Source organism: Acomys minous (assembly GCF_964271855.1).
Source record: "Acomys minous genome assembly, chromosome: 2".
Lineage (NCBI taxonomy): Eukaryota > Metazoa > Chordata > Mammalia > Rodentia > Muridae > Acomys > Acomys minous.
This window is the reverse complement of record NC_140484.1, coordinates 76894824-77027936: the sequence shown is the minus strand read 5'-3', so window position 1 is coordinate 77027936 and position 133113 is coordinate 76894824. Positions and strand designations below refer to the sequence as shown.

At 45.3% G+C, this 133113-nt stretch overlaps 5 protein-coding genes across 9 annotated transcripts; 2 read left to right on the top strand and 3 right to left on the bottom strand.

The window, feature by feature from the left end:
- Positions 1–15317: 15317 nt before the first annotated feature.
- Positions 15318–46685, bottom strand: EARS2 (glutamyl-tRNA synthetase 2, mitochondrial). Of its 2 annotated transcripts, none has more exons than XM_084771915.1 (9): positions 46495–46685; positions 42604–42759; positions 35415–35604; positions 30204–30676; positions 28206–28314; positions 25531–25684; positions 25321–25451; positions 20718–20853; positions 15318–20177 (listed from the first exon to the last, which is right to left on the bottom strand). In XM_084771915.1, the coding sequence occupies exons 1-9, from the start codon at positions 46631–46633 to the stop codon at positions 20094–20096; spliced, it is 1572 nt and encodes a 523-aa protein (XP_084628041.1). In that variant the 5' UTR covers positions 46634–46685; the 3' UTR covers positions 15318–20093. The 2 variants fall into 2 exon arrangements, with proteins under 2 accessions (XP_084628041.1, XP_084628042.1); XM_084771916.1 differs by lacking the exon at positions 46495–46685 and adding an exon at positions 45886–46058.
- On the top strand, positions 45864–62182 carry UBFD1 (ubiquitin family domain containing 1). 2 transcript variants are annotated; one of them, XM_084771918.1, is made up of 8 exons: positions 45864–45919; positions 46962–47084; positions 47274–47603; positions 48465–48673; positions 51626–51691; positions 51829–51934; positions 56021–56103; positions 58363–62182. In XM_084771918.1, exons 2-8 carry the CDS (start codon positions 47060–47062, stop codon positions 58471–58473), a joined length of 930 nt encoding a protein of 309 aa, XP_084628044.1. In that variant the 5' UTR covers positions 45864–45919; positions 46962–47059; the 3' UTR covers positions 58474–62182. The 2 variants fall into 2 exon arrangements, with proteins under 2 accessions (XP_084628044.1, XP_084628043.1); XM_084771917.1 differs by lacking the exon at positions 45864–45919 and having other exon boundaries at positions 46781–47084.
- A 5561-nt stretch (positions 62183–67743) lies between these two features.
- Positions 67744–78392, bottom strand: NDUFAB1 (NADH:ubiquinone oxidoreductase subunit AB1). The gene is made up of 5 exons (XM_084760223.1): positions 78170–78392; positions 73670–73792; positions 71222–71309; positions 68751–68850; positions 67744–67879 (listed from the first exon to the last, which is right to left on the bottom strand). The coding sequence occupies exons 1-4, from the start codon at positions 78335–78337 to the stop codon at positions 68759–68761; spliced, it is 471 nt and encodes a 156-aa protein (XP_084616349.1). The 5' UTR covers positions 78338–78392; the 3' UTR covers positions 67744–67879; positions 68751–68758.
- A 2402-nt stretch (positions 78393–80794) lies between these two features.
- On the bottom strand, positions 80795–109662 carry PALB2 (partner and localizer of BRCA2). Of its 3 annotated transcripts, none has more exons than XM_084772352.1 (13): positions 109418–109662; positions 106828–106887; positions 106327–106423; positions 104348–105787; positions 100839–101512; positions 100225–100296; positions 97189–97350; positions 93393–93478; positions 91409–91570; positions 89763–89879; positions 84609–84696; positions 82607–82755; positions 80795–81259 (listed from the first exon to the last, which is right to left on the bottom strand). In XM_084772352.1, exons 1-13 carry the CDS (start codon positions 109463–109465, stop codon positions 81049–81051), a joined length of 3366 nt encoding a protein of 1121 aa, XP_084628478.1. In that variant the 5' UTR covers positions 109466–109662; the 3' UTR covers positions 80795–81048. The 3 variants fall into 3 exon arrangements, with proteins under 3 accessions (XP_084628478.1, XP_084628479.1, XP_084628480.1); XM_084772353.1 differs by having other exon boundaries at positions 89763–89876; XM_084772354.1 differs by having other exon boundaries at positions 104447–105787.
- A 52-nt stretch (positions 109663–109714) lies between these two features.
- DCTN5 (dynactin subunit 5) lies at positions 109715–127236 on the top strand. The gene is made up of 6 exons (XM_084772355.1): positions 109715–109872; positions 110834–110902; positions 112058–112176; positions 115812–115923; positions 122514–122616; positions 126200–127236. Exons 1-6 carry the CDS (start codon positions 109825–109827, stop codon positions 126295–126297), a joined length of 549 nt encoding a protein of 182 aa, XP_084628481.1. The 5' UTR covers positions 109715–109824; the 3' UTR covers positions 126298–127236.
- The last annotated feature ends 5877 nt before the right edge of the window (positions 127237–133113 follow it).

Sequence of the window (133113 nt, the reverse complement as noted above, 5' to 3'; positions counted from 1 at the left end):
CATATAAGCAGTTGATTTTAGTCTCTACATAGCTGAGGAGAGCCTAGGTCTCTTGGCGCTCTGGCCACAACAGCCCAGGCTTGAGTCCAGGCATGCGTACACTACAGCTTTGTTGTGCTTTTGGCTTGTGAGAAAGAGTCTCTCAAACTCAGTAGCCCAAGATGGTCGTAAACTACACACGCCAAGGTTTCCTTAAAAACCTGCTGTTGCTCTCCAGGTATCCTCTTGCCTACGCCTCCCAAAAGCTGGAACTACAAGTATGAATTACCGGCCTCTGCCTCCCCGAGTGCTGGGATTCCAGGCAGGCACCGCCTCACCCAGCACATTTATTAATTGTTAAGTTTATGTTTACTTTTGTGTGTATGGCTGTTTTGCCTGAATGTATATAACTACGCAGCACACCCATGTCTGGTATGTGAAAAGGCCAGAGAGGGTGTCAGAGCCCCTGCGACTAGAACTGTACAGTTGGGAACCGCCATACGGTGCTGGGAATTGAACTCCAGCCCTCAGTACAAGCTCTTGACCACTGCGCCATCTCTCCAGCCCTATTTTTAATGTTTACTGTGCATGTGTGTGATGTACATGTATGTGATGTGTGTGATGTGTCTGTGTTGGTATAGGCACACACATGCCACCGTGTGTGTATGGAGTGGAGAACAACTTAGTGGAGTTGGTTCTCTCTTCCCACCCTTAAGGGAATTCTCGGGATAGAACCAATAAATAAATAAATAAATAAATAAATAAATAAATAACAAAGAAGCTGTTCGTAGTAGGGTTTTTTGTTTGTTTGTTTGTTTTGCTTTTTTTGTTTTGTTTTGTTTTTTGTTTCACTAGACAGGGTTTCTCTGTGTAGCCTTGGGTGTTCTGGACTCACTTTGTAGACCAGGCTGGCCTCAATCTCACAGCGATCCACCTGTCTCTGCCTCCCGAGTGCTGGGATTAAAGGCGTGCACCACCACGCTCGGCTGTTCATAGTAGTTTATACCTATTATCACAGCACTAGGGAGGATGAGGCAGGAAGATTCTGAGTTTGAGGCTAACCCAAGGCCTACATCAGTGAGACCTCCTTATTAAGAAAAACCAGGACACTTGATATGTTGTAGCTCAGTTTCTTTTCTTTTTTCTTTTCTTCTGAGACAGGGTTTCTGTGTATCCCTGGCTATCCTAGACTAACTTTGTAGACCAGGCTGGCTTTGAACTCACAGAGATACTCCTGCCTCTGTCTCCCAAGTGCTGAGATTAAAGGAGCACGCCACCACGCCCGGCTGTAGCTCAGTTCCAAACCAACTCTTCTATCTATCCATGTACCTGATACGCTGTTGTCCATAACACTCTTCAACACATGTATCATGAAGTGCATGTGTATACACATGACAAGAGACTGCCACCATGCGTTATGTTGTGTACCAAGTTCTATCTTTTTGTTTCGGTTTGGTTTGGTTTGGATTTTTGAGACAGGGTTTCTCTGTGTATCCCTGGCTGCCCTAGACTAACTTTGAAGACCAGGCTGGCCTCAAACTCACAGCAATTCACCTGCCTCTGCCTCAGAAGTGCTGGGATTACAGGTGTGTGCCACCATGCCTGGCCTGTGTGCCAGCTTCTATGCTAGTATCTAGTTGTTTTTCTTAGACAACTCAAGCTGCAGCAATAAAAAATCACACACTGGTGTCTTTAACAATAGACATTTATTCCAGCACTCAGTTGTCAGAGGCAGACAGATCTTCTGTGAGTTCAAGGCCAGCCTGGTCTACAAAGTTAGTCCAGGACAGCTAAGGCCACACAAAGAAACCCTGTCTCAAAAAGCAAAAAATAAAAATAAATAAACATAAAAAAGAGTGAGAGAGAGAGAGAGAGAGAGAGAGAGAGAGAGAGAGAAAAGAAAAAAACAAAAAACAGTGGACATTTATTTCTTTCTCCCTGTTAGCTGGAGGCTTGAGACCACCAGGCAGGAGGCTGACCCTCTGGTGTCAGAGCCTCTGGAGGCCTCCTTCATCCGACAGATGCTCTGGGTTCTTCCTGAGCTGTATCCTCGCTGGTGAAGAAGCAGCAGAAAGCAGCTCTCTTGTCTTGCTTGCTGGGCTTTGGGGTGTTTGAGACTGGGTCTTGCTACTCCTGGCAATCTTCTTCTTTCACCTCCCAAGTGCAGGGATTACAGCAGCAGCCATGTCTGGCTACAGGGACATCAATCTCACGCATGCCTTCAGGCCCTCAAGTAAACCTGGCCACCTCATCAGGGCCCTGCCTGTAAGATCACATTAGGGCTTAGGGCTTCACCCTAGATGGGTGGGTGTGGGGGGGCTGGGGGATGAGGGGGGTTGGTGGTGTGGGTTATGGGGGTGTGTTTCACTACATTACCCAGGGAGAGAAAATGTTATTCTTTAACGAAAACTGTGTTGTTGTTGTTAGCACATCCATCTATATTAGCAGGTGTGGGCCTTCTGGGAGTCCTTTCACATCTCTGTAAACTGTGGATAATTGAAAACAATGGGGAATTATTCTTATCCACAGACATGCAAATGAGTACTGTCCAGGGAACTCACAGCCCCCTTTCTGTGGAAAAACCGGTTCTGAGGCTATTTGCATATTTATTTCTATATTTCTATTCTAGCAGCTGCTCTTTGGATTCTCCTTTGAAGTAGTTTTAAAATCTCACCAGTTTCATCATCTTTTTTTTTTTTTTTAAACACAGGATTCCTATAGTCCAGGCTGGCTTCAAACTTGACCTGTAATGGAGGCTGGGGATTAGAGAGTTACATTTACCATGCCTGTTTCTGCAGTGCAGTGCAGGGCGCTGAACCCAGGGCACTGTGTGTAGAGGTCAAGCACTATGCCAACTGAGCCCCAGCCCTCTTCATTACTTTAAAAAAAAAAATCCCTCATTACTCTTAACAATTCATCCCTTGAAAATTCTAGGGCTGGGCCCATGCCCTTGATCCCAGCATGTAGAGGCAGAGACAGGAGAATTTCTTTGAGTTCAAGACCAGCCTGGTCTATACGATGAGTTCCAGGACAGCCAGGGTTACTAAAGAGAGCCTGTCTCAGAGGGAGTGGGGGGAGTAGCATTGGATTATAAACTTTTTTTCTTGAGATAGGGTTTCTCTGTGTAGCTTTGGCTGTCCTGGGCTTGCTTTGTAGGCCAGGCTGGCCTCCATCCGCCTGCCTCTGCCTCCCGAGAGCTGGGATTAAAGGAGTGCACCACCATGCCCGGCTGGGTTATGAACCTCAGCATAAGATAAATATGCACAAGTCAACACTGATCTAAAGGGTTGAATGCATGCAGGGAGGTGACATATTTGTCATGCAGAGACTTCCATATAATTCATGTAATTTCTGCAACTACACCCTCAAGAAGGCAAACAGCAGCTGCCTACCGGACCTGGTGGTGCACACCTTTAATCTCAGTACTTGGGAGGCAAAGACAGGTGGATCGCTGTGAGTTCAAGGCCAGCCTGGTCTACAAAGTGAGTCCAGGACAGCCAGGACTACACAGAGAAACCTTGTCTCAAAAAAAAAAAAAAAAAAAAAAAGAATACAGCACATATGGTAAGGGGACAACGGACAGTCACTCTACAGTGGAGAAATCTGACAAATGTTTTCTCAGCTAAGGGGGGCAGGGTGGGCATTGTTAGATTATTTTAAAACTCAGAGAGAGAGGAGGGAGAGGGAGAAGGGGAGAGAAACAAAAATAGAGACAGAGACAGAGACAGAGGCTTGGCCTGACCCTAGCTGGGACCATGTTTATCCACAGCAAGACAGAATTTTGAGGCTAGAAAGATGCCTCAGAGGTTAAGAGCACTGGTTGTTCTTCCAGAGGTCCTGAGTTCAGTTTGCAGCAACCACATGGTGGCTCATAACCATCTATAATGTGATCTAATGTCCTCGTCTGGCCTGTAGGCACACATACAAGCACAACACTGTATACAACATAAATAAATCTTTTAAAAAATAAATAAAAAGAGAGAGCATTTTGTCACCCACATGTGACACCCAAAATGCCTACATGGAAAAATGGGATGCTATTTCTTTCTTTCTTTCTTTCTCTCATCTTTCTTTCTTTCTTTCTTCCTTTCTGTGTGTGTGTGTGTGTGTGTGTGTGTGTGTGTGTGTGTGTGTGTGTTTTGAGACAGGGTTTCTCTGTGTAGTCTTGGCTGTCCTGGACTCACTTTGTAGATCAGGCTGGCCTCAAACTCACAGAGATCTTCCTGCCTCTGCCTCCCGAGTGCTGGGATTTAAGGTGTGCACCACCATGCCGGGAGGGATGCCGTTTCTATAGGGGCAAAAAACGAGAAGAAATGACTTCCTTAATCTGCAAGGGATGCTAGGAAGAATAGTATTTCAGAAGAAAACTATCATTCATAACTCTGATATAAAAAACATAGGGCAGGGATGTTACAGCTGTTGTCTGCTGAGGAGAGTCTCTATGGGAGGAAGAAGCCCTGGGCCCACTGAAAATAGGGGTCCCCTGGTCATGTAGCAAGGGGAGAGTCTTAGCTCGGTCGTCTGTGATGGGTCAGGTGATTGCCATCCTGTATTCCTGTAGAGACTTGGAAAATAACTATTAGGAGGCTTTAAGCAGGTGGTTTGGTTAGAGTAAACATGAGAGATTTCCTGGGAAGGTTGTGAGGCACAGAAGAGGGAGAAAGTGGCCATAGAGTTGATTCAGGGTGACATAGACTGGTCCCATTGCCAGGACTGATGCACTGAAATGAGCTAGCAGAAACAGAAGGGAGCTACAACGCCCTGAAGAAAGGAACAGAGGACTAACATAAAGAATTGTATTTAGCCTGGGATGAAAGGGACGAAGGTCTGTTTTAGCCAGAGTTTTACCACAGCATCTAAACGGTTTTGTTTTTGTTTTTTGTTTGTTTGTGGGTGTTTTGTTTTGTTTGCAGATGTATCAGGAACAAATAGAGCTGTTGTAGAGTGAAACCTATTAGGAGAGCTTGCAAGGAACATTCTGTTTGGATATAGGGTGAAGTTCCATAAGTGGAAAAAAAAAATTGAGATAGGATTTCTCTGTGTAGCCCTGGCTGTCTTGTATGTATGGCACTAAGCTCCGCCTCCCAAGTGCTGAGATTAAAGGCATGTACCACCATGCCCAGCTGTAAGTAAAACATTTAAAAGACAGCGTGAAAACATAAGAGTGAAGATAAGAAGGAGGGATGAAGTGGTACCAGGAAGGGGCCAAAGTGGAAGGGAACCAGAAGGAATTTTTGTCTGGTCCCATTTCAGACCAGTCAGACTTTGTTGGTGTGGAAGCAGCATTGTTTGAGGAGGGCACAGATGCTATCCTTAGCAGAACTCAGAGCTAGCCCCTTTTTAGCTTTGGAGTACCGTAGCTTTCCAGCAGTCAAGCTGGGCCTGAAGGATGTTAAGTTGAACTGAGCTGGTGAGACAAGGAAGTTAACCGATGCCAAGGAGGCTTCAGTCCAGCACTCAGGGAGGCAGAGGCAGGTGGATCGCTGTGAGTTTTAGGCCATACTGGTCTGCAAAGCGAGTCCGGGACAACCAAGGCTACACAAAGAAACCCTGTCTCAAAAAACAAAGCAAATAAAAACCAAACAGGTAAGGTAACTGTATTAGCTGTTTGTTTACATCAGACTCCTGCATAAGGAACAAGCACCTAGAAACTTTGTAAAGAAGTCATTAAAGTCATTATCCAAGGAGTGAATCTGAACAGAAGTGTCTTGCTTCCACATATGATAAACTTTGTATATTTGTTTATAAAGATAAACAATACCAGCTAAAAAGAATATCTAAGAAAAACAATTTGATAAGGTTAATTATTTTTAAAATGGGGACTATTACCATAAATTATATCTAATATTTGAGAACATGACAATATATATTTTTGTTAACATCAACTTGTTGTGCCTATATTTTAAGAGACAATTTAGCTTTAAACTGTACTTCTTCAAAAGAAAAGTGTGCTCCTAGATCTGGCCCCACTGTTTACTTGTCTGCCATGGTATGGCATGGGCCAGCGAGAGATTCCCCTCTCATCCTTCCTCACATATGGCAGGCTAGAGAGCTGGCCCAGAGGTCATGAGAGAGGGAGAGCTGGTCTAGCCCCTCACCAGCTACAGCACTCAGAAGATTAGGCCTTGTACCTTACCTGGGCAGCACAATAGAGCTGGCTCTGTTGTCCTAGGTACTGGTGAACTGGCCCCTAGGGGAGGAGAGCAGAGCAGGAGAGCTGACCCTGCCCCTTTCTGGCAGCGACATTGGATGAGTTAGCTAAGACAGTGCTGGAGAGCTTCCACAGTGGTGTGGGTAGCTCGATTACCACCCAAGCCCTGAGTTGGCCTTCCTCAACATTTACCCCATCTATGAACTGCTGGAGCATGTGAAGAGGCTGGACCTGCAGTGTGAAGGGGCTGGACCTGCAGTGTGAAGGGGCTGGACCTGCAGTGTGAAGAGGCTGGACCTGCAGTGTGAAGGGGCTGGACCTGCAGTGTGAAGGGGCTGGACCTGCAGTGTGAAGGGGCTGGACCTGCAGTGTGAAGGGGCTGGACCTGCAGTGTGAAGGGGCTGGACCTGCAGTGTGAAGGGGCTGGACCTGCAGTGTGAAGGGGCTGGACCTGCAGTGTGAAGGGGCTGGACCTGCAGTGTGAGGGGCTGGACCTGCAGTGTGAGGAGCTGGACCTGCAGTGTGAAGGGGCTGGACCTGCAGTGTGAAGGGGCTGGACCTGCAGTGTGAGGGGCTGGACCTGCAGTGTGAAGGGGCTGGACCTGCAGTGTGAAGGGGCTGGACCTGCAGTGTGAAGGGGCTGGACCTGCAGTGTGAGGGGCTGGACCTGCAGTGTGAGGAGCTGGACCTGCAGTGTGAAGGGGCTGGACCTGCAGTGCGAAGGGGCTGGACCTGCAGTGTGAGGGGCTGGACCTGCAGTGTGAGGGGCTGGACCTGCGGTGTGAGGGGCTGGACCTGCAGTGTGAAGGGGCTGGACCTGCGGTGTGAGGGGCTGGACCTGCAGTGTGAAGGGGCTGGACCTGCAGTGCGAGGGGGCTGGACCTGCAGTGTGAAGGGGCTGGACTTGCGGTGTGAGGGGCTAGACCTGCAGTATGAGGGGCTGGACCTGCAGTGTGAAGGGGCTGGACCTGCAGTGTGAAGGGGCTGGACCTGCAGTGTGAAGGGGCTGGACCTGCAGTGTGAAGGGGCTGGACCTGCAGTGTGAAGGGGCTGGACCTGCAGTGTGAGGGGCTGGACCTGCAGTGTGAAGGGGCTGGACCTGCAGTGTGAAGGGGCTGGACCTGCAGTGTGAAGGGGCTGGACCTGCAGGCCCAAAGCTGCAGGATGTCCATGACACAGGGCAACAACAGGACAGCTAAGAGAAGCCACAGTGAGGATCCAGTATTGACAGTGAAACAGGAGCCAGAGGCCTCAACCCAGACTCATTGTAATGAACATTTGCAAGTAAAGATGTTTGGACAAAAGGGTATATATATTGTATAACATACTGTCACATACTACAACTTCCACAACAAGAATTTTTTTTATTTTTCTGGGGGTGGGGGTTAGGTTGCAACGATGGAAGGCAGGCACAAAGGGACTGGGAGATAAGTGGGATTGGAGTGGATGATGTGAAATTCACAAAGAATTTATAAAAAGGAAAAAAAAAAGCTATGCTCCCAGAGAGTTTCTGCCCTTGCCAAGATTAAATGATTCATTTTATAAAGTTTTCTAAAATTAACCCTGTCAACAGAACCTCTTACTCCTGCCAATGAATAAACCTCTAGGTCACCACACATGACAGCCGTAGCTATATTCCTAAGCATCATTCTATTTAAAAGTAGATTGGTTGTTTTGGTAAAGCAAGATAACCTCATTTGGGGCTGGAGCGATGGCTCAGAGGTTAAGAGCACTGACTGCTCTTCCAGAGGTTCTGAGGTCAATTCTCAGCAATCACATGGTGGCTCACAACCATCTATAATGAGATCTGATGTCCTTAGGTGGACATTCAGGTAGAGCACTGTATATATAATAATAAATAAATAATTCTTTTTTTAAAAAGATAACTTCATTAAATAAGATTTTGACTTTTTTCTTTTTAGACAGGGCCTATGTGTACAGCCCTGGCACTTATTCTGTAGATCAAGCTGGCCTCAAGCTCAGAGATCCTTCCAACTGTGCCTCTTGATTGCTAGGACTAAAGGCGTGTGCCACCACACCTGGCAGCTTTTGGAATTTCTCAGAAAACACCCATAAGCATCACAGCTAAAGCCTGTGTACTCCCTGCAGGCTTCAAGGTAAGAGTGCACCAATTGGCCTTGGGGCTCTCTATCTACAGAGAAACTAAGTCCACTCTCAAAGCACCACAGACACACCACAAAGCACCACAGGCACACTACAAGGCATCCCAGACACACCTCAAGGCACCACAGGCACACCACAAGGCATCCCAGGCACACCACAAGGCACCACAGGCACACCACAAGGCATCCAAGACACACCACAAGGCACCACAGGCACACCACAAAGCACCACAGACACACCACAAGGCACCACAGGCACCCCACAAGGCATCCCAGGCACACCACAAAGCACCACAGGCACACCACAAAGCATCCCAGGCACACCACAAAGCAACCCAGACACGCCACAAGGCATCCCAGGCACACCACAAAGCATCCCAGGCTGTAGAGAACCTCCTCCATCTATGTCATCTCCTCCTTGAGAAATCTGAGGGTTTTGGACTAAGGAATATCTCTTAATACAGACATTTGTAGACTCTGAAGCTTAAAATAACTGTCAATGGTACTTGGATATTCTGAGTAACTTTCCAAAGCTGTGAGTTTGATATCCACACATCTGGCATCCTCCTTTAAAGAGAGAACATCATGGTTAGGTTATAGACTCTCAACTATAAACCCTGAAATTAGCTTTGACAAAAGGCAGACTTGAATGCCAAGGTAAAGAGCACGACCAATTGAACTAGGGTGCAGGAAACTATCAGGCACCAACAAGGATCAGTCCTGTTGATTGTGTGCACCCTTGCAGAGGTAAAAACAACTGTACTTTACCTCTGGTTTCCCAGAACCCACAGCCCTACAGCAATCGTAAGAAAAACTTGTAATACCAGCATCTGGCTGGTATCTCTCAAAACTGTAGTTTGTAAAATAATAATAATAATAATAATAATAATAATAATAATAATAATAATAATAATAATAAAAAATATATAAACAAGAGCAGTCTGAGACTAAGACTGTTGAGAAAAGTCTGAGGCACTATATTATGTGGTGTCATGGGGTCAGGATCTGGGAACAGAGGCGGCTTTGAGTAAAAACCTGCGAGTTGAATGTGGTCGCACATGTCTACAATCCCAGCACTGAGGCATCTGCAGTGGGAGTTCCTGAACAGCCTAGGCGACAGGGTCTTACTCTTACAAAATAAACAAAAAAGGGGCTGGAGAGATGGCTCAGTGGTTAAGAGCACTGACTGCTCTTCCAAAGGACCGGGGTTCAATTCCCATCACACACATGCCAGCTTACAACTGTCTATAACTCCAACATCTGACACCCTCAGGCAGACATACATGCAAGCAAAACACCCATGCACATAAAATAAAAATAAATTATAAAAAAAATGTAGCTGGGCATGGTGGCATATGCCGTTAATCCCAGCACTTGGGAGGCAGAAGCAGAGGCAGGTGATATCTGGGAGTTCAAGGCCAGGCAGCCAGCCTGGTCTACAAAGTGAGTCCCGAACAGCCAGGGCTACACAGAGAAACCCTGTCTCAGCACTGTCATTCACTGTGACAAATATGCCACACTGTGATGTAAATAATAGGAGAAACAGAACTGGATGTGGCTGACAATCATTGCCTGGCATGTGGGAGACTCTCTATTTTATTTCCAATACAAATACTAGTGATAATAATGGAGAAAAATAACAATAGGGAAGCCAGGTGTGTGGCATTCATGCTATCCCAGCAGTCTGGAAGTTGAGGCAGGAAAATCTTTCATGGTCAGCCTGGGCTGCATAGAAAGACCCTGTCTCAGCTGGGCATGGTGGCACACGCCTTTAATCCCAGCACTTGGGAGGCAGAGGCAGGGGGATCACTGTGAGTTCGAGGCCAACCTGGTCTACAGCCAAGACAGAGAGACCCTGTCTCGAGAAAAAAAAAGAAGAAGAAGAAGAAGAAGAAGAAGAAGAAGAAAGACCCTGTCTCAAAATAACCACAGGGCAAGCTGATGTTGGAAATATAGAGGCCCTGAAGCACCTTTTCATTTCTGCTTTGTCTTGTGAGGCAGGGTTATGCTAAGTAGCTAGACACTTGCAATCCTCCTTCCTTGGCTTCCTGGAATTACAGGCAGGTTTTATCAGACTGGTTCCCACCCCAGCCCCACCTCCCTGAGACAGTGTTCACAGTGACCCTGCTGAGTTGCCGGGGTGACAGGGTTGTCCCACTACACACCCTTCCCTCCCCTCCCCACCTCTTTCTTCTTTCTCCTCCTGCTCTCTCAGTCTTTCTTTCTTTTTTGTTTTTTGTTTTGTTTTGTTTTGTTTTGTTTTTTTGAGACAGGATTTCTTTGTATAATACCCCTGGCTGTCCTGGACTTGCTTTGTAGACTAGGCTAGCCTCAAACTCACAGAGATCCTCCTGCCTCTGCCTCTGCTTCCCAAGTGCTAGGATTAAAGGCGTGTGCCCCCACTGTCCATTTTAATCTTTAGTATTATTGCTTTGTCTGTGCATGAGCAAGTTGGTCAGAAGAGGTCTGTGGAGTGATGTTTTTGTGCACTGTATAAAGATTATCCTTGTATTATTCAAATACTGATTTCTGTACCAGCAGAGAGCTGAGGACATTGAGCGTCACCTGTCTTAATGTTTTTTAACATTGTTTTTCATCACCTTCTGATTGGTTGAATAAAAAGACGAATGACCTATAGCAAAGGCAGGAGAGAACAGGCAGGACTTCTGGAGAGATAGGAACTCTGGGAAAGAAAGAGGTGAAAGATTTGCCCACCAGACATGGATAAAGTTGTATGTATGAAACTGAGGAGAGGTAAAGAACCATGTGGCAAAATATAGATTAAAATAAATGGATTAACATAGGTTATAAGAGCTAGTTGGGAACAAAAGTAAGGCAAAGCCTAAAGCTATTGTAACTATGTGTAAGTCTCCATGTCATTATTCAGAGCTGGGGCAGACACAGAAGTCCTTAAGATTTTTGAGGTCATCAGATCCTTTAGAACTGGAGTTACAAATAGTGGTGAGCCACCATGTTGGCACTGAGAAACAAACCTGTCCTCTGTAAGAACAGCAAGATGCGTAACTGTTGGGCCACCTCTCCAGCCCTGGCCTTTTCATTTTTAAAAGCTTAACACTGGCTGTGTTCAATTCCCAGCAACCACATAGTGGTTCACAACCATCAATAGTGAGATCTGATGCCCTCTTCTGGCATGCAGGTGTACATGCAGGCAGAGCACTGTATACATAATAAATAATAAATAAATAAATAATCTTAAAAAAAAAAAAGAAGCTCAACACTGGGTGTGGTGGTCCACGCCTTTAATACCAGCACACAGAGGTGGAGGCAGGAGGATCTCTATGAGTTAGAGGCCAGCCTGGTCTATATAGCCAGCTAAGATAGCCAGGACTACAGAGAGAGACCCTGTCTCAAAACAAGCCAAAAAAAATTTTAATGATCAGTCATTAAGGGTAACATTTGGATGTGGTGGCAAGCACATGCCTATAATTTCAACACTTGTAAGGAAGTAGGAAAAGGGAGAGTTCAAGGCCACCCTGGGCCACATAGAGGACTTGTCTCAGAAATGCACAGTAAATAAAGGTCATAAACCTTTGTAGGTGGCACACACATAGGTAAGGTTCTGTCTTATTTTACCTCAACACCCTCAGGCTTAACAGAACCAGGCACCCAATGTCTGTTCTATAAATGAGTGAAGACAAGATTAGCCAGACACAGCCAAAAGAAGTGAGGTGTTCTCCAGACACAAGAGCTGCTTTGTCAGGGCTATGCTACAGAAGCTAGCATGGAAGAACAGAGGTGGGGGTAGAGCTGACTTTCCAGGTTTAGAACAAATGAATGGGTGGCGCACGCCTTTAATCCCAGCACTCGGGAGGCAGAGGCAGGCGGATCGCTGTGAGTTCGAGGCCAGCCTGGACTACAAAGCGAGTCTAGGACAGCCAAGACTACACAGAGAAACCCTGTCTTGAAAAACCAAAAAAACCAAAAACAAAACCAAAAACAAATGAATGGCTGGCACCCTAATAATTTGCCAAGATCTGGAGATCAAGTTGGAAGTCCCAAGATCATCATAACATGCTTAATTTGTTCTGCTTTCTAAATTTAAAAACGTGCCAGCCATGCTCTTATCACACATATTAACAAAAATAGTAACCACAAATGGTATGAAGCTCCTGGGCTGCAAACCATATTCTTACTAAACATAATGACTGCTACTCCCGTGACACCTAATTAGATGATATATCTGGGGCTTTTTTTCTTTCCTTTTTATATGTCTGGGTGCTTTGCCTGCCTGCATGTCTGTCTGTTTAGAGGCTAGAAGGCACTGGATCCTCCGGAACTAGAGTTACAGATGATTGTGAGCTGCCATATGGGTGCTGGGAATTGAAGCTGAATCCTCTGGAAGAGCAGCCACTGCTCCTAACTACTGGACATCTGTCCAGTCCCTCTCTTTCTTTGTTCAGCCTCTTTTTTTTTTTTTCATTACCAGGCTTGTGCCAAGGCCTAGTGAGTAAGGCTCATCACTGCCAAGCCTAGGCATGGCAGGGATCAACAGATACTTTCTTGCATGCTAGACAAGTATCCCCAAGCTGTGTCTGGGCCTTCGTTCACATACCTTTATCATGTGCTCTGTGAGTGGGTGCTTACTGACCGCCTACTGTGTGAACAGGTGCCATCCTCAGCACCGGGGATACAGTGCTGAACAAGGCAGATAAGCCTCCTGCACTTGTGGACCTCACCATCTGACTCTTACAAGTGGCTGCAGAAGTAATTACTTGTAGTCATTTCCATAAGCAGTTCCAACTGTGTACTGCAGAGAACCAGGTGAGGATTTATGAAGGAGGAGGTCCTCAAAGTCAGGGGCTTCCTGTTGACATTGGAGTGAAGTTGGGAAGGTTAAGAACGAGGAGACAAGATGGGGGTGAAGAGCATGAGCAACGAAAGGAAGATGTTAGGAATACCCAAGAATCTAAGGAAGGCTCATGTGGCCAAAGACCAGAGAAAAAGAGGCTGGGGCACTGCAGGCCTGGAGAGGTCAGGAAAGCAGACCGGCTCTAAGATGGCTGGGTTATTGTTTTCAGTTTCAGTGTGCAGTTTATTTATATATTGCACAACTATCACCAAACACTTTGACGTTAATTTCATGTTAATTTTACTGAGCTGTGGTAGCTAGGTAGACGTTTCTGCTCTGTGAGGGTGTTTCTTGAAGGGATTAGAAGCAGAATTGGAGACAAAGAAAGCCAGATGGCTGTCCTCTGTGTGGGTGGGCTCAGTCTGTTGAGGACCTTAAAGAAAACGTGAACTTGAATTCTTCCAGGTAGCTGGACACTGGTTGTCCTCTGCCATGGGTGCTTCTGATTCCCAGGGCTGGGAGCTACCCCGCCAGCTTGTGGGTGGCAGAGGGTAAGATTCAATTTCTGTAATCACATGAGTTACTACCTTATACTTTCTTGTTTTTGTTTGTTTTCTGAGACAGGGTTTCTCTGTGTAGCTTTGGCTGTTCTGGACTCCCTTTGTAGACCAGGCTGGCCTCGAACTCCCAGCAATCCTCCTGCCTATGCCTCCTGAGTGCTGGGATTAAAGGCATGTGCCACCATGCTCAGCTCTTACCACCTTTCTACGTTTCTCTTTAGATACAGGTCCGCCTGATTCTGTTTCTCTGAGAACTCAAGGCCATGCTGAGCAACCTCAGTTTTGTCATGCTAAGAACCCACCTCATCCATGTCCAATCATGGCTCCAGGGTGCTCTGCCTCTAGTCTGTCCTTTCTCTAATCTCTCTCAGCATGCTGCCAAGGAAAACCTTCCCAAGACAAAAATGACCATGTCACTTCTCTGCTTTTAACATCTCAAAGCTCCTCACCTACCCGAGAACACCCAAATCTTTGTCTTTACTAAAGCAGCTGTTTGTTTTCAGGTGCAGGCCCAGCCAAGCAGACCCCAACCCATCTCTGAGTCTGCCCGATGTCCTGAAATTCTCTCTTCTCTAGCAGTGATGGGCACAAAAATGGAAAGTTGAGGTGGGGGAGGACACCTGTGCAAGTGGCTTCTGTTCATGACAGAGCCACAGGAACTACTGTCTCCAGCAACAAGAAGAGGAAGTGGCAGCTTCCTGTGAGTAGGGGCGCAGTGGGATGGCTCTGAGTCCTTGCTGATGTCACAGTGTCAACAGTCCCACAACGCAGTTTACAACTGAACTTTCAGCTAACTGGGAAGAAGAAATCTTGTCTCAGCAGGTTTGAACCCGGATTTGTGTATCTGAAAGCTAGTGCCCAGATATCATTTCCCTGAGATAGTGAGCCCTAAAGTTAGGAGATAGAACTCACCTTTCACTACAGATTGAACCATCCCAACTGGCTGTACTTGCGCTGTGGTCTTTCAGTCATTTCCTTCCAGGTATCAAGATTCAGGACCAGAGGGGAGGACATTCTAGTGGGACTCTAGATGAGAGAATCATGGGAGAATGGCAAAGTACAAGGATCCAGAGGGTCCTAGAAGCCTACAAGTAGAACATTATGATAGGCAGATTTGGGCACAGGGGTCCCGCTCAAACTAAGGCACCAGCCAAGAACAATACAGGCGGTAAACCTTAAACCCCTACCCAGATCTAGACAATGGACAGAACACTCTCCACAGTAGAGTGGAGAGTGGGATATGACTTTCTCACATACTCTGGTGCCTCACCTTTAACCATGTCCCCTGGACGGGGAGACCTGGTGGCACTCAGAGGAAGGACAGCAGGTTACCAAGAAGAGACTTGATACCCTATGATCATATAGAGGGGGAGGTAATCCCCCTCAGGAACAGTCATAGGGGAGGGGAATAAGGGGAAAATGGGAGGGAGGGAAGAATGGGAGGATACAAGGGATGGGATAACCACTGAGATGTAACAAGAATAAATTAATAAAGGAGAAAAAAAGTAAAAAAAAAATTTAACTTTAATTTTCAAAGGAAAAAAAAAAAGATTCAGGACAAATCACGGGCAACTTCCCCTTGAGAGGAAGAAGTTATGTTGGGAGACTTCTGAGATCTAGCAGAGTTAAGCCATGATGGTTTCTTCGGGGGGAAAAAACAGAAACAAAAAAAACCCCAAAACTGGTCTAACAGATGGTTTCAAACACTTTATTCATGAGATTTAACTTGATTCACTACTGTGTATCAAGCAATATGCCAAGCACTGTACATTCAGCCAAGAATAACAAAGTTCCTGTGTGTCTCAACCTCAAAATTTTAAAACAGTAAATGTAAGTTGTACATGTAAATACTATGACGAAAGCATCTTGCTTTTGTGGTGCTGGGGACCGAACCCAGGGTTCTGTGCCTTCTAGGAAACAACCACTCTACAACCTAGACATGCCTAGTTCTCAGACAAAAGCTAAATAGATAAAGGCAGAATGAATGAAATTGCAAATTCAGTTACTAAACATATTTTTCTTACACAGTCTCTAAATTTGCTGACTTGAGAATCCCTACAAGAGGAAGCATTCATCTCCTATTACAGTGGGCGCCCTGCAGATGGTGCCATTACCTGACTGACCACAGCCAACAGGGTGAGAGGTCAACAGCTGACTAGGCTGACAAGATGCTGTCCTGGGAGTTTGGATACAGAACCTTGGGAACAAAAAGCTGCTGCCTCAGGTCCCGTGGATCTCAGGCAGATCCCCTTCATTCTAGAGGTTGGAAGTCCTGTCCTTTGAGTCTTTGAGTCCTAGAGTTTCCAATGGATTCCCGGTGGATTGTTCCCAAGTCAGCTTTATTCCTAGAAACCACAATTGCTGCTTCTAAGGATAACACTGCTGATGATCAGGATGACTGAGGACTGTATCTAACATTTATTAAAACAGAAGCAATACAGCCAGCAGGGAACAATGCTTCACTTCCTCTACCCCAGGCTGACAGCCACTGTTCTGCTTTGCCCTCTCACCCTTTTGTGACTTTGGCACAAGGCTCAGTGTTACAGCATTTGTCAGAATCAACCTAGCATTTTTTGTTTGAGACTGGGTCTAATAAAGCTCAAGCTGGTCCCAAATTTGTTATGGAGATGGGCAAGATGGCTCATTGCAAGAACTTGGCTCCGCTCAGTTCTTGGGAGGCAGAGGCAGGCAATAACTGTGAGTTCGAAGCCAGCCTGATCTATAAATACAGTCCAGGACAGCCAAGGCTACACAGAGAAACCCTGTCTCAAAAAACAAAACAAACAAACAGAAAGTAAAGAACTTGGAGCAATAAGGAAAAATACTGTTAAAAGTCTAATGACCTGAATTCAATCCCTGGAACCGCTGTTGAAGGTGAGAAATGACTCCTGAGTTGAACTCTGACTGCTACACACATAATTTAAAAACAGATAACTCAATAAGGAACTGAGGGTGAAGGATGACCCTGACCTGCTGACCCTCCACAGGGCTGGGATTAACAAGCCCAATACACCACGCCAGGCTGACTGGCCAGCCTTCCTATCACCTTGGGAAAACATTCATATTCCCTGAGCAGCAGCCTATGGGTTTCTATGTTCTCCCTATCCCCTTACCTTCTTTCTTCCTCCTTGTTGGCTTTTGTGGGCTAGGACTACCTTGGGCTCGCCTTCCTTCTGCCTCAGGCCTACCCCTACCCCTACCCCCAGACAGGGTTTCTCTGTATAGCCCCAGATGTCTTGAAATAGTTCTATAGAACAAGCAGTCCTCAAACTCAGGAGAGCCACCTGCCTGTTTCTTCTAGATTGCTGGGATTGGAGACGTGTGTCACTACACTCAGCTTGCTTCAGCCTTTTGAAGGTGAAGATCACATGTGCTTTCCCACTGGAAATAACATTTTTAATCTTTCAAGAGCAGTAGCTCCAATGCCACTTAATTAAGAGTTGGGAGGTGGAGTGATGGCTCAGAACACTGGCTGCCCTTACAGAGGACCCAGGTTCAATTCACAGCACCCACACGGAGCTCAGAGCCGCTTGCAGTTCCAGTTCTGCGGGACCTGATACCTTCTGCTGACCTCCATGGGGATCTGGCATACACAGGGCAAACAGACATACATGCAATGCAAAACATTCATACAATGCAAATATTAAAAACAAACAAATAAATAAAGAGTTGGTTCAGGAATGGTGGCACTGCCTTTAATTCCAGTATTTAGGAGGAAGAGGTAGACAGACCACTATGAGCTCAAGGCCAGTCTAATCTACAAAACTAGTTCCAGGCTAGCCAGGGTTACACAGTGAGAACCTGGATCAAACAAAGTGAAGTTTGGACTCTTAAAACTGTCATAAGCCTGAATTTAAACAAAACTGTGTCCCAGCTGGGCAGTGATGGCATACACCTTTAATCCCTGAACTCAGGAATGCAAAGACAGGTGGATCTCTGTGAGTTCCAGGCTGATTTGGTCCACAGAGTGAGTTCCAGGACAGCCAAGGCTACAGAGAAACCCTGTCTTGAAAAACAGAAAAAAAAAAAAGTGGCTGCCCTAGACTCACTTTGTAGATCAGGCTGAACTTGAACTGACAGCCATCCACCTGCCTCTGCCTCCCAAGTGCGGGGAGTACAGGTGTGCACCACCACATCCGGACAAGACTTTGTTTCTTATTGTATCCCAAAAGTGTTACTTAGCTTTTCACAGCCTCAGTTTCTCCATCAATAACATAGAAAAAAAATAGTAGTAATACCATTTCTCTCCTAGGGTAAGACTTAATAAGATGGAGGCATGTTTTCTTACTCTATCTAGGACCACCTGCCCACAGATGGTACTGCCCACAGTGTGAGGGGCGCCATCAACCATTACTCAAAGGACATGCCCCACAGACCAATTTTATGAAGGCTTTTCTTCAACTAAGATGCCCTCTTCCCCAGCTAGACACGGTGGTGCACATCTTTGATCCCAGTACTACGGAGGCAAAGGAGGGTAGACTTTGGGAGTGTGAGGCCAGCGCAGAATACATATCAAGTACCAGCCAAGACTAGAGACTTTTGTCTCAAAAAAGATGACTCTTTGTCAGATATATCTAAGTTTATGTCAAGTAAACAGATACTAACCAGCACACCATTTTCTCTAAGACCTGGTTCTGGTCTGTGGTTTTTCCAGATTTGCTGGTTTTTTTTTTTTGTTTGTTTGTTTTGTTTTGTTTTTGTCTCCACCAAAGTTTGGCTTCATTTTCTTGCAAACAAGGAACTTTGTCCCCCTATGCAAGGGTCAAAAGCTCTTTAATCCTTTCCCATACTCACCTGGGCAAGGAGAGAATAGCAGTTATCTACCACTAGGTAAAAATTACCCCAAAGCAATGACTTTCAACAAACATTTACTGTCTTGCTGCCCTGGGTCTGAATGAAGTTCCAGAAGTTCTCTGAGTGTTGTGGCTCTGGGTGTCTCAGGAGGCGCCTGGCTGGGGCTCAAAGTCCAGCTTCCAATATGGTTCGCTTGCATGGCTGATGACAGGAGGCTCTGATGTCATGTGGACCCCTCTAGGACACAAGGGCTTGAGCTTCACCATGACTTGGAAGTTGGCTTTTCCAGAGGTGAGGATTTAAAAGAACCAGAATGGAAGCCGAAAGGTCCTTTACGAAAGCCTCTGTCACTTCCTCAACAGCTCGTGGGTTGTATGGTTGCTCTCCTCAGCAGAGTGAGTGCTGATGCAGAGCCTGCTTCCCTTGAGGAGGCCAACAAGCCCTGCTGGGGCCATGTACTGGTCAGCATCCTCCTACACTATTCCAAGTTCAGAGTTCAAGAAAGGAAACCTGATTTCAGGAATCTGAACACAATGATTTACAAGCAGTGGTGGAAGTAAGGGTAGATATGATGAAAAACACCAGATATAAGGAGGATGAAGATCTCTAGTCTAAGTGTCCTGTCTTAGGAACTGGAAGAGAACAGATGACATCCAGGAAAGGAGACACAGGCTACCCTAAAGTCCAAGGACAAAGAGCAACACCAAACCCAAGTGCTCACTTGCTGGAAGAGGACAATCTGCTGTCTAGCCCAGCCCTGCTTGTGTCCATTATGGGGCCTGAGATTGGGACCCACGAGTCCAGGCTAAACTGTGCCCTGCCTACTATTCCAAATGGCAAGCCCTACGCCCCAGTGTCATACAGTGTGAGCTGCATTGGGATGTCAGACCTTTAAAGTGGCAGTATTGATGTCATGAGGCTGTTAGGGTGAGCAGCATCTAGACTGGTGTCCTTGAGAAAGACTGCGACACATGGAAAGGAACAAGGGACAAACATGCACAAAGGAAAGATCTTGGGAGGACACTGCAAGAAACTGACCCTATGACACCTTGGACATAGGAGATTACACAAATTGATGGTTTTTGGTTTAAGTCACCATATTCTGTGGTATTTTGTTATGCAGCCAATGAACCAAGACTTCAGCCCTCTGAACTCTTTTGGAATGTTGATTTTTTTTTTTCTGTAAACTAGCTCCTAACACCTGCTGTAGAATGTGGCATGAAAACCAACACAAGGGGCTCGGGAGATGGCTCAGCAATTAAACACTGGCTGCTTTGCCAGGAGATGTGGGTTTAATTCCCAGTACCCAAATGGTAGTTCACAACCATCTGTAACTCTAGTATCAGGGGATCCCATGCTCTCTTCTTGCAGGCACCGCATGCATGCCTGTGATACACAGGCATACATGGAGGCAAACCACCCATACACATTAGGGAAAAAAAAATCTTTAAAAAAATAGAGAAGAATCAAGACATGTTCAAGTCCATCCTCCCCAGAATCAGCGAGGGAAACAGGCTGGGCTCCCGAGTCCAGCTGATGAGAGTAGTCAGTCTGTTCCTACCACTGTTCATTCTGAAAGAGTCCTAATGGGCCACAGGCCTTCTGCTCGCCTCAGAATTTAGTTTCCATGTGCACATGCTCTCAAGGCCACCTCCACGGTCCTATGTATCTTCTCCCTAGCTAGAAAGCACCTTCTGGATTCGTTCCCGAACTTCCTTTGGGCCCAAGGACACAATCATCTCAGCCACAGGGGGCCCTTGCTAAGAAAGGAGAAAAAACACTGTCATTTGCCTTGTCGTGCAGAAGGAATTCACGCCCAATCTCCATCTGTAGAAGATAGCCCAGGCTAGCCCCAACCCACAGCAACAGCCCCAGGAGCAACCCTGTCCTTATTGTATTTTCTTTTGTCTAGTCATTTTTGTTTTATTTTTGCAGCACTGGGGATCAACCGTAGAGCTTTATGAATGCCAGGCAAATGCTTCAGCATTAAGCTACAACCCAGCCCTATGGTCTCAAGTTTTTCTCCACACAGCTGGCTTTTATGAGCCCATTTTTCTGCCTTTGGCAAACTGGTAGGTAATCTATCTATCATTCTCAATGATCTCCAGGAAGGCAGGGATCACATGTGCTTGGTTCACGCCATCTCCACTGTAACTATCACAGAAGATGCTCAGTGGTGAGTGAGGGGAGTGCGCGTGTTTCATCAGATTATTATTAGTTCCTGGACTGGCCTTGGCGCCAGACTGTGAGCACTGGCTGGAAGGGTCAATGAGGGGCTGTAGGCTCATGTCCCATCTCACCAGCTGTCCACTGAGGGCCATTCGGAGGAGCTTCATGACGCCGCTATGCTTGATACCTTCCAGGCCTTCTGACAGCGTCCTCAGTTCTCTGTTCACCATATCTTGAGTTAGGCTCAAACCAGATCTTTCTAAAAGCCTAAAAGAAAGCCGGTCTGAGCCAGGGGTGATATACAGTGTGAGTTCCAGGGCAGCCATGGGTACACAGAGAAACCAATTAGCAGGGAGGTGGGGAGGGTCAGGGTGCACCCTGGGTGGGAGAGGATGGTATAGCACACAGTTTACTGAGTGTAGAGAAATTTACTACACCAATGCACTACAGGCAAACAATGACTGGACCACATACATATGTAGCCCAGACAAGAAGTAAGATATAGGTAACTAAGAGGATACCAGGAGGCCAGCAAGGTGGCTCAGTGGGTAAGAAAGCCTGCCACTGAGCCTGATAAATGAGCTCAATCCCAAGCTGTCCCCCAATTTTCACTCATGTGCCAAGGCATGTGCCTTTCTTGTGCACGGAAAGTAAATAAATGTCAAAAACAAAAAGAAGTAAAATAGGAGCCGGGCGTGGTGGTGCACACCTTTAATCCCAGGACTCGGGAGGCAGAGACAGGTGGATCGCTGTGAGTTCGAGGCCAGCCTGGTCTACAAAGCGAGTCCAGGACAGCCAAGGCTACACAGAGAAACCCTGTCTCAAAAGACAAAAAAAAAAAAAAAAGAAGTAAAATAAGAGAATTTACTAACTGCCATGTAGTCACTATGCCTCTACTTCTTATCTAATAAGTAGGGACAATAATAGCACCTGTACTGTACAGGGAGGTGACGGAGAGCTAAAATATGACCAGCACCAAGTAAAGGCCTGAACTCACGGTAAACACCCAGAAATATTGGATACTATGTTTTTTTTTAAAAGATTTATTTATTTATTAAGTATACAGTGCTCTGCCTGCATGCCTGTGTACTAGAAGAGGGCACCGGATCACATTATAGATGGTTGTGAGCCACCATGTGGTTGCTGGGAATTGAACTCAGGACCTCTGGAAGAGCAGACAGTGCTCTTAACCTCTGAGCCATCTCTCCAGCCCCTAGATACTATGTTTTAATAAAGGCTTAATTTTGGCTAGTATTTACTACACCAGCAGCTCACAGACACTGCAGAACCCAAAATGAAAACTTAGGAATGAGTTGGGTACAGGATGTAAGAATGGATAACTTCTGAGGAATTACTTGAAACAGCCTCAAGATTTGCCAAGGGGATGTAGCACAGAGGAACAGAAAGAAAACGTCAGGAAAACACCCACTTCAGGAGCAGCCCCACTATCAATATGCTAGCAGAGTTGCTTGGCCTATAGACAGTGGTGGCATGCTTTTAATCTCAGAACTCAAGAAGCAGAGGTCGGAGGATCTCTGTTAGTTCGAGGCCTACAAAGCAAGTTTTACAACAGCCAGGGCTACACAGAGAAACCCTGGTTGGGGCGGGGAACACATACAAAGAATCTAAACCCCACCATGCAGCAACCACCCTCATATTCCTGGAAGCCAAGCTAAAACCCTTTCCCAAAAGCACATTTGAGTTTTGAGTGGTCCCCAACTAGTGAAAGTTAGGTTTGTAAACCAGTCACCCCAGCTCTGACTGAGGTGGTGGGAGAGCACACTCCACTGCAGCTTCCAGGTCCCTTAAGATTGTATACCCCAGGAGCTAGAGCGATGGCTTAGCAGTTATGATCACTTACTGCTTCTAGAAGAAACCAAATTCTGTTCTCGGCACCTATAGTAGGTAGCTTACAACCACCTGTAACTTCAGTTCCAAGGAGTTAATGCCCTCTTCTGGCGCGCGCGCGCACACACACACACACACACACCCCAAACAAAGGCCCCCAAACCACCACTCTTCAATGATGCATGAGCAGAACTCCTGCTCCTGAAGGGTCCTGATTGTGCCCTGGGTGGCAGCTCAGTAGAAAGTACAGTGGCTCAGGAAATGGTCTTATAAGTGATTTGAAGAAACAGCCTCTAAGTGTGCCCAGCTTCAGCAGCTGAGCATGTGGAAAACAAGGAGAATAAAGCCCAGGAGTCAGTCACTGCCTGCCACTAACTCAGCTAGCACTTGTCCGTGGACTCCCAGCTTCAAATTTGCTGTTCATAGACGTTTGTGGTATTTTTTTATTATAGCAGCCCTACTGGACAAAGTCAATCATTAACAGGAAACAGGATCACTGCTGTTTATAAAATCAAGGAGATGAAGTATAAAAAAATGCAATATAGGAAAAAGATGGACATTCCTCAATGTCACTGCATTTGGGGAAGGAGGCTTCCAAGGAACAGAAGGATTGGCTGCTAATGGCAGCCCAGGACATGTAAGAGCTGGCTAAGAGCCTGGCAATGGCATAAAAGGGACTTGTAGTGGTCTGGTGGCTCCTAGGCTTTTGGGTGTCAGCATTCCTGACTTAAGTGGGAGTCTCAGCCTCTGAAATCTAACCCCAAGATAGGGATGAGAAGTTAAGTCTTGGTGAATTGGCATTAATAGCTGGAGAGATGAGATGGTTCAGCAGTTAAGAGCATATATTGCTCTTTCAGAGAACACCAGGTGGCTCAATTTATCTTTAGCCTAAAAAAAAAACAACAAAAAAAACCCCCCAAAAACAAAAAACAAACAAACAAAAAAACCAAAAACCAACCAACCAACCAACCAAACAAACAAAAAAACAAAAAACAAAAACTGGATGTTGTAGCACACCTTTAATCCCTGCAATTGGATGGCAGAAGTAGGAAAGCGCCTGTGAGTTTGAGGCAAGTCTGATGTATACAGTGAGTTCCAGACCAGCCAATGATAAATACTGAGATCCTGTCTCAAACAACAAACAAACAAACAAATTAAAGACCCTACTATGGAATGTCCCAAGTTACTGACAATATTAATTCTTAGGTACTGACTGGGGAATGGACTTGCAAATATGCTCAGTAAAATATCCATGCACAGTTATTTACTGCACAGTTATTTCCAAAAGCAAAATACGGAAGCAACCCTAATGTCCATAAATAGATGGGTGTGGTGGTGCACACCTTTATTCCCAGCACTCGGGAGGCAGAGGTAAGTGGGTCACTGTGAGTTCGAGACCAGACTGGTTTACAAAATGAGTCCAGGACAGCCAGGCCTACACAGAGAATCCTGTCTCAAAAAACAAAAACAAACAAACAAATTCTATTTGAAGTGATCTAACAGTAAAGCTAGCCGTAGAAAGGAATGAGGAGACTTCCAAGCATTGGACAAATCTAGTTATACTGCGGGGCATGTTAGTCCATGCCTCCAGTCTCAGCTGCTTGAAAGATGAAGGACCAAGCTAACTTGAGCTCAGATTGGGACTAGCCTGAGCAGCATACAGAACCTACTTCTCTTTTGTTGTTGTTGTTGTTTTGTTTTTCAAGGCAGGGTCTCTCTGCGTGGCCCTAGCTGTCTTGTAACTCACTCTGTAGACCAGGCTGGCCTCACAGAGATCCTCCGCCTTCTGCTTCCTGAGTGCTGGGATTGAAGGTGTACACCACTGCCACCTGACTCAGAATTTATCTCTTAAAAAGAAAAGTGGAAAAATAGATCTAAAAACACCTAAGCATTATCACTATAATATAACTTTTCGGCAAAAAGTAGAAAATAAGAATTACATTTATGAGAAGAACTAGGCTGATGGAAGACTGCACCAAGGCATAATTTCCCTGCTTCCATTATCCAGGTTTAAAGCTAAGGCTGAAATAGTTTTGGCATATTAATAATATAATAGACTCACAAATAGTACACAGGCATGCATGAGGGCAGAACACTCATACACATAATTTAAAATATTTTAAAAAATTGGGCTGAGAGATGGCTCAGTGGTTTAAAGAGTCACCTGTTCTTCCGAAGGTCCCGAGTTCAATTTCCAGCAACCACAGAGTGGCTCACAACCATCTGTAACGTGATTTGATGCCCTCTTCTGACCTACAGGTATACATGAAGGCAGAACACTATATACATAATAAAAAATTATTTTTTAAAAATCAAGCCTATTAGCCGAGCGGTAGTGGTGCACGCCTTTAACCCCAGCACTCGGGAGACAGAGGCAGGTGGATCGTGTGAGTTCAAGGCCAGCCTGGTCTACAAAGGAGTCCAGGACAGGCAAGGCTACACAGAGAAACCCTGTCTCAAAAAAACAAACAAACAAAAAACCCCAAACAAACAAAAAACAAAAAAAAAATCAAGCCTATTTATTAAAACAAACAAACAAAAAACAATCAAGATGTAATCTGAATAAATTATAATAATTTTTTTAAAAATTATATTTATTGTATCTCTCTTTGGAAAATACAATAAACACAATAAATAAATCTTTAAAACAATTTAAAAATGTAATTAAACAAAAATCTTTTACTGTTACAGTATACCAGGCTCTCTCTTCCTTATACACAGCTGAGAAAAAGGAAGCTCAGAGATGGGAGCCAGCAAGAGTGCATTTTTTTTTAGCTTGTCATAGTTTTGTGACAGGGACTAAGGAGCCAAGGTCTGGTGGCGAGAAGCCAGGGCAAAGAGTGGAAAGGGTGTGTCGGACCCTTAACCAAGTGTGTGAACACTTACCCCAGCAAACGCTTGGCAATCACATCCACCTTTTCTGAGTCGGTGCCCAGCTGTGCTTGATGCACAGTAGGGCGAGTCCATAAGTAGGAGTACGCTGGGGAGACCAGATCCTGCAGGCGGCTGACGTGGCCCTGGGGAGAGAGGCAGTCACCACATGCACTGGGAGAGCTTGGCAAACACTGACGGGGTAAGGAGGCCCTAAGACCACACCTGTCGCAGCAGGATAATCCTCTCCACATATGCCGGGTCCAGAACATCCCTGTCCTGCAGCTGGCTCCCAAATGCCTCCTTCACCAGGGCCTGCAACTTCTCCACCAACTGGGGCCTCCGGGTCCCACTGCTGACCAGCTGTCGGAGGTGTAGCCTGAGGGCGAAGAAAGGGGATGCACAGTACTGACACCTCAGGACTGGGCTACACCTCTCCCCTCAGGGCAGCAGGAAGGATTTGAAGACTGTCACATCTATAAAGCCCATAGGTAAACAGATAATTTTCTTTGTATAAAAGGAACAAGACTTGATCAAGGTCACAGCCAGCCAGTGTCTAGGCAGACATGATTTGTTTTCAGTGTTTTTATTTTTAATTAATTAATTATTTATTTGAGACAAGGTCTCCCTAAATATTCCTAGGTGGCCTAAAACACACAAAATTAGAGACCCACCTGCCTCTGCACTCCAAGTGCTAGGATTAAAGGTATAAAACACCATACCAGGCATTTTCAGTGTTTTAAAAATAGTAGCTAGGCATGGTAGTGCTCACCTTTAATCCCAGCAGTAGGGAAGCAGAGGCAGACGGATCACTGTGAGTTCAAGGCCAGCCTGGTTTACAAAGTGAGTCTAGGACAGCCAAGGCTACACAAAGAAACTCTGTCTCTAAAAACCAAAAAAAAAAAAAAAAAAAAGTAGCTGACTTTTTTCTGTTACTTTGCAGGTGGCAGGGAACAAACCCAGGGCCACATGCATATTAAGCAAGAATTCTAAAACTGAGCTACACCCAGCCAAGAGGCTATTTTAAAGTAGATAACATAAGGAACATTCTTGCTGTCCCAGTGGAGTGAGCAGCTCTGGTGCACAGGCCTGACCACAGCTTTAACTGGCTGGAGCAGGCTGGATCTAAGTTGCTGGCTCAGACTCCATAGTGCTGCAGTCCCTCCTCCTTGGTGTCCTGCCAGACTCTCCCTCCCAACCCTATCACCTCTAGAGGCTCCTGAGTTTACACAGAAGAATCTAGGAATGTGCGTTCTAGCCTCACCTGAAGTACTGATAGGAAAGGAAAGGTCCAAAAATGTATTCCTAGGATTTGGAGCAGGGGCTACTTCAATGAAGTACTCAGTTTCAAAGCTGGGGCTTTCTTGTCAGTTCAAATGTATCTCTTTTCTGGAACCCTAACTCTGATTTTCTCCTTCTGAACAGTAAAGCCTCTAAGAGTCCAACCTTCATACCAAACCCTCTCATCTTCAGTTCCCAGGCTGTCCTTTGCCTCTTCCTGATAGGACTGGAAGAGGGAGAGGGGGAGGGGAAGAGGGGAGAGAGAAGGAGAAAGAGACAGACAGACAGAAACACAGATGCTGAACCAGGGACCATTCTGAGTTCTGTGAGCTGGTACAATAAACATGTGTAATTTGGCTGGAAAAATAATTCTTAAGAGTATTACAGAAGGGCTGGAGAGACAGCTCAAAGGTTAAGAGCACCATCTGCTGTTCCAAAGGTGCCAAGTTCAATTCCCAGCAACCACATGGCAGCTCACAAACATCTGTAATGAGATCTGATGCCCTCTTGTAGTGGGAATGCACACATGTGGGCAGAATAGTGTACAAATAACAAATAGATCTTTTAAAAAAAGAGAGTATTAGAGAAAACACATGGATATAGTACAGAAACTGTAGAATCTCCTTAGCAGCAAGGCCAGAAGGAAAAACAACAAAAAACAGAACAAAACAAAACAAAACAAAACAAAAACCAAAAAACCTGGAGACCTTCCTGGTCATGCTTAATTGGACACCACAAGTCCAAGCCTGGGACACAGTCAAGCTAAGTTAAACTTAGTCACTACTGTCATGTTCACACACTACCAGTATCGCTGCTGCTGGGTCACTGATACACTACTTATATATTTACTTTGTGTCTGTCGTAAGCATGGAGGTGGGGTGACAGAAGCATCTGAGGGTAATTCAGCTTGGCTAGAGCCCTAAAACACTTTCTTCCTTAAGCATAACCCCCTCCTGCCCCAATCTTCCTTTTTTTTTTGCCAACCTCTGGTTTTTTGGGGGGCATCACAAAGTATCTCTCTAACCAGACTCCATTTCCTCCTAATAGGAAATAAGACATGTAGCTGTGTTGCATCTGAGGTGCTAGATCGCATCCAGTCTTGCAGGCCCTATGCAAGAGATGCCTCACCGCTTACTGTGTGAATCTGCTAGTCAGTTAAATTCCGTCCTGGCCCTCATAGAGGCAACATACAGCATAATTACAGAGCTAACAGTCATATACTAAAACAACTGCAGTTGAGTCAATGTGTTGGCAGAGTCGTGTAATTTAAGCCTTGGGAGGCAGGTGATGTGCACCTTTAATCCCAGCACTCAGGAGGCAGAGGCAGGTGGATCATTGTGAGTTCCAGGCCAGCCTGGTCTACAGAGTGAGTTCCAGAACAGCGAAGTCTACACAGAGAAATTCTGTCTTGAAAAGCCAAAACACAAAACAAAACAAAAACAAAACCAACCAAAAAATAGAAACAAAACAAAAAAGAACTCAAGGTTGTCAATTGGCTACATAGCAAGTTTGAGGCCATTATGTAACCCAGGCTGGCCTACAATTTACAGTTCTCCTGTCTCAACTTTCCAAATGCTGGAATTATGGTGTGTACCACAGTGCTCAGCTCTCCCACTTACCTATTGAATTCTGGGAGCTTCTCCAGGTCCAGCAGGGCTGAGTGGCAGGTGATCCGAGTCAGGTCAAACTGTGTTATCAGCTCCGGCAGGGCTCTGCCCATTTGGTTCTCTGCAAGTCAGGTGCTCAGCTGCTCAGTCCCTCCCTCATTTACTTATTGCTGTTCTTCCTTTTATCTTTCTTTCTGCTGTGCCCAGGCTGGCCTACAGATTTTGATCCTCCTGCCTCAGGTTCCCACATAGCAAGGTTGCAGGTGTTGGTTACACTGCCTTGCTTTCACACACAAAAAGGAGAGCAAGTGAGCAAGCGGTAGGCTCCACACTACAACTGGAGCAAAGCCACAAGAACAGTGTGCTCAGTGTCTGGCTACCCCAGGGCTTCTGATATGCTTGGCTATGCGTAAGATCGGGCACCGCGCACCCTACAAGCTTCATCCCTAATGCCACAGTGCTGTAAGCGGCTGCTGTCTGTTTCACTTGAGACAGGACTTGGTATGTGTGCAGGTCAGACTGACCTCAACCAGCAATCTCCTGCTTCAGCTTCTCCAGTGTCGGGACACCACACCCAGACTGAAAGCTGCTGCTTTTTTGAACTTTTCGCCCTTACTTTTAATTGATGTGAGTGCAGGTGTGCTCAGAGCCAACAGGCTGTTGGATACCTTGAGTTATAGGCAGCTGTGAACCATCTGATGTGGGTGCTGTGAATGGAACTCAGAAAAACTAGCAAGAGCTTTTAACTGCTGAGCCTTCTCTCCAGCCCCCGGAAGCGGCAGCTCCCTTTGACACACTCAGAAGGCACAACTGCCAGACACAGAGCTCGAGAACTGCGTATCCTCGAGCTGGGTGTGGTGCCGCACACCTGTGATCTCAGCACTCTGGGAGGCAGTGGCAGGAGGATCTCTGAGTTTTGAGGCCAGCCTGGTCTACAAAGTGAGTTCAGGACAGCCAAAGAAACACAGAGACACCCAGAAACCCTGTCTTAAACAAATAAACAAAAGAACTATTATCCTTTACTATGGATGTGACTCTGACAAGTTACTCAACCTCCCAAAGCCTCAAATCACCTTAGAAACTAGATTATCATGTTACTGCTGGGGTTTTAAAAATCCTTGGGCCGGGCATGGTGACACAGGCCTTTGATCCCAGCCTGGTCTAGTGAGTCTAGGACAGTCAAGGCTACCTGGAGAAACCTTGCCTTGAAAAACCAAAAAAAAAAAAAAAAAAAAAAAAAAAAAAAAAAAAACAAACAAAAAAAAAAAAAACAAAACAAAAAAAAAAAAAAAAAAAAAAAAAAAAAGAAAGGGGCTGGAGAGATGGCTCAGCGGTTAAGAGCACTGACTTCTCTTCCAGAGGTCATGAGTTCAATTCCCAGCAACCACATGGTGGCTCACAACCATCTATAATGTGATCTGATGTGCATTGTATACATAATAAATAAATAAATCTTTAAAAAAAAAAAAAAAGAAAGAAAGAAAGAAAGAAAAGAAAAAGAAAAAGAAAAATTCTTGCCACATGAAGTCATCCTATTTGGTACCTGGTTCTTCAAAGTTTGTGTGTTCTAGACCTGGAATAAGCTAGATTCACAGTAACATCAGTAATACTGTTAGAGCACAAACTTATATAATTACAGTAATCATGAGGTCTGTGGCTTTTGTGCCTATGGTGTGGCCAGACAGTGAACTGGTTCCTTATATTTATAAGCTCACTGGCTCCTAATTAACCCTAGAGGGTTAATTAGACCTATCACACGGACAAGGTTAATGAAATTCTAGGTCTTTGAGGGCAAGGACAGTACCTATTGTGAGCCCCACTCCATCAACATAGCACTGTGGGAAAACCAAGTGAGGGAGCAGTTGTCTGCCTCAATAAACAGTGCTGACTAGAATAATGGACTTGTCCAAGATCATGTGACTAATAGGTGACGAGGCTGGGGCTGACAAGCAGAGCTGTCTGTATCAAAGCTCAAGCATGGCCACCATGATCCCTCTGGTGGGTATGTACCTGCAAACCCTGAGCCACAGTTGGTGATGATGTCGAGCAAGGCTTCAGGCAGAAAACCGGCAGCAGCAAAATGCTCCAGGAAAATGTCCCCTTGCCTCTTAGATAGCTTGCTACCATCCCTGTTGAGGAGCAGGGGCAGATGAGCAAATCGAGGTGGCTGCCAGCCCAGGGCCTGGTAGAGGAGAAGGTGCTTGGAGGTGGAGACCAGCCACTCAGAGCCCCTCAGCACATGGCTGATGTTCATGTGGTGGTCATCTACCACGCAGGCTAGGTGGTAGGTGGGGAAGCCATCACTCTTCAGAATAACTGGGTCCCCCTCCACACTGGCCACTTCATGCTGAGTCCAGCCATATACCAGGTCCTGGAAGGCTGGTGCCGCCTCCTCCAGACGGAAGCGGATAGCAGGCTTGGGATCTGTGGCCAGCTTCTGCGCCACCTGGGCCTGGCTCAGGTTCCGGCACCGATTGTCATACCTGTTAGGAGACAGAGCAGCAGAGCAGCTAAGAGAACCATCAGTGGACAGATGTTCCACCTGCCTCTTAAGTTATGGCTTTTACTTGTAGCACTGCGGATGTCACTCAGGGTCTTGGGCATGCTAGTAAGCACTCTCCCAACTGACCTATAACCCCAACCCTTACCTGCGGTCTCTGACAGCTTGTGCCCTTGGGTAACTCATTAACCTCTTGAAGCGGCTTCCTCTGTCTAAAGTTGTGTGGGATAACACAGTGTGGCAGACACTAATGCTTGTTGGCTTATTAATCATTGTTCCTTTTCCCTTGCTAAGGAGGACATGGAAAATGCTTAGACCAAGATTAGAATTACAATGAATACAGACAACTGTGCTGAGAGTGATCAGGCCAGGGAGGAATGCACACTATTTATTCTCTACTGAGAATCAAAGGCAGCGAAACTTGGCGGGTAAGGAAAGGCTAAGGTCCTGGGAAAGACAGTTCTCGCCAATGAGGTTAAGACATACCTGTAAGGGGAGAACACCAAACTCCTTTTTATACCTCCTAGAAGCACTCTGTGGCTCCCACACTCTGAGAAGCCATTTTGGAACTTTTCACTCTACATACAATTAAGAGAGAAGGCAAGGCTGTCAGCAGGCAGGGCAACAGTCAGAGAGGTCCCCACAGAGCCCTGACATCTTAAGGCCGCTCTCTCAGCCTAGAGTCATCCATCCATCTCCAGGTTTCTACAAGATCTGAAGATAAGGCCTGCGTGGCTCATGTCCTTCCTCCTCAAAGTGGGTGTGTAGACCCTTAGCATCAGCTTTGCTTGGGAACTCGTGAGAAACTCAGACCCAAACTTTAGACCTGCTAAGCCAGAATCTGCAGGGTAACCGCAAGCCTAGATGATTCGTCTACTAGAGAAAGTACTTACTGAGAGCTGTTGCTATTTTTCACTTCTTAACTTATTTTATCTTTTACTTCTTTTTCTTTTTTGGCTGATCACTTCTTCAAAAATTGCTATTTAAATTATGCATATGTATGTGCATTTGAGCACAGTATCTGTGGAGATCAGAGTCATTGGATGCCCCTGGAGCTGGAGTTACAGGGGTTGTGAGCTGCCTGATATGAGCCCTGTGCAAGACCAGTATGAGTTCTTAACTGCTAAGTCAACTCTCCAGGTCCTAGTTTGACACTTTAAAAAAAAGCTTTACCCAGATGTGGTCGTGCATGCATTAATGCCAGCACTCAAGAGGCAGAGGCAAATGGCTCTTTCAGTTCAAGAACACAGTGTGGGCAGACGCTTCAAGCCCCTGCTGCCTTGGCTTCTTGCCATGATGGGCTGTGCTCTCAACTGTGAGCCAGAAGAGACCCTTCCAGTCTTAAGTTTCTTTTGTCAGGGTATCTTACCACAGCAAACGAACTAGGAGACTATCCCCCACACACATATCACAGACACAAAGTGTGTGCTTCAATGTTCCCTTACTGTATTGGTTGCTTATCTATTGCTGTGTCAAAATACTATGGCTAAAGCAACTTATAGAAGAAAGCATTAGCGAGGCCACCATGCCTTTAATCCCAGAACTTGGAAGGCAGAGGATCTTCATGAGTTTGAGGCCAAACTGGTCTACAGTGAGTTCCAGGACAGCCAGGGCTCCACAGAGAAACCCTGTCTCAAAAAAAAAAAAAAAAAAAAAAAAAAAAAAAAGAAACAAAGAGAAAAAAAAAAGCATTAAATTGGGCCTCTAGTTTCAGAGGGTTAGAGCCCATGATGATGGCACAAAGGCATGGCGGCAGCAGGGACAGCTGAGAGCTCACATGGTGATTGGCAAGCAGGAGGCAGAGTGGGAATGGCTGCAGTCTTTTGAAACCTCCTCCAACAAGGCCGCACTTCTTAATCCTACCTTAAGGGCTCTACCATCTGGGAACTAAGTATTCAAACACACAAACCTATTGGCACCATTCTCCTTTAAACTACCACAGTCATCACAGCTCCTTCCTTTATAACAGCATAACAGACACAAAGGTTCAAACAGAGTAAGTAAACCATAGCATTTTTGTTGTTGTTTTTCATTTTTCAAGACAGGGTTTCTCTGGGTAACCTTGGCTATCTTGTAGACCAGGCTGGTCTCAAACTCACAGTGATCTGCCTGCCTCTGCATCCCGAGTACTGGGATTAAAGGCGTGCACCACGCCCAGCTGCCATAGCATTTTCAAATAGATTTTTTTTTTTAAGGTCTCACAAAGTCCAGGAAGGCTTCAAAGTCCCAGGGTAGCTAAGGATGACCTTGAACTCCTGATCCTCCTGCCTCTGTCTCCTGAATGCTGGGATTACAGGCAAATGTTACCATGCCATGCCATAAATGGAGTATTATAGGATAGGAAAAAAAAGTATGGGTTACATAGAAGCTCCTCCATGACAGCATGTGTGTAGTATACTGCATACTGCCAGACTGGAAAAGGTAAATCCTGTTTATCAACACAGGCAGGAACCATCTAGTACCAGCTGCCTCGGGAGAGGGAAATGAGTGCCAAAGGGAGGGAGAGGAGAAATGTTTCTCTGTATTTTGGGGTAGTCTGAGTATTAAACCTGATGCTAGTGAGATAGCCAGGGGGCGAGGGTGCCTCCCGCCAAGGCTGATGACCTGAGGTCAAGTCCCATGTGGTGGAAGGAGAGTACCAACTCACAAAACCTGCCCTTATTGCCGTTTATTTATTTAGATATAGTATTACACTATGTAGCCCTTACTGGCCTGGAACTTACTTTGTAGATCAAGCTAGCTTGAACTCACAAAGATCTGCCAACCTCTGCCTCCTGAGTGCTGGGATTAAAAGCATCACACCCAGACATTTTCATTACTTTTACTTTTGAGTACTCTGTGTGTGTATGTGTGTGCACATACACGCATACTTGTAGAGGCCAGAAGAATCAGACTCCTCTGGAACTGGTGTTACAGAGGGTTAAGTTCCACGTAGGTGGCTAAGGACTGAATGTGGGTCCTTTACTCTATCAGTCAGCTTTTTTTTTTTTTTTTTTTTTTTTAAGACAGGGTCTGTTTACAGCTCTGGCTATCCTGGAACTTACTATGTAGAACTGGCTAGCTTAAAATTCACAGAGATCTTCCTGCCCCATCTCCCAAGTACTAGGATTAGAAGTACATACCACCATACACAGCACTGTAAGAATTCTTAATTACTGAGCACTTTCTCCAGCCCAGAAAAAAGATGTATGCATTACAATAGTTATTACTATAGATAATACTGCCTGAGGTGCAATATAGGCAGCAGCTTCTCCTACAGCCCAGTGACTGTGATCCTGCCTCTTGGCATCCATGTTCTACAATGTCTGCCCTCTAAGTATAGGCTGAATTCATACTGACTTCTTTTTAAGGAACAGAACACAGTGGTAAGATGTCACCTCCACAGTTAGGTATATTTAACTGCCAGGTTGTAAGTTGCCCTAGGCAGTGACCTGTGTGGTTTGGAGATACAGCAGAGTTGGGAGACTGTTTGCCTAGCAGGTAGCAGGCTATTCGTTTAACCTCAAGCACAACCACAGAGGAGGAAAAAAGAAGGTTGGGAGTTTAGCTCACTTGTAGAGCACTTGCGGAACAAGAACAAGGCCCTGGGTTTGGTCTTCAGCTCTGGAAACAAACAGACAGGTTTTGTATATTTTGACACTTTAGAAAGGTTAGAGAGGAGGCTGGAGAGATGGCTCAGCCATTAAAGGCTAGGCTCATAACCAAAAATATTAGAAAGGTTAGAGAACAGTCATGTGACAAGAAGCAGACAACCAATAAGACCCTTGGCCTAGCCACAGCCTCTGAGGAGTAGAGGTGAATCCAGGCTGGACTTCAGCCCAATTACAGCTTTGAAAGATACCCACAGGCTGGAGAGATGACTCAGGGTCTTAGTTAAGAGCACTGTCTGCACTCACCAGGAAAGTGGGACAGAGGGGAAGACTTCCTACTGGGACTCTAGGTGAGAGAAGCAAGGGAGATGGGGAAATAGAAGGATCCACAGGGTCCTAGAAACCTACAAGAAGAACATTATGATGGGTGGATCTGGGCCCAGAGGTCCTGCTCAAACTATGGCACCAGCCAAGGACAATACGTGCAATAAACTTCGAACGCCTACCCAGATCTAGCCAATGGACAGGACGTTCTTCACAGTTGAGTGGAGAGCGGGCACTGACTTTCACACAAACTCTGGTGCCCCATATTTGACCATGTCTCCTGGATGGGGAGGCCTGATGGCACTCAGAGGAAGGATAGCAGGCTACCAAGAAGAGACTTGATACCCTATGAGCATATATAGGGGGAGGAAATCCCCTTCAGTCACAGTCATAGGGGAGGGGAATAAGGGGAAAATGGGAGGGAAGGAGCAATGGGAGGATACAAGGGATGGGATAACCATTGAGATGTAATATGAATAAATTAACAAAATATATTTAAAAAAAAAAAAAAAGAGCACTGTCTGCTTTTCCAGAGGTCCTCAGGTCAATTCCCACACATGGTAGCTCACAACCATCTATACTAGGATCTGGTGCCCTCTTCTGGCATGTGCGTATACATGCAGATAGAGCACTCAGATACATAAAATAAATAAATAAATCTTAAAAGAAAGAAAGAAAGAAAGAAAAGATAGAAAGATTCCCAGAACGAAAGAACCCAGGTAAGCCCTGCACAGACGCCTGACCTGCAGAAACAGAAGCAACATACACTGGCTCAGGGAGGCGTCCACAGTGGGCTGGGGCTCTCACCGGGGTGTCTGACGGTTCCTCAGAGCTTCCTTCTTCAGGAGCTCCAGGCGCTGTGGTGAACAGAAACAGGGATAGGCAGCTCCAGACTTCAGCAGTGCTTCCGTGGCCTGGGCATACAGTGCCAGCCGCTGTGACTGACAGTAAGGCCCTGCAGGACCACCCCGGCGGGGACTCTCATCAGGTGGGATGCCTGGAGCATAGGTGAAGAACTGTCATCACAAGTAACACCAGAAACATGAGGCTCTTTTTTTTTCTCTCCAGGTATTATGTAGGTGATTACATACACATGGAGCTTTTTGTTTCGTTTGATTTTTTTTTTTTTTTTTTTGAGACTAGGTTTCTCTGTGTAGCCCTGATTGTCTTGGAATTCACTCTATAGACCATGCTGGCCTCAAACTCACAGAGATCTGCCTGTTTCTCAAGTGCTGAGATTAAAGGTGTGTGCCACCACCATCCAGCTATACAATGAACTTTTTGTTGTCATTGTGGAAGAAATAATTTTTTCTTTTTGGGGGGGGGGCAGTTTAGAGGGAGGACAAAAAAATGCAAAAAGCCAAAAGTAAAGGTAATTTATATTCATCTGTTTAAAAATACCCACTAAGGAAAACACAGGCCAGGGCTACAGCTGTTGGGCTGGGCTAGAAGGAGGTTCTAAGTCCTAGCTAGGTAGACAGACAGACAGACAGACAGACAGATTAAAAACATTACCCTCCATAGTTATTCAATTAGACTGGGTGATGTCAGTTTCACAACACAGCAATGGACACACACACACACATACACTCACATGTGTGCACACACAGATACACACACACGCAAGCACATGAGAGCTATGGAGGAACAGCATCGGGTTCACTGTGGCCTGTCTGGTGATGGACCTAGAGAACCCCCATGTGTTCTAGGGGTGGGCATGACAGGCCGGTGCTATCACGGGAGACAAACCCAGGGAAGAATCGTGTGAAAGGGGCGCTGGCCCTATGTCCTATTCTCAGTACACACAAACACATGAGGTATCCTATGGGAAATGAAGGCAGAGTGCTGAGGTCTGCCCTTGGAAGGCCAATCCCTTAGGAACCTCACCCCTCTCTCCACAGCTCCTTGGGACCCTCAGCTTGTTCTGGGGGTGGCTGTCAGAGAGTAACATTTCTGCACACCCCCTGCCCCACAGAGCCCTATCACGCACATCCCCATGGCATGAGTAGCTGAGTGTAGCCTATGAGGTAGATTCTCAGAGTGGCTGGCCCATTTATATCAGCCGAGAGTGCCATGGCCTGGGTCTCTTCACCAATGCAGGAGCCCCTTCATTTCCAGCAGTAAGGGGGCTGATCTGAAAGGAAGAGTCCTGAGAGGGGCTCACACACTCCCTACTGGTCCCTATGTAGGAAGGAGCCATCAGGGCTAGGCAGCCTACAGTTAAGGCCAGACTGGTGGAGAAAGCTGGTTCACAAGAAGAGGCATGAATGGGCTGGAGCTGGGAGAGGGCAGGCAGCAGGGTAACCAGACAACCAGAGACACCAGGATGGCTAGAGAGGGTGCTAGTGGATGGTGCCACAGCCTCAGGAACAGGAGGGGCGAGCAAGGACTGGCCCAGCCACAGGGCAGACTCTTGAATGAGATCCATTCACAGACAATTTAGATTTTCGTTGTGATTCTGCACACAGGTCTCCTGCACCCACTCCAGCCTCCAGACTTCACACTGGGGCAGGGCCAGCTCTTAGCTTGGGTCCTTGTTCTTGAAGGTGGACTGCAGATCCTTAAATGTTGCTTTTTGTTGCTTCACTTCCTCAGCCTGTTTCTTCCTAATTTTTTTTTTTAAACCTCAAAGTGGCTGGACACGCAGATGGCCTGTACCTTGGCCTCAAAGAAATTCCTGGCACCCTTAACACCTCTGTGGGGACATCGATCTTGAAGAGGCAGGTCATAATGTGCAAGCCACTGTCTTCCTGCAACTCCCCTGCTGCTGCCTTGTGGAAGATGCAAGCATCATACTGCTCAAACAGTTGCACATCTTTGATCTGCTTTCTGGACAACTTGAACTCAGTTTAAGGGTTGGAGATGTGGCAGCTACGTGACTGTGGCTTGCCGATGCCCTGGTTGAGAACCACAGCCATAGCAGGTTGGTGATCAACAGTGGTTGGTGCTGGCCTCATCGGGGCCCCGGTCACCACCACCACCACCACCATGTTGAGCCCTGGAGCCCTGTCACCTCACTACCTTTACCTTCTATCTGCAGCCTCTGGCTCAGCTTGCTGGCCAGCTCGTTTGTGGCCATGGTGGCCCATGTGCCTCTGCCTCAGGCAGACCCCTGATACATTCCAGTACCTGGCTGCACTCTTCCCACATTGAACTTTTTTAAGCCCATGACGCCAGTACTACTACAATTTCGGAGAGGCTGGTGGCTGCAAATCACATAGTCTTGGGATGCAGGAGGCACAGGGATATCTCTCTGTAGTGAGAATTTTGGTTATGTGAATGTTGTTTTAATCCCGGTGTGGGATATGGGGCTGCTTCAGATTGTTCATAGCCATTAACTACGATTGTCTCATGCTCAGGGGGTGGGAGGGCTTGATTTATGCCAGCTACAGATAGTTTAATTCTGGGGAATCTGGAGAGAGCATAAATGGGAGAGCCCTAAGAGCGTATGTGGAGGCTGCTGCCCCCTGTGCTGCACTTGCTGGGTATTCTGACAACAGAGACTGGACTTGCCCCTAATCAGTGGGAAGCAGTCTAAGGAGGTCCATGCCCACTTTCCCACTATCCTTTCTCTCTTATCTAGTGTTGGGGGGCTGGAAAGGATTAGGGTAGAATAAGGGGTGGGAGGGTGATAGATAGAAGAACCCAATAAAGTGGCCCAAAAAAGTATGCCTGTATCTCTCACAGGACCTTCATTTCTTCCTGTGATTACAAAAAAGATGGGGAGGTAGGCATGTCATGTCATACTGGCAGTCCATTACTAGCGAGGCTGAAATAAGAAGATTGTCTTAAGATTAAGACTACCCTGTGCTATACTCAAATTCTGTCTCAAAACAAGAACAAAACCACACATACACATGGGGCTCAGAGAGATGGCTCAGTAGTTAAAGAGCACTTACTGCTCTCGCAGAGACCACAGTTTGGTTTCCAGCTCCCACATGAAGCTCATAACCACGTGTAACTCCAGTTCCAGGGGATCCGGTACACTCTTCTGGCTTCCACAGGCTTCTGCATGCACGTGGTACACATAATCTCATACAGGCAAACACACACACACACAAACTAAACAAACAAACAAATCTAAAGCACTCCCACACTTAGTAACCTTACCAGAACAAGATAGTAAGTCCTCTCGATGAAAACAAGGCACATTTTGCTGCAGGACATTCAGATAGCAAACAGAAACTATCTAAAACACTTCTTCCTTGCTAAGCAGGCTCTCATAATGTGGAAGGTGTAAAGCACACCACCGGGAAGGGAAACACATCAACGGCACCCCTGCAGCCAACTCTGCACATTACAATATCAGCTATTACAATACTAGCCTGCCGGCAAGATGCCACACCCCACACTCCGGTGGTGCAAGAACAGCATGCTTTCGGACTGGGCTTGAAGGCATGCTCCACAGGAAGGATTTCAGGCCCGGTACTGTAGGCCTGCCCAATGCCCATGGCTCAGGAGGTCAAAGGCTCTCAAACGGAACTTCCTACTGTTGATTTGCTAAATGAGAACTTGTCAAACTGCCTTCTAAATATTGATGTTCATCCCCTCAACCTTGTCAGAGAAGCTTTTCTCTGCAGTGGGCAGCATGTACCACAACGTACAACTGGTCAGAGTGCTGGGACTAAGTGTCTACTGAGTGCTCAGCTATGAAAGGAATGTCCTTATCCACCTCAAGACCCAGAGAACATTTCAGAAGAATAAAAAGAATTTAAGAGCCAGAAGATGAGGAGAGCTGTGAAGTGCTGTCTTTGGGACATGACATGGCCACTGCACTCATAAACTCACTGCATCTATGATTACCTGCAGAAGAGTATGTTAATATCCCAACAGATAGTGACATTTGGACACATTTGGTTATTGGTTTAAAAAAGGAGAGGAGCTAGGCATAGTGGTAAACAAAGGTAGGCAGATCGCTGTGAGTTCAAGGCCAGCCTGGTCTACAAAGTGAGTCCAGGACAGCTAAGGCTATATAGAGAGGCGCTGTCTTGAAAAACCAAAACCAACCAAACAAAAAAACAAACCAAAACAAAAAACGAAGCAGAGGACCTGCCGGGAGTGGTGGCACACACCTTTAGTCTTAGCACTTTCAAGGCAGAGGTTAGGCGGATCACTGTGAGTTTGAGGACAGCCAAGGCTATGCAGAGAAAACTTGTCTCAAAAACACCAAACCAAACCAAAAAACAAAACAAAACAAAAAAGGGAACATGAACGGGAGAGTGGGATGTGTTGGGGTAACTAGGGGTGAGGTGGAAGGACTTGGGGGCTCCTAGGGGAGTGAAAGGGGGAGTCGGGGTGCTTAAGATCAAGATGCATTGTTTACATGTATTGAATTCTAAAAAAACAAAACAAAACAAAACAAAACCAAAAAACCCAAAATACAAAAGATACTCCATGCTGGCTAGTTTTATGTCAACTTGATACCAACTGGAGTCATCAGAGAGAAAGGAACTTCAACAAAGCAAATGTCTCCATAGGATCAGGCTATAGGCAAGCCTATAGGGCATTTTCTTAGTTAGTGGTTCCTGTGGTAGGGCCAGTCCAGGTTAGTGTGGTCATGCCTGAACAAGTGGTCCTGGGTCCTATAAGAAAGTAGGCTGAGCAAGCCATGGGGAGCAAGCCATAGGGAGCAAGCCATGGGGAGCAAGCCATGAAGAACAAGCCAGTAAGCAGCACCGTCCATGGCCTCTGCATCTGCTCCAGCCTCCAGGTTCTGCTCTGTCTGAGTTCTTGTACTGACGTCCCTTGGGAAGCGTAAGGCAGATAAACCTTCTCTCCAAGCTGCTTCTGGTCATAGTGTTTCATCACAGCAGCAGTGACTGCTAACTAGGACATACTCTAGCAGAGGAAGAGGGGACAATCCATTTCCAGGACCCCTTCCCGCTACGGGAAGCTGCTACTCTCCTTCTCAAAAAACCCTGCATGCCCTTAGAAAAAGACCAGCATGGTGTGTACGCCTATAGCTCTAGCACTCATGAGAGTCAACAGTTCAAAGCCACCTGGAAACACAGTAAGTTTGAGGCCAGACATGAGGCACTGTCTCCACAATAAAAGGAAGCAAAACAAAACAACACAACAAAAAGGAGGTGGGGGAGGGTGCAGAGCAAGGTTGAATAAGGTAAGTTTGGAATCATTTCCAGATCAAAATTTATTACTTTTAAAAAGATCTCCATCTTTTTTATTAATTTCATCCTCAAGACATTTTCACACTATGTACACATTTCTCATTATACCTCCCTTCAGTCTATCTGCCTCCCCTTCCACTAACACTTCCTCATCCCCACCAGCCTCTTTCCCAGATTAAGGACTTGGTTTTACTTTGTGACTCATTTAGCTTAATCAGGGTTAAATGTGTCAGCAACAAACGGTGCCTTAGTACCTTGTCTGTGGTTATATGATACTATGACAGGGTGCTACAGGCCCTGCTTATACAGCAGCGATGCACTGGATGGTCCATGAGGCCAGGGCCAGCAGCCTTGCTCATCTCTGCACGAGCCTCACACAGTACCTGTGCAGCAAGGGCCCCATCAAGTTGAAGTTCTTACCTGGGCCTTAGTTTACTGAATGAACTCACTGCCCTCCCATCTCCAGCCACTTTGCCTTCTTGCAGTCTGTGGCCTCCCTGTCATTCCTCACCCAACACTCCTCTTGCACAGAACAGCTGCACCTGATTCCATCTACTGTACAGAGCCAGTTAGCCCTTACTTCACTCAAGACTCTGTGCCCAGAGAAACAACCCCATCAGGAAGAGTGCTCTATCTATCCTCGGTTTTCTGGCCTGTTACTGTTTCTCTGTAATTTTGCATGTGCAAACATACATGCAGAGGCCAGAGGTCAACACTGGGTGTCTTCCTCAAGGGCTTCCTACCTCTTTTTTTTTTTAAGATTAAAAAATAAATAACAATTGAGATGTAATATGAATAAATTAATAAAATATTAAAAAATAAACAAAATAAAAAACAATTATTCCTTTGTGTATGAATGTTTTGCCTGCACGTATGCATGTGCACCATGCCTGTATAGTACCCAAGGGACTAGAAAAGGATGTTGGAACCAAGAACAGTAAGTGCTCTTAGCCATTCAGACATCTCTTCCTGCCCCTCTTCTCACTGAACCTGGAGTTCACCGGCCAGAACCTGGGTCTGTGAACCCCTAGGGGATTGGATCTCAAGCCCTCACACCTGCACAGCAAGCACTTTACCCAACCAGCCATCTTCCCAGTCCTTTCTCTGTGATTCTTACCATAACTTAGTATCAGGCTAAGCATGGATTACAGGGTTGGGATACAGTGGTAGAGCACTTGCTTAATATGCACAGGCGCCAAATTGGAGTCCCAGTACTACTTTAAGAATATAAAGAGTTATCGGAGTGTGTGTAGTGCTAACAACTGCAACCCTAGCATTTTCCACAGTGAGGCATTTCTAAGTGATCTTATAAGCAAATTCCTTTACTCCATGAACCTCAACTAAATACATATATACTAAAACTTCCCTAATAAAAGCTAGACATAAATGGGCTTTTGCTACCTAGGAACTTAGAGCCTAGTGGATAATTACCAGAGATGAGTGTATATGTCTCCAAAGAGTATTGGTATTTTTTTCTTAGGGTATTAACTTTCTCTAGTGCCTGTCTTTAGAACAAGCCCAAAGGAGTGGGATGAGCCAGGTGACAAATACACTCCTTATTGTCAGCAAGCCTAGTTATACTCAGGGTTAACTTACCCACAAGGTCAGTTCCTGAGACGGCATTCATTTTGTTTGGCTCATAGGACTGATTTAAAAGTAAGATAGAGACAAGCTTTAGTTTCACAAAGGGCAGTGTGTTGGGATCAAACAAATGAGATTTATCCTAAGTACTGCCACTTGGTTTTCAGACTCCATTTTGAGCATAAGGTGAAACTAAATTCAATTTTCCAGGCTCTAGGGGAGCTTTCCAGATGGTTAGCCATTTTCCTCCTCATTCTCCTCTCCAGAGACGCGTTCCTTGCCAGCCTCACCTGCCCACTCCAGCATGTCCTCAATGTTTTCTGCTGCCCCTGGTACCAGGCGGCTCTGATCGGTGTCCTCCAGCCTCAGAATGAAGCTCCCTTGGTGCTTCTTGGCAAAGATGTAGTTGTAGAGGGCAGTACGGAGGCCACCCAGGTGCAAGAAGCCTGGTAGAAAAGAACAGGTCAGATTGGACAGGGGAAAAGGATGCATCATGGGTCTCAGCTGAAGTGCAAACAAGAATGCCCCAACAATGTTTTAAGACCAAGAAATGGCTGTGAGTATCCTATATCTATGGTTGACACCAAGACAGACTGTCACTGAAAAGGACACTGTGGGATGGAGAGATGGCCCATGGTTACAAGTCCTGGCTATTCCTCCAGAGGACCCAGGCTCAGTATCCAGCATCCACATGATGGCTCATAACCATCTATAACCCCAGTTCCAGAAGATCCAACACCATCTTTTGACTTCAGCAGGTACTTCACGTAAATGTGGTGTACATACACAAATCACTCATGCATATTAAGACAAAATTAAAAATTCTTATTGTTGTTGTTGTTGAGGTTGAAACAGGGTTTTTCTGTGTAGCTGTGGCTGACCTGGAACTCACTCTGTAGACCAGGCAGACCTCAAACTTACAGAGCCTCCCTCTCCTGAGTACTGGGATTCCTTAGTGCTGGAATTAACAGTGTGCCCCCCTCACTCCTGCTTCAAAATAAATAAACCTTTTGTTTGTCTGTTTGTTTGTTTTTTGTTTTTCAAGTCAGGGTTTCTCTGTGTAGCCCTGGCAGTCCTGGGCTCACTTTGTAGACCAGGCTGGCCTTGAACTCACAGCGATCCCCCTGCCCCTGCCTCCCGAGTGCTGGGATTAAAGGTGTGCGCCACCATGCCTGACTTAAATAAATCTTAACAACAACAAAAGAAGAAGTAAAGGAGAGGGTCGAGGACTCCATTTAGTCCTTCATCTTGTGAATGGAAGAACACCAGTCGTCAGGTCTAGGAGCTTGTCATCACATAAAAACGCTCCAGCTCTTCCAGAGTGCCCTCAGCTCTCAACTTTGACATTTGCCTCAAAGCCAAGTTTCGCCAAAAGGAGAAGCAGCATTTTCTGTTCAAAAATTATTCATAGAGGTCAGATCACACTAACATTTAAGTTATATAATGTAATGATGCACTCCAGTAGGCAAGGGGAGCTAATTACATGTTAGTAACACATTTACAGTGTTGGAGTTTGTTGTTGTTGTTGTTGTTGTTGTTGTTGTTTTGGTTTTTTCGAGACAGGGTTTCTCTGTGGAGCCTTGGTTGTCCTGGACTCACTTTGTAGACCAGGCTGGCAATCCACCGGCCTCTGCCTCTCAAGTGCTGGGATTAAAGGCAAGTGCCACCACGCCCTCATCTGCACTTCCAGGTACCCAAGGCACACAGAACAGGAAATGTTTTTCTGGGTACCAGGCAGACTTGGTCAACACTTATTCAGCAAATTATTGTAAACCCACAAAACAAGTGGTTTTCAGTGAACATGAGTCTCAGGAAAAGTAACACCCCTCACATCACGCACAGCTGGATTCAAAGTCTACATCCAGAGAATGGATAAACAGCTCAAGTCAGTGAAGTCCCTGTACAGGCATGGATCCCCAGCGCCCACAACGAAGCCAGACCGCTGGCTGTCAGTCCAGAGCTGGCAGTAGGAGACAGGCAGATTCCTGTAGCACAGGTTTAAGTGAATCAGTGAGCAGCAGGTTCAGTGACTATTTCTCATACGCACATGAACACATACACACACCATACATGAAAATTTAAAAATAATTATGTGCCCATTATCAATAAGTTGCTAACCTTTGAGGATTCATTTAGCTTTTACCAACTTCAATATATTGATGTTAGTGGGCTTACACACAAAAATCAGACGGGACCTGGTAGCATGACCCTTTGATCTCACAACTCTAGAGGTAGAGGCAGGCCGGTCTGTGTGTGTTGGCAGCAACTGCCGGGTTTACACAGCAAGTTGTAGGCCAGCCAAGGATACAGTAAGGTACTGTCACAATAAAACAGAAACATCTGCATCCTTCTTAAACGTGAGGCTGCTGTGATACCTAAATGTGGAGCAGAACAGAACTTCACACCAGATCTGGCAATTCACACCTCTAATTCCAGTATCTGGGAGGCAGAGACAGGAGGACTGTTTCAAGTTCAATGCCAGCATGCTCTTCCAGGCCAAGCAGGACCATACAGGAAACTATTTCCAAATTAAAAACTATCACCACCTACCTTGCTTGATATTTCTTTCCCATTTGGGCTTTTCCTGCCAGTCAGCAAAGAAACAAAAATGGTAATTGCAGTAAAGGTTCCTGAATATAGCAGATCTTGCTAAGTGGCTCTGCTGCACTGGCTCAAAACCATCACACAGGTACTATTATTAGCCCTCCGTGACAAGTAGCAAAATTGGGACATAAACAGAACAAATAATTTTGCCAAAGTGACACATCTAGGGATTGGCAAAGACAGAAGTATGGATGCAGAAAATGCCAGGCCTTGGTGCCTTACATAAGTGTTTCTTCAAACAAGGTGAGCGTCCCAGTGCATGCTCACCATAGGTAAACATGGAGTCAAGGCTTAGAAACTTACAGCCATTTGATAAGCCTTTTTGTTTGTTTGTTTTGGTTTTTTGGAGACAGGGTTTCTCTGTGTAGCCTTGCCTGGACTTGCTTTGTAGATCAGGCTGGCCTCGAACTCACATCGATCCACCTGCCTCTGCCTCCCAAATGCTGGGATTAAAGGCCTGCGCCACCACGCCTGGCTGATAAGCCATTTTTATGTCCACTAACAAAAAGAAGCTTTTGTTTCCCATTTTTGAGACACTCATTTTTTTTCTAGTAGTTTGTTTCATTTATATTACTCCTAAATACAGAATCACAACAGGTAATTAAGAACTGGGGCTTCAGGCGGATCTCTGTGAGTTCGAGGCCAGCTTAGTCTACATAGAGTGAGATACAGGACAGCCAAGGCTATGCAGAGAAACCCTGTTGGAAAAAGCAAAGACAAAACAAAACTGAGAAACTTTTGCCGGGCATGGTGGTCCAAACTTTTAATCCCAGCAGTCGGGGAGGCAGAGGCAGGTGGATCTCTGCGAGTTTGAGGCCAGCAACAGTGAAACCCTGTGTCAAAAACAAAACCCTGAGGTTTTTTACCACATATGGTTAAAAGTTCCACAACCTATACTGCCCGCCCAGAAGTAACGCGTCAATTCCTATGCACCTGGGACTCTGTGACAAAGATCTTTTTCTGCTGACCTTTGGCCTACAATGGAAGATTGCTCGGAGTGAGGTAGGTAGAAGGTGGCCTGAGCTGAAGGCTGGAGGGCGGGGGATGACAGTACTTAGAGCTGGGCCTTTGGCAAAGCGAAGCTGCCAGCAAATCCTGGCTTTTTTTGTGCCTGCCATTTCCTCTTAGGCTTCAAGCATTTGGTTCTCAATTCAAATGCTACCTCGTCAGCAATGCCTTCTGGGAACACTATGCTTCATCGTTTCCAGAACTATACGTAAGACTCTAAAGTAACTTTTTTAAGCGCTTGTCACGATCATTAGAACGCCGGTTACTCCAAAGCAGGCGCCCTAACTTTTCAATGACCACTGCATTCTAGCGCAGAGGGCTTGGCAGTCTATGCCAACTGCACGCTGGGTGCATTAAGGCAAAACAGATACAACACAACAAAGAAAACTTGTAGCAACGTGAATCACTTCAGATCGTAGTCCTCCATTTCCATCTCTGTAAAATGGGGTCGCGCAAAAAAAAAAAAAAAAAAAAAAAAAAAAAACACCGGAAGGGACTGTTTCTGGAACGTTCCGGGGCGGGGAGGGGCGGTGGGCTGCGGCGGGCAGCGTCACGTCCGCCAGGATTACCTGTGGGGCTGGGAGCGAAGCGCACTCGCACCGTGGCCCCGGGATCTGGGCCCAGACTGGCCTCGCGCCGTCCCACGGGGTGGCAGAAAGCCACCACGCGTGGCCCGGCCCGCAGAAGCCTCTCAAGGAGCGCCGCCATGTGGAATAGACTCACACACGTGGGCTTCTTCTGACGTCACTTCCGCGAGGCCGGGCGTGGGGGGGGGGAGGAAACTCATTCCAACCAATCAAATTTCGCCACAGCGAATGCGGCCCCGCCACTTAAAGGCGCAGGCCGCCGGTCCCGGCTGCTCACGCCCCTCTGGACAAGGGCGGTGCTGCGCCGCCGCTAGGGGACGGAGCGCTGCGAGCGGGCGACTTCCCAGACCCGCCCCCCTCGGCTGCGGGAATGCTAAAGCGTGGCAGGGGCCGGCCCGGGAAGCGGAGGAGGCGGGTCTCCATAGAAACCTCCACCTGTTTCCGGCCAGGCTGTGTGAAATTAGGGGCTGTTGCGGGGGCCAATCTCAGCCAGTTCGCTTCTTCCCGGCGGCCCCTGCGGGCGCGGTGGGTGTTGTACACAATCATCATGGCGGCGGCCGGAGCCCCGGATGGTGAGTGCGGAGGGGGAAGGAGGGCAGACGGCGGCTGAAGAGCTTGCGGGAGCTACCGGGGGTCGGGGGACTGGGCCTGGTCTCAGAGGGTGGAGCGTGGCGCAGCCGCGGCCAGTGCCCGGGCCCATTCTGCTCTCAGGCGGTGCTCGGGGCGATCGCCCACCCCACCCCCCTTTAACCCCTTTGCAGGCATGGAGGAGCCAGGCATGGACACGGAGGCCGAGGCCGTGGCCACCGAGGCGCCCGCACCGTCCCTCAACTGTGTAGAGGCCGAAGCTGCGCCAGGGGCAGCGGCGGAGGACTCCTGCGACGCGCGAGGCAGCCTGCAGCCATCCCCCGCCCAGCCCCCGGGGGACCCGGTGGCCCAGGCCTCGGTCAGCAACGGCGAGGACGCGGGCGGCGGTGCGGGCAAGGAGCTGGTAGATCTCAAGATAATCTGGAACAAGACCAAACACGACGTGAAGGTCCCTCTGGACAGCACGGGTTCCGAGCTAAAGCAGAAGATTTACTCCATTACAGGTAGTCCAGGAGCTGACAACCAACTGCCTCCCCCCCCACCCGCCCCCTTCCCGTCCCGCGTCCCCCCCCTCCACCTTCTAGCTCTTAGTGCTTACGTCGTGCTAGAAATGTTTGTCCTTTTCTTGCATAGACTCCCACTATCCTCACTACTACAGTTTTCTGAAGTCAGTCCTTTGTATGTCCATTATTAATCAAGAAGGAAAAATTAAGCCCAAGATGACAGAGATACCAAAGTGGTGGAGCTGAGATGCAAGTCAGAATCTGAATGTTGGGCCCAGTCTGCTAACTAATGTTGGACTATCATTGCTAGTGACAATCTCCCGCGGAATTAGTAAGTTTACAGGAGACTCTTGAGTGGGTCTAGCACGTAGCCAGGGTTTTATTTTTAGCAGATAGGTAAGTTTCATAAGGGAAGTTAATGAAGCATTGTTATTGACTGTAATGGTGGCCCTTTGCCTTATTCATGTTTGGACATTTTATTTATACTGGTCTGCTGTTTGGAGTCATTTCTTTTTAAAGCTTTCCCCATGTAGCCTGCAAGTGCCACAAACCAGTAACTTACTGGCTTTCTGTATCCCTGACACTTGAGAATTGTCTGTATTTTAGTGAGTAGAAGGTTGTATTCCGACTTGCAGCTTGGAAAGAATGGTAGCTAAGACACATCGAACAATTCTAAATACCTTCAGTCTAGGTAGAAGGACCAAGGCTTACCAGTCTATAGTCCTGGTGGCCTGAACTCCTCCGAGTTTACAAAGCTGGTAGCTGATGGAGCCAGTATTCACTTCCTGTTTTGTTATGGAGAGGTGATGAGTCCATATATTTCCTGCTCATTTCTTTTCCTGCCTTCCACCTTTTGTCAAGGGCTCCCACCTGCCATGCAGAAGGTTATGTATAAGGGGCTTGTTCCTGAAGATAAGACACTGCGAGAAATAAAAGTGGCCAGTGGAGCCAAGATCATGGTGGTCGGCTCAACTATAAATGACGTTTTAGCAGTAAATACCCCCAAAGATGCTGCGCAGCAGGATGCAAAGGCTGAAGAGAACAAGAAGGAGCCCCTCTGCAGGCAGAAGGTGAGGCCATGGTGTCCTTGCTTGTTGGTCCTGGGAAATTGGAGGCTGGTTACACTCTCCCTAGAATAAGCTCCTTTTTGGACAGGGCCCATGATGGAAATTTATGGAGCAGTTGGGTGCAGCAGAGTGGAGTTGACAGCTACCTGAAATGTGCATCTTTGTCATCTGGCGGGTCAGTGTGCCTTAGTCTTCCTGCTTTAGGATAAGGCCTTGGTGAGGGAGACCTCAGCTAGATAGCGAAAGAAACCAGGCGTGTGTTTCTCCTCGTTAGTGCCGGAGAATGTGACCAGTGTTAGAATTAAGCCCTTATTCTTTACAACTGATCGTGTGTGTGTGTGTGTGTGTGTGTGTGTGTGTGTGTGTGTGTGTGTCTGGTCTATGGCCTCTCAAGTTCAGATTCTATCCAATTCTGGATAGGTGTGGAGCTTGACCGATTTTGGAGATTCCACTAAAACTGACCATTTCAGGAACCAAACCAGGCTGAATAAGAAGATATTGATACATTTGTTTTGTGTTCATTGTGGTCCTTTGCCTGAGTTTTTATATTATCTCTCTTACTCATTTTGGTTTTTTGTTGTTGTTGTTGTTGTTGCTTTGTTTTTTGAGACAGGGTTTCTTTGTGTATCCTTGGCTGTCCTGGACTCACTTTGTAGACCAGGCTGGCCTCGAACTCACAGTAATCCACTTGCCTCTGCCTCCCAAGTACTGGGATTAAAGGCATGTGCCACCACGCCTGGCTTCTTAATCATTTTTGTGTGCATGGTTTTTGAGACTGGCTTCCACTGTTTAGCCCTGACTGGCCTGAAGCATGATTTGAAGACCAGGTCGGCCTGGGATTTGTAGCCCTCCTCTTGTCTCTCTAGTTCTGAGTTTTCAGTCACGTGCCATCATCCCTGCTGATATGTTTGTGTCTGTATGTGTGTGCTGCAGAGGACTGAACCCAGAGTCTTGTGCATGGCAGTAGGAGGAACTCCACACTGAGCTACCCCAGGCTGCTTTCATGTATTTTTTATTCTATGTCCTCAACAGAGTAGATCTGACTCGAACCAACATTAGTTTGAGTGACAGTAGACACTAAAGTCATTGTGCCAACAATAAAAGAAAGGCGGCTTTGTGTTAGACATCCGTAATCTGTGTTTACTTTGTAGCCAAAAGAAGTATGTTTATAAATTTGGCAACAAAATTGAACAGAATTGTGGGGACAATTACACTTTTTTCTTAATATTTTTTGATGGAAATACTAATATGTTTGAAAGAAATATTGCTTGTTGACAAATTCCTACCCAAGACACAATAGAGAATATTGTGTAACATATTTTTAAACTGTGTTATCTTTACAAAATCTCTGAAAGTCTGAAATTCAAAACACATTTCCAAGCAGGGTGGTGGTGGTGCATGCCTTTAATCCTAGCACTTGGGAGGCAGAGGCAGGTGGATCTCTGGGAGTTGGAGGCCAATCTGGTCTACAGAGAGAGTTCCAGGACAGCCAGAGCTGTTATACAGAGAAATCCTGTCTCAAAAACAAAAACAAACAAACAAAAAAACCCCACCTTTCCCATAGGGAATTTATTTTGTGTTGTATTTGGTGCCAGGGATTGAACCTGGAACCTTGTAAATACATAACATGCTTTACTACAAAGCAGCACCTCCACAGAGTTTTAGATAAGTGATGTAAAGTTGAATTATCATCTAAAAGTAAATGTTTGTATAAGCCACTTTCATCCCTAAATACTGGGTCCTAATTTCCTGTAATCCGTTGAGGTCATTGGTGTTTTCTGTCTTCCCCTGCCACATCTATGAAGGAAATGTGAGTATTTTCTCCAGTCACATCCTTAGTGCATAACCTGCCTTGTAAACACAGGTTTTGGGTTACTAATGGTAGCTTAACAGGCTTCGAACTGCTCACCACTGTTGAGGGACACTTCTCCCAAAGGTACTTATAAGGCATGACTCAAGTATACTTCCATCCTGTGCTGCTTTGCTTTGGTGATGCCACTAGTTACACGGCATAGCACGACCTAATGAGGCTCCACTCCCTCATTAGGCTTTTAATCAGTGCGTTCCAGAACCAGAGGCTGATGTCAGCAGCACTCGCAGTCGTTGCTAGCAATCCCCACCACAGTGTTCTGTGCCAGTGCAGGTTTGGGTTGGCCCATTGCCTGTTAATGCTTGTATTTGACTAAGTTTTACCCTTGGCTCATTTAATGGCCTACAGTTTTCTAGCTTTATTGAGCAGCTACTGTACCTATAAAGCTAAGATGTAAACGAGATGAAATGAAGGCATTTAAGAGCTATGTGCTTGGAGCTGTTGAGTCCTGGGGTGAGGTCAGAGGAGTGGGCTTGGAGGCTTCTTAATGTAGGCTATAGCGGAGTCAGCATTTCTATTTTCAAAATGTGGTTCCTTGGATTTTCTTTGTGGCTGGGTTGAGGGTGGGGCAGAGAAGACTTCTGCCATAATCTGGCTCTTGATAATAATGGGAGAATGGCCCTGCGTGGCATTTATACCTACACGGGCTACTCAGAGTTTCTTTGGAGGTGAAGAATACAGATGTTGTTCTCCTGCCTGTTAACTTGAGGGTTAGTGCTTTCCCTGGAGAGAAGGGAGCCAGACATTTAAATCTGTAGCCTTGAAATCCTACCTAGCCTGTGGACCTTATATCTAACATGGTGGCTATGGGTAATATGGGTAGAAGCATAAATAAAATCGAGAAGTCACGTCTTCATGCTGCTAGCCACAGGTCAGGGCTCGGTCGTCAGAGGCTAGCACAGCTATGGGGCATTTCATTGTCAACACAAACAACCTTGAAGACATTTGCTCTGCAGTGTCTGTTGATACTAAAAATTTTCAAGCAGACATTACGACTGCTTGAGCCTGTCTGTGTGAGAGATAGAAGCCTGGCTCAAATGTAGTCAGCTGTCTCATTTTCCTCTCTGTTCTGGCTTATATTGTAGCAACACAGGAAAGTGTTGGACAAAGGAAAACCTGAAGATGTAATGCCGTCTGTTAAGGGTGCCCAGGTAAGCTGGCTTGCTTTCTGAGCCCCTCAAAGGGAGCCACTTCACAGTCTAAGATTGCTGTAATCATGGCCTCAAGTTCTGTCTCACCTCCCTCTGTCCTACTGCCCCTCCCTTTCTCACTGTGCTCTGTTCCCTAGGAGCGCCTGCCAACGGTGCCCTTGTCAGGCATGTATAATAAATCTGGAGGGAAAGTGAGACTCACCTTTAAGCTAGAGCAAGACCAGCTGTGGATCGGCACTAAAGGTACTGTGGTTGTCTCAGCCTTGCTGGTGTCCCTTGCCCTGCCTGCTCTCGTGCCTACCAGCACTGGCTCCTGACCGACGCTGGCTTTCACTTGGAGCCCTTCTCCTCACTGTGCTTTTTGTGTTGCTGGCTTTTGACTGTCCTACATGCTGGCCTCTTGGTTGGCCTCATACCCTTCATTCTTTTTAGTCTGATCTCAGAAACCATTCTTCAAGTATTGGCAATTAAGTTACACAAAAACCAAGAGTTCCCAAGCATGTGACCCAAGTCTGGTCTTTAGGCAAAGGTTTTATGGGTATGTACAAATCAGATTTCTCTAAAACCAGTGGAAGGTTCTCTTGGAAAATATCAAAGAATCTCACCACTAGAACTTGCATTGAGGAGCTGTGACTGAGCAGTGGTATCCACCACGCTCCCCATGGCCCATCTAATGTTTAGTAGCTTTGCTCATGTGCCTGCTTGGCCCCTATAGGTCAGTTTGACCCTAGAAGTGAAGTCTCCCTAATTGCTGCCTAGAATTTCCCCTTTGCCTGCTGATTGTCACCCAGCTCCTGCCTGTGCACACTATCTACTTCAATCCGGCTGTTTCTGGGAAGTATCTCTGGCCTTCTCCTGGTAGTTTTTATTTATATATATAAAAAATGTATTAATGACTGTGGGGCTTCTCTGTGTAACCCTGGTTGTCCTGGAACTTGCTCTGTAGACCGGGTTGGCCTTAAACTCTGAGGTATGCCTGCCTCTGCCTCCTGAGTGCTGAGATTAAAGGTTGCACCATCTCTACCAATTCCTTGTTGGTAACACTATAGTGTTACCTACATGCTTTCCCTACCATTCCCATACTGGTAAAGGCTACTAGCATCTTTTAAAAAGTTACACTAGAAACAAGTTTCTGTTTCCTTGTCCCCATCTATTATCTTTGGTCCTCCTCGTTGCTGTACTGCTTTTTTATCTAGTTCTTGGGCCTGTAAACCTTCATAGCCCTTCAAGGCCAGGTGAGAAGTCTAAGCATACCCCACTCCTAAGTCCTTGGCCTGTTGTGTCAGCCCTCATGTCCCGTGTGCTTGAGCTACATTCTTCAGTTTCCCAGCTCATGGTTTGCACGGCTCTTGTCTTCGCTGGGCCCTACCCTGGAATGTCCTTGGGATTAATAATCTGCCTCAGGAAGCCTTCCTGACTCTCTACGTGAACTGCTGCTACTTCTGCTCCTCAAGCGCTCTGTTTGTGTCCCCAGAGAACTCATTACTCTCTGACTTGTCTGTCCTGTTAGATTCCTGAGAGGGACCTGAGCATGCTTAATTCACCTGTTTCTGGCCAACACTGTAGATATTGAGTGTTTGAGGTAAATGCTAAAGAGGAGAATAGAGGTCCCATCATCTGAGACTTGGTTTCAAGGCCAGGTTGCAGAAAATGGAACCAAGTTTCACAAAAATAAAACTTGGGCAGGTGGTGGGAGTGTGGTGTTTTTTGTTTGGTTTTGGTTTTTTGAGGCAAGGTCTCTCTGTGTAGCCGTGACTCGATTTGTAGACCAGGCAGGGTTCAAACTCATAGCAATCTGCCCACCTCTGCCTCCCTAGTGCTGTAATTACAAGCATGTGCTACCACACCTGGCTGGGAGTGTGGTTTTTATTACCTAAAACATGAGTCTAGATTCTTAAAATGAACAGACTGAATTGTTGAAAGTGCTTTGAGTTTTCTCATTTTGTGATAACTGGCTATGCTGTTTTTTATAGGCAACTCTTTTTTTGTTTGTTTGCTTGTTTGTTTTTCAAGACAAGGTTTCTCTGTGTAATAGCCTTGGCTCTCCTGGACTCAAGTTGTAGACCAGGCTGGTCTTGAACTCATGAAGATCTGCCTTTCTATGTCTCCTGAGTGCTGGGATTAAAGGTGTGCACCACACGGCCGGCTCATTTCAGTCAACATTTAACTGTACAGCCATACAAGTTTTTAAAAAGTTTTTTCCATTATTCCAGTAGCTTGTGTGGGCTTTGCTCACAAATTCTGTTCTGGAGAGCCTATCGTATCCTCTTTTGCCAGTGGTTAGCTGCCCTGCCTTTGGGATTTCTTCGGGATCTTGTTTGGTCTTCGTTACTTCGTTTGCTTGTTGATGCACATGGCTGTCTTCTGTGCTGGGCTTCTCTGCTGCTGTGAGTCCAGACTCAGAGCAGCTGACCAGTCTGGTCTAGGAAGCCGTGTGTCTAGGAGGGTAGGTGTAGACAAGGGGTCTAGTTAGCCTCAAGTCTTGTGCTTAGAGATTTTACAACTCTAGGAGTAGCTAGCTTCCTGCTGCAGTGTGCAGGCAGCACTCTGGAAGCATCCTCATGCACTGAGATTGGAGCTTTGTTAAAAGAGCATGGCACGGACTCCTCATGCCTTTCACTGTGGATAAGGCTGAGCTCTTCATTCTGAGCCAGGCCTTTCCTTATCAACCGAGCAGCCCTGGGGGAGTGGGGGTAGGTGTCTTGTTTGCCCAGGAGGGCTGTCACCTAGCATCAAAAGGGCTTGCAGAAGCACAGCTTGTTCTGGGAAGTGGCTAAAAGCCACTGGCTTGTTTTCCCTTCAGTAAGAAACTGCTGTGAAGTGACTGTCCCAGCAGCTAATTGGCCTCTCCATGGGCACTTTGTTGAGTAAGGGACCGTCAATTCTGCCGCACACAATGTCCTGCTGTCTGTGTGGGAACAAGCAGGGTGAGATCATGGAGCTGCTCAGGAGACCATTCCCAGCTTGTAGCTAGCTGCCACACCCTGCTCGTAGGGCAGAGTTCTTAGGTGATTGCCATTATTTGCCTTGTGAGGTTTGGAATTTGAAGAACAGTCAGAATTTTTTATTTTTGGTTTTCTATACAAGGTTCCTCTGTGTAGCCATGGCTATCCTGCATTTGCTTTGTAGACCAGGCTGGCTTTGAGCTCACAGAGATCCGCCTGCTTCTGCCTCTCCTAGTGCTGGGATTACAGCTGTGGGCCAAAAGTCAGAAATGTATGATCATATGAAATCTCTAGGCATTTCAAAGTGAAAGTATTTTTAAAGTTTCAACCTTAAGGACGCCATTGGTCTTGTCTGTGTGTGCCTGCTATTTCAGAGCCACAAAGTAGATGACGTCTTCAGGTCCCTTCTCCCTGTTCCTCGTTTTCTGAAGTCAAGGTCTTTTGTTTGTTTGTTTTTTGTTTTGTTTTTTTGTTTTTCGAGGCAGGGTTTCTCTGTGTAGCCTTGACTGTCCTGGACTCACTTTGTAGACCAGGCTGGCCTTGAACTCAGTGATATACCTGCCTTTGCCTCATGAGTGCTGGCATTAAAGGGAGCCCAGTATTTTTAAATCTCTAGTTCCATTTGGTAACATTTGTTTACTTGGCTGCCTTTCTAGATTTTTTTTTTTTTTGGCGAAGGCTGTATGGAGTCTTTCTCATCTTGATTTGACAGTTTTCTGACTGTAGCTGCCTGCACCTCAGGGGTCTGCTGCTTCCTCGTGTGCCTTCCCACTGTTAAACTAGTCTGCTGCAGTTGGCTCAGCTCACTGAAGCCTGCCTCATTTGCTGGCTCCTTTTTCCTGCCATCCTTGTTGTAAAATGTTCTTTTTCCCATGTGATCGCTGGTGTCTCCAGTGTCAGTCAGATGAAGACCTGAATGTTTTGAGAGACTCACAAACTGTTTGTAGAGGGCTGGTGAGTCTTGGCACAGGCACTAGCTTTGGAAGCTTGGCGAGCTCCTGTTGGCTTCTTTGTTATGGATTTTATTATGACTTTGCCTCTTTTAGGTATTCAATACCTTAGTTGATGCTGGGTTTGGGTTATGGAAAGAGAGGGGTTTTGAGGTGTTATTAATAATCATCATTAGTCATAACAAGTCAGGTAGCTGTGTCCTCAGACTTTGACCATACCATCACCAAACTCTGGTTTCCATTTGTACTCCATATTTCCCAGCTCCCTGCCAGGCTAGGTGATCGATCAGAAGCTGCTGTTCTGTCCCCAGAAAGTGTGGTGCCTGCCCTGAGTTCCTGCCGTCCAGCCGCTCTGGTATGGGAGGAGTTATTGTGGCCAGGAGAAGTTGGGACAAGTCGACCTTTGAGTAACTGCTGTCTTTCTTTCAACCTAGAGCGGACTGAGAAACTGCCCATGGGCTCCATTAAAAACGTGGTCAGTGAACCTATTGAAGGACATGAAGACTACCACATGATGGTGAGTAGCCTCCGCCTGCCTGCCTGCCACCTGCTTCTGCATTTTGCAGGAAGTAGGTTTTTCACAGGGCATGTTTAGCTGAAAAGAAAACAGTCTTCAGAAGACTGTGTAAAGACCCTTGTCTACTTGAGAGTTGTGTCTGTGACTTTGTTCCCCGTTGGTTTTTTTTTTTTGTTTGTTTGTTTGTTTGTTTGTTTGGGGGGGGTTGGTTTTTTGTTTTTTGCAGTCTCCCAGCTGTCCAAAGGAGCATAGGATTTTCATTTTAAGTTTTGTTTTTCTTATAAAAGAGAACATGTCCCCCAGCCATGATGCTGTAAAGACACCAAGAAATCTCCCTCTTGTAGTGGTCTGCCATGCCTGGCGTATGCCCATGTGGCGGGGATCCCTTTGGAAGGATAGGGGCCAGAGCCTGCGACTTCTGCCTGGAACCCATCAGTTTGCAGAACAAAGCAGGCAGTCTAGTGAACTGATAAAACAAGCACTTTCCAAATGAAGTTTGCCTGCCTAGATTCCAAAGTTGCTACAAGAGGCCCTTGACCTGGGCTAGCAACAGATCAAGGGTAGGTCTCTGCTGTTGTTTTCCAGGGGCAGTTTTTAGCATCTAGCTTATAGTGGTGCTGCCATATTCCTCCTTCCCCCTCGATGAGGAGCGGCTAATTGTTTGGACTGTAGGTACAGAAATGTGTTGACAGTCTACTTGTTTGAGGACAGTCAGTTATAGGGATTTCGGATACAGTAGTATGCAGAGCTTGTGGTCCTTCTCTGCCTGCTCAGGGTCAGCTGGCTGGTGCCAATGCAAGGCCATGGGACTGCAGCTGCTGGACATAGGCTCTTGGGCTTTCTTCCTGGCAGTGAAGCAGCCTCTACGCCCTTACCTCTTTGTAACCTCTGAAGCAAGAGAACATTGGTTTTGCCTGCTTAGTTATTTTTCTGTTTTAATAATTAGTATTGATACTTTTAGCCTGATCCTTTCACTCTTTTTTTGAAACATTTGTTTGAACAGTTTGACCCTGGGAGGATGGCAGACTCTGTTTTTCAGGCAGCTTGGTGACAGGGAGGCAGATAGGGTGAATGGACCACGCTAGACATCTCTTAAGGAATTTGTGTCCATGAATACTGGTTTAGAATTTTGCTTAAATTAAATTTAGTTAAAATGTTAAAAGTACATTCAGCAGTCCCCTGCTGTCTTTTTTAATGCCATTAAGTAGCACGTTTCCCCTTATCCTAATGAAAGATTTACTTCCTCTTCTTGCAGATGCTATTTGTCTAGCTAGAGTAGTGTGTCACAGTTCACAGTGCTCTTTGACTTTAGAGTTATGTTTTAGAGATACAGAAAAGGACACACCTTATATTTTATGCATAACCATATATCCATCACCAAAATATGATAGTTGTAAATATTTTGTAACATGTTTTAAATCTTTTAAATAAAAGTTTTTTTTTTACCAACAGTGATGTTGTCCCCATTGTCTTCCCCATCCCCATTACTGTAATCTATCATGAATGTTCCTCATCTGTCAGTGCTTTTGTTTATACATATGTCCATGAACAAGATGGCGTATTGTGTTATGGGCTTTTTTTTTTCTTTCAGTTTTCATAAATAATATGGTATATACCCTTCTGCAATTTGATGGTTTAGGTTCAACATTGTGATCTGTCATAAGTATAGTTAGAGATGGTCTGTTCATATCTAACAGAAGACCCCAGTTCTTGTATGAATAGGCCTCACCACTGTGAATTTTGGGTGCCCTTCCTTCCTGGTGGGCGTATAGGTTATTGTCAGCATTTTAACATTTCACACAGTGTGCTTCGGACATCCATACCTGCTTCCTGTGTGTGAGCGATGTTTTCCAGGGCAACGGTTCTCAAAACTGTGGCCTCTGGACCAGTAGTGTTGAACTACCTGGGAGCTTGTTAGAAGTTTCTTGGGCTTTGCCTTGGGCCTCCCAAACTAGAATCCAGGGGCTAGAGTCTGCAGTCCATTTTTGCAAGTCTTCCAGATGGTTCTGATGGACACTGAGGTTTGCAAACTACTGCATTAGAGTTGGCTGTGCTGAACTGAACTCTTCCCATCCCCACTTGTCCTTTCACATCCCTCATCCCCATTTGAAGCATAGGAGAATCATCCTATGTCCACAGTTTGGTTTTATTTTCCTTCCCTTTTTAATCAGTTTGCTCCCCTCCCTCCTGCGTCTGTTGTTCTGCCTGCTTGGTCACCCTCCTCTGAAGCATCGCTTGGTTTTTCCTTTTCCCTTGCAGGCGTTTCAGTTGGGCCCCACGGAAGCCTCTTACTACTGGGTGTACTGGGTTCCAACTCAATATGTGGATGCAATCAAAGACACTGTGCTGGGCAAGTGGCAGTATTTTTGAAAGCACTTTCACCTCTGGCCCAGGAGACTGACCCAAAGTGAAGGACATTGCCGGGAGAGGTCTGCAGCATCCCTGGATTGCAGAGTTCTGGGACTTTGTTCACACACACAAAATCTCTATTCAATCTGAGGTGATGTGGTGACTGAAGCCAGAGGTGATGTACTTTCACCATTAGCTTAATTTGAACTTAAAATCACCAGTTCCCTTTCTTGCAGTCAGCTTCATACCATTTTTAAAGTCAGTATGGTGGAAATTAATAAATCCAAGTTTCGAACATGTGTGGAATACTCTTAAGTCTGTTGGAGAGTAGATCTGCCAGTCGTGCTGAGACGGATAATCAGAAGCTTTCTGGTTGTTTTCTTTTTTCTCTTCTCATTTTCTTTTCTTTTTTCTTTTTTCTTTTTTCTTTTTTTTTTTTTTTTTTTGGTTTTTAGAAGTGATTTAAACTGAAATCTTCAGATGTCTTTGGTTGCAAACATTTGGACTGCATTGTGATGAGTCGGGTTGTTTGTTTTTGTTTTATTTTTTTCTTTTTTCCTTGGTATTAAAATTATATGCAAAATGGGGGCGGTTAGTAAGCCATAATTTTTTGTGTGTGTTCATTGATTCAGATATGATTTTTTTTTCCTAATGTTTTCTTACTTCCCTATGATTTTGTTTCAAACCCAAAGACGCCAGTTTCTCTTTTGGTACCTCATCTTCACCTCCTTGCCAGGCGCTTTTCCGTGTGCCGCTGCTTGGGAACGCACATGGAAGAAGAGCTGCTGTGGTCCTGGGGTTGCGCTCCGACCTTGCTGTGGGGTCCGTGGAGCAGCAGAGTGTCTCACTTGACTCCCATGTACATGTCTTGCCCTCTGGCTCCCTGTTCTGGGGAATTCCACTGCTGGTTTTGACAGCCTTCCTTTAGCTTGGCTTTGAGGCCCTGCCTACTCCCACAGCCTAGGACTTGCTGCTCCAAGACCTCCTGCTCTGAGGAGCCAGCTTGCCATGTAGCCACAGATAACACTCTTTCTTTCTTGGGAAGCCTCCCAGATCTCCTTAAGCAGCCCATTGGTTGTTTGGATTACACTTCTCCATTTGGTCCTTCTGCTCATGCGTTCAGTTCAAGTGTCCTTTATCCAGGTTCATTGATGCTGCCTTTCTCATGGAAGACCTTTGACCCAGTGGGCTGGCAAGTGGTGTTCCAACAACAGAGATGGGATAAATTGCTTTCAGGACCAGCTTGCTCTCCTGGTGTCAGCCCTGATGTTCTTTGTACATGTGAACTGCTGTCTTCTCTGTGAGCCTTGATTGGCTCTGAAGTGAGGACAGCCTCTTGGTGGATGATCCCCTTCGTGCTGGTGGCTGTTTCTCTGCCGCCGTCATCACGGTTCTCCTCTCACTGGTAGCAGCCTCTTGTAGTGAGTTTTGGTGAGAAACCTTCCCAGCGTCACACTTTGGACTCTAAGCTGTTACCCGCCCTCATCCTGTGAAATGTACTCGCATGTATTCACCTAAGATGACTTTTCCTTGTGAGCCAGTTAGTGACGATATTTATGCCCTTCCCTTCTAAGCTGTAGTTTGGGAATCCAGCCTACATAGACAGACTTGCTTTTTGTGGTGTATTCAGTGCCAAGTTATGCATCTGGACAGGAAAACCTACTCTGCTTTTCGGGCGCATAAATAACATATGCGAAGTGCAGCGTCCAAGAAACTGCCTGTGTTTCAGCGCCTCAGTGGTAATCGTGGATTTTCTGTTCTTTTTGGCCTGTAGTTCCTGGAGAAAGTGCATTCTGCTCCTTGTCCCAGCCTCCTCCTGCACTTGGCAGGTCTGTCAAGGAAGTAACCAAGTGGCAGGTAGAACATCTTCTTGGCTTGAATACTGTCATTTGTTTGCCAATGTTCCTGTCCTTGAGACTTGTCTGACAGTGCCACATACCCGGTTTTGGTCTTTCTGAGCAGGCCTCTTGTGTCCCTACCTTGGTTCTGAGGCCCCTCCTGCCAGCCCCCCCCCCCCCCATTTTCTGTGTGGGTCCCAGTGCTCTCTGCCACCTCCTCCCAGGACACATGCCCTGCCATTGTCCTCCTGCTGCCTGAGGGCCAGACTGCTTCTCACGAAGGCTGGTGTCATGTCAAGAGGACCAAAGCCTCTGTGAGCCTTTTCATTTTTAGTAAAATGGTGCTTTTTCCTTCCTTGGAGATATTCTCTATAAATAATGTAAATGACACCTTTTCGTACAGAGCTATTTGGAGTATTGCTTTCCAGAGCTTGCTGAATCTGCTTCAGCTTTGGCTCCTGACTCTGTCAGCATGGAAGGCCTTGCCGGAAACTCTCAGAAGGGCAGGGCAGGCAGTGCCAGAAGCCTGGGAATAAGTGTTCAGATCTCTCTGGGTCACAGCAGTATTTGCTATTTTGTCACTCAGTCCCTGTGAACAGTCTTTATATATTTCTTACCATGTGGAGTATACTGACAAAAATCTGTGTGAGCAAATAGGTATGCTCTTCCCTTTAGGTAGCATCACAGTATGTTTTTTCCCTCAGGATTATTTCTGTACAATTCTTTCACTGTCAGATGAGAGGGCATGCAGGTGTCTCTCCAGGAGAAGGCTTCTGGTGGCATTGCATGAGGCTAGGGAGAGGAGTGCTATCATGAGGGGGCCTCTCCCAGGCCCGTCATCATGTAGCCACTTAAAGGGCTGTTCTCCATCTACAGGTGGCACTGGTGGTCCTTCTGCAGGGCTGCCCTCACAGGCATCATGCCTTCCTTTTCCTCCCTGAGGCAACTTGGCAGAAAAATGTGACCACATAACTGCTGCTGAGCCTGGGTCCATCAGCTCAGGGCACTTAGACTCAGAGTTGCAGGACTCTCAGTGAGAAGTATTTAATTTGTGGTGGGCCTTTGTGGGTAGCTTTGGCTCTTAGATGAAGTTTGACTGGGCTAAAGATGCACTTTGTTCACATCTTGTGGACATAGGAGGGGCCTGCCTGGTCAGGTCCTAAGTAGCTCCTTAATTGCTGCTTTCCCGTGTGAGGGCCAAAGAGATGAACTTTGCTGCATTGCCATGTCTCAGAAAAGTTGCCATATCTCACCCAGAAGGGAATATTTCCTCTTTGTTGTGCCTGGAGGAACATTGTGAACTATTGCAGTCGGCCTGTCCTTTCCTTTGCCAGGAGCCAAGAAGGAAGGGGGAGATAGATAGATAGATACCGAGGTTTGTCCTTCTTTCCATCCAACTGCCGAGGGAGCCAGCTTTCTGTTGCTTCTTGCCACTGTTCAGCCTTGGTCCCTTGGAAAAGGATGGTCCCTCTGTCTTCAGGCTTTGTAGTAAAGTTACTTCCAGTCAGGATCAGGCTCGCTTCCTTCTTCATAGGCCTAGAAGCCTTCTTGAGGTGACAGTGGACAGGAGCCCTCTGGTGTGCAGGATAGCTGGTGAGTTTACCTGCCTGGCTGGGTGGTTCTGCTTTCTTGGTGTGTGAGAACCTTCTTTACCCTTCCCACAGAGTTCTGCAGAGGTATTTGACAGTATATAAGTACTATGTTTCCTTGTGCTGTACACTCTGTTCTTGTTTGTTTTTAAATCAAAATGCCTGTTTGGGAGGAGATGAACGTATTTAGTCTATTAGATTTGCGCTGCTGGATTTTTTTTTTTTAATGTGTAATCTTGACTAGCTGTCTTATTGTTTATCCTGTAAGATTAGTCTATCAATTAAAGTTTGATAATTAATTGAGTCTCTTTCCTTTTAATTCTTCTTGCGCCTAATTTGTTCTGGGGACTTACTGATGTGTAGAACTGGGCCCAGAGCCATCTTTTTTGTCAGCTGAGGTCTGACTTGTATTGCATGAAGAATATACAGAAGTTTATTCTCTGAACCAGCTGACAAGGAGATTTGTTTGAGTCTGAAGCATCAGAGTGATGCGCTTCCCAGTCAGCCCCTTCTGCTTGGGCAGACCTTTGCCATGCTTGCCTCTGGTTCGGGGAAGCTGCCTCTCCCCGCTCTGTCCTAACTGGGCCTCCTGTACCTCTGCCAGCCACCTAGCCTTTGAAGATAAGCTCTTAAACCACAAAACAAAACAGTGGAAACAGCACAGCAGGAGCACAGCTATAAAGACCCAGGAAAGAATGAAAGAGGGAGATTATTACCAAAACTTGGATAAGACCAGAATCCTTGGCATAAAGGTTGTCACTTTGTCAGGATGTGCCATAGTCCACCCAGCCACTCACATGTTGTACAAGTATTCCTGAAGGTTCTGGTCTCCTATTTTTCTATTTTGCTAATACCTCATACTTCTGACACAACACTGAAAGGTGTTTTTCTTTTCTTTTTTTAGATAGGAGTTTGCAAGGCCTGCCTGGAACTCAGGGCCTTCCCCTTTGCCCTCCTGAGGGATTTCAGGCATGTGCTCTGATGATCAGCTTCAGACTAGATTTTTATTAAAAATTTTTGTTACATTTTATATTCATACACATATCCTGTGTGTGCACACTCGTTCCATGACATGTTTGGAGATTAGAGGACTGCTTTGGAAGTTGCTTCTCTCCTACCATATGGGTTTCAATATGGGAAGGCTTGGCAACAGGGTAAACCACGAGACCATCCTGCTGGCCCACCGCTATATTCTTAAAGATCTGGCTAAAAACTGTTATCACAGTGGAGACCCAACAAGTAGACAGTCCTCAGAGCTAGAGACAAGGGCTTCTCTGTACCCTTGAGCCAAAATTAGCTGAGAACTAGGAGTGGGATGCGCCTGCCATGAGGGCTCTGCTACAGCCAACTGCCAAGGCTGGCTGCTTTTCTACCCTGAGTACCCTAGCCATGTTGTCTTGATGTAGTGACCAGGGCCATTTTTATTTTCAAGACCTGTTAGTTGGCTTTTTCTCCAGCTTTTCCTTGTTCACTCCATTTTTCAACTAAAATTTCAAACTTCCCATTTTTTATGCCTTCTACCCTTATCTAAATTCTTTTCTATTTTCTGCCCTTAAACTTAATGTTTTTTCATTGCATGTATATGGGTCACATTTGCCAAGGTGCCCTTTTTTGGATGTCAGAGGTCAAGTTTGTGGACTTGGTTTCCCCTTTCCACATTGACGTGGATTCTAGGAACCTAGCTCAGGTTACCAGGTGTGTGGGGGAAGACCCTTTACCTGCTGAACTGTCTTATAGCCCCTCCCTTTTTATTTTTGGGAAACTTTCAAACTTACAGAGAGTTGAATTATTGTACTCGATTTAGCATCCTATTACCTTTCACATGGTTGACTAGAAGGCATGGTATTGTCTACAGGTGCTCTTTAATCAGACCACTTTATTGCGCTGATGAATTATTTGACAGGCATGCAGATCAAGACACTTGCCTGTGGTTACATAAACACATCTCCTAAGAAGAAGGGTGTATGAATGCCACTATCTCATATAAAAATATATCAGTAATACTTAATTTGTAGAATTTTTTCCTATTAATATTCTTGTTTTTTGTTTGTTTGTTTTAAATACAGGGTCTTACTCTTAAGCTCTGGCTGGCCTAGACTTGTTACGTGGACCAGGCTGCTCCTGAACTTACTATAAAGCTGAGAGTAGCCTTGCCCCTTAATTCTAATTCTACCTCCATCTCCCAAGTGCAAAGATTACAGGTGTGTGCCACTGTGCCCTGTCCTGCTTGGTCCTGAGTCTTGTTCTACTTACCGTATTTTTCAGACTATAAGATGCATCTGACAAGACATAGCCAGTTTCTGGAGCAGTAAAATAAGAAAAATAGTAAAAACAGCAATCGGACCATAAGGTGTACCCTAATCCCCACCACTACCACTTCGGGAGGGGGAGAAAGTGTGTCTTACAGTCCGTCCCTATGGCTTAGGGATGCTCTGGCCCTGGGCTTAACAGGGGACTCCCTGCCAAGGGCCGTGTCCTACCTACTTCTAGTGATCACTTTGGTTGTACCCTCACATCGAGCCTAAGACATAGATTCCACTAGTCCATTACTGAGGACTGTTGTAGTTCTAGACGACAAATTCCTGTTATGTGAGTTAGGCAAAGGACTTGGGCTCTTTTGACTAGTAACAGAAACCCAGTGTCAGACCCGTCTCAATGCAAATACCCACTCAGGTTGTCGGGCAACTGACCAGGTAATGCCTGGTTCTGCTGTGTTCTCTGTGGAGCAGGAGCCTGTTCTCTAGCAACCCCACAGGAGGGTGTTTTTGTCCCCAGAGTTCTGGCAAAGGCACCAGTTGGTGCATTATCCTGTTACTGCTACCCTCAGGCACAGACGTTTTCACTGCGAATGAGAGTCATTCATTGTGAACCTCTGAGTGTTCAGCAGTTACTCCATATAAAGAGGTAACAACATTTGCCAGGTTTTGACCCCTGGCTGTGTGATGGATAAATGCTCCTTGAATACATCTTCTCTAGGGCTCCAGCCTTCAAGGGAAGAATGGAGGCCAGAGAGGGGCCTCTGGGGGCTCTCTCTGTAGGAGTTACTCTAAACACCGCACTCAGGTTCTGTGTCGTGTCAGAATTCTCACTGATCTGTCACATCCCTCCTGGTACCCTCATTTCAGCCCAGAGCACAAACCCATAGCTGTCTAGCCAGCTGACTCAACCAGATTGGCCTGATGCTGAAATCTGCACCCATTCACCCGTCGAGGATTTAAGGAAAGTGGTTCTTGCCTGTTTTGCTTGATTGTTGCCTCCATGATTTCACTGATGGGTGTTGGGAATTACTTGCTTAAACTTCAACCTTGGCATTTATTCATTGGATTGTTAATAAAAGTATGAAACTTGCTCATTTGGCTTTATCATTTTAAAAATTTAAAGTTATATGTGCTGCACTTGATAAGGAAATTTCCAGTCATAGGTGTGTGTGTGTTTCCCCATCTACTCAACCCCAGCGACCTGTTGCTGATGGAACAGAATTCATGTTAGGCTTCAGCACATGAGGACCCATCCCAGGAACACAGGATCAGCTGTAACCCACGTGGCAGAGCGAGCCCTGGCTCCAGCATGGCATTTTCCTTTATGCATTTGCTCATCTTGTTTATCTGTTCATGCTCAAATTCCCCATGTCCCAAGTGGAAATGATGACCCACCTTAGAATCTGACCCTCATTAATTCCTGGTTTCAGTAGTAGCTCACCTGTGTGAACAGCTGAAACCAAGTCACTTAGAACCTTCTTCATCCATTACTTTATCCCAATCTCCAAATATTTTTTTTCTTTTCTTTTTTTAAAATGAGCTCTTGTAGTAACCATCAGGTCCACACTCTTCAGTCCAGCCTGGGTGTCTCAAGTCTTTGCCCTGCAGAAAGTCCCACAGTGGCCAGTAAGTTTCGTAGTCAGAATGTAAGCTCCTTCAGTGGACTGGCTGTAGCCACCCCTTAGCTGCAGGCTAAGGCTGTGCACTACAGGTTTCCTGAACCACAAGGTGGTTTCCCACCTTTTTTTTTTTTTTTTTTTTTTTTTTTTTTTTTTTGGAGACAGGATCTCATGGACCTAGTTGGTTTATGAACTTCTTAGGCAGCTAAGGTGCCAAATCGGGCAGCCACTTGCATTTTCACTCACTCCTACTTTGTTCTGTGCTGCCCTTCCTACACAGCCTACAAAAGTTGGCTTAGAGTGTTCATACCTTTGCAATACCACTTTCTTTTCTCATTAACAGCACATTTAGAAATTTACTTGTTAACCATTTATCTCTGTGATGTATGTTGATATTTCACTTTGGTACTCCCCCTCACACACCCCCCCCCCCCCCCCCCCCGTTTTGGTGTTTTATAGAAATAGGATCATGCTGCTTACTTTCATTGTTTTGAGACTAGGTGTTTTGTAGCTTAGGCTGGCCTTGAACTCTGTGTAGCCAAGCGTAATCTTGCACTTCCAATCCTTCCCCTCCATCTCCCAAAGACTGGGAGTATAGGGATGCCTGCTTATTTCCACTTAAAATAGTGATGTTTCCATAGTGTACAGACTTGTTTCTATTCAAGCAACCCCACCTAGTATTTGTTGTTACCTTTAAAGACAGTTCTTTCTTTCTTTCTTTCTTTATCTTATGTATACAGAGGGCATCAGATCACATTATAGATGGTTGTGAGCCACCATGTGGTTGCTGGGAACTGAACTCATGACCTTTGGAAGAGCAGTCAGTGCTCTTTTTTAAATTTTTTAAAAAAGATTTATTTATTATGTATACAGTGCTCTGCCTGCAAATACACCTGCTGGCCAGAAGAGGGCACCAAATCCCATTTTTTATATATGGTTGTGAGCCACCATGTGGTTGCTGGGAACTGAACTCAGGACCTCTGGAAGAGCAGTCGGTGCTCTTAACCTCTGAGCCATCTCTCAAGCCCACCCCCCCCACCCCCCCCAGTCAGTGCTCTTAGCCACTGAGCCAACTCTCCAGCAGCCTAGAGACAGTTCTTGAGATTATGGATGTGATCCACACCTTGGCAGACATCTAGTTACAAGTCCTCAGTATATTCCTTTTCAAATGCATAGTGAAGCTTTCTCCCATCTTTTGACAGATTTGACAGTTGAAAGAATGGTACTGTGAATGCCATTCAGTAGTTACCAGTTAGCTTTTTTCCCCCCTTAAATCATTTTAAAGTCAGCTGCTGGCATGCTTCACTCCTAAATATTTTGTACTTCCAGGCCGTACAGTTATTCTAATGGCTGCACCTAAGAAATTTAACCAGTTACCCCCAATGTCTTAGTGCTTTCTAGCTCCACGTTCCCAAAGTTACCATTTCTCTGGTCTTTGATTTAGAACAGTCATGCTGCCTTTTCCTGTGGCAGAAGTGCAGGCCTCACAGACTGCAGCCTTGTAGAGTCAGTCCTTCACCATCAGTCTGCATACAGGATTTTAGCAAGAACACCTGGTGGGTGACATGTCATTGGTACATCTGCACAGCTTGGCTTGCATTATTGTAGATACCGTCATAAATTTTAAAGGTCTCCCTGGATCTCCTGGTGGGACACTGCTGGGACTGTCTGGGGGATACAGTGAGGAGACTGAAGGGGCTGAACTAGAGGTATTTGGGGACAGGGCTGGTTTCAGGTCTTAATTTTTTTCAGTGCTGGGTGTAGTATATAGGGCTGTGTGCATTCTGAGCAAGTGTTCCTCCACTGAGCTCCATCCCCAGCCACAATAAAATTTAAAAATGAGGTGGGGCAGGGTGGTTCTAACCTATAATCTTAGAACTTGGGAGGCTGAGGCCGGAGGATCACTGTGAATTTGAGGTTAGTGTGTGTTAATGAGTTCAGGCCTGAATGAGACTTTCTCAAAAAAAGAAAGTGACTGAAGACAGAGAACTGTTTTGTAATAGATTTACTTTGAAAGGGTAAAACACTCAGACAATTTAAATAAAAGTTCAAAAGAACCACGGTTGGTCAGCCACCACTGGCGTGTCCTTGTCCTCGGAGTCCTCTCAGTGAGGAAGGTGGCTCTGCAATGACAAGAGAAGATGGGTTTCTTTTTGGTGTGTAGTTACTAATTTCAGGTGCCATCTTTAAGGTGCCCCGTGCACTGAAACTAAACATCCTAAGCACTGAGACAGGAGAGTTGAAACAACAGTGACTAGCAACTAAGGCTTACGCTGCCTATCTGCGGGCCTAGTTTGACCTTCACAAGGTCCTGATAGGGCCAGTCCTCAGTCCCACTTTACATGGGCTCAAATTCAGAGCTCAGCAGGTTGTCCAAGATGCCCAGGCTCACAGCACAGCCAACAGTCCAACCAACTTAGTCTGTCTCTTAGTTGTGAGCAACCCTGGGCCATCTGAGCAGGTGAGGCTTGCGCTGATGGGTGCCTGAGGGGACTGAGGTTTCTTTCTGAGTTACGACATGCAATATTTGTGTAAGACTGCTTTGAAAAAGATGGCCGAGACCTGTCCAGGAATGATGCTCTCAAGCCTCTCCTGAAGATACAGACCACTGCAAGGGTCAGGGCTCTGGATGGCAGGTAACCAGAGTGGTCTATATTTTATAACTAATGACAGTCAAGCACTGTCAACTTTTCTAAGTCTTGCTTCATTGAAGAACGGCATAAACAGACTGATCCTGGGCCAGGCGTGGTGGCACACGCCTTTAATCCCAGCACTCAGGAGGCAGAGGCAGAGGCAGGTGGGTCACTGTGAGTTTGAGGCCAGCCTGATCTATAAAGTGAGTCCAGGACAGCCAAGGCTACACAGAGGAACCCAGTCTGGAAAAAACAGAAAACAAACAAACAAACAAACAAACAAACAAAAAACCAAAACAGAACAAGAAAAAAAACCCAGAGTGACGTATGGGAGAACATGGTCTTACGTCAGATTATTTACCTGGTACTTTATTCATACACATCCTTCTTATCTGCAATGTAATCTACAATTTCTTGTGGACACATTAGCTTCTCTGCATCTATATCAGGAATTTCAAACCCTAAAATGAGGGGGAAATGGTAACAACATGTGAGCATGGACAAAGTAATCCCTGTAGAACTGATGCAAACACACGATACCCCTCCCGGCCCCTTTTGGGTCAGAGCCTCCTCACTAAGTTCCTCAGCCTGGCCCTGACATTTCAAGTAGTTGCAATTACAGATCTATGCCACCGGACTTGGCTTGCATTTGATCCTTTTGTTAATACCCACAATTCTGTTAAACAATTCCATTTTGTTTTTTAACTGGGAAGGCTTTAGAAATATGTGTTATCATGTTGGTCTTAAGTTTTCTTTAGAAAGTATTAACATAATAGAAAATTTCTCCTTCCCCAACAAAATACCATTTCTTTGTGTAACCGCGCAGGCTGTCCTGAACTTGCTCTGTAGACTAGGCTGGCCTCTACCTGAGTGCTGGGATTAAAGGTGTGACCTCCATGCCCAGCTGAAAATTTCTCCTTAAATACACAACTCAGTAGTTCCTATTGTATGATCACAGGTTATACAGCCATGGCAAAATCCAATTCCCCAAGAATCCACTCAGTTCCCTTAGAACAGTGGTTCTTAACCTTTGGGTCTCGACCCCTTTAAGGGTTGCATATCATATATTTACATTATGGTTCCTAACAGTAGCAAAATTACAGTTAGTGAAATAATAATTTTATGGTTGTGAGTCCCCTCATTATGAGGAACTGCATTAAAGGGCCACTGCTTCAGGAAGGTTTAGAATCACTGTCCTAGAACATTTTTATCATCCCTAAAAAGAAATGTAGTGTCATTAGTAAGTCACTCCTCCACCATCACAACCCTTGGTGGCTTTAGAAGTACTCTTGATATTTCATGCATGTGTATAGCATGTGATGAGGTGTTTGTGACTTACATCCTCAAAGGTCGGCCATGGCATACAGAGTGTGTATCCCTTAGTTCCTTGTCATGCAGTTGGTTTTGACATCCATTTGGTTTACTTTGGCTCAAACACTGCAGTGAGCACCTTCTGTGTGATCTCTCAGCAGTCCCAATCTTGAGGCTCCTACTACCGACACACTCATTTTACAGTGTGGGAAAGACTCTGAAGGTCTGCTCTGCTGGGTTGGACACACGTCCTTTGCTCCCGAGCTGAAGAGCTCCCCAAAAAGCTACTTTGGAATTTTATAAAGTCTCATTTGCACAGCAGACAGACCTTAATAAAAAACAACTTGGAGGAGGCATGGCACACACCACACTCAGACCTCAGCTGTGTGTCCTCAGCACAGCTTGTTACTACCGTCTAGCTGCTGTCATTGTAGCTCATGAAGAGCTGCAAGTGTCATCCAACTTTTGCCCTTGGTCCCATGCTCTCCCTGGCCTCTATTATTTCTAGTATGTGTAGAGGAATGTTATTTCAGAACATGGCTGCTTTGGCAAGAGAGCACACGTTCTAGGTCTGTGTGATCCGGCTGGAAAACAAACACACCTTTAATCCAGCAGACAGAGGTAAGCAGATCTGAGTTCAAGGCCAGCCTGGTATAGAGCAAGTATCAGGTAAAGAAAAACTTAGATCCAAGCCTGGTGGTGCATGCCTTTAATCCCAAACAAAAGTAAAGTTACTTTGTAGAAGGAAGCACCCATGTTTCAAAGTGATGTCTAATTTAGTGGCAGAAAAGGCGACAAATTAGAGGAGAATTGACAGAATCGGACACGCCCAACTCTCTTGAGAAGAGAGAGGAAAGGGCAGCTGCTTAGGCAGTTTTACCAGGACAGTAGTAGAGAGATGGGTTGCCAAAAGAGAACTCAGATGGAGACTGAACAGGCCAGAAAATGAGAAGCTGCCAGAAGATGAGAGCAGAATTAGTTTGAGGCCAAGCATAGCCAATTCCAGGCCGAGAGAGAAGCCAGATTAAATAAATCAGCTGGGAGAAGAGTTTGAGCCAGAAGAGCTGAACCAGTCAGCCCAGAGCTCAGAAAGAACAAGTAAGGGTGAGCTCATTAAGCAGGAAGTCTCAGAGGCTGAAAACATTCTAGGCCTAGACTGGATTGTATGGAGGCTAGAAGCTTCAAGGAATAGGCCTAAGTTAGCGACAGAAGCAGTAAATTCCTCAGACAACAAGTGAGCCAGGAGAATAAGAGTTCCTTTTACAAGTATGCATTCTGCCTGGCCTATGCTGTCCCTAATATTTACATCACCCAACAGTACGAAGACTGGGAAGTAGTGGCTGTTAATTGTTTCCACTAAAGCTGAATCCAGTCCAGACTCCAGTATTTCCTTCAGTTTAAACCATCTAAGAGTCACCTGCCTGGGCTACATAGCCTGATGTGTAGAGAGAGATCTTTTCTTAAATACAATAAAACAAAGACTCATAACATGCAGATCCAAAGCTATGGTAGATATGTTACCAAATTCGTCTTCCATGGCCATAATAATCTCCACTTGGTCCAAACTGTCTAAGCCCAGGTCCTTCATAAAGTGGGAATTTACTGAGAGCTGCAAGAAAGAAATACCAAACAAAATTTAACCCATGAAAGTATTTTGCTTCCCAAGACAACAAAGTATTACTTCATCATCATACAAAGAAGAGTTTAAAAGAGACATCAAGGCTTTAAATAACATGGTTTGTTTAACATAAATTGCAAGTACCTTCCAACGAGAAAATACAGTATTTCATTTGCTTATAATGTAGACTTAAAGATCACCAGGGAATATTCTTTAAAATACATGTTAAGGTCCTGAAGAGATGGCCCTGAGGACCTCAGTTCAGATCCCAGCATCCACTAACACCTGAGTGTCTGGTATATGCCTGTCCCCTCAGCTTTAGAGTGGACAGAGAGAGGAACATCACTGGACTTGCTGGCTTCCAGCCTAGCTGAAAAAGTGGGAGCCCCAGGGTCAGAGATGTTTGCTTCAAAATAGATAGGGATTGACAAAGGACATCTGATGACCTCGTGTCCTCGTGTGCACATACACAATCTGTTATAAAACTATGTTTAAAACAATCTCTCCCCACCCCCCTCTCTCTCACACCCATACCCACACACCCCAAATTCAGCTACTAAAGAAAAAAAATTGTTTACAAACCACCATGAAAAACTTCCAAGACTTAGCCAGCCAGGCATGGTGGCGCACGCCTTTAATCCCAGCACTAGGGAGGCAGAGGCAGGCAAATCTCTGTGAGTTCAAGGCTAGCCTGGCCTACACAGCGAGTCCAGGTCAGCCAGGGCTACACAGAAAAACCCTGTCTCGAAAACCAAACAAAAACAAACAAAACAAACAAACAAAAAAACCAAAAAAACTTCTAAGACTTAAGTTAAAAAAGAAAGAGCTGAGCCAGGCGTGGTGGCGCACGCCTTTAATCCCAGCACTTGGGAGGCAGAGGCAGGCAGATCGCTGTGAGTTCGAGGCCAGCCTGGTCTACAAAGTGAGTCTAGGACAGCCAAGGCTACACAGAGAAACCTTGTCTCGAAAAACGGAAAAAAAAAAAAAAAAGAAAGAAAGAAAGAAAGAAAGAAAGAGCTGGCCAGATGTGGGTGCACTCCTTTAATCCCAGCACTCAGGAGGCAGAGGCAGGTGGATCTCTAGTTTGAGGCCAGTCTGGTCTAGAGTTCCAGGACAGCCAAGGCTACACAGAGAAACCCTGTCTTGATAAAACAAAAAAGACAGACAGAAGCAAACCTCATGTGGTAGTGCACCTCTATAATCCCAGCACGCAGGAGGCTGAAGCTGAGAATGTGAGTTTTGGGCCAGCATGGATTACATAGTGAGACCCTGTCTTTCAAAACAAAAAAAGCAAGAAACAGAGGAATGTCTGGTATAAGTACCACCTGCGCTTTTCAGCAGGCTTATCCTTCTTTTTTAAAAACATGTTTATTATTACAATAGATACAATTCACATCTGACTAGCTTTGTTTCTCCTTTCCCCTCCCACACACATGTTCATTGGGCCGCTCCTTACATTTGAGCAGTCAGTGTACTTTCAGCACACTTGCCTAGCAGTTCACAGCAATGTGGTTAGGCCCTGCCATGGGGTAAGTGTGCGTTCCCCTGAACTGTACTCCCAGACCACTTGTGTTTTCGAAAGAGAGTGGGAGATATATGTAAATACTGTGGTGGTTTCATGAAGCGTCCCCCTTAAATCTTGGGCAGTTGAGTATTTGTTTCCCTGTTTGTGGCTATCTGGGAAGGATTAGTGGGTGCAGCCTTGTTGGAGGAGGTATGTTGCAGAGGCAAGATTTGAGGCATCAAAAGCCTCCTCCACTCCCAGCATGCTCTTTGCTTCCTATTTGTGGTTCAAGATGTAAGCTCCCAGCTACCTCTTCCCTGCCATGCCTGCCTGCCTACTGCTATTCTCCCTGCCGTGAGCCAACTGTAAGTCCTAAGTAAGCCCTTCCTTCTGTAGGCTGCCTTGGCCGTGGTGTTAATCACAGCAATAGAACGTGACTGAGACAAATACACATGCTATACACATATGTGCTTGACACCCTTATTGTGTCTCTCAGGAAGGATGCATAAGAAGCCAGTGTCTATACAAGGGCAATGTCAGTTTCCTAGTAGGGGAACGGGTTGGCTGGAAGCTGGGCAGACTTTTAATTGAATATTTGTTTGGATCCTATGTGATTAAACTTGCGAAAGGCTTAGCAGGTAAAGGTGCTTGCCACCAATCCTAATGGCCCCTGAGTTTAATCCCTGGACAGATATGGCAGAAGGAGAGAACTGACTGCTGAAAATTGTCCTCTGACTTCCTCATGGGGGTCGTGATATTATATACACATATACAAGTACACACGTACACACATACACACACAGGAAATAAAGGAAAAGATTTTTTTAAAAAAATTAAAACCAGTTACCTTTTCCGGGTCAATCTTGTCATAGAGTTTCAAGACATACAGAACTCTATCTTTGATCCCCTCTAATGTTAGTGGGGGTGCGTCACTGTACTGGCGGCACAAATGTGTGACCCTTCCAGGCACCTAGAACAAAGGCAGGAAGGAGAGACTCACTCAGTTGCAAATGTTTTTACATAAGTGCACATGCCTACAAGTATCGTTTAAAAAACTTACAGGTAAACTCTTTATTTGGGAGAGGTCAAAGGACAGCTGTGGAGTCAGTTCTCCCTCCCACTGTGTGAGTCCTGGAGACTCAGCTGAGGTCATCAGGTGTGGTGGCAGGTGCCTTTACCTGCCGAGCCACCTCACTACACCCACAGGTCTCTTTCACATAGCTTCCTGAGCTTTAAAGAACCCACATCATCTTATTCTCCAAGGTGGCCATTACTTTATACTGAGTCAAAGGACTGGGTCAACTCAGAAACTCTAGTATCAGAACAGGTGTCACTTGTCCTCAAAATCAGGACTGGTATCTCTGGCATTGGACGTTATCTTTTGTTGTTGTTTTTGTTTTTTTGAGACAGGGTTTCTCTGTGTAGCCTTGGCTGTCCTGGACTCACTTTGTAGACCAGACTGGCCTTGAACTCATAGTGATCCGCCTGCCTCTGCCTCCTGAGTGCTGGGATTAAAGGCGTGTGCTACCTCGCCCGGCTTGGACATCATCTTGTTCAGTAAGACTGTCATTAACATAAAAGGGTCACAGAAATGCTTAAGTTCCTGCATGGCAAGTTTAGCATGCCACGGCCTAGTCAGTGCACTGCCACATTCATCATCACACGGAGACAGAGCAAGCCACTGGAACCGCTGCCATGGTAGACAGAGGGTCTAATGTGGCTTTGGTGGGAGCTACAATAAATGAGACCAGCCCCCATCTCTGAGCCTCACAGCCCCATCTACTTCTCCGCCAGTGGGCATGGTCTAGAACCACCAGACATCGGAACCTTTCTGAGTGTCCTGATGATATCGCAAGTATCATCAACCTGCTTTATTCTCAGTTGGGTACTGCAGCCTTGACTAGATTTCACTTACCAAGTATGGAGGAGCACTGACCGTCTAAGGCATTTCCACAGAAAATGAATCTGCTTCAGGGCTTTTAATCCCAGGTGCTTGGGATGGGAGGCAGGAGGGGCAAGTTCAAGGCCAAGTGGGGCAATTTAGTGAGAACCTGTCTCAAAATAAGATGGGCAGAGATACAGTGGTAAAGCAATATTTTTCTTTTTATTTATTTATATATATAGGTGTTTTGTCTGCATGTACATTTGCCATTTGCACACCAGAAGGTATGGGATCCCATGGGGGTTCAGCTATAGACAGTAGCAAATTGACACCTGGGTGCTGGGAACTAAACTCAGGACCTCTGGAAGAACGGCCAGTGCTCTTCACCACTGTGCCATCTCTCCAGCCTGTGGCAGAGCAATTTACTTGGCATGTTTTAAACCCTGGGAGAGCAATTTACTTAGCATGTTTTAAACCCTGGGTTCAATCTTTAACACTAAAAGAGGGAAAAAAATATGGATCAGAGGGTAAAGGTGCCTGATAACCCAAGTTCAATTCCCAGAACCTGCATTGTGGAAAGAATACAGGCTCCCTCAAGCTATCCCCTGACCTTCACCTGCATGCTCACATACTAAGTTGTATGTATGTATGCATGCATGCATGCATGTGAGAGAAAACTGGGCTTGCTTGTTGGCACTCAGCTCCCTGAGCGTATCTATGAAAAATGATCTAGCCAGGGATGGTAATGCATGCCGTTAGTCCCAGCACTGAGGGAGGCAGAAACAGGCAGATTGCTATGAGTTCAAGGCCAGCCTGGTCTACAAAGTGAGTACAGGACAGACAAAGCTACACAGAGAAACCCTGTCTCAGAGAGGAGGGGAGGCGGGCGGGGATGACCTAAGCAGCTGTGGTGTCAAATATTTTAACCTCAGCACTTGAGAGGTTGAGGTAGGAACATCCAGAGTCCAGGCAGGCCTGAGTACAGCAGGAACTTACTTCAAAGCAAAACTGGACCAGTGTACGTCTCTTTACCAGGACATACTTACTTTGCAGCAAACTTATTTAATCAGCACACTGAGGAGATTAACTGGAGAGCTAGCCATACTGTCAGAGGTCTTGACAGGGACATAGCAGCAGAGCTACTCATCACAGTGACTTAAAGAGGCCACAAGTTAAACGAAGCAGGAGGGAATAAAGAGAATGAGGGAGAAGAAATGTTAATAGTATCCGAGGTAGGAGGCTCTAACAGGTCCTGTGTGCATACCAAGAAGGCATGGAAAAGAGATTAGAAACTACTAAGGGGCTGAGGGCTCGCCTAAGCACAAGTGAGTCCCCAGGTACAATTGCCAGCCGGAAGGGAAAGAAGGTGCAAGCCGACTTTACTGAGACGTGGTTCTGGGCTGCAGTCCTAGTGCTTGGGAGGCTGAGGCAGAGTACATATTCTCACCAGCCTGAGTTCCAGGTCCAGCCTGAGATAAAGTGAGACCCTATCTCAAAGACATCAAACCAAAACCATCAAGGGCTGCTGCGGACGGAGAGATGCAGAACTGTTGTGCTGGGCACATGCCCCAGGCCATGGGAAACCAGGCTGGGAGTGTCTGTTCGTGCACAGTTGCTTCTGTGGTCCACTAGGTGTCAGCAGTTCAACAGGCATCACTGGCAAGTTTCCACAGGGCCAGGTGAGTGCCCAAGGTTGGACTGCGGTACTATAAGCACTTTACACACCTTTAACAAAGAAACTGACACACGATGGTCCCCACGCGTTACCTCTTGGAGGGTCTAAACTGGTTCCTCTGGCTGACCTTTCCTATGGTCACCACGAGTTATCTCAGCTGTATTCCTCCCCAGCCTCACAGCATGCGACAGAAACCATCTCTAATCATCAAAGATGACACTGTCTGCAGTGGCTGAGCTGGCCGATGCTGACAAGTCTCCCTTAGACTCCATCGGCTCACCCGTCCTTCTTTCCGTATGGAAGCAGCTCCAACAGTCATCTCTGTCACTTGCCCACTGCAAACCTCAGGAACTGAGAACCTCAAACACTTGTTTGAAACAAACACACACCTCTTCAAAACTCTTCCTCACTCTACTTCTGCTCCATTTTCTGGGCTCTTGCCAGAAACTTCCAAGCTAACTTATTTCAATTGTCTAAGCTGGGTGACTGGGAGAAAGGTTTTATTTATTTATGTATTTTTATTTAACTATCATGCATACAGTGCGCTGCCTGCATGTACACCTGCAGGCCTGAAGCGGGCACCAGATCTCATTATAGATGGTTGTGAGTCACCACAGGGTTGCTGGGAACTGAACTCAGGACCTTTGGAGGTGCAGTCAGAAGCCATCTTCTCTCCAGCCCCTGAGAAAGGTTTCTTATACCTTCAGCAAACCTGGCTTACTTTTTCTTTCTCTGACTTGTGGAACATCCATATTTCAATAACAAGCCTGAAATATCTTGTGAACACTGTGCCTCTGCATCTGTGAATGAACATGATCAAAGCCATTCATAAGCTTTATAAAGTCGGTTAGCACCAACTTCAAATCATGGTCCAAGGCTCCACCCGGAAAGCCCACTAAAACACATACTTTCCAGGTCTACTGGACCGGTCTTCTGTTATAATCCTGATGATCTGCGTGCACAATGAAGTCTGCATTTCAGACGGATCTGAAATTAGTCTCTAGATCCAAACAGCAACTTCCCTGTCCCTGTAACACCTTTAGAATATCAGCCTTTTGGTATAGCCAGTGGGACAATGGCCTGCCTGTCCACTACACTGCCAGTGGATCTCGACCCTGGATGTAGAGCCTTGTTTCTTCGTGTAGCATGCAGGTGTGCCGACACCACTACCTCACAGTCTGTCCCACACATACTACTTCCTAGTCTGGGATGCACATGGGTAACTTAAAATGCCATGCCAGGGCTTGAAAGCAGAGGAACAAGTCAGAAGGGGACCGGGAAGAGGGCTAGCTAGTCTGCTGTTAGCCATCTGGGCTTGAAACCGACAACCACAGAGTATCTGCCTCACACTGGCTTCATCAAATATGCAAGCTACACACGACTTGTTTCCCATTCTCTCATCTCTGGAGAGGGCTACTGCAGGCAAGTGGCTTTTCCCTTGTGCTTTTCCTAGGAAGTGACCACAGTGATTGCCGTCCTCACAACTGACAATGACTGCAGTAGGTGCTCTGTTCGATCTCTCTCAACCACACGTCACTGCCACTCCGCACGGATGAGAGCTGGTGCCCAATTTTGTTGCTCAGTCTAGACTTCGTTAAAGTCTTGTACTCTAATAAAAAGGACACTGCCTCGAGACAAGGGTAAACCAAAACCGGCCAAGCAAACAGAGCTAGCTGTGTACCCCGGATCACCCCTGCAGCTGCTGTGCAGCTGGCTGCGGCCCCTCCCCCAGCCCGGGCGGTCCGGGTCCCTGACCCCTGGCCCGCCCCGGCAAAGTCACCGCGAGTCACCTGCGCGAGGGCCAAGGCAGGCTGCAGAGTTCCCGGTCTCCTGCGGATTCCCTCAGGACAGAAAGTGGTGCTGAGCGGCCGGGACAAGGCCAGAATGGGAAGTCGCGGTAGCGGCGCAAAGGCCATGGGCAGGCGGCGGACACAGGAGGAAAGGACACGAGCCGCCATGGCTACCCCAACCCAGGATGCACTGCGCCGTGGCCTCCCGCCGAAGCTGCAGCTAGCGCTGCACGCCGGCGACGTACAGAGCGGCGCTTAAGAGCTCCGCGGGCGCTGGCGGTCCCTGGCGGCTCCCGGCGGCGCTGCACCCACCTCCACCTGGAGGGCGAGGGCTACCGTGGTGAAACTGCACGAATTCCACTTATCCCTAAACACTGTCAACGATTCGAAAAGGAACTGACTTGTTTCTTCTCTCAGAGTTCTAAAATATATTGTTTTAAGAGTGTTGGCCCGCCGGGAGTGGTGGCGCATGCCTTTAATCCCAGCACTCCGGAGGCACAGGCAGGCGGATCTCTTTGAGTTCCATGACAGCCAGAGCCGCAGAGAAACTGTCTCGAAAAACCAGGAGTGTTGGCCGGTGATCTTGGCATGGTGGCAAACATCTTTAATGCCAGCACTCTAGAGGCAGGAGGATCTCTGAGTTAGAGGCCAGCCTGGTCTACAATGCAAGTTCCAAGCCAGCCTCTAACTCACAGCCATGTGCTTACATGTGTAAACTGAAGACTAATAAATGTGGACGTTTGACATAATAGTACATTTTTAAAATTTGATAATGCATGGTTGTAAGGAATTTGTCTAATATGCCCTAAACTATGGGTTCGGTCTGCAGTACAGCAAAAAGTAAGAATAGACAATGTGTAAGTAACACAGTGAACAAAAACAGACAAGTGGCAACTCTGGTGAAGCCCGGAAACAGCCACTAAGCAAGGCAAACACACCCAAGGAGCAAACTCCTATACTAACCCACTTTCAAAGTGTCCTTTCCTTTAATTTCAACTAAGGTGCAGTGGAAAGTTTTAGTGTCTTAAAATTCAGTTATGTAAGTGTGTTTTTGTTTTAATCCCAGGATATGGGCCTGATTCAGATTGTCCACAGCAGCAAGCTATTTGCCTCTTGTGGGCTCTCAGGGGCTCTATAGTTTAATTCTGAGGACTCTAGAGAGGGGCCAAATGTCAGAGCTAGGGGAGAGATGGGCGGGGGATGAGAAAGATGAATGCTGCTGCTCCTCTCTGTTGCTCCTGGTCCCTGATGATGCAGTCTGACAAAGTTGGAGATACCGGAAACAAAGACTGGACTTGCCTCCAAGGAACACAGAGACCCTAACCAACAGGAAGTAGCTAAGGAAAACTACGGCCACCCCTCCCCTCTAACCTTCTTCCTCCCTATCTGGTGTTGGGATGTTGGAAGTGATTGGGTGAAGAAGGAAGAAAGAATTCGAAGAAACCCCAATAAAACAGATTTTTAAAACTAGCGCTTACACTAAGGCTTTCTGCTGTAAGAAGAGCCCTGCAGGCATTCCTGCTCATCCCCTCACTCTCAAACACGTACCCTATGACCTAAAAAAAATGAGCTTAGTGTCTTAATGAAACTGAGCATGCTCAGAAATGTACTTAGCGTAAAAGTATGATTAAGAATGAGCCAACCCTTATGTGAATATATAGAGAGGAGTTAACTGAATAAAATTCCTTTGAAAACACCTCTTTTGCTTTCCTGACAACTGCAGACCCTACCTACATTTTTCTCCATAATTTTGTATCATGTCTTGGCTGTATTTATTTTAGCTTTGCAGATAAGAACTCATTTTGGCACTTTGAAAGCTGAGGATGTGATAGTCTCTGAAGCCTGAAGCCAGTACCTGCCCCTGGGATTAAGGAACTCTCATTAGTCTGTTTCCTAAGGACCAATCACTTGGATAAACATCCATCTCAAACTTAGACTACTTTCCAAAGAGGCCTTCTTCCATCTAACACAGCAATTGGTGTAATAATTTTGGAATCCATTCAGCACACAGTTAATGTAGCCTGACTACTGGGTGTCTGTGTTCTAATTAGTTTCTTGTTGATGAAGATTGAGCCTTAAAACAAACAAACAAACTATAATCAAGGAAAAACAATTGCAGAGAGGAGCTGATTAATCCCTCCTTTAAGCATTCAAGTTTTCAGAACCAGTGTGCCCCTAGGTGTTAATTCCCACTTGAATGGACTCTGACCTTCACAGTTCCTTTTCCCCACACAGTTTTTCGAGACAGGGTTTCTCTGTGTAGCCTTAGCTGTCCTGGACTCACTCTGTAGTCCTGGCTGGCCTCGAACTCACAACCTTCATAGTTCTATATCCAATTAACTATTAAACATTCTTTTTGGGTGATTTCTGAGTATTCAAATGAATTCTCTACTTCCAATTACTGATGCCATCACCTATCATGCCAGAGTCTTGCGATGCCTGCGTTTCCTGCTACCTCAGGCACAGTCCCACTCACGTCCTTGTTCTCCAGCTGCTCTGCGAGGGTCAGACAGACTCCCGTGCCCATCTCTCACCTACTCACTCATCTTCCCAGCCTCATTAGTAATTCTTATTATTGAAATGACCTGAACAGACTGGAAAAAAAATAGGACATGCCAAGAAAAATGTATCAAAATAAATATTTATTAACATTTATTGCCTATATACACCTGTGATATCAAATGTGCAAATATGGACTTAAAACCATTAACCTCAAAGTAAGCATAAACAAATTATTCAGTCAGTAGTACCACCATCCGAATAAAATTAAGGTTGTGGGAGATGGATGCAAGTAGCCATGTTAAATCATGTCATTCAGATATTGTTCTGTTTTTAAAAAAACTATTAAGAGGCAAAATACCCAGAAAACTATTTGCGTCTTAAAAGTAGTGGTATATGAATATATTTCCATCTTTTTGTCCGGCTAGCAAGTGAGAATCTGTACCTGACCATTTAACCAAAGACCAACTCTGGTCAGAGACAGGTGGGAGGAGAGCAGTGCAGCGACCCAGGAGCAAATCCCAAACAGCAATTGTCCCAGACGTCAGGACTGCGGCCGCAACATGATCTTTCACATCCCCTTCCAGGAACCTGAGAAGAAAAGAGACAATTCAGATCTCACAGCAAGTTGTCCTCAGACCTCTACACCCACTTTAAGAAGTGTAAAAAACAGTAAGCAAAACAAAACAATAACAACAAAACAAAAGCAAAAAAGCCAAGGGTTCTGTAGTCTACACAGGGGCTTAAATTGTAAAGACCACTAAGTGCTGTGTGACCCCGAGCAAATGAACCTCATCAATAGACGGGGACAGTAAGGCATTTCCTCAAAGCACTATTTTAAGGATGAGCGACAGAGCTTGGTCAAAAAGCTGGGGCAGAGGGCTGGCGAGGTGGCCCAGCAGTTAAGAACACTGTTCGGGCTGCTCTTCCAGAGGAACAGGGTTCGATTCTCAGCACCCACAAGGCAACTCACGACCATCCTAACTCCAGTTCCAGGGAATCTGACATCTTCTAGCTTCTGTGGGCTTGTATGTACCAGGTACAGAGATATATATGCAGGCCCCCACATATACATCAAAAAACCAAACCAACCAACCAACCAAACAGATCCCTAAAAAGCCCCACACTTCGAGAAGTGCAGCGACGGCTGGCCTGTATCGCACAGGCAGGAGGACTGCAGCCTCAAGGCCAATCTTAGTTACACAGCAAGGCCCTGACTGGAAAAGACCAGAAACAAGAACCTTTGCTATTTACTGTTTTTATATAAGATGAAAACTAGGTCTGGAGAGATGGTTTATAGTGCTTCAGGTAGAGAAATGGTTAAATGCATTAGCTGCTTTCCCAGAGGATCTGGTTTCATTTCCAGCACCCATATGGTGGCTCACAACCATCTGTAACACAGTGCTGGGGAATTCAAGGCCTTCTGCCCTGCATGGGCACCTCACAATGTCAAAGCTCTATACAGTTAGGAAACTGTTGTGCCATTTGCAGTGAATAAGCAAATGCTTATCAAGAGATAGTAAATGCCTGAGCAGTAAAGGCTAGGTCAGACTTCATATCGAAAAGATCTTCCTAAAGTTCATTTAAAGGGCCTTTAGATATTTTTAAAAATGTATTTATTTTTAATTACGCGTATGTGCCTGTGTATAGGTATGTGCAGGTGACAACTGGTGTCCAGAGGCCAGAAACATCCTTTGCAGCTGTTGTTACAGGAAGCTATGAGTTGTCTGAAACGAGTGCTGGAAACCGAACTGGGGTCCTCTGCAACAGTAACCATGCACTTATTACTGATCCTCTCTCCACATATTCAGATCCTGTTTTTAATTTTTGCTTGTTTGTTTATGTTGTTTTGTTTTTCAAGACAGCGTTCTCTGTGTAATAGAGCCCTAGTTGTCCTGGACTCGCTTTGTAGGCCCCGCCACCTTCCAGCACACTTACCTTCCAGCCTGCCCCTGTGGAAGGGAGCACAGCAGGACACCCACACTCTGAGCTGTCTTAGGGTTAATCACTAGCAGCTGAAACACAGGGCTCCCGAAGGCCTGGCTCTCTTTAGCACAAGGATGACTCAGAACAACAAACAGGAGTCCCTGATGGAGGAAAGACATAACCAATCAGACTATCAAGAATGTTTGGCAGTGGTGACAAAACCAAAGGAAAGGAACGACCAACAGACTCCTCAACACACAGCACATAACTACTGGCTTCCCTGTGCTCACATAGCAACAGCTGAGCTCATCTCCACACTGGACTTGTGGATCCTCGCCAGCTGACTCATCATCCGTTACTTTACATGCTCCTCCTGCCGCCTAGTAGGAGAAGGCTGGTATAAGGAAGTCACATAAGAGCCCTCAAATTCTTTTTACTCATTTGTAAACAGAAATCTAAGAATTCCCCATAAAGTGACAAAACAAATAAGCCAAAAAACCGAAAAACAAAACACAAACCCAAAACCACATCATCTATATTTTGAATAGAAAAAAGCATGAAAGACCTCTCCCTGCTTTAAAGGATAGTGACTAGGAGTAACTAGTATATACAAATATACCAATTACCTAAATGAAAAGCAGTAAATTCTAGAAACAAATGCAACCTTCTTTTGGGCGGGGAGGTTTCGAGACAGGGTTTCTCTATGTAGGCCCTGCCTATCTGGGACTTATTTTGTAGCCCTGGCTGGCCTCGAACTCACAGAGATCCACCTGCCTCTGCCTCCTAAGTGCTGGGATTAAAGGTGTGCACTACCATGCCCAGCTACAACCTTCTTTTAACAGATTATAAAAGCTAGGCTCCACCGGAGCAGGTGAGCCAGCCCTGCCCTGAGGACATGGGAGCAGGAGAGCCGGCCTTGCCCTGAGGACATGGGAGCAGGAGAGCCATGACACAGGAGGGAGAGAGCAGGCCCTGATCCAGGGTTCTGAGTGGACGGCACCCCAGCATCTACCCTATGTATGACTCGCTGAAGCACATGAAGGGGCGAGACCTGTAGATTCAAAGATTAAGAATCTCCCTGACACACGGCAACAACAGGATATCCGACAGCAGCCCCAGTGAGGATCTGGTAACGATAGTGTAGGCCTCCAACCAGACCCATGACTGGTAGCAATGAACATTTGAAAGTAAACGTATGTGGACAAAAGGCTACACTGCATGATACACTATAGCTTCTGTGACAAGATTTTTTGTTTGTTTGTTTTATTTTACTGGGGGGAGGAGAGGGATTTTGGTGCATATAAAAGTAAAAAGAAAAAAAAAAGCTAGGCTCAAGATTTTGTGATAGCCTGAGCTATGTACTGAGTTCTAGACCAATCAGGGCTATATTGATTTCCCCCTCCTTTTTCTTTGTTAATTAGTTAGGCATCTAGTTTCATAATAGGGATAATATTTTTAGAACAAAATTTATAGTTTGAGCCAGGCATGGTGGCGTATGCCTTTAATCTCAGCACTCGAGAGGCAGAGGCAGGCGAATCACTGTGAGTTTGAGGCCAGCCTGGTCTACAAAGTGATCCAAGGACATCTAAGGCTACACAGAGAAACCCTGTCTCAAAAAACAAACAAACAAAAAATTCATAGTTCGTAATATGGGTCTTTAAGTCATACAGGTAGAAAATCTGACAAGCAATCACACTGTACTAACCCTCTCATTCATAAACTCAAAAAAGAACAAACAGCTAGGAATGTAGCTCAGTCAATAGAGTCCCTGTCATGTGCCAACAGTCCCAGCACGGGGAGGCAGAAGCAGGGGGGGGTCATAAGTTCAAGGTCATTTTACTACATATGTAGGCAGCTTCATGCCAGCTGAGGCTATAGGAGACCCTGTTTCTAACAAGGCAACACCGAAGCCCAGTGCCGTGCAATGCTGAGGCACGAGGACTGCTGCTGTCACTCCTGTCACTGGCAACACCAACCTGTAACACAAACACCAAGTGGCCAGGTCACTACTCACCATCTCAGCATAGGCTCTGTGACAGACTGAGGCTTGGTAAGAGTCATCGATGTGCATCTTCTTCAGGAGTTGGCCGGTTTTTAAATTCCTTAGACATGAAAATGAATGAGGACGTTACATTCTTCCAGTAAAATGGTTTTCATGTAGTATACTTTTCCTCTTTTTAAGACACAATCTCACTATTTCGCCTAAGCAAGCCTCAAATGTGTATTCCTCTGGCCTCAGCCTCTCAGTGCTGGTACAGCAGGTCCACACCATGCCTGGTTCACACATAATGTTCGTAATTTGTTACAAACTATTTTGGGAGGTAGCAAAAGGAAGTCATTAAGAGACAGAGCACTGTACTTTTGTTTTTTTTTTTTTCTTTGTTTGTTTTTTAATATTTTTTATTTATTTAATTTATGGGTGTTGGTGTGAGGGTGTCAGATCTTGGAGTTATAGACAGTTGTGAGCTGCCCTGTGGGTGCTGGGAATTGAACCGGGGTCCTTTGGAAGAACAGGCAGTGCTCTTAACCACTGAGCCATCTCTCTAGCCCGCACTGTACTTTTGTTTAAGCCACATTTTTTTACACTACTTCTTTTTTGAGATAAGGTTTCACTCAATGGCCCTAGCTAGTCTAGAACTCTTTATGTAGACCAAGCTGGCCTCAAACTCACAAGAGATCCACTTGCCTCTACCTCCTGAGTACTGATATTAAGGACACGCACCACCATGTTATACACCCTTATTAAAAGTGTGACAGGGCTAGAGAGATGGCTCAGTGGTTAAGAGCACTGGCTGCTCTTCCAGAGGTCCTGAGTTCAATTCCCAACAAGCACATGGTGGCTCATAACCATCTATGAAATCTGGTGCCCTCTTCTGGCAGACAGGCAGAATATTGTATATATAATAAGTCTTTTTAAAAAAGTGTGATGACAGAAAACTTTGCCAAAAATTGAATTTGACAGTTTAGCCTCGGGTGGACTCTGCTACACCACTATGGACAATCTCTTCATATTATTCACCATTTTCCACAATCTTCCTGTGCTTGGAATGAATCCATCATGATTTGCCACCCCCTTGCATCTTTTTGTTTACACATGCACGTATGCTTGCTTGTCTGTAGGCACACATGCCATGCGCCAGTAGAGGCCAGAAAGAGCACTAGATCCCTTGGAACTGGAGCTACAGGCAGCTGTGAGCTGCCTGACCAGGGGTAAGGGTGTGTGTGGGCCGCTACATAAGAGCCATTTCTTTTTTTGTTTGTTTGGTTAGTTGGTTGGCTTTTCGTGAGCAGGTTTCACTGTGTAACAGCCCTAGCTGTCCTGGACTCACTTTGTAAACCAGGTTCACCTCAAACACACCGAGCTCGCCTGCCTCTGCCTCCTGAGTGCTGGGATTAAAGTTGTGAGCCACCACACCGGCTGTGTAAGGGCCACCACGCCGGGCTGTGTAAGGGCCACCACGCCGGGCTGTGTAAGGGCCACCACACCGGCTGTGTAAGGGCCACCACGCCGGGCTGTGTAAGGGCCACCATGCTGGGCTATGTTAGGGCCACCACACCGGCTGTGTAAGGGCCACCACGCCGGGCTGTGTAAGGGCCACCACGCCGGGCTATGTAAGGGCCATTTCTCTAGCTGGTGTTCATTCTTGTTATGCTTACTGCTTATGGTTCCCACTGAGTGACCATATTACACATAAAAAAAAAAGATTTTCAGCTCTGTCTGCATTCTATTTATTCATATCAGAGCTAGTCCAAAATAATGGCATGAGCAAGAAGACTTAGGTAGGATAAAATATGGGGAAAAGAAAGAGAATGGAATATAAAGAAGGAAGCAAAGCATTTGTTGGAACCACTCCTCATCTGCGCTGAGGGTCTGTGACACTGGTAACGGTTCCATCATTTCACTGTATTGATGGAAAACTTTCTCTTGGCTGATCATTAATAACATTTATAACCTTATGGATCAAGGGCTACAATACTCCATTACTGCCAACTGTTCCCTCTCCTGAACATACCGTGTATTCCCCTGGCTCTAAACATTTCACTGTGTTACCCCTTCCAATGTCACCCCCTGCTGGACAACCCACACCTGCTTCCTAAGCCCTGAATCATCCCCTGCTCCTCTCATCTGAGGAACTCAATTTACACTCTTCTCTCTATCAACTGGCTCACAGCCATCCCTGTCTTTTCATTCTGTAGAACTGTCCATGTCTCATTTTATATGCTACAGCAGATTATAACTGCCCATTCATCCAACTGATGCAGAAGTTTATCTGAGCAAAAACTGTATATAAAAACACTAAGAAGAGTGTTCCTGTACAAATTACCAGAACACTGTATCAGCTAAAAAAGTTAGTACGTGCTCTGTACTAAGAGCTTTTCCCTAAGCCCCGAAGCATCTTATCCAAATCTGTATCATTTCAAACTTCTCTGAACTGTAAAGGAACTTACTGTAAATCTTATCTACTTATTAGTTTTTAGGTACCTTGAGACATCGGACTCACCACTGTATTTCAAAGAGAACTGTCTTTTTAATGTTTGAAAGACAGTACTCATATGATATAGCTTAATCAAGATGAAATATTTGGATCTTTTTTGTTTGTTTTTCAAGTTAGGGTTTCTCTGTGTAGCCCTGGCTATACTGGACTCACTCTGTAGACCAGGCTAGCCTCAAACTCACAGAGATCTGCCTGCCTCTGCCTCCCGAGTGCTGGGATTAAATTTAGGCATGTACCATGACACCTGGCCCTAGATTTTAAGTAATAGAAAAGAAAAAACCAGCCACGTGAGGGCCTGAAGGAAGGCTCAGCAAGTGAAGGCTACTGGTAGGCAAGCCCGATGACCTGAGTTCAATGCCCAGAACCCCTGAAAAAGCCAGATACAATGGAAGCATCTGCAGTCTCATCACTCCTACAAGAGATGGAGGGAAAGATAGCAGAATCAGCCAGAAACCCACAGGCCAGCTAGGCTGGAATATAAGCAGCAACAGAAAAAAAGACCCTGCCTCCAAAACAACACCCAAAAAGCTGTCCTCTGACCAACATCCACACACACAAACTATTCAAATACTAAGTATAAAATGAATCACTTCAGAAATATAACAGATGAGAAAATAACTAGGAAAGGCAAACAAATGCCATATATAAACATTAGCTGAGTGTGGTGACACATACATGTGATCATGGAACTTGTGAGACAGAGGCAGGAGGATTACACATTTGAGACTAGCATGGGTTATATAGTGAGCTCTAGGTTAAACCCAGGCTCAATAGCCAGGCAGTCTTGAAAGAAAATAAACAAGCAGGGGGCTGGAGAGATGGCTCAGAGGTTAAGGGCACTGACTGCTCTTCCTGAGGTCCTGAGTTCAATTCCTAGCAACCACATGGTGGCTCACAACCATCTATAATGTGATCAGATGCCCTCTTCTGGCATGCAGGTGTATATGCAGGCAGAACACTGTATGGCTGTGAGTTACAGACAGTTGTGAGTTACCATGGAACAGCTGGAATCTGTCACAGAGATAAGGACAAGTTGTAGAGGCTTTGCTTGGCAAAGTTCCAAAGACTTCCAACAGCCCAGCCTGATCTCTAGACATCCAGAACAGCTGTTGAGGCATTGCGTGACAAACTTCCAAAGCTCTTTGGCTGATCACTATTGCCTTTAAATATTATGTATGGTCAGGTGTAATTTTGCCTAAAAACTACTTTGAAATTTACTTTTTCTCCTAAAAGTCTTTCCTTTCTATTTTTCACTTTGACTTTGAGCCCTAATGATATTCACAGTGGAAAACTTTTCCCACAGAGAATGTTGAAAGCCAAAGGCTTGAGACAATGAGAGAATCTTGGCTCTGACTATTGTGAGCAGCCAAGCAGAAACTACTTGAAAAGAAAGTTAGGACCTTGACAGAACAGTACCTGGCTAGATACCGTTAGCTGTATAAAAGTAAAACTTGTTTCTTTAGAATATGCTTTGAAAGTAATACAAGGTGGGCTTGGAACGTCATGCTTTATAGATATTTTAGACCAGAGGACCCCTTGGCAATTAGCCAAGGCTTCAGTAAAGATGAATAGCACACCTGTTAGTTTGGGACTGGAAGTATGTCAAGTTTTTTCTGTGTTAAGGACATTTGGTTTCAAGCAATACTGCTATGACAATCATGTAAACACAATGGCTTTAGCCCAGGGAAATTTATGATTAAACTTTCCTGAGTATTGTTTAAGAAATCATAGTCAAGTCATGCTGAGCAATGCTTGGACATTGATTGAGTTTTGCTATATGCTTTATTGTAGCTTATACAGAACCATTTGTATTTCTTTGTTAGATTGTTGATGTTTAAACGTTCTATTGATTGTAAAAGATGTAAAAACCATGATGGAATCTGTAATGGAAAAAATTGGGGCCGGGCATGGTGGCACATGCCTTTAATCCCAGCACTCGGGAGGCAGAGGCAGGCGGATAGCTGTGAGTTCGAGGCCAGCCTGGTCTACAAAGTGAGTCCAGGACAGGCAAGGCTACACAGAGAAACCCTGTCTTGAAAAACCAAAAAAAAAAAATAAAATAAAATGAACTTCACTTCAAATAAAGTACTGGAGTTGGCCCAAGAGAGAGACAGAAGAAAAATAAAGTTTTCCTGGGCTAGAAGACCTTTTAGTTTGTACTGCAATTTATGCCTGCGCCTCAATATTCCTTTTCTCCTCCGTGCTTCAATCTCTCCTCAACCATTAGTTCACTATAACTAACTGTTCACCAACAGGTGGTCTCTTTGGCCAGCTGTTCCTGCCAGCTCAACTCTCCCTACCTCAGAACCACAAGACTTTCCCTTCTCTCTGAGCCCGAAGCTGGTCTATGGGAGGACCCCATCCAGAGTCCATAAAAAGCATCCAGTTTATCGGTTTATTCAGATAGTTTTTTTTCACATATCTGGGTTCATTTTCTTGGTAACACAAGGCTAAAGCGTTTAATAGTGGAAAAGGGAAAATGAGTCATGTTTGCAGTCTCTCTTTCACGTGTCCAGCTGTGATCCATCCTCCTCCTCCTCCACTCAGCCTCCCGTGTTCTGGGATTACAGGCCGCACCACCACACTCTGCCCATACCAGCATACCTAGCACTCACAAGCCTACAAAACCAGAAGCATATTCACATACACAGAGGACTAGAGTGAAAGCTTACCAGATCAAAATGTTGTTTACAGTGGTAGTCCCAAGCAGAGCATCCTGCATGCCTTGGACTTCAGCGAAAGTCAGTATTGTCTCATCAGGGGGCATCAAAAGCTGTTCATCTTTACTGCTGTATTTAAAACAGTACTGAAAAATCACTTTCAAACTAAAACAGTTTCCAATTAGTCCTACCCATTACTGGATTATGAACAATAAAACACTAAATGAATACCAGAAAAAAAATTTTTTTAAAATGGTTTTCAAGACAGGGAATCTGTGTAATAGCCCCAACTGTCCTAGACCAGGCTAGCTTTGAACTCACAAAGATGCACCTGCTTCTGCCTCCTGAGTGCTGGGATTAAAAGCATGTGCTACCATATCCAGTTCAGAAAACAGTTAACTAGAAGACTTATATTCTAAATTTCCTACATTGGACATGGTTTTTATCTCATCTTTTTAAACACTTTACAGTCACCTGAAATTCACCCTTGCCAATGTTAAACTCATTAACACTATTTAAATCTGTTCTTTACCATTCCTACCTCAACTACTGAACTTCCAATCAGGTGATTAACTCTGAAAACTGTCACCATTGTGCCCTTCCTCTCCCGTGACTGAACCAGCAGGTTTAGTGATGCTGTAGGCTCATCCTCACAAATGTGTCTTCGCTACTTGCCTACCAACCCTTTCCTAGTTATTGTTTGATCAGAGCCAGGTCATCTTGCTGTTCAGGCCCAGCACTCACTGCATAGCCCAGGCTGACTTTCACTCACACCAGTCCTCCCAGCTTCTGGAATTACAGGTGTGTACAACCACAGGCAGTTATTTTTTTAGTTTAAAGAATCACTGTCCCTTGCCTGGATTGCCATGTTGGTTCAAGACTAATTATAACAAATAAGACCTTTGCCCGCTGTTATTAGGAATGACAAAAAACACTGAAGTACAACAGGCTGAGGGTGTAGCTCAGCAGTAGAGGATATGCTTAGTATTGACCAGGGCTCAATCCCTGGCACTGAAATATAACAAACCGGGAAAATAAAGCGCAACAAGGACATGATAACAGGAGAAAAAGGTTTTAGTTTAGGTTTCCGTGTGCTGAACCTGAAGCGCCTGTTGAACAAGCACACAGCTCTAGAGCAGGAGAGATAGCTTAGAACTGGAAATGTACTTTTTCAGTTAGCTAGCACCTAGATGTCAACAAGACGACAGACATCAAGTATGTGGAACAGGTACTTTGAATATTTAAGAGACACACAACAAGCTGGGTGTGGCAGCACACACCTTTAATCCCAGCACTTGGGAGGCAGAGGCAGGTGGATTGCTGTGAGTTTGAGGCCAGCCTGAGCTTCAAAGTTAGTCTAGGACAGCCAGGGATATACAGAGAAACCCTGTCTCAAAAAATCAAAAAGAAGAGACACACAACAATTTCAAAGAGAGCTGAGGAGAGAACAAGCTACATTTACCGAGCCTCTGCACTCCATTGGCTTCCTTGGCTTCCATCTCTTTAACCTGCTCATGGTTGAAATGTGGCACTAAGCCCATACTTGCTACTATGCCTGTACCATAGAAAACCAGGCTCCTAGCCATCCATTCCCCCTGAAGCCTGAGATAAAATACCTCTTTTACAGAACAGTGAAGACCAACCAATCCTTTTCTTACCCTCCGTCTTCAGCAAATGTCATGATTTGTACTTGTTGATTGCAAAAGGTCCCAATGCTACTAACTAGTCTCCTCTTTGTTAGGCCAAGCACAGCTTTTATATTTCCAGATTTCAGAAGGACTTGCTTTTCACTTTCATCACCAGTGGAACACAGCAACGCCCTACACCAAACACAAGACAAATGAGAAGCCAGGAGTAAGCAGCAAGCATATGGAACTGAGTATAAATTTTAAATGGCAATTTCAATCAATGATGTCAGTCTGTACATGTTTTCTGTTTGTTTTGTTTTTTGAGTATTTTATTGTGTGTCAGTGTATTCATGGGTCCTAGTGCCTGAACGCCAGAAGAGAGCTCGAGGCTCTCGAGGCTTGAACTACAGGTGTCTGAAGGGCAGCTGGCTTGTTATGTGGGTGTTGCATTCTGAACCGCTAAGCCATCTCTCCAGCAACTAGATTTTTATGTAGCCCTGGCAGGCTTTGAACTTGTTAAGTAGATCAGGCTAGCCTCAAACTCAGAGATTTGCTCACCTCTATCACCTAAGTGCTGGGATTAAAAGCTTGTGCTATGATGCTCAGCTAGATTAAAAACAAAACAATATATCTCCTTTTAGAGATAAATTTAGATTCCCTCTATAAATATTTGAAACAGCAACTCATGCAGTCCAGGCTGGCCTAAAACTCACAATCTGCCCTTGGCTTCCCAAGCCTTAGGACAGTGTACCACCACGCCTAATCTAAACACAAATTCTTCTTTGATTAAAAAAATTTATTTTTAAGCCGGGCGTGGTGGTGCACGCCTTTAATCCCAGCACTCGGGAGGCAGAGGCAGGTGGATCCCTGTGAGTTCGAGGCCAGCCTGGTCTACAAAGTGAGTCCAGGACAGCCACGGTTACACAGAGAGACTCTGTCTTGAAAAACAAAACAAAACAAAAATTTATTTTTCTTTTTTCTTTTTTTCCAATACAGGGTTTCTCTGTGTAACCTTGGCTATCCTGGACTTGCTTTTTAGACCAGGCTGGCCTTGAACTCACAGTGATTTGCCTGCCTCTGCCTCCCAAGTACTGGGATTAAAGGCGTGCGTGCACCAACAGGCCTGGCATATTTTCAGTAACATTTATTTGTGTACCTGTGTAGGGATGTATACCTGAATGCAGTGGCCAGAGGCCAAAAGACGATGTCAGATCCCTTCAAGCTGGAGTTAGAAGTGGTTGTTAAGCTGCCTCACAAGGGTGCTGAAAACTGAACCTGGGTCTTCCTGTAAGAGCAGTGTGCATTCTAAACTGCTAAGCTATTTTTCCAGCCCCGAGATTTATTTTTAAACTTTATGTGTCTGTGTGCATACCTGCATAAGTTCATCTGCACAACACACACACATGAGTCCACAGAGACCAGAAGAGGATCACAGGTGGTTGTGAGCTCCATGTGGGTGCTGGGAACCAAATCTCAGTCTTCTCTGAGGGCAGTAAGCATGGTTAGCCACTGAGCCAACTCTCCAAGTAGGTCTGGAGCTCCATATGTAGTTAAGGGTGACAGTAACCTTGAACTCTTAATCTTTGTGCTTCAGCTTCCCAAATGCTGGGTTATACGTCACATGACTGCCCTAAATTAAGTTTTTAAAAAAAGATTCACTTATTTTATTTTACGGTTATGTGTTGGAGTGTATATATGTGTACCATGTATATGAAGGTACCTGGAGAGGCAAGAAGAGGGAGGGTGTCACATCTCCTGGAACAGGAGTTGAAAGCAGTTGTGAGCCACCTAATGTAGGTGCTGGGAACGCAATCAGATCCTCTGCAAATGCAGCAAGTAGCCTTAAACACTGAGCTATCTCTCTAGCCAGGAAACTCAAATTCTTTTAAGATGCCCTGCCTTTAAGACTTAAGTGTGGGTCATAATGTGCACTCAATATAGCTGAAAAGAACAAAGGTGGCAGAGTGTGAGAGCAAGAGAGAGATCACGTATGGAGTACTTAGACATTGCTTACCTGATTTCTCTGATTTCCAAGTTTCCCAAAGCTACACATATAAGATTGTAAACATCAGGCACTGGAACTATTTGTAATACTGGGATCTATATAAAAGAAAATTATATTCAGTCATTTATGGCTTCATTAATATTTTAAAAAAAAATCATCACATTCTATTTTTATGTTACTCCTAGCCTCCTTTTTTTTTTTGCAATAGGGACATATTAAGTTGTCTCAGTTGGCCCTGAATTTCTTCCTGCTTCAGCCTCCTGAGTAGCTAGGATCACAGGCCTGAGCCAGGTAACCACGTTCTCTAGGGTTCCGTGCTATCAGGACTGTTCAAACAATTAAAGGTGAAAACATCTTTTGCCCTCACACTCCTCTTCAGGGTTTTGTTGGTCAAGATAGGGCCTCACTTATGCACCCTTGGCTGACCTGAGCTCAGTATGCACACCAGGCTGACCTCACTGCCTCTGCTTCCCAAGTGCAGGGATTAAAGGCATGTACACTGCACCTGGGCCCTCAGAAAAACCTTACAGGCTACAATTCTAATTGAATGAGCAGGGTGTGATAGTATGGACCTGCAAGTCCAGTATTATGGAAGCTGAGGTAGGGGGATCACACAATTTCAAGGACAGCCTGGGCTACATAATAAGACACTAAGAAAACTCTCAAACAAGTAATTAAATAGCAGTATGTGTTAAGAGTTAGGTTAGTGTTTATCTTAATGTTTTTCAGGTAGGGTCTCCCTGTGTTGTCAAGGCTAATCTTAAAGTACTGGCCTCAGGCACTATATATTTAACTCAAATATATAGGACTATATATCTAACTCAAGCAAATACTACCACTCCAAGCAAGTACGTGCTTATTTAATTCAATGTATGCCTCTAACAACGGACCTAGTGATTTCTAGCCAATGGATGAAGACAGCATTACACTCCATTTAAAAATGACTCCCGGGCAACGAGAAGCCCAAGCAGGAGACTCGCCTGAGCTCCCGAGACTGCGGCCAGTCTGAACAGCACAGTGAGACCCTGCCTCAAGAGGAGAGCTGGGGTGCTGGAGAGATGACCCGGCAGTTATCAGTCACTGTTGTTCTTATGGGGAACCTGGGTTTGGGTCCAGCACCAGAGGCAGCGCACACCTACATCTAACTCCAGCTCCAGGGGATGCAAAATGCTCTTCTGTGGGCACCTTCATTCTGTGCACACACTCTCCCCCAACACACACACACACACACACACACACACACACACACACACTTACAGATAAACCTTTAGTACAACTGGGTCGTGAATCGGGGAAGTCTGCTCAGTAAGCCAAGTGTGGCCTTGCAAGCACACACCTGAATCTGATCCTAGAACCCTATGTAAAAAGCCAGATGAGACAGCAGGCACTTGTAATCCTACCTTTGGGGAGGCAGAGACAGGTAGATTCCTAAAACTCAATGGCCATTCAGTTTGGCTTACTTACTAAGTTCTAAGCTAATAGGAGATCCTGTCTCAAAAAGCAAGATGGACAGACAGCTCCTGAAGATTGACATGTGAGGCACCTCTAGCCCCACAAACACATGCACTTGAACCAGAATACATAAGTGTACCACCTGCACACACACATATACACATACACATAGAGGAAGGGAGGAGGGCAGAAGGGAAGAAAAAAAGAAAAACTCGTTTATATTTAGGGGCTAAAGATGAAGTTCAATGACAGACCATGAGCTTAGCATGAATAGGGGAAAAAAGAAAGGAAACTGTATTAGTCACTGAGCAGATAGATATTCATGGTCACCTGTAGTGAGAATTTTGGTTTCTTGAAAAACCCGGCTATGAAGCTGGGCATGGTGGCACACACCTTTAATTCCAGCTCGGGAGGCAGAGGCAGGTGGATCGCTGTGAGCTCAAGGCCAGCCTGGTCTACAAAGCGAGTTCAGGACAGCCAAGGCTACACAGAGAGACCCTGTCTTGAAAAACCAAAAACCAAACCAAAACCAAACCCATTATGTTATGTTTTTGTTTTAATCCCAGGTACCGAATATGTGCTGCTTCAGACTGACCCCAGCGGCTGACTATGACTGGGCTTGTGCCCTGGCAGGGGCACGATGCTGCCAGCTGTAGATAGTTCACATGTGGAATTCTCTGGGGGCTGCGGGTCCCCTGCTGCTGCTTTTGCTGCTGCTTTTGCTGACTGCTGGATGGAGACATCCTGAAGATCAAACTTGCCCAAGGAACTCAAAGCTCCTCCTCAGCAGGAAGTACTCCAAAGAGATCCACACCTCCTGCCCGCTCTCTCCTACCTAGTGTTAGGCAGCTGGAAGGGATGGGGGTTGTATAGGGAGGTAGGAAAAAGAGCCCAGTAAAGTAGCCGAAAGCCCGGCTACAGCCACCTCTGTACAGAGTATGGTGCTCAAAGCTGGTGTACAGGACGAATAAGAACAAAGTACAAATACACAGGAAGAAGATACAGGCAGGTGGTGAGTGCCTGCAATCCCAGTACTGGACAGGAGAGGCGGGAGGGTCAGGAGTTTAAGGTAAGCTTCACCACAGGGGGAACTCAGGGCCACCTGGGCCAGGGGAGACCTTCCTCAATACCCACTTCTCTCCAAAGAGAAGACTATGTAGAAACACGTGAATGTTTACATGGATTTAAGCATCTTAAACATAGGAATTGGGAAATTGCTTCAGCAGGTAAAAATACTTTGAGTTCAATCCCTGGTGCCCATATTGGAAGGAGCGAATGATTCCTGAAAGCTGTCTTCAGACCCCCGCCCCACATGCCATGGCCTGCACACACCCACACTCACATATCACACACAAACTGAATACTACTAATAATAAATAATTTTAACAGTAGGACTGTAACCACATTAGAGGTATATGGAGATGAATAAAGATAATATATAGAAAACAGAATAGTGTTTTGGTGAAGAAGAAATATGCCTATTAGCAGTTTAGACATCAGAACAGACACAAGTCACGCTTCCCCAGAGACAAGTGTCCCCGTGGCACTGCACCCACAAATCACGCTTCCCCAGAGACAAGTGTCCCCGTGGCACTGCACCCACAAATCACGCTTCCCCAGAGACAAGTGTCCCCGTGGCACTGCACCCACAAATCACGCTTCCCCAGAGACAAGTGTCCCCATGGCACTGCACCCACAAGTCACGCTTCCCCAGAGACAAGTGTCCCCGTGGCACTGCACCCATAAGTCACGCTTCCCCAGAGACAATGTCCCCGTGGCACTACACCCACAAGTCACGCTTCCCCAGAGACAATGTCCCCGTGGCACTGCACCCACAAATCACGCTTCCCCAGAGACAAGTGTCCCCGTGGCACTGCACCCACAAATCACGCTTCCCCAGAGACAAGTGTCCCCATGGCACTGCACCCACAAGTCACGCTTCCCCAGAGACAAGTGTCCCCGTGGCACTGCACCCATAAGTCACGCTTCCCCAGAGACAATGTCCCCGTGGCACTACACCCACAAGTCACGCTTCCCCAGAGACAATGTCCCCGTGGCACTGCACCCACAAGTCACGCTTCCCCAGAGACAATGTCCCCATGGCACTGCACCCACAAGTCACGCTTCCCCAGAGACAAGTGTCCCGTGGCACTGCACCCGCATGCAAGCATGATGAAGGCAGGGCTGGACGCTAGAGGGAGGGCTCTAGAGCTCCACGCACACCTAAGTCTGAGCCGTCTCGTGATAAACACTGGGATGTGAGTCTGCAATGAGCAGGCAGATCTCTGCTAAGCTGTCCATCCACATCACAAACAACACCCACCCACCCTTCAGCCCTGAGGCTCGGACATACCTCTGTGAAGTGCCAAGTATGAACTTTTTCCCACCGCAAAGTGTCCAAGGGTCTCCAGAGAGAAACTACATCTTCACAAGCAGTTATGATACACGGCTCCTTAGCACCAGCTCGTTCCCACCACACGGCACTCACATCCACAGAACAGGAACTGGAAGGATTCTGACTCGGAAGGATAAATTATGTTAAAGTTCTGCTTAGTGAAAAGAGCGAGTACCAAAGGTGATGAGTTACAGGACGAGAAGAAACACCAGCTAAGCAAAATAAAAGTTTTATGCAGGTTGTAAGAATTTAATAAATTTTATGTCATACACACAAAACAACAACTCCCAAACCATCTTCAGATTTATATCAGGATAGATGTAAAAAATGTCTTAATTCCACAACTAAATAAAATGTTTTAGATTATGTAATTCTAGAATGTAATACATTCTGATTTAGCCACAAAAAGATAGCCCACAAAAACTGACCTGTTTGGAAATAAAGATCCTGGTGAGTAACTCATGAGTTGAAAGAGAATAAAGTTGAAATCATGTACCATATGCTTTAAGAAATAAAAAAAGACAGGGCCTCACTGTGTAGCCTTGGCTGGTCTAGAACTTGAAAGGTGGATCAAGCTGTCCTTCCAAATGCTGGGATTACAGGTGTGCACCACCACGTTCCACTTAAATATGCCTTTTTTTCTTTGTGGTTTTTCAAGACAGGGTTTCTCTGTGTAGCCCTGGCTATCCTGGAACTCACTCTGTAGACCAGGGTAGCCTCAAACCCAAGTGATCCACCTGCCTTCTGGCCACCCTCTCCCCCATGCTGGGATTAAAGGCATGTGACACCGCTGCCACCACCACTCAGCTCAATATGCCATTTTTGATTAGGATAAGGAGAGCACTATGTCCAAACCCACAAAGCATAGCAAAAACAATATTAGAAAAAATAAAATAGATAGCACACAACCCAAGAGGTTGATTAAAACAACAAAAACAAACTAAAAACAATGAATGAACTAGGTGAAGTGGTACATGCCTATAATCCCATACCAGAAAAAAGTGGCCAAAAGGATGCTGAGTATAAATAAGGTCAGCCTGAGCTATATTATATACTGAGACCCTACCTCAAAAACAGAATCAGCATAATCAAGAACTAGTTGCTTTTGAAAACAAACATGAACAAAAATACATATTCTATATGTACAAAGCCCTGGGTTCAATTCCCAGCACCCAAGAAACTAGGCATGATGGAACATACTGCAATCCCAGCTCACCCACCGCTTGGAAGGCAGAAGGATCAGAAGTTCAAGGCCACAGTCAGCTAAATTGGGAAAATAAGGCCAGTCTGGTATATATGAGCCTCCAATTAATTAATTAAATTTAAAAGAAAGAGCCAGGGTGGTGGCATGTGCCTGCAATCCCAGCACTCTGGGAGGCAGAGGCAGGCAGATCTCTGTGAGTTGGAGGCCAACCTGGTCTACAAAGTGAGTCTAGGACAGCCAAAGCTACACAGAGAAACCCTGTCTTGGAAAAATAATTTTTTTAAAGATAGGAGAATGGAAAAACTTAACTGCATATACACTGACAAACAAAAATCGTAACCTTTAATATACAAATGTGAAAATATGAACAAAATAATCTCCACCTGAATCTAAGGCATTAAAATTGACCCCAGTAGAGGACATCATAAGAACATGGCCCACAGAATGAACAAAGTAGGGCCCATCGCGGGACTCGCAAAGACTGAAGCGACAATCACAGACCCTGTGTGTCTGAACTCTGTCCTCTGCACATATGTAATGGCTGTTAGCTTGGTGTTCTTGTTGGACTCTGGGAGTCAGGAGTTGTCTATGACTCTTTTGCCTGCTCTTGGAACCCTTGTCCTCCTACTGGGCTGCCTTGTCCAGCCCTGCTATGAGGGTTTTTGTCTAGTCTTTTTTGTTTGTTTGTTTGTTTTTTTGAGACAAGGTTTCTCTGTGTAGCTCTGGCTGTCCTGGACTCACTTTGTAGACCAGGCTGGCCTCGAACTCACAGTGATCCGCCTGCCTCTGCTGGGATTAAAGGCGTGTGCCACCACCGCCCGGCTTGTGTCTAGTCTTATTGCAACTTGTTATGCCTTGTTCAGCTGATATCCCTGGGAGGCCTGCTCTTTTCTAAAGGGAAACAGAAGAGGAGAGGATCTGGGGGAGAAGGGAAGTACGTGGGGAGGGGGAACACCACTGAGAGAAATGGGGGGAGGAGAAACTATGGTCAGGATGTAATATATGAGAGTATAAATAAATAAATAGATAGATACGTGAGTAAAATTGACCCAAGAACAGCTTTTGACACAAAGCATAGGAACTATTCCTAAGTGCATCCTACAGAAAAGGAACTCAAAGCTCAGCGGCCAATCTGCCAGTAGTGGCAGCAGCGCTAATACCTTTTTGAAATTTTTCCTTGCTACCACTGGTTTCACCGGGGGCAGACTCCGAACCCTCACCTCCATTCCAAGAACACTCAGCAATGTTTAGAGACCTTTTTGGATGTAGTAATTAAATATTTACTGTTTCAAAATCCAATAGAGATTTTTCTTGTCTTGAGTTTACTGTATAGCCTAATCTGACTTTGAAACGAATAGGCAGCCTAGACTGGCCTCCTACTTATAGTTTACTTGTCGCCTGAGCATTGATACTGCAAATGTGTGCCACCACACACAACCCATTTTCCTATAAATCGAAAGTGACTCTTGGAGAATATTACATCATTTAGTAGCAGAGGCACGAAAGTCTCCTGTTTTACTCTCACCCACTCTATTAAAAAAATAAAAAGCTAAGTTGTCCTTGGCAATAAGTTGGTGCATACATTTCAGGACGATAACTCAAAATATAACTATAACTAAATACTGTGAAAATGAATTAAAATCTGCTTTTTTATGTTTCTTAATACATTTAATAATACTAAACAAAAAATTAAATAGTTCTGTGATAGAATTCTTTTCAACCTTCTCATCAGCTCTTTAGTGTTTCATATGGAATATTCAAGGTGCACAATAACAGGACATTCTTCTGACCTTTAACTTTGAAACCAACTGTAGGTTGCCTGGGTTCAAGCTGTCACAAGCAGGGGGCTCGGCGACTTCAGTCTGAGGAAACAAAAGTCACACCAAAAGCTTATTTATGTGACGCTCGCCTTTCCCATCCACTCATCAGTGAAGGTAACTCCGCTACCTCTACTAACAGCACAAAGGCAAATGAGACTATTGAACTGCAAAAAAAGAACAGGACCCTCCTTGTGTTTTTAAAATACATAATTTAGGGTGCTGGAGAGATAGCTCAGCGGTTAGGAGCACTGACTACTCTTCCAGAGGACCCAGGTTTAGTTCCCAGCATCTACATGACAGCTCATCACTATCTATCACTCCAGTTCTGACACCCTCACACAGACATACATGTAGGCAAAACATCAAGGTACATAAAGTGAAAACAAACATAATTAACACATAATTTAATTAGCCTTAATTTTCCCAGAATGAGCATAATGTAACATTTACAATGAAGTTACTTCAAACAAACATAGCAAAAACCTTTAAATACTGAGAGGTCAGTGGCAAGAAAGTCATGCTGTCCATATTCACTAAGACATTTCAACCTTTCAGAGAAAACGTCACAAAGGAAACGATTGTACCTGTTCAACAGAATGTTCATGCAACTCGAGGCACGCATTTCCACAGAGCTGATTTTCTCTGAAAGTGAATGGCTCAATGGGTAGAGATGCTGCTTGGGGGCCAGAGTCACTGTCACAGGCAGGTCGTCCGTGCCTACCTGACACATGCAGGTGGGTATCCAGTTTTGGTGAGCTTGCTGAACTGTTGCATTGTTTATTGACACTAGCAAGATCGCTTGTGTCTCCCAAGTGAGAAGCAGGCTGGGATGTAGAGCAAGTCTGTCCAGCCTCAGCAGATACATTCTCACTGGCTGCTTGGGAGCCAGAACCAGGGGTCACGCCTAGGAAGGGGAAAGCAGGTGAGCACGGGTAGGCAGCAGACCTGCCGCTGTCGAGAGCTGCAGCGCTGTCTGTGGGAGTGAAAAGCACCATGGATGAGGACAGGCCCTTGCTTGTGGGCTGCCTTTTCAGGGTTGGCCCTGGATGGTGTGCTCTTCCTGGCGCAACGGTGAATTCCTCGTCCAAGTCCTCCATTTCCAGATCTATTTGCAGTTCCCCCACAGCAGCACAATTTCCCTCTTTAGAAAGCCTCTTGCCATAGTTTTTTGAGTCAGGAGACTCAATCACTTTTTCTGAGTAGGACTTCAATTTTTCAAGCTTAAGAGGCCCAAAGTCTTCATCAGGTAATTCAAAGTCTGTGATAGTGAGAAGAGACAAGTTGCCTGAAAATTAGGATTTTGTTCTCATGATGCAATGAAAGCTTTATCATTACTCCAAAATAACTAAATGCTATTATTTTCACATGAGTATGTTCATATGCATGTGGAGACCAGAGGTCAATGTTTGGTGGTATCTGCAATTGGTCTGTACCTTATTTTTTTAGGACAGGGTCTCTCACTGAGGCTGGAGCTCACTGGCGCTACACTGGTTGGCCAGCAAGCAGCTCAGCCACAAAAAGCAATGAAGCACGGATACAGTCTACAGCATGCACCCAATGCTAAGTGAAAACAAACATGCAAAGTGCAAAGGTCAAACATACATCACGCAATTCCATTTATCTCAGGTGTCCAGCCCGCTACCTATCTCGCAGCTATCATGCGGTGCACTGACAGCGGTGTATGGGCTGGGGACGAAGCCGGCACGTGATGGTGCAGGCTTCCCTGTGGACTGCGGCAACGTTTGGTACGCAATGGTGCAGGCTTCCCTGTGGACTGCGGAAATGTTTGGTATGTAATGGTGCAGGCTTCCCTGTGGAGTGGTGAAATGTTTGGTATGTGATGGTGCAGGCTTCCCTGTGGAGTGGGGAAATGTTTGGTATGTGATGGTGCAGGCTTCCCTGTGGACTGCAGAAATGTTTGGTATGTAATGGTGCAGGCTTCCCTGTGGAGTGGGGAAATGTTTTGAAAGCAGAGATGGCATGGAAAGCTCACTTAACAAGAAACAGTTAATTGTATGTTATGTGAATGTCATCTCTAGAAAAAGGTTTTTTTGTTTTGTTTTTCGAGACAGGGTTTCTCTGTGTAGCCTTGGCTGTCTGGGACTTGCTTCGAACTCACAGCAATCCATCTGCCCCTGCCTCTTATGTGCTAGGATTAAAGGTGTGTACCACCACGCTAGGTTTAGGAAGTTTTTAATTCTCAAAGACTGATACTGTTTATTATCTGACAATTTTTACTAAAACTGTGTTCCTGGGACTGGAGAGAGTGGTTAAGAACTTGTACTTTGGGGCTGGCGCAGTATCTCAGAGATTACGGGTGTTTATTGCCATTCTAAAGGTTTGGTTCCCAGCACTCGCACCAACTGGCTTACAACTAACTACCTATAACTCCAGCTCCAACAGCTCTGGCCTCGGCAGGCACCTGTACTCACATGCATAAGACATACACATATGCATACAGTTGAAAATAAAATAAATCAAAGGAATAAAAGAAAGATAAAACATGTACTGTTCTTATAGAAGGCCAGAATTTTGTTCCCAGAATGCACATGGAGCAAATCTGTAACTCTAGCTCCAGGGGATCTGTCATCTTTCTGGTCCTTTCAGGTACTACAATCATATGAACACACCCACATGCACATACACATAGACAACTTAAACAAACAAACAAACACCATGTGCTTTCTCTGACCTCTTAAGAAAGCAGCATTAGGCTGGGTGTGGTGACTCAAGCCTTGAATTTGAGATTAAAGAGGCAGAGGCAGGCACACCTCTTAGTACCATCAGTCAGGAGGCAGAGCTAGGGGATTTTCATGTGTTTTAGAGCACTCTGGTCCACATCCACATAGCAAGTGCCAGGAGAGCCAATAGCTACATAGAAAGACCATGCTTCAAACAAACAAACAAAAACCAAAAACCTCAACATAAACAAACCAAAAAACAGAAAGCAGCACCAAATCCTTGGCCCATTTTTTTTGTTGTTGTTACAGATTAGTTTTATCATCATCATAAATGTTTTCAAAACATCTCTATTAATATAAATTCTCATATGAATACTAAACTTGATTATAGATTTAAAAAGGTTTTTAAAATGTAGCTCAAGTTACTAGAAAGGTGGCTCAGCAGTTAAGAGCACTCAAATGTCCACATGGAAACTCAAGTCATCTGTACCCCAATCTCAGTGGATCCTGATGCTTCTCCTGGCCACCACTGGAACTGCATGCACATGGTACACAGGCATACAGGCAGGCACAACATTCATACATATAAAGAAAGTAAAACTACAACAGATGATTTCTTTTCTGTTTTTTGTTCTGTTGTTGTTTTGCTCATTCCCTATCTAAAGCCCCAGGGATCCAATTTTTCTGTTGTTTATCAGGTCATGATTAACTACTAAGAAAAGGAATAAAAAACTTGTTATATTATTGTTTGTTATTCCAAAATCTTATATTCTGTAGACCACAGCTATGCTATCCATAAAAGTTTTTGGACTTTCTATAACATAATGTTTTTCTGTTTGTTTTTAAAGACATATTTGTTATGTATACAGTGCTCTGCCTGCATGTACACCCTCAAGACAGAAGAGGGCATTACAGAGTGTAGACGGTTGTGAGCCACCATGTAGGTGCTGGGAATTGAACTCAGGGCCTCTGGAAGAACAGTCAGAGCTCTTAACCTCTGAGCCATCTCTCCAGGCCTATTTTTCTATAGTTTTACCTAACACATTTTCTATTTTATGTCGAAACACCTGTGCTAAGTCTTCCCATGGCTGTGTCTGAACAGGTATTAGTTTGAGTAAGCACCCAATGTATTTCCTTTGCTATGTGAGTTTTTCAAAAATACAACTAAACTCTGGTGCCACACTGCCAGGTTTCCATCTTAGCTCTGCAATTTAAATTAAAGTCAATGTACCCTCCCTCTACCCCACCTTCTTCAAATGAAGGTGAAGATAAAAGGTTCTACCTTGTACAGGGCAGTGGTGACTCAGTAAGTTAGTGCTGGACAGCATTTACAAGGCCCAGGTTCACAGTGGTGACTAGCTGTCACATCAAGCATCATCAAATACAATCTGATTTACCTTCCACTCTCTTACCATGAATAATCACTCTTCCATTCTGACCCTTATGCTTGGAGAATTTGCTCTTGGACCTGTTAAGAGCCAGTGTGGTGCAAAGAGGGAAAAGCAGCTCACAGCGATCCAGTGTGGAGGCACAGACTGATGTTCGTTTTCCTCTGTGTCCTCTACCTGGTGGCCGGGTAGTGACCTTCCTAGATCGACTGTTAGCTCCAGCAGGCCCTGGGAGAGAGCTGACCTCAGCTGATGAAAGAAGTTCCTGAGAGGGACTTCCTGAACTTGACTGTGCTGTGCATGTGTCCAACACACTACTTCCACTGTGGTCAGTTTCTTCACCGGAGAGGACTACATTCTTAGTTGCTTGATTTTTATTTTTAGACCCTTTCCTTTTGACACCCAAATGACTTTGAATTACAGCTTCCAGAGCTATTTTCCTCTGACAGTCCGACATCCGACGGGTTGTCCTAACATAGTATTCTGCAGGAAACAGAAGGCCCTCAAGCATCGTACAAGAATGCACTTGAGTTTCTGTCAGGGGAGAAGACAGTGCTGCTGGGCTGAGGGTCTTAGATGGACCTAGAATTTCATCTTTCTGAAGATTCCCATTTCTATCATCAACAATGTTACCATGAGATTCCAAAGATTTAAAGTTTTGGGAAGTATTTGCTGGCAAGTTACTGTGAGTGACATCATTTGTAGAACATGAATTTCCTGCCTCTGAGTTAGGACTTCCCGGCCACTGACCACCGGCACTCTCAGCTTTATGGGCTCCTGGGTCATCTGTAAATGCAGCCATTTTCACGCCTTGTGCCCCCGGGTTTGTGGATGATGCTGGGTCCTGGGTAGAACTGGGCACTTTGGAGTCACTGTTAGGAGGTGTACGTTCAAGGTGCTGGCTAGGATTGCTGTCTGACACAGTGCAGGAAGGAACTGCAGCTTCCGTGGAGACATTATTTCCTCTTACAGGTGTATCAATACCCCTTTCAGACTTGCCAGATGGTGGAATTAATATACTCTCCCTGTCAATTCCTGTAGCAAGGGCTGGAGAGTCAGGCATTTTACACTTCAGACTTAAAAGGTTAGTCTTTTCGGTTACTGGGGACCTAGGACTTTTGCTATCGATTGCTTCTTGTGTCTTTTGTTGCTTGCCAGGAAGTATAAGAGATTTAATGTCACAGATATATTCTTTGTCCTGTGAAACAGATGTTTCCTCCCATAGCTTCTTTGTTCTCCCTGGAAGTGTATTCTGCCTTTTCTTACAGTCAGGGCTGCTGGTGCTGTGCAAAAATTGTTCTTGGAAGTCACCCGCTCTTTGTGTATAGAACACTTCTCCTTGGCCATTTTTATGGCTAAAGAACTGAGGTTCAACATCAAATATCACAGAGATGTTTTCTCCAGTTTCCTCATCAAGACGGTTGCTTTGTAATGGGTCACAAGGAAAGCTTTTACTTACAGATTCTGAGGGGGGAAAGTACGTATATATGAGATTCAATTAAGTCCACTTCCAGGCAGAGTCACGAGAGAATCAAAAGCAGACCCACACAGAAACATACGGCCATTCATGCAGCATTTTTACAGTCAAAGAGTGGCTCTTGGCACGGTGGCCTAGGCAATTCGAGCACTGAACAAAGCTGAGGTGGAAAGACTGCCACTGAGTATGCGGCCACCCTGGGAATCATTGTAAGTGTAAGGCCATTTAGGGCCACATGGTAAGATGTTACATAAAACATCACAGCTTAAAAATAAAAATAGCCAAAAGTTAAAGAACCATTTTTTATCAATTCTAAAACATTGAATATAGTTCCTAAAATTTGAAGAGAAAAAGAACAACTAGATAGGCAGTCCAACCGAAGGCATAGGGTAGTCTTTGAATTGTAAAATGTGAATTTTATGTTATTTAAGAAGTCTACGGCTTCTTTACTATGGGCTGTGAAAAAAATAACATCAGCCAACTGAGGAATGAACACAAAGCAAGTGTAAGTGAATGGCTAATTTACCAGAGTGGCTTAGCTGTGAGGAGATTTCCTGCTGGGGCACACAATCTTCTTCTATTGCTTTCTTAGAGTTCTTAGCCTTCTCAGCTCTTTTGGCACGCTAGAGAAAACAAAAGTGGCCCAAGAAATCAATTTTCCTTAGAGCTTTATGACTGTCAAGAACCTTTCTTCCCATTAGGTGGAGTGGTGCACAATGTAATCCTAGCACCCAGAAGGCTGAGGCAGGATTATGGGTTTACTTACGTTTACGTATGTGTGTGCACACACGTGAATACCCCACGTCTTAGCACCTAAGAAGAGGTCAGAAGACAACTTTCCTTACACCATGTGAGTCCTGGGCACCGAGCTCGTTTTGTCAAGCTTGGCACCAGGTGACTTTACCCTCTGAGCCATCTTGCTGGCCCCAGGTTTATGAGTTAAATCCACAATAGACTGCATAGTGAGGCCCTGTTTCACAACCAAAACAACATCTCTTAGATTGTTGACTGAGTATGATTCACTCACCTGAAGGCGAGCAAGTGTTCTGTTGTATTCCTTTTTCAAAAAAGCTAACTTTTCCTTTAACTGGAAGAAAAACATTAACAATTGAGCAGGGGGAAGGTGGGATCAGAGGTAATACGGTGCCTAGCAGGCCTGCGGGTGCATCTGGTGCTCAGTATGCAGTGCTCTGCAGCATCCCCCAGCAAGACTCAGTGCAGGGAAGGGCAGTTCCCCATTCACACCTTTTCTCCAAAGGTTTCTACAAAGCCTCAAGCTCTCTTAGGACTTTTCTCTGAGTTTCCTCTCACCTAGACCAATTCATCCCTTTCCCAATTCCTATGGACTCCTCAAGCCTCAGTCTGCAGGATTACGTCCCTAGGGTAGACTTCTGGGCTCATTCTCAAACCCAGTTTAAACGCTCTCCACTTCCTCTGTGCTCTTCTCAAGATTTACTGCACCACACACTATGTTGTCCATTTTCGCCCGTGTCTTCCTATCCCTTTGAGAAGCAGGGAGGGGCTGTTGGCATAGTCAGTGAACCAATAAATGCTCTTTACTTCTTAATGGCCCAGGAACTTACCCACACCCCCAGTGACACAGTGCCAGTTATCCTTGCTGCTGGAGGTACAAGGTGCCTGAGGCAGTTTACATGTAGTAAAGAATGCAGATGACAGACCAGACCACAGATAAGGTTTGGTGACAAGCCACTAGATTAACCTGAGTGATACGAGTCACTAGCTTCCTGAAGGTGCTACAGGGAGTGTGGTCATTCCTGAGGCTTATAGATCTGAAGGAAGGAACTAATCTTAGGGAAATAGCATTATGTGTAGTTATCCAAGGCACTAGTAGGAAAACTCCATGGTGGACTGGGTTCATATATTTGAAGAATACACAGATGAAAGTCCGTGAGAGGTAGGGACTGTCACCTCTGAGTTCCCAGCTAGGCACACAGCAGGCATCACCACAAGCCTTTGTAAATAAAGTTAATTAGGTTATGCCAAATTCCTAGTCTCTTCTCTGTCTCCTTGGCTTCTGTGGTTGAAAACCATTCTCTCAGTAGCAAAGCCACCCTCGTCTTCCTGCCCTTTAGGAATCTTTAAACTGGTATTCATCTTTCAGACAATTTTGGGGTTTCTATCCTCAGTATATTCCTTAAAACAAGAACAAAACAAATGGGGCTGGAGGTGCACCTCACTTCCTAGAGTGCTCATCTGCCATGCACTGGGATCCCCAACACTGCTGCTGAGCACCTGTAACCCTAGCGCTTGGGAGGAAGAGGAGGGAGGTTAGGCGTCTACAGCATCCTTAGGTACCTAAGTCCAAGACTAATTTGGGATGACACCTTTTCTTAAAAACAACTCCACACACAAGAAAGGAGCAAAGATGCCACAATAAAAGTTACCAACAATGTAAACTTTTCTTAGTCACTCCGCAGCCCCCGCTTTGTGGACGCCAGCACTTTTGCACTCGGTCACCTCAGTTCCTATCCACTCTCAGCTTCACAGTAATCAAAATGGCTGATACTTTCATAATGTACTTCTGTGACTTTAATGTCCACTAACTCAATTAGTACTCACAATAACCCTAACAAGTAGATTCTATTAAATAGTGGCCATGCCTTTAAAGAACACAAATATGCAGTTCCTTCAGGGCACTGCCATTTCTAACTACTCCGTTAAACCCCACAGGCCTGGAGAAGCGGTTCTCAACTTGTGGGTCGTGACCGCGATGGAGGGGTTGCACATCAAATATTTACATTTCGATTCCTAACAGTAGCAAAATTTCAGTTATGAAGTAGCAACAAAATAATTTTTACGGTAAAGGGTCACAGCATCAAGAAAGTTGAAAACACTGGTCCAGAGTCTGCGCTCTTAGCCTCTATTGCTGTCTTGTCCTCAATCTTATCAGTAAGTGGGAGTTGTCTTGTTTATTTGTAAATGATCTTTATCATCTTTAGAAGGGAAGACGGAGGACAACTCAACGTGAACTCTTATTTTGCACAGCAAGCACAAGGACCTGCAAGCAGTCGTTTAAGTTTTACAGGAGAGTAATATATTGAGCTGGAAAGAAATGAGAGTATTTCCAAACAGACTACTACACTAATTTAAACACACACACACACACACACACACACACACACACACACACACACACACACCCCTATTCATTATATGTAATACTTATTTATGTTTTTCCCTTCCCGGCGTCCTCTTCCAACGCGGGTCTTAAACATGGAGAAAAGCGGAAGTTGCAGGGCCAACCAAAGCATCCATTACGAAACTATTCCTTTCCGATATAAACCTATTACTTTTGGAAGTCAAGTACAAGAGTGCTGAAAGATTTACGTGAAGGGGCAGAGATGAGGTGTGAGAGGTAGAGGATGCCGGGGGCGGGGGGCTTTAGGTTTATCTATATTTAAAGTTCTACACCTAATATTTATGCAGTGCCGCTAGAAGTTTGCCTAATTTGCATTTTAAACTCCACTACCAGAGCAGCGCGCTCGTCTCAATGACTTCTCCGGGCGGGTGGCTCGGAGGACGCTGCCTCCCTCGGATTCAGGAACCAGGCACGCCGGGTTAAAGCTCGGGGTCACCCCTTCCCGCAACCAGGGCACCTTTTCCTTCTCCGCACAGCTGAGGGGCTTCCCGGGAAGCTCTTCCATCGGGATGGAAGTCGAACGTAAGGAGCAGCCGTCGCCAGCCTCTGGCTGTGGTCACGGTGACCCAACGGGGCCCAGGAAGACTCCCGGGGGAGAGGAACGGGGACCCAGATTACCCTGGGCGCGTGATAGTCTACACAGATCCCGCGCGCTCCCGACTCCGGCCAATTAAAACCGCCGTTCGCTCTGCGCATGCGCACTTGGAGACCACCGAACCACAGAGTAGGGCAGCCTAGAGGAGAGTCGAGCAGTCGATGAGAGTCTAGGGCCGGGATAGCGGAAGTGGACCGGCAGCCGGAAGTACCTGGAAGCACAGTCAACCTGAGCGACTGACAGGATCCTGAGGTTCGGAGGAGGCAGCCATGGAGTTGGGCGAGCTTCTGTACAACAAGTCCGAGTACATCGAGACGGTGCGCGTGTGCCGACCCTGACCCTGCTGGCATCCCAGCAGCCCCCGCCCCCGTCCCTGCTCCACCCTCCCCTGCTCCCTCAGTCTTTGGGGGGGGGGGGTGACGTAGAAACGCTTCGAGTTTCGTCTGATTTTGTATTTAGTCTGTGCATGCATGGATGGATTAGGCTCTCTCCTCCATTCTCCCCGACCCCCGGCTCCCCGTGTGTCTGCATATATATGTATGTGTATGCTTACACACGTACACCTGGTCTTCCTGTAGAAATAATGTCTTCCGGAGGAATACACAATACAGCCTGTTCGTCCTGATATTATTTACAGTTTCAGGCTTCTGAGCCTTTTAAAAATAATATGTCACAGTCTGCTAACATGCTAAGAGTTATTGTTTCCAATTGTTAACATGTGTAAAGTTCTGGAAACAAAGCAAGTCCCACTCTTGGGTTACCATCATTCTTTTTTCTTTATGTCCTTACAACTCTGTGATCATAGGACACTAATTCTCCTCATTTAGGACTCTGAACCCAGAGTGGGCTTTGAGTGTGCATCTTTCCTTGGATACAGATACTGAATCCATTTCTTCAACTGTTAGTTCCTGATCCACTCTTGTTCTTTGGGTATATTGCATTCAGTCTGTCTTACATGTTTGGAGGCTGTGGATTAAAAATCAGGGTCTGTACATGCTAGTCAGGCACTCTGATCACTGAGCCATGTCTCTAATTGTGTGTGTGTGTGTGTGTGTGTGTGTGTGTGTGTGTGTGTGTGTGATGGAGTCTCACTTTGTAGTTTAGTCTAATCCCTGCCCAGAGCCAGACACTAGGGGTGTAGTACCACACTCATCCCTTATTCCATTTTAGACTGCACCCCATTTAAAGTAATTTTCTCTGCAATATGAGCTTTCTTGAAGGAATCTGTAGCCCAGAAATCCTCTCAGCATTTTACCACAGATTTCTGTTTGCTTTTAGGCATCTGGAAACAAAGTTAGTCGCCAGTCTGTTTTGTGTGGAAGCCAGAACATCGTTCTCAATGGCAAGGTAAGGGACATGGCCAGCTCCGCCAGGCGTCCCTTCTCCTGCTTCCACCACGCACCATGTTGGCAGGGTACATAAAAGGGTGCTGTGCCTCCCATTTGTTGTACATTTCCAGTTCTCTTTTCTTTGTTTTATTTATTTATTTTTTCTCCAAATCAGGTTTATTGAATTGCACAAAAATGACTAAAGAGTCTGAAGCCAGGAAACGAGAACATGGCCCATTATATGGGAAATAAAGAAGTTTTAAGGAAAGAGGGCTGGGGAGGGCAGTGTAACACATGAAATGTGAAAGGGGCAGCGCCAGTTAGATGGAGGGGGAAGTGGAAAGGGAGGGATTTTATCTGAACTGAACGTGAACTTTTCTTGTCATTTTTTTTCAATGTTGTATTTAGATAGGATTTACACTGCATTAAATATTATGAATAAAGAAGTGGGGGTGGAGGGAAGGACCACAATACTTTTATGCCTGAACAAAATACAATGGCAGGTTTTTCTGCTACTATATTGTGCCCAAGACTACTAGACACAAAACCTAAAGAAGTAATAAAATATTTTATAATAAAGTCAGGGAAATGCTTAATCTCAGCACTTGGAAGCTGAGACAGGATGGTCACACCAAGTTTCAGGTCACCTTTGCCTACATAGTGAGATCCAGGTCATCCTTAGACACGCAGTAAGACCCTGTCTCAAAACAAACTGGAGATGACATGACCAGTGGATGTTGACGGGATTATTACCGAGGGAGAATACAGACTTGTGTTGCTAGAGCTTCTGACTATTTTTCAAAACGAACCAGAAATGTGGCCACATACAGTAGCACAGCCTGTGTGGCAGCAGGTAGGTCAGTCTCTGACCAAGAACCCAAGGCTTGGAGGGTCGCGGATGAATCTTAAGTGACTCAGAACAGATAGGTCAACCTGGTCTACATGCATTCTCAGTGTGTGTTCACTCGCTGAGTCATATTTGTGGAGTGTAAAGACCAAAGCTTATGATTAATTATAGTAAAACGTAAGCCAATTCTCCTGTCACCTTGCAACTATCCCTTTTTAGGACATTTGATGGCATGGACCATATCATAATGCTCAGTGTCCTGCTCACTATGTTTTATGTTACATTTAGGCTACACTGGTAATTTTTTAAGTGTATTTTCTTTTATAGACCATTATAATGAATGACTGTATCATCCGAGGAGACCTGGCAAACGTAAGAGTTGGACGTCACTGTGTTGTGAAAAGCCGTAGTGTCATAAGGCCACCGTTCAAGAAATTCAGCAAAGGGTATGGGACTTAATTATGCATTTGCAGTCCTAGGCTCCATACTGTTCCTGGTCATGGTGTCCCGTATGTGTGTCTGGGTGTGTAATGAGAAGGCCTTTCCTGTTTGGGGACACTGAATGAGCGTCATTCTCAGTGTTTGTCACCTTGTTTGTTGTTGGTTGTCAGAAGTAAGAGAGAGAGGAATAAAGCATAAATAGTAAAGCATGAGTAAGAGGGGAAAGCCATACCAGAATCAGATAATGCTGAGACATTTGGGTTTTTAATTTAAAATTAAAGAACTCTCAGGACTGAGGTAGCCTGTATAGTTTCTTACACTGCAGCTCACGACCCTATATAATCACTGCATAACTGAATGTGGAGGGCTGTGAAAAAAAAAACTAGCAACAAACAAAAGGTTTCTAAATAGGTAGAAACCAAAAATTAATTCAAAATGAAATACAAAATGAATCCAGAGTTTGTGGCAGTGCCTGCCCATGGTGCATCGTCTGACACAGCTGCACCTCAGTTCTGCACACCGGCATGCACACTGCATGGCACATGGTGTCATGCAAGCTGCACCAGTGAATGCTGCCTAAATCACTTCCGCTGAGGTTTGAACTACTGTATGTTATACATTTTAATGTCTTTACTGTACATTCTAAGTTGTGCTATTAGAGAAACAATGGTATAATTACTGAAAATAAACTTTTAATATTTTCCTACAGTCATTCCTTAACATGTAACTATAAAATTAGTGTATCTTTGGATTTCATCACATTAGAATGGCAGATTTTGAGGCTGGAGAGATGGCATAGTGGTTAAGAGCACCACTGCTTTTGCGAAAGATCTGGGTATCTTGCAGCTGCCTATTGCTGTGGTTCTAAGGGGCTGGGGCTTTATTCTGGCCTCCTTGGAGTCTCGCATGTGTGAGGTGAACACAAACCCATGCAAGCAAGTACACATACGCATATAAGACACATCTTTCTGAAAAAGATGGTTGGTTTTAACAATTGCTGTTTGAGTTTCATTAAAACAAAAAAGTCAGTGTATTTGGCTTGAGATTAGGACAGATTTTTCTAGTACTTTCTGAAATGGCTCTAAATATACTTGCCGCTTTGCACTACTCATCTATGCAAAGTGGCTTTCTCAGCATTGATAATTATAAAATTGGAATATGAGTCAACCCTGAATAGCAGTGAAGATGCTCTGTTTTGTGTTATTAAATACCCAGGCAAGACTTAATTCTTTATGTAATAATAAATGAGCATACCACAACATTGGCTTTTGTCTTTAATAATGGTAAAATTGTATGTATTCCAAAGTATTGTTTTAAAATAAATTTCTTTATGATTTACAAGATCAGACATATTCAGATCAGTATTGCCTTTGGCTCTTTGTGATCTGTTAGCACAACTATTTTTGTGTGTTTGAGATAAATAAAGTGTAGCTCAGACTGGCCTTGAACCCCGTAATTTTTCTCACTCAACCACCTAACTGCTGGTGCTATAGGTGTGTGCCATGAGACTCGGCTTAGCTGTTTCACTAGTAAACATATTCTACACACTTGCATAAAAAACAATTTCTTGGGTAAAAAGGTGTCAGGAAAAGAAAACGTTTAAGAGAACTTGCTGTAAACTATTGTATGATCACGGAATTCACTGTTGCACAAAAGGGTGAGTCTTATAATACTAAAAACTAACAAAGTTCAAGTAAATCTTGAGTCTTGGAGGAATAGATACTATGATTTAGAAAATATTCCTTGTTGAACAGGGCTGGAAAGAGTTAATGCACAAACAGCTACTTTACATCTTGTCTGGTCCACAGACTTAAAGTATGATCTAGGGGCTGGAGAGATGGATGGCTCAGTGGTTAAGAGTGCTTCCTGCTCTGTCAGAGGACCAGGTTCAGATTGCAGCATCCATATTAGGTGGCCTATAACTCTAGCTCCAAGGAATCCACCACTCCCTTCTTTTCTCTATAGGTACCCAGAAACACACACACACACAAGGCTTTAAAAAAGAAAACCATGGTTGGGCGGTGGTGGCACATGCCTTTAGTGTCAGCACTAGAGGAGGCAGAAGCAGGTATATCTCTGTGAGTTTGAGGCTAGCCTGGTCTACAAAGCAAGTCCAGGACAGACAAGGCTACCCAGAGAAACTCTGTCTCAAAAAACAAAAACAAAAACAAAAACAAAAACCAAAAAACCCATGGCCTGATAAACACTGTTATAGAAACATTGTTCCTGATGTGTGAGGAACGTTGAGAATGGGAATGATGTCGGATGTCTGGAGGAAGCCTGGCGACTCCTACTCATCCTTAAAGTCTTGACTTAAATGCAAACTGTTTTGTTTTGTTTTGGAGATTGAGTCTTACTGTGCAGCTCTGGCTGTCCTGGAACTCACAGAGATGTGCCTGCCTCTGCCTCACAAGTGCCAGGATTAAAGGCGTAAGCCACCTCATTTGACTTTAAATTCCACTCTCTACTAGGCTTTCCAAAGCCCCTGTGTAGGTAAAGTGTCTCTGTTATGTCCTGTCACAACCTTACATCACAGCTGCAACTAATTATATGTGTAGTCCTTTACTTGATCTGTTTTTTCTCTTGACTCTACACTCCTTATGCCACAGATCTATTTCGCTCACATTGTGTCCCAGTTCCTGGCTGTGTGTCCAGCACACGGTGGGAAGGAACTCAGCAAATACGGTAGATGTTAAAGCCTAAGAATTTTGGGAACTAAAACTTTTTTTTTTTTAAATCATCTGGGAGTATAGAGTACTTGTTAGCATGCATAAGTCCCTGGATTCAGTCCCAGCACCACAGGCTCAGGTTATGGTGACACACAGCTGTAGTTTTCAGGCAAGAGGGCCAGATGGTCAAGGTTATCCTCTGCTACATAGCAAATTGAGGGCCAGCTTGGGCTACATGAAACCCTGTTCTCTGCCTAGCCCACCTGTTTGTTTGTTTGTTTGTTTGTTTTTACTATCTGTCGCACATCCAAACTGATAACCTATGAATATGTCAGTCCTGGAGACAGATGACTAAATATGTGGTCTGTGAACTTTGTCAAAGAGAGCAGGGATGGCTCGGTACCCACCCGCGTTAGTTTGCTGTGAGGATCCTACACCTTCAGCTTTACTATTGCTTGCACAATTCTGATTGTGAGTTATTAGCCTGATTCCTTGGTTTCAATGTGTGGAATTTCTATGACTTGAGGACTGTTTGCTTGCAAGGAATAGCCTTACTAAGACTTGACAAAACTGAGGAGGGTTTGATGCCTGCCTGAAATCAACTGCTCAGGAAGCTGAGTGAGGAGGATCAAGGAGTTGAGGCCGTCCTGGGTTATGTGACAAATGCCATGGCAACAAAGAAAGGCCATGTGGCTTTTGTGGCTATGTGGAAACGCCAGACCTGGTGACAAACGCCTGTAATCCCAGAGCTTGGGAGGCAGAGGCAAGAGGGTCTCAGTGAGTTTGAAGCCACTCTACATAGTGAGCTCCAGGATAGGCAGGACTACAAAGAAAGGCCCTGTCTCAAAAAACCAAAGAGTGTATCTGTAAATCAGTAAGTAAGCGTTGAGACTGTGATCTCTGGTTCTGTAAACCTTAACCCAAACTCCATCACCTTGACCTTTGCTTGTTTATCTTCTTTTTCTTTTTAGTGTTGCGTTCTTTCCTCTGCATATTGGGGATCATGTCTTTATTGAGGAAGACTGTGTGGTCAACGCTGCTCAAATCGGTTCTTATGTTCACGTTGGGAAGAACTGTGTGATTGTGAGTATATGGCTCACTCAACCCAGCACTTCACTTCCTCTCTGTCTTCCCCCTCCCACCTATGGGACTCTGTCTCTGCGCCAGGGAGAGGAGTCATTTCCAGTTTCCTGAGGTTAAGTTTTTCTTAATGGATTTGGAGATTTTTTTGAAGCAGTGCTAATAATGGTTAGTGAGCTGGGGAGTTAGCTTAGTGGTAGAGTGCTTATATAACTTGTATGAGACTCTGGATTTGGCTCTTCAATGCTGCAAAGACACACATACACACCCAAAATAAATCCTAGTCACAGTGGCTAGCCTTCATTGACCCTCTTTCTAGGTGTTAACTCTTTCCCTGCGGCTGAGGACATGGTGCAGATGGTAAAGCACCAGCCACACAAGAAGAAGGAACTGAATCTGATCCCTAGAACCCAAGTAAAGGGCCCGGTGTGGTGTCACCCACTTGTAACCCCAACTTGGGAAGGCAGAAAAAGGCAGACCCCTGGGGACCACTGTCTGGCCAGCTGCCCTGCTTGCTAAGCACCAGAGCAGTGAGAAACCCTGTCTCACAGAAAACAAGATGGATGGTGCCTGAGGGCCAACACTGGAGGTTGACATCTGGCCTCAGAATAAATGTGCACATACATGTATCCCGATATGGACACATATGTACTCACACATAAATGTATACACACACACAAAACCCCCTTTTCCATCAGTTACTTCATTTCATATTCATAACCACATATGGATGTTTATTCTGTTATTATTTCTGTTTGCTGATGAAAGGCTTGAGAACCATAGATATTAAGGGGTTTGACACAGGTAGTGGTAGAGCTAGGATTTAAATAGACATGCCATTTGAATAGCAGCACTGCTGCCTTGGCTCTCTTTTGCATCGGCTTATAAAACCTGCAGTGTGAGAAGGATGAAAGATATAATGGGCAAATTGCAACTGAGGACAGTGGTAACTTGGGCAGTTCAGGAGAGGCATTGTTGTGCGAGAGGATCAGTGTCTCCAAAGGCCACATTGTTAGGGACTGCAGGTAGTGCAGCGTGCAGATAGGCCCCTGCCATGGCACCTGAAAGACCCTGGTCCACAGAAGCAGAGGCATCAGAGCCAGGGTTTGGGTTTCTTGCTGTTTTGTAGATGAGGAAACAGGTGTTGGGGTTTCTGAGAATCATGTTATAGTTGAGAATGTTAATAACCAAGGTTTGCCTGCCTAAAGTCTAGAGATGTTTTCTATATTTTAGAAGTTAACATGTCAAAACCTATGCAGCTCATGTTCTAGGAGCTGCAAAGACTCAGTATGGGTGCTCAGTGTAGGGGGCTCATGTTGATGTGAAAACAGTTGTTATCAGATTTTACTCAGTTGGGAGAACAATCATTTTGCCACATATTCTTGGTGCAAAGGAATTCCTTAATATGTGTAGAAAAAGTTTTTGTACAGCTCCATGTTAAAGAAAGGGGGCTGATAAAATGTTGATCTCAGCCAGGTGGTGGCGGCACACCCTTTTAATCCTAGCACTCGGGGAGGCAGAGGCAGGCAATCTCATGAGTTTCAGGCCAGTTTGGTCTACAGAGCCAGTTCCAGGACAGCCAGGGCTACACAGAGAAACCCTATCTTGGGGGGAAACAGTTGACTTCAAATAGAAGAAAAGAGAATAGTGATTAAAGGAGAGAATAGAAGGAGATGGAATAAGGGCACTAAAATATAGCTAGGTGAGGAAGACGTTCTAGTACACAGCGCGGTAAAGTAGCCACAGTTCACAACAACTTACTGTGTACTTATGGAGAGCCTGAGGAGGCATTTGAAGGCTCTAAATGTTAAGTGATAACAATCAAAATTCCAGTTGCATTGGTTTGATGGCCACATGTTCTATATATCACACTGTAACTTACAAATGCAAATAGCTATTGCCTACTGGTTCTTACATACTGCTGCCAGACTGAACCCCTGGCCGTGGGTATGCCTGGCAGGCGTCTGTCCTGACCTACATTTCTAACACTTAAAACACATTTTTTTTTTTTAATTTTAAGACAAGGTCTGCTAAGTTGCTTGGACTAACCTGAAATTTGCTATGTGGCCTAGACTGGCCTTGAACTTGTGACACTGCTGTCCCAGCATTCCAAGTAGCTGGGTTATATGTCTGTATCACCATTCCTGGCTAGATGTTCTGCCTTTTTACCTCTTTTCTGAGTATCATCTCCTCATTCATTGTGAGCAGTACTTGCTAAACCTTGACAAAATTTAAAGCCGTTTAGGCCTTAGAGTCTTAGCACTGTAGATTCTCAGAGCTAAAGCCTAGCTGCCTCCACGGCACATAGACATGGCGCCCTGTGTGAGATAATGACGGCTTGCTGTGGAAGGTGTAAATCGGAGTTGCCATGTGTTAGAAAGAAAGGCTTAGTGAGCAGCATCTTAGGCATTAGGGTGCATCAGCTCTATACTTGGCGCCTCCAGTCCTGGTGGCATTGCTGTTGGTTTGGCATTACGTCCTGCTTCTGGGGTGGGGACACCAAGGCTCAGTGGTGCTGACCTGGCTTGCATTAAACTGTCCAGGTCAGGGGAAAATGAGCAGTATAGCCACAGTTCCTGATTCCTCCTTGGAGGAAGAATGAAGAAGCCTGTACCTCCCCAGCTATTACCAGTCCACTCATGTCTTAGAACTATCTGCATTTTTCATGTTGCTATAAAATAGCCTGTATACTCAGAATGTCCCTGAAAGTCTCCAAGTAGGCAGGCTCTAAGCGGGTGGGATGGCCAACGAGTGGACAAAGCAGGCCACAGGCTGAGTATGGTGGCTGGCGGTAGGCGGTGAGAAGATTCCTTCCCACTGCTTTTGTCTGTTTGTTTTGGGGTGTTTTTGTTTGTTTGTTTGGGTTTTGTTGTTTTGTTTTTGGAGATAGGGTTTCTCTATGTAGCCTTGGCTGCCTTGGGTTTGCTTTCTAGACCATTCTGGCCTTGAATTCACAGTGATCTGCCTGCTTCTGCCTCCCTGAGTACTGGGATTACAAGCGTGTGACACAGCACCTGGCTGGGGTCCTTTTTAATTGGGGCCAAATTGTAAATTTCTATTTGGCAAGAATGCTTCACATTTGATATTACAAAACCCTGGGGCCGCTCGACAACCAAACAAGGAAATGCAGGGCAACAGGGCAAGTAAGAAAATATAAATGGACTAGGAAATGGACTGTTAATCTGGGAAGGAGAAGAGTGACTCACTCAGTTATCCCTGCGTAGGCCCATGCCCTCTGCTGGGAAGATGCTCCTGAGCAAGCTCCAGGCCTCCGTCCGCTCCTACTCGTTAGTTTCTAGGGCCCCTGGTCTGTGGGTCCAAACACATGAGCACGCCATGCTTTACTTAGTCTTGGGGATTAGAAGTGTAGCTGTGACCACAGCCTTAGAGATGACATCACTTTCCTGGTCGCCGGGAGAGACAGACGGTTGAGATCTTTGAAAATGCCATAGCTGGTTCCTGAGTGAGAGTTCCAGGGGCGAGGGAAGGACCTGTGACACCAGCTGCTGCCTGTCTTCTTGTCCATCCAGCTAGGGCAGCGTAAGAGTTATGAAATTCATACACTGCACATACGAGATTTAAATGTTTTATTTTTATTTTTATTTTTAGCCAGGAGTGGTGGTGCATACTCTTAATTCTAGCACTTAGGGGAGCAGATAGAGGCAGGTAGATATCTGTGAGGCCAGCTTGGTCTACAAAGCAAGTTCCAGAACAACCATGGCTGTTACACAGAGAAACTCTGCCTTGAAAAACAAAAATGACAAAAAAGTTTCTTTTCTCATGTGTATGAGTGTTTGCCTGCATGTATTGTACGCTTCCTTGATTGCTGCAGAGGTCAAAAGAGGATGTAAGATTCGCTAGAACTGAAGACCTTGTGAGCCACCTGTGGGTGCTGGGAATTGAACCTGGGTCCTTTGGAAAAGACACCAGTGCTCTTAACTGCTAAGCCATCTGTAGCCCCTGGGTCTGATTTTTGTTTTGATACAGGGTCTCATAAGAGATCTGCTTGCCTGTGCTTCCTACATGCTGGGATTAAAGTAGGCAGCTACATTTCCTATGGTAGAAGCTTTTTTTTTTTTTTTCCTCTCTCTCTTCTTCTTAGAGACAGGGTTTCTCTGGGTAGCTGTCCTGGACTCACTTTGTAGACCAGGCTGGCCTCAAACTCATAAAGATCCTCCTGCCTCTGCCTCATAAGTGCTGGCATACAGGCATGCACCACTGCACTCAGCTGGTAGAAGCTTTTTTAAAAATTCATTTAGGGAAGCTGGAGAGATGGCTCAGAAGTTAAGAGTTCTGGCTGTTCTTCCAGAGGACCTGAGTTCAGTTCCCAGCACCCACATGACAGCTTACCTCTATCTGTAATTCCAGCTTCAGGGCCTCCAAAGGCAGCAGACACTTGTGCGTAGATACATGGTGACAACAAGCAAATGCACACAAATAAATAAAATTTTAGAGAATTTATTTGGCAGCATACTTTTTCTTCCAGAAGTACACATGGCTTAGATATTTAATAATCAGGAAACTTAAACATCCACGTTAAAGTATCTCATATTTGGTAAATCTCTAAGCCTGAGTAGGTTAGCATTATTTTAGGATTTGTTTATGTTTCTGTCTTCTTATCCATGTATTTTTCATGAGATCATCTAATCTCATTTCTCCTATCTGTGTTTTACTACTGAGATTTTTGTCAAAATGTTTTTTGGAATTTACAAGTCCTAGTAACGACAGCTAACAAGGCTGGGAGATGACTCAGAGGGTAGTGTTTTCTGTGTGCGGCAAAGGATCTGCACTGAAATCTCCCACGTAAAACACCCACGTAAAAGCTGGGCATGGTGGCCCAGGCCTGTAACCCCAGTGCTGGAGAGAGGCAAAGACAGTGCTGCAGGCCCATTGGCCAGGTCGTCTAGCTACAGCAGTAAGCTCTAGGCCCAGTGAAAGACCCTGTCTCCAAGAATAAGGTTGAAAATTACCACTTTCCTGATAAAAACCTGTGTCCTCCACTTGGGTATACATGGGTGACTACACCAGTACACATGCATACACACAATCTAAAAAGATAGTTAATAAAGATAGAAACTTTGGCCAGGCAGTGGTGGCACAGGCCTTTAATCCCAGCACTTGGGAGGCAGAGGCAGGTAGATCTCTGAGTTCAAGGCCAGCCTGGTCTACGGAGCAAGTGCTGGGATACAGAGAGAAACCCTGTTTTGAAAAACAAAAACAAACAACAACAAAAAGTGAAACTTTGGTCTCCTCATGAGTAGCCTTAGGCACAGGTTTAAACATAGCTTTTCCCTTAATCTGACAAGTAAATGAGTTTTTCCATGCCATATTTCTTGCCTTTAAAATGCTGTGGATTATGGAAGAGTTGAAAAACTGGTAACACTGTATAAAGTTAAACATAAAGTTTAGTCCAGATATTCAAATAGCTATCTTCTGTGGAAAAACAAATTGACTAATACCTTCTACTTAAGAATATTTGTCAAGAGTTTTTTCTTTTGGAATTGACAAGAGAATAGACAAGTATCCCTTAAACTGTCAGGTGTCAACCAGATGTATTTGATTGGCTAATATAAACTGAGAGCCCAGAGGTAGATCCTAATTTCATGCTCACATGCTTCAAGGGTTCATCTGAGACTATGAAAACAAGCATTCATCCCTTTTCTCTTTCCTCTGGAGGTTATTTCCTGGCAAGGATGAGATGCTGCTATGGGCAGCCAACCTGTCTTCCTGGAACTCTACTGGAAAGTGCTTCGTTTCCCTGTCATCCCAGCAGAAACCCAAGATTGAGGTTCATTAGAGTAGGTTGGTTCATATGCCAGTTCCATGAACCAGTCACTGGTCAGGCATGGAGTGTGTGTAAGGCCTAGAGACAAAGCATGTGGACCAAGGTAGGCGTGGATAGGGCCCATTGCAAAAAGGTTCTGTTACCCAAAGAAAAGGCATCAAAGCAACAGATGCTACTAGGTCAAATAGAAAAGAAAAACAACTCTCAGAAGACAAAGGCTTGCCTAATGTCTAATGCCTAAAGTGGCCTGTATTATCTGTAGCATGAGCGCACACACACATGTCCTTTACTTCTTCTTGTCAGATTCCACTTGACGTATATAATTTTTGACTAAACTCCCTCTTATTTCCCTGGCCCCCTATCTATAAGTTACCATGAATGCTGGATATGGTGGTGCATGCCAGTAATCCTAACACTCTGGAGGTAGAAGCACTTGGGTCTCTGAGTTCAAGGCCAGCCTGGTCAGCATAGCAGATTCCAGGCCAAGTAGGGTTTCATTAATGAGACACAGTCATAAAAGTATCATGGATAGAGATAATGTAGAATAGCTTTCCATACAGCATACTAATCAAGCTTGACTCTCATGCCTTTTTTTTTTAAGGATTGATTTATATATTTAATGTGCTCTATCTGCATGTACACCTGCATGCCAGAAGAGGGCATCAGATCCCAGCAGGTGGTTGTGAACCACCATGGGAATTGAACTCAGGACCTTTAGAAAAACAGATAGTGCTCTTAACCACTGAGCCATCTGTCCAGCCCTATACTCCCATGTCTTGATCAATGCCTATTAATATTTTAATTTTAGGGGCGCCGATGTGTCTTGAAAGACTGCTGCAAAATTCTTGACAATACAGTATTACCTCCAGAAACTGTGGTCCCACCGTTCACCGTCTTCTCAGGCTGCCCAGGTAATGTTGATGCTAATATGTCTATTTTAACCTCCTTAAAACTGGGTTCCATCACTAAAGTCATACATAAGACTTCTGATACCTAGAAAAGACACAAATAAGTTGCTTTCGGTGGAGGTAGTATTTGGGTATTTTGTTTGTTTGTTTTGTTTTGTTTTGTTTTTTTGTTTTTGAGACAGAGGTCTCACTGTGTAGCCTTGGCTGGCCTGGAACTTACTATGTAGACTAGGCTGCCCTTGAACTCAAAGAGATGCATGTGCTACCCTAAAGCTGAGATTAAAGGCGTACACGTACACAACCACACCCAGTGAAGAAGCTGCATTTTGAATGAATAGTTGGATTCACAATAAAAAATTTTTTTTGAAAAAGGGAATTATCAGAAACAGAGGAAATGAGACCCAGACTAGAACACTGAAGTGTTGAAAGTTGATTTCACAGTAGAGTGGTTTAAAATGTGGTACTTGGGTGGAAATAGGAGATAAAGCCTTAAATCCACACATGGTAGAGAGTCTTAAATATCTTTAAAAGGTTTCCCCTCTAGAAGGTTGCTATGTGGGCTGGAGAGATGGCTCAGGGCTTAAGAGCAGTGGCTGCTCTTCCATAGGATTTGAGTTCAATTCCTGGCACTGACATGGCAGCTCAGTTTTCTGTATCTGCAGCTCCAGGGGATTCAACTCTCTCTTCTGGGCCCTGCAGTAGCCAGGCATACACACGGTAGACAGACATACATGCAGGCAAAGCACCTGTACATATAAAAATAAATACCAGTTAAGGAGAAAAGGTTGTTATGGAATGAATCTGCTCAGCACATGGGAAGGACAAACAAGCACTCTCTCTTGGCCTGTGCGCTGAGTGGACAAAGGAGAAAGGAAATTTTCTTTACAGATCTGTGTGCTTCAGCTTTTTAATGTATTCAGGTTCTTTAGCATCAACTTCTTATGGTCATTGAACACTAATGACAGAAGATGAGGAAACCATCCTGATATTTCAGATGGACATAAGGAAAGGCTGTGTTTGAGGAGGCCCAGCTGCGTGGGGCCATCCAGGCCTCTGTCTATGAGCAGACTGAGGCTGGAAGTGGGCTGTGCTCACTGGCAAAGCCCCGCCCAGCACAGAGACCCTCGCTTAGAGCCAGAGCCTCTTGCAGCATGACAGGATGCGCTGCTGTTCCTGCCCACTAGTTAGGCTCACAGGCCAGTGCCACGCAGGAGAGTACTTTACTGGCACTGTCATCTTTGAGTTCAGGCCAGTGCCAGGCAGGAGGGTACTTTATTGGCACTGTCATCTTTGAGTTCAGGCCAGTGCCAGGCAGTAGGGTACTTTATTGGCACTGTCACCTTTGAGTTCAGGCAAGTGCCAGGCATTAGGGTACTTTATTGGCACTGTCATCTTCGGGTTCAGGCACTCGGGCTCGCAGGAAATCTGGCACATTTATAGAAAGCTACAGGAGATAAAATTGAGCCATGAAGCAAAAAGAAATGGAACCGAGATGGATCTTCACCAGAAGCCACAAGCTCAGATGTTCCTGCAGCCAGGCAGAGAGAGCTGTGACTGAACCATGGCCACCGCGGCTGCCTGGTGTGGACTTGAGAGCACAAAGGCTGATGTTTAAGGAGCAGCTAAAACTGGGGATCGATGTAGTAGTTCTGAATTTTTAAAGTTGTCTAATTATTACCTAAAGATTAAATACTCTGAAGTTTAGGGGCTGGAAAGATGGCTCACTGGGGAAGAGCACTTGTTTCTCTTACAGAGGACGTGGGTTCGATTCCCAGCACCCACATCATGACCCACAGCCATCCATAAATGTAGTTCCAGAAGATACAAACCCCTCCTCTGACTTCCCTCGGCAGCAGACATGCATATGGTGCAAAACATACATGCAGACGAAGTACTCATGTACTTTAAAAAAATTATGGGCCAGATGCAGTGGCTCACACCTTCAGTCCCAGCACTGGGGAAGTAGAGGCAGGCATATCTCTGTGAGTTCCGGGCCAGCTTGGTTTACATGGTGAATTCTAGGACTACATTGTTTGTCTCGAACAAACAAACAAACAAACAAAACAAAGCAAAAATACTGTGAAGTTTAAGCATATTTGCAGGCCTAACCAGTACTTTTTATTTGTAGAGTCTATGAGAATTTTGTGAGGTTTTCTTTTTTCCTTCTGGATACTCAGTGCACTTTGTAAATATGTAAAATATGTAGCTATGTTTATATGTTTAAGTGGATAATATAGGTATTTGAAGTGCACCTATGTAAATGAAATCAAACTCTCTACTGCTCTGTACTGCCTGGAGAGTACTTTTTATTTAGCAATCCTCCTGGAGCAGCTTTTCAGGTGGCATATAAAAACTCCATCATCCCTCTCAAGGGTTACAGGTTTCACACATGCGTAGGTGGATTTACCACAAAGCATCAACTCAGTCCCATAATGTAATGGGTCATTAGAAGCTGTACCTGGGCACTATTAGAAACTGCTCTCCTGACATGCTTTTACATGTATTGTATAATTGGGCAGAGTTATCTCTGACATACATTCTTAGAAGTTGACTTATAGGCCACGGGGTATGAACGTTGAAAATTGGGCTGAGTTTTTATTTTAAGTGTATGTGTCTTTGCCTGCATATAAATAAATCTACACTACATGCGTGCAGCACCCAGACCCAGAGTTACACATGGTTGTTAGCTGCCGTGTGGGAGCTGGGACTGAACCTAGGACCCCTGCAAGAACAGTCAATGCTCTTAACTGCCAAGGCATCTCTCCAGCCATTTTGCTACCAGTGTTTTGTTTTGTTGTGTTTTTTGTTTTTTTGAGACAGGGTTTATCTGTGTAGCCTTGGCTGTCCTAGACTTGCTTTGTAGACTAGACTGGCTTTGAACTCACAGCAATCTGCCTGCCTCTGCCTCCTGAGTGCTGGGATTAAAGGCGTGTGCCACCATGTCTGGCTCTTGCCAGCTATTTTTAAAGCGCCCTTCAAAACATCTGCATGAATAGAGACAGTAGCTCAGAGTAGCTCTGTTCCAGAAATTATTTTTGTTGCTGTTTTTGAGACAGGGTTTCTCTGTAGCCCTGGCTATCCTGGAACTCGCATGGTAGACCAGGCTGGCCATGCGCCACCACACCCTGAAATCCTTAACCACGGTTATTCCGTCATGGACCGTTCTGCTGTTGCCCTTTGATCCCTCTGTACCTAGTATCATTGCTTTGGTGGACTGAGTTGCACTGTAGGAATGGCGGACCCTTCCTCCCTCAGGCATAAGGATATGGCTCAGTGGGGTTCACACTGGAATCCTGGGTGGAAAGCCCTTATGAGAAACAACCCACACCAGTCAGAGGTGTCTTCTCTTTTTGGCTCTTGTAAGCATACTCTGACCTCCAACTGGAATTTGTTTCTTCATTTGGAGACCTATAGTGTTTGTTTCCCAAACACAAACTCAGACCTTTCAGAAGATGTATGTAGTCAACAGTCTTGCCAGTCTGAAGACAACTGACCTCAAAGTTAGTGCAAAAGTCTGTAGACTGCACAAAGGGCAGGGCCACGGGCCTCCCTGACTCCCTTGCTGACTGGGCCTCTCTTTCCTCAGGACTCTTCTCAGGGGAGCTCCCAGAGTGCACACAGGAGCTGATGATTGATGTCACCAAGAGCTACTACCAGAAGTTTCTGCCCCTAACACAAGTGTAATGTCTTTGCTTCAGATCTTGAATTCTTTTGAACTCTACGATGAACTTGGAGATAAAGAAAGCAGTCAGGGACTACAAGAGCCATCGTGTGTTTTTGGCAACTTGTACTTTTTTTTTTTTTTTTTTTTAAATTTCAATCCTCCAAGGCTCTGAGCATTTAAGAATTAAATAAGAAGGCTGAAGTGATGGCTCAGTGGTTAAGAGCACTGACTGCTCTTCCAGACATCCCAGGTTCAGTTCCCAGTACCCACATGGCCCCACAGCTCTAACTCCAGTTCCAGGATCTGATGAGTTTCTGGCTTCCATGGGCACAAGACATACATTTGGTAAAGACATATATGCAGCCAAAATATCCCTTCACATAAAATAGTGAACTTATTTTAATAAGAGAACATCTGGAGGAGTTGTCTTTACATGCTGTGCTTACACCTAATCTGTCAGCAGTCACCACACCACTGTCTGAGGACGTAAGGTTTGCTCCTAAAAGTCCAGCCCTGTGGTCCTGCAGATGGCTGGAACCCAGCTGGCATGGCCTGCAGAGCAATAGCACCCACCCAGCACGGGGTCACATGGCCCAGCTACTGCTCACAACCACGGCCTCGCCCCACCTCACACTGCCCACACAGATGACACTCCACTTCCCTGCTGCTACCATGGGACCAGTGGCCACAATCTCTCATACACTAGGGAAAGGGTGATTTCAGAGTCCAGGCTCCTATTGGTTGTTAAAGCATGAGGAAAAGAGATGTGCTGTAGTGACACATGCCTGTCATCCTAGCGCCTGGAGAAGCAGGAGTAAGAACTATGTAGTGAGCTCACGCTTGCCTGCTGTGCTGCCTGCTTCAAAACAAGAAAACACTGTGGAGCAGGTGGTATCTGTTGTTGTTTCAGAGTGACCTTAGCTGTCCTAAAGCAGTTAATAAAAGACTTTAAAACTTCCTGTTTTAGCTCATTCATGTAAAGAGGGAACCCACAGTGCAGATTTTGCTTCTACAAAGTTCCAGGTTTTGGTCTTTGCTGTGGATGGCTTAGTCAGGTCTCAAGGTGCACTTCACCAAAAATGAGCATGTGTGAGCCTTACTCTGTAGCCTAGAAGCATTTGTCCTACCTTGTATTTGCCAGAACTCCCACGGTTCAGGCCAAAATCTTTGTACTTGTAGTCAGCCTCACATATGCACAGCCTGAGAAAGTGGCATGGCCGGTGCCATCTTCCCATCTCCCTCCGCTGATAGCACACCCACTCCTGGTTCTGGTTTAGAGATGAAGGGCTTGGCCAAGCTAGTGCTCTTGGAGACTACAGCAGAATAGCTCGGCACCGGAGGCCAGACCTCAGCAGGAGCCATCTTAACTTACATCCTGATGGGCTTAGCAGGAAAGCCTGTGTGGACTCAGCTCTAATCTAACTTAAAGCTGCTTTCTGTTTGTCATTTGTCATTTGTGTGTGTGTTGGTGCATTAAAAGATTGACACATGGAACATGTTAGAAGGGATCACTCTCTACCTGAAGTAAATGTAGCTGCTGCTCCTTAGGCTTCCCCGCCCACCTGGAGCCATGCTACAAGCTTTCTGTTCACTGCCTTGCTTGTTTCTCACACTGATACTGTAAGGTGAATGTTATTTACATTTTCTAAGATGGAACCAAACTGAAACCATTTTGAATAAAAATATTCATTTTGAATAGGAGTCAAATAAAGTTTAAGTTCCCAAGACCTCCCTAGGTAATTGCATCCTGCTCAGCAAGTTGAGACAGGAATGCTAGACAGGTCGCCCTGCCACAGTTCCATAGCCCAACCGATGGGAACAGGCTAAGTGTGTCACAAAGACATGCTCCTAAGGAAGTCCTCTGTCCCTAAATCCTGATGGGGAGGATAACTTGGGACAGATGTTTGGATTTCGGGCTTAAAGAGTGTGCCATTCTGGCTTGGGGTCACAGTTCAGCTCCTGATTGATCAGTAGTTGAGTGGCCTGAGTACAATACATTTTTGTCATCTGTTTAAGGACTTCCTAAAATGAACGTTCGAAGATGCAGTCAGCGCCCAAGTCTTGCTGTTGTCCCTGACTGGTCAGTTTTTTTTTCTGCCTAATTCAAATAAAGATCTTGCTTTACTGGACTCTTATGACTGCTTGGGTGCTTTTAGAGTTTCAGACCCCAACAATTTAACTGTTGTAGGACAAGAATTGCCACAGAAACCACTCAAGCACCAATATCAGTGAGATATTGATGGTTTATTTGAATGCCACACCCCAATATTGACCATGGCCAAGGACACAGTGGACTCAGGAGTCAAACTGTGACCCCAGCCTGTTACTAAGGCAGGACTTTTATAAGAAAAACCATAACCAGGGAACCAGCGGGGAGGGCAGCATTACATCATTTTGAGGAGCTAAGCACAGAATTGATTTTGTTTCAAGCACAATGTGTCCAGGTAGCTAGACAAAGCGTTTTAAGGTGCTTGGCTAGGATATAGGCTTGAGTTTTCAGTTCCCCACTGTTCTGGGAGAAAGGAACATACCAGGGTATTGTGGTATGTTTAGGTAGAACATATATCACTAATTCAAGCAGAACACTCAACAAATGTTGAACTGTAAGTAAGAAGCTATTCAAGCTCCCAGGCAGGCAGAAGCCGGAGAAACTGAACTTAATTTCACCTTATGATCAAAATGGAAACTTAATAAACAAAATGGTTTCTATTATGCTAAAGATGAGGAGCTACAGTTATGCTAGGAGCTAATGCAGGTCTCGAGGGGCTATAGAGTTTAAGCAGGTTAAACCATAACAAGTGAAATAAAAACTCCGAGCCATTTGACAACTTGGTGCCATATGCACAGTGAAGAACTGGCTGGCCCAGGAGTCCCCATGGCTATCTGGCTCCACAGCCTCCACTGGTCAGCTCTGCCCTGTAAAGACAAGAAGAGCTTGACCTTGGAGGTCATCCGCTGTGTCCTGTCTGATAGCAACAGTCTGTGATAGTATTTTCTTAGTCATACCAGGCATCTGCTCAGGTTCTTTGTCCTTTGGTGTTATGAAAAAGGGGAACGGTAGGTGCTGCCCAGGCTGATCACTGATACTTCAGGGCATGCCTAGCAGGTCACCCATCCAGCTTGTGGTGAAGACCTCCAAAGGAAGTTTGCCATTTTTTGCAACTGAATCCATTTTGTTGTTAATTAACTGAAGTTAAAAAGTAAGTTTGACCATGCAGTGTTGGCACATGCCTTTAATCCAGCAGATGGAGTTCCAGGACAACCAGACTCTTATCTTGGAAAAAAACCAAACCAAAACAACAACAAAAAGCCTTCCCACTTAAATGATTTTTTTGTTCATTTGTTTCTTTTTCAAGATAAGATTTTTCTGTATAGCCTTGGCCATCTTGGACTTGCTTTGTGACCAGGCTAGCCTTGAACCCACAGAGATCTGCCTGCTTCTGCCTCTCCCAATGCTGGGATTATAGGCATGCACCACCATGCTTGGCTTCAATGATTATTTATTTATTTATTTATATTATTTATAGGAAAAAATCCCTACAGGTGTGCCCATCCATTTAGGTTTTAGTTAATTCCAGATGTAGTCAAGTTGACAACCAAGAACAGCCATCACAAGTTCACCCCTTGTCAACTTGACACAGTAAGTCATGTTTAGTTTCCAAATGAAAAAAATAACTAGGTCATAATTATGCTTAACATGATATACCTGTCCCTCATCAACTGCAAACACATTATAAATTTAGAATGGGTGGCAATGTCCCTTGAGGTACTTCCCCTGCCCCTTGGTATTATTTTCTTTATTTATTTTTTAACTTGAAATTTTTTTCTTCTTTTAAAAAAATTTATTTTATTTTATTTAAGTAATTTATTCAGATTACATCTCAATTGTTATCCCCTCACTTATATCTTCCCATTCCCCCCTCCTCCCTCTTTCACCCTATTCCTCTCCCTTAGATCTGTGACAGAGGGGACCTCCTCCCCCACCATATGATCACAGCCTATCATGTCTCATCCTGGTAACCTGCTTACCCTTCCTCTGAGTGCCACCAGGCCTCCCCACCAAGGGGAAGTGGTCAAATAGAGGGCACCAGAGTTCATGTCAGAGTCAGTCCCCACTCTTCACACAACTGTGGAGAATGTGCTGTTCATTGGCTAGATCTGAATAGGGGTTCTAGGTTTACTGCATGCATTGTCCTTGGTTGGTACAGTAGTTTGAGCAGAGCCCCCTAGGTCCAGATCCGCCAGCCTTGATGGTCTTCTTATAGGTTTCTAGGACCCTCTGGAGCCTTCTATTTCCCCATTCTCCCATACCTCTCTCACCTGGAGCCCCAGTAGGAAGTCCCAGCATCTGTCCCAATCTCCTGCTAAATGAAGACTTTCAGGGGACATCCCTGTTGGGCTAGTTTTCAATTATAAGTGAGTATATACCAAAAGCAATTTACAGACTTGATGCAATCCCTATCAAAATACCTATACAATTTTTTTTAAAGACATTGAAAGATCAATTCTCAACCTCATATGGAGAAACAAAAAACCCAGAATAGCTAAATAATCCTGTACAATAAAAAATCCTCTGGAGGAATCTCCATACCTTATCTCAAGCTGTACTATAGATCAACAGTAATTAAAACTGCATGGTACTGGCACAGCAATAGGCTGGTTGACCAATGGAATCGAATTGAAGACCCAGAAATAAATCCACACACATATGGACATTTGATTTTTTACAAAGAAGCCAAATCTATTAAATGGAAAAAGGATAGCATCTTCAACAAATGGTGCTGGTCTAACTGGATGTTTACATGTAGTAAAGGCAAGTAGATCCATATTTATCACCATGCACAAAATTTATGACCAAGTGGATTAAAGACCTCAACATAAAACCAGAGGCACTAAATCTGTTAGAAGAAAAAGTGGGGAAGAGCCTGGAACACATTGGCACAGGAGACAACTTCCTGAACAGAACACCAACAGCTCAGGCTCTAAGGTCAACAACTAATAAATGGGACCTCATGAGGGTGAGAAGCTTCTGTAAGGCAAAAGACACTGTCAGTAGAACAAAGCGACAGCCTACAGACTGGGAAAAGATCTTCACCAACCCTATAGACATGGTGCTGGAGATATAGCTGAAAGTTCTATATCTTAATCCTCAGGCAGCAGAAGGGGACTGCCACATTAGGCCTAGCTTAAGCATATAATACCTCAAAGCCGGACTCCACAGTGACACTCTTCCTCCAACAAAGCCACACCTCATCCAACAAGGCCAACCCCCTAATAGTGCCACTCCCTATTGGCCCTATTGGGGTCATTCCTATTCAAACCATCACTGTGAGTCAGACGACACCCACCTCATGATGGGCAGCTCGGGTTGAATAGTAAGTTGGTGGCCCATTGTCAAACATTGAGTTTCCGTTAAGGCAGAGTAGCAGACAAAGAGTTACACCCCCCCACACAGCGCCTCTCTCCCCCCCACACACCGCCCCCGTCCCTTCTTACATCTATCTATCTATCTATCTATCTATCTATCTATCTATCTATCTATCTATCTATCTTGGCTTTTAAAGACAAAATTTCTCTGTAGCCTTGGTTGTCCTGGCCTCAAACTCAAAACCATCCACTTGCCTCTACCTCCTGAGTGCTGGGATTACAGGTGTGCGCCACCACGCCTGGCTAAGAGCTGCCTTTCAAAGGGAGAAGAGTTGTCTGCAAATATGGTAGAGCTTTGCTCCAGAATCTCACTTCTAGAGCCTGCCAAAGGTCCCAAAAAAACATACCTCTCTATCAGTGACACCTCAAGCACCATTGGGTCTTCTGGATTATGTGATGCAAGGGATAGAACAGCTTGGACCTTCTCCTGTTCTAGGCCCCTCTGGTATAAGGACCATAGCGACACACCCAAGTGAGGGATGTGCTGTCCCTAGAATCTGAACAGGCCCACCAACAGATTTTGCTTCTTTCTTGGTGGTGGGAGGGGCCAGGTGCAATAATAACCTGTACTTAGAAGGAATATCTCTGTGTGACCCACGCCACTGGACTCCCGAGAATTTCAGTGAAGTAGAAGGCCCTTGAATTAATCTCCCATCCTCTGATACCAACAAGCCAAAAGTGCTTGCTTCCTCTTGTTGAGTTGGTCCAATCAGCGCAATGTTGTCAATATGGTGAACTAATGTGATATTATTCTGTGGAAGAGACAGATGATCAAGATCTGTTCAGTCTAAGTTATGGAGCAAGTTGCTTCGGGGTGGCCTTTATGGACAGGTACTGAGAAAAAGGTATTTGCTAGATGTTTTAATCAGAGTTTCTGTGCTGCTATGAAATATCACGACCAAAAAAAACCAAGTTGGGGAGGAATGGGATTATTCAGCTTACACTTCCACATTGCTGTTCATCACCAAAGGAAGTCAGGACAGGACCTCAAATGGGAGGCAGGAGCTGGTGCAGAGGCCATGGAGGGTGCTGCTTACCGGCTTGCTTCCCATGGCTTGCTCAGTATGCCATAGAACCCAGAGCTACCAGCTCAGGGATCACACCACCCACAATGCACTGGGCCCTCCCCCCATGGATCACTAATTGAGAAAATGCCCTACAGCTGAATTTCACGGAGGCAACTGAAGCGCCTTCATTTCTGATGGCTCTAGCTCGTGTGGAGCTGACACAAAACCAGACAGTACACTTGATTAGCAGCTGCGTATCAGGTACCAGGAAATGTGTTACTCTGCTCAAGTAAGGACAGCGCATCTGGTACAGCAGCTGCACTTAGAGACACTACTTGCTTGAGTTTTCGATAGTCAACTGTCATTCTCCACAGTCCATCTGTCTTCTGCACTGGCCAGATA

Coding starts and splice junctions, on each gene's coding strand:
- EARS2 (XM_084771915.1), bottom strand. CDS start 46,633: ATGGCGGCGCTCCTTGAGAGGCTTCTGCGGGCCGGGCCACGCGTGGTG. Junction 28,315..30,203: donor CTGTGGCTCAGGGTTTGCAG/GTACATACCCAC, acceptor CCTGACTTGCAG/AGAACCAAATGGGCAGAGCC. Junction 20,854..25,320: donor ATTGCCAAGCGTTTGCTGGG/GTAAGTGTTCAC, acceptor GCTTTCTTTTAG/GCTTTTAGAAAGATCTGGTT.
- UBFD1 (XM_084771917.1), top strand. CDS start 46,883: ATGCTAAAGCGTGGCAGGGGCCGGCCCGGGAAGCGGAGGAGGCGGGTC. Junction 48,674..51,625: donor AGCCCCTCTGCAGGCAGAAG/GTGAGGCCATGG, acceptor CTTATATTGTAG/CAACACAGGAAAGTGTTGGA. Junction 51,935..56,020: donor GCTGTGGATCGGCACTAAAG/GTACTGTGGTTG, acceptor CTTTCAACCTAG/AGCGGACTGAGAAACTGCCC.
- NDUFAB1 (XM_084760223.1), bottom strand. CDS start 78,337: ATGGCGGCTCGTGTCCTTTCCTCCTGTGTCCGCCGCCTGCCCATGGCC. Junction 73,793..78,169: donor CTGCCTTGGCCCTCGCGCAG/GTGACTCGCGGT, acceptor CCTTTGTTCTAG/GTGCCTGGAAGGGTCACACA. Junction 68,851..71,221: donor GGCCATGGAAGACGAATTTG/GTAACATATCTA, acceptor CCCTCATTTTAG/GGTTTGAAATTCCTGATATA.
- PALB2 (XM_084772352.1), bottom strand. CDS start 109,465: ATGGAAGAGCTTCCCGGGAAGCCCCTCAGCTGTGCGGAGAAGGAAAAG. Junction 106,424..106,827: donor GAACACTTGCTCGCCTTCAG/GTGAGTGAATCA, acceptor TGTTTTCTCTAG/CGTGCCAAAAGAGCTGAGAA. Junction 100,297..100,838: donor ATGAACATTCTGTTGAACAG/GTACAATCGTTT, acceptor TTGTTTCCTCAG/ACTGAAGTCGCCGAGCCCCC.
- DCTN5 (XM_084772355.1), top strand. CDS start 109,825: ATGGAGTTGGGCGAGCTTCTGTACAACAAGTCCGAGTACATCGAGACG. Junction 109,873..110,833: donor AGTCCGAGTACATCGAGACG/GTGCGCGTGTGC, acceptor GTTTGCTTTTAG/GCATCTGGAAACAAAGTTAG. Junction 115,924..122,513: donor TTGGGAAGAACTGTGTGATT/GTGAGTATATGG, acceptor TTTTAATTTTAG/GGGCGCCGATGTGTCTTGAA.